Genomic DNA, 124,130 nt, shown 5'->3' on the forward strand with positions numbered 1-124,130 from the left:
TATGATTCTACAGGCAGCACACTTAGACAATACCAGGCACACAGAAAGTGTTCAGTGAATCGTAGTTTTACACATCGAATTGTGTCCCCCCCCAAAAAGATACGTTGAAATCCTAACACTGGCCTCTGCCAATGCAGCCTTATTTGGAAATAGGGTCATTGCCAATGTCATCACATTAAGTTGAGGTCCTGCTGGAGTAGGGTGGGCCCTAAATCTAATGACGAGTGTCCTTAAAAGGAAAAGGAAATTTGGAGACACACAGAGGGAAGAAGCCCATGTTATGATGGGAGTAGAAACTAGAATGATGAAACAACAAGCCAAGGATCACTGGCAACCATCAGAAGCTGGAAGAGGCCAGAAAGAGGCTTCCTCAGAGCCTTCGGAGGGAGCACGGCCCTGCTGACCCCTTGATTTTGGAATTCCAGCCTCCTGGAATGTGAGATGAATTTCTGCTGTTTTAAGCTGCCTGGTCTGCGCTCTGTTGTCATGGCAGCCCTAGGAAGCTGGTGCTGGGAAGTCAGGTGTGTGTTTTGAAGAGGAAGAGAGCCAGCTAGACAAGGGCCGGCTACACAAGGGCCCAGGAGATGAGGGCAGTGTTGACGCCAAGCAATGCACGGGGCAGGTCTAATCTCCTGCTGCTTAGCAGCTAAGGTCCCCCCACCAGCTTTCTACCCAGCGCTTACTGCCCAGAGTCTGACACCCACGGGACCAAGAACTACGAGAAATGCAGGCAACATAAGGTTTCTATCTATGGCGATTTAACTCAGAATTTAGTCCAAGATTTTTCTTGGGCACCTGAGGCCGGATTCCCTGGTGATGCATGTAGAAAGCACCTCGGAACTGTCCACTCAAGACATGGACAGAGAGAATACTTACCCATCAGCTCCCACCTCCATTGGTCAAGGTTGGTTCGAAGGAATGTTACGTTCCTTGAACTGCCAAGTTTACACACAGGCCAGGATGGCCTGGACAGAAAGCAAGAGGTATCCATTGTACTGCTGGCAGGCCACACCCTAGAGCTGGTCATGATAGCAACGCCCAGAACCCAAAGGTGAGGCAGAACCCAAGGAGTCCAAAGGGGGAGGTCAGAAGAAGTTGGTCGGATAGAAGAAGTGAAAGGAAGACACAAATCGAGAAGAAAGACCTGGTTTCCGGATTGACTAATCTTGTGGATGGTGATGTTCTGTCCGCTTGTGTGTGGAGCACAAGGAAAAGACGAGGTCTGGAAAGATACGGGGTTTCATGAGAGAAATTCTAAGTTGAAAGGACTGTGAGAGCCTCGGGTGATGTGGGGCAAGGTTGGTGGAGAGGTCAAGCTGGAAGAGGAGCTCCTGAGGAGGACTGAGAACCCCAGGGAGAGTGGAGGAAGCCAGGAGCCTCGTGACCAAAGGCAGGGCCCTCAGAAACCTGGATGCTAAGGGGGCAGAGGAGCTGACAAAGGAGGGCAACAACAGAAGCGAAATGGGGGCAGAACCGTGTCAAGAAGCCAAGTGACTTAAAGGCAAGGTGTAGCACCCTGGAAGGCTTCCTCTGCAAGACCAACAGATCATCTTTGCTTCCCTCGCCCTTAAAAAAACAATACCCCTGCTCCTTGTCCTGAGCTCCCAGTCTCTGTTCTTGGCACCACCTTTCCCTGTCACCTAGTCCTGCCACCCCTTCCGCTACGATGTCACTCATGCTTGCTCCCTCTTCACCGCGCTCATTGACACCATCTAGGTTCAGAACCTTGTCGCTTCGGGTCTGGACTATCCCCTAAAAATGTTTCCTGCTCTGGCCTCCCCTACTCCTTCCATCAGGTCGATTTTCCTCAAGAAACATTCTGAGCAGGCTGCTCCCTGCTCTTTCTCTTGCTGAGGAGCATTCCCACTTTCTGTCATCACAAACAGTGTTGCTATAAATATGGATGTATTTGCCTCCTGGTGCCCTTGGGTAAGACTTCCTCTTGGGCCTACACTTAGGAGTGGAGTTTCTGGGTCAAAGGGTATGTTCAGTACCTTTCTAATTCTCAACTTTTTCCTACTGTCCACCCACGAACCCTCCATTCCGGACAAGGACAATCACTGCATCTCTAGCACGCCTTGGAGCCTTTGCCTGTGTTGTTTCCACAGCATGGAGCACCTTTCCCCTTCATGCCCAATAGTCCAAACCTTGCCACCCTCTGAACCCAGCTCAGACACCACCCCCTCTTACAGGAAGGCCTCCATGATTCCTCCCCACCAGGATTAATCTCTCCTTCTCCTGGACTCTCAAGGCACGTGATTTGTCTCCCTCATCCTATTCTACCTTGCTATTGTTCACATCTCTCTGCATGGTATTTCTGCTCTCCTGGGAGCAAAAGCAGTTTCTAGATCACGAGTGCCCCCTGTACCCACTAGGATGTAGCGTATACTACCCACCCCAAAACCCACATTCTTCTCACGCTTTCTCATCTCCAAACTAGGAAAGTGTCTAATGTTTGATAGTGTGTCGTGGTTAAATTGGCAGCTTTTCTCTTAGTGCTTCTTAAAATAACAGCTTGCCTTACAGCCAATGATAGCTTAGATTGCATGAAACACAGTAGGAGGTGTTCAACCAATATTGCTAAATTGGATGAGTTTAAGTCATTTTAAGTAGGAGAGAGAATCTAGACTCAGTATCTGGATTCAAACACATTTTGTAGCCACTTAGGGCTTCCCCACATCCCTCCAACCCTCACCTGTCCATTTGGGTGAGAAGAGGGGCACCTGGAAAGACTCACACGTTCGGCACCCATCTGGGAGGCGGCTCTCTTAACGATGACGTCTTCCTCACCTGCAGGACCCCTGTTGCCTCAAGCAGCAATCTCAATAATGGACCTTTCGTTGGCGCTTCCTCCCTCTCTGTTTCACAACCAGCTCTCCCTCACCCCCGCTTGCTGGAGTCCCCCCAAATAGACCACCCACACCTCAGCCCTTGTCCCAGCCTCTGCATTGGGGGACCCCAACTGAGATGCCAGGATTGCCTTAAACCATCCTCGTGGGGGCTGTGTCTGCTCCTGACAAAGGAGGAGAGTGGCCCCAGGATCTGTGGGCAGCGCAGGGAGAGTCCAGCAATCACCAGTGGGAGCTGACCCCCCTTTGTCCCACCTCACCCATCTCACCTGTCCCCACCTGTCCTGCAGGCTGGTTAGAGAGCAGGATTCACCTAGACTTGTGACAGCTTATCTGTGGCCCCATGACAAGGCTCTTAGGGAGGGAACATCTCCAGGGACAGTAGGGTGGGAGGCTGGGAATTCTGCCTGGTCTGGGAGTCAGGGGGGTGACAGGAGCAGCACAACGTGCCGGGAGCAGATGGGGCTTCCTGGGCACCAGCGCTAATTAACCAGCTCAGGGCCCGGGCCCAAGCATATTGCCCACGGCCCTGGGGACAGAGCACACACGGCTGCACGCAGGCGGGAGCCCCCAAGCCCAGAGTCCAGCCCAGAGACCCAAGTCTGGGAAGAAGCAGAAGGAAGGCGGGAGAGGGGAGGTCCCGGGAACAGGTCATCTCTCCGTTCCCCAGGCCAGAGGCCGCTGCCCTCCCCAGGCCAGGGAGCAGCGGCTTCCAACACAGATCTAGTCTTCTTCTTCAGCTGGTGCCAAGGACCCAAGGAGAGGAACAGAGGGAGAGGAGGGCAGGGAAAAGACTGAGGGGCCCCTGCCTAAGGGGGCTGCCACCACTGCCTACCTGCGCCAGGGAAAAGTGGAACTCTCAGAGATTGAGAGAGACACTGCCTGTGTGTGTGTATGTGTGTGCACGCACGCGTAACAGGCATTTGACAGCTTTTCAGTCACTTCATTTCCAAACCCAGGCAGCTGCTGGTACCTCCCACCACTCTGGGGCGTCCCCTGGGGACGTGGTCACACTGAGCGCCTTGTGGCGTCCGCCCTGCCTCCTCCCAGCCCTCCCATGTGCTCCCTCTCCCCCTCTTCCCTCACATCCAAGTGGAGAATTCGTTTTAAGTGTTTCCACTAGGAAACGAGAGGCACTGTGTGTGCTGTTAGGGGAGGATGCTGAAGGGAAACAGTTCAAGCCTTGTCATTGGAGTTGCATGCGTCCAGAAAGACATCTTTGGTCTGTTTGTGAAACTATAGACACCAAAAATGGGCTGCATCTTATATGTGTCCCCAATTAATTAATAATCAACACTTGAAATCTGACCAGGATCAAGGTGAATTTTTAAGTTGTGAGCAAGAGAAAGACACAGCCCAGACACAAAGCAACCCGTACACAGCTCTGCCGGGAGCCGATCGAGCTATATTTGTATCCAGCCTGATTTGCCATTCTCTCCCAGCTCAGATGTTCTGTCTCTGAGTCCTCAGTGCATGGCACTTTACTGTCTCAAAGTAGGAATTAGTATATATTTGTTGAATAAATAAATCCTCTTTTCAAAATACAGTCCCACGGGGCCAGCCCCGTGGCCGAGTGGTTAAGTTCAAGCGCTCTGCTTCGGCAGCCCAGGGTTTCACCGGTTCGGATCCTGGGCACAAACATGGCACCACTTGTCAGGCCATGCTGAGGTGGTGTCCCACACAGCACAACCAGAAGGACCTACAACTAGAATATACAACTATGTACTGGGGGGCTTTGGGAGGAAAAAAAGAAGAAGAAAAAAGATTGGCAACAGATGTTAGCTCAGGTGCAAATAATAAAAAAAATACAGTCCCAGGTTATACAGAGTACTAATGTATCCACTCTTATTGAATGGGACAAGCATGTTCCCAAGTAGCAAGTCAATAGTGACAAAATAATACAGAAATTAGCACCAGTCTACAAGGCAAAATAAATTGCTTTTGTCCTATATTATGTTTAAAAAAAAAGTCCTTCCCTTTTATATACTAAAGTATTTCTGGATACAATAATCTAGTGTCTAGATTTGCTCCAAACCACCTCAGCAGACTGGGAGTAGAGATAAGGTAAGACGGCCGTGTGTGGATAATGGCTGGAGCTGTCCGATGGGTACATAGGAGTTCATAAAACTATTCTCTAATTTAAAAAAATGTGTGAAATTTCCCACTATAAAATGTTTTTATTACCCCTGTCCTAGGAAAAATTTAACTGAAACAAAGTAGAAATTTCAGAAAAGTTAAGTGTACAACTCACTAGGTTGGTATCATACTCTTTTAAGACACGTGCTCAGCCACAGCTCCCGTCAGTCCAGTCAAAGAAGCATAATGTCCACAGCAGCTGTGTACAAGGACATCCTTAGCTGCTGCCTTAATGATCTGCAAATATAAACTCTAGCCATCAAAAATGAGTACTGGTCAGTTACCTTACTACTTCCTCAATGGTAACTGATCAAAAAGAAAAAGTAGTAAACAATCCTAAAAACAATGCTTCAGTTTGTGGGAAATAATTATACCCTCTTGGAAAACCCTTTTCAGAGACAAGTATAAAGGGAGAAATTAACAACCGATTTCTAGCAAAGTTCCATTACTTCCACAAGTCTTGGACAAAACCTGAAGCAGGGAGAGTAAACACAAATGCTCTCACCTTTGATGATGCTGTTTTACTGTTAGGGAGCATCTTCCATGTTGGAGTCTGCAGGATGTTTTCAGTTTTGACCATTTGTTAAGGTTTTTATCCTATATCCTTTCTGCGCAATTTGGAAATTCGGTTGTTAAAAATAATTTTAAAGTACCTGGAAGTTTAAACCTTGGTAGTGATTTCAAAAGACAATTAAGTGCCCAAATATTTATTACCTAAATAATAGTCTAAGAAGTGCCATTCATCTGAACAGCAAAATAAGTCGGCATGCTTGGACTTATTCTGGGCTCCCAAATGCTCTCTGACAGATTCAGGTTGCCCTGTTACAGGGGTCTGCAGCAGATTTCCGAAAGGGAGCACATTGCAATGTCACATAACCCATCTTTAGCCTAATATTTGAGCAAGCATCGCCATTCCACAAATGCTGGAATCGTATTTCCAAATGCATCCCAAAATGACCTTGGAAATTCAGCACAGTCAAATAATATTTTTGGAGTTGGCAGGGGATGGAATTAAGAGAAAAATAGTTACCAGGGGTTGGGGGGGTGTGGGAGAATAAGAGAGATGTTGTTTAAGAGAAGAAACTTGCAACTAGCGGATAAATGAGTCCTGGTGATCTAATACACAGTACAGAGGGGAGGAGGTTTGCTGGACCCTGAGTTGGGGAGCTGGGCTGCAAGCATCTGGCCTGGCTGCTGACTGGCTTGAAAACGAATGGCCCAACTGGTCCCCCAGGCAAGCGGTTCTGAGTTTAATCTGGGGTCCAGTCCCTCCGGCCAGCTGCCTCAACCTCTGCAAGCCCTCGTTCCTCTTGTCTCACAGGCTAGGGCAGATTCTGAGGGGGCTGGGCTTGTCTGAGGGCAGCGCCTGGCTGACCAGTCCACTGAGAGTGTGGGAAACCTTCTCTGATAAGGGGACTGGCCCGGAGTTGCAGTCACTGCTTTTCTGCGACTTCCTGTGTTTTCCACTTTATTCTGGAACTGTTCCTGGTCGTCATTGCATCCCTGGGGCCTAGCGCTTTATGGGCCTCTTAGAAAGTCTGGTGGAGGGATGGATGAGTGAATGGATCCTGGTAAATGGTTCCTGCCTATATCAAAGATGGGAGAGAAGAAAGGAAATGAAGTGTTTTGTTCGGGGGCTCTTGAGACTGGCCTGTGTCAGGAACGGCTGTTCTTGTCCACTTGGGGACACCTGCGTGTGCTCTCTGGCTCATCCAGGCAAGAACCCACTTGGCATTCCCAATATGCAACATTCCTTCTTCCCTCCAGGTGAAATGTGCAACTCAGCGTAAAATTTCCATTTACCTGTGGGAAGACCATCTCCTCCAATTTCCCACCCACAAGAAGGTAGACTCAAGAACTCAAGACAGATAGAGGGTAGATGGAGATGGAGTGAAATTTTGGAAGAAAGAACATTTTGAGTGCAATAGGAGTTTCCTTAAAGTCTATTTCTACCATGAAATCTAACGGGGAGGAGCAGAACCTGCTTCTCCCGTGGAGAGAGGCCCAGAGGATGAGAGGCCATTTGGGGCAGTTCCAGATTCTCCCGAGGTAAATGAGATTCACTTCAGTTTCTCTGTAAATTTATCTTTCCATCAACTGCTGTTAAAATGTACTTACTCATCGCTGTTAAGACTAAGATTTTAATTTACTTTACATTTTCCAAAGCACTTTCTTATACGTTATCCTATCTTAGGAGGTAGCGACTACCTGGTCATCTCCACTTTGCCAATGAGAAGATGTGCCCAAGGTCAGACAGGAGTACAAGGACAACCAGCTGAGTCACCAAAAGTCAACCCGCTGTGTGATCCGTTCGCTGAGTGAGCAACTCACTGAATGACCATTCACTGAATGTTCACTGAAAGTTCACTAAACGTACTGATGCCTTACGGACGTCTTCATTTCCCTGTAGATTTACTGTATCTTCACTCCGGTCGTTTTACTGCGTTTGGCTCGCTCTGAATTCGTTGGCCCAGTGCAGTCGAATGTTGGTTCTCCTGGTGTGTCGCATCTCTGGAGTCAAGCACTTGCCCAGTGCATTCTTTTTTTTCCTTCTCCTTCTTTTTCTCCCCAAAGCCACCCAGGTACATAATTGTATATTTTTAGTTGTGGGTCCTTCTGGTTGTGCTATGTGGGAAGCCACCTCAGCATGGCCTGACGAGCAGTGCCATGTCTGTGCCCAGGATCCAAACCAGTGAAATCCTGGGCCCCCCAAGCAGAGGGCACGAACTTACCCACTTGGCCAGGGGGCCGGCCCCCTGCCCATTGCATTGTGTTTGTGTGTGACTGCTCGAGCTGTCCTGCTGTGAATTTCACCGTCCTCTCTCTCTCTGCACTTACGTCCTGCCCCTGCTGCTGCTTCCGCCTTTGGCAGCAAAACCAAAATCTGCTCAGACTCAGATTTAGGAATCTATCTTACAGTTTCAGCAAATGAGTCATTCTGTGAATTAATTTTCTGCACATTGAACTTGAGCCTCAGTAAGCAGCAGAACCAGGAGAACTTGAACTCAAAATGCTGTGCTGTGGTTCAACGCGAAGTCAGCTTCACTGAGCCTTACATGATGTAAGCTGGTCACTGGGCGTTTGTTTGGGTGCTCATTCACGTTTCTGTTTTGTTTTTTTTAAAAGATTGGCACCTGAGCTAATATCTGTTGCCAATCTCCTTTTTTTTCTTCTTCTCCCCAAAGCCCCCAGTACATAGTTGTATATTCTAGTTGTAGGTCCTTCTGGTTGTGCCATGTGGGACACTGCTCAGCATGGCCTGACAAGCGGTGTCATGTCCGTGCCCAGGATCTGAACCAGCAAAACCCTGGGCCACTGAAGCAGAGCATGTGAACTCAACCACTAGGCCACAGGGCCGGCCCCATCCTTCACGCTTCTTGATCAGGGTCTGCACAGCCTCTGCGTGAGTGCTGGCACCTCCGATCCAGCCTCAGGCATCAGCCGGTGCAGCCTCCGCTGTGCCTTCCTGTATTTTCTCTACATCTCCCAGCACCATTCCACATGCAATTAAGTGCCTAATAAAGGCTCTCTGCTGCTGATGATGATAATGACGATGCGATGGCTGTGATGATGATCGCAACTGGGAGCAATTGAATGAAATTATGCAGAGGGATGTGAAGATACCCATCAAAATCTCCTGATGCTGAAATTTACAGAATTGTTGACTCCTCCCTAGGGTGGGTTGGAAAAACTCCTCCCTGAAGACAGCCCATCTCTCTATATCCACATCAGGGCATTTATAGCCTGTATCACTAAGCATAGGAAAGGGTTTCCGGAGAGTGTGCTTCCAGACCCAGGGGCACATGTAAGGGATGACTAGGTGCCCTTTTCTAAATCTGCTTCTAATAGTAGTTCGTCAGGAATCTGTAGAAAGGGGAGCATTGTGGTTGTAGTGCATTTAACGGGCATTCATTCTTCCTGCTCCTGCACTGAGCGGTGGAATCTATTTTGCCTCCCCTTGACTCTGAGCTGGTCTAATAAGTTGCTTTGACCAACAGAATGCGGCTTCTATAACATTGACGTTACCTCGTGCCAGTTCCAGATCCAGACTTGAAAATGTCTTGCCGTTTCCTCTTTTGCTCTTATTGCTCAGCTGCGTGCCATGAGGCAGACTCCTGGACCGTGAGGGGTCATGTAGAGAGAGGACCTGGGTGACGAGTGGCCATCTTGGACATTTCAGCCCCAGTCGAGCTCCCAATTGAGTGTAGCCACGTATGTGATCCCAGCTGACATCACTTGGAGCAGAACAGCCTGCTGACCTCCTGAACCGCACAATGCTGAGAACTAATACGCTGTAATTGTTTTAAGCCACTAAACTCTGGAGCGATATGTTTTGCAGAAATACACAACATGTTATTACTCTGTTGGAGCCAACAGGAAACACAGAGAATCCACCACAGACTGCAGAACTCAGACCTCTAGAGGAACTCCATTCACAAGCCCTTCCAGCCAGGACTGGTCCATCTTAGGTGTAGATGCAGAGAAGAGCAGGCTGGTCAGAGGAGCCCTGGTTCCTGTTGAATTAGATGTCCCTGCCCAAGCCTTCCCAAGGGCTCAGACACCCGCATACTTACAGGGGCTAGACAAGTCATGTGGACAAGTGGAGTGGGTGGAGTGTTTGCAAATCAATCACCTAGAAATTAATATTCTTCACTTCCAAAAAGACTGATGTATCCTTCCATTTTCTTGAAACAGGCAGCCTTTCCTGGGTGTTTCATTCTTACTTTTGCTGGAGGTATTGGTGAAAGAGAAATGGTCTCTACCGTAAGACACACGACAGCGCAAGGGCAACCGCAAATGACAAGTGACACTTGGCTTCGGGCTCAGGGAGGTGATAGGGTCACGGTGGTGTCGTGGATGCTTGGTGTGTGGCCCTGTCCCTCTACAGGACTGACATACTGCTGGGAGTGTGGATGCTGGGGCCTCCCAGTAGGTCGCTCTCTGGGGATGGCCCTCAGCTGAAATGATCATCTTGCCCAAGGTCATGCCCCTTCCTTGCAGTAGCCCACACAGAAATGGTCTATGTGGGATATAAAGGTCTAGCTCCCTCCCTTGAGGCAGGACAACCCTGAAAGACCATCCTACCTACCTCCTGGAAATTTCCACATTAGAATCTCAGGTGGGTCACATGGCACGACACCAGGACATCGCCTTCTGAGTGGTGAATACCCCAGTTTCTCAGCCTCTCACTCTCCCGTCCACCTGCTTTGTCCTCCATTGTCTGAACAGAAAGTCGCTAGCCATGTTGATTCCGATCAGTGAAACTCTAGAGCCTCAGCTTTAAATTTTAACTTATTTTTGAAACTCTTGGTCTGGGATCAATGCTCACATCTCAGCAAATCAGAATTCTCCTCTACGGTGCCCTGCACGTGGTAACTTACAGATGCTCCCAATAGCTGAACGAGCTAGAAACTGAAAGACAATGAGTGGTGGTCTGTCCACGCCCATCATCAGGCCTTCTTCATTTCTCATGTGCCTCCAATCAAGGAGCGATTTCATCTGCATCTGCTTCTTTCAAGCCACCAATCCAAAAAGGCACAGGAATGTGGACACAAACTAAGGGTCCATCGATGGACGAATGGATAAAGAAAACGTGGTATATACATAATGGAGTATTATTCAGCTGTAAAAAAGAAGGAAATCTTTTTTGCAACAACATGGATGGACCTTGAGGGCATTATGCTAAGTGAAATAAGTCAGATGGAGAAAGACAAATACTATACAATCTCACTTATATGTGGAATTTAAAAAACAAAAAAAAACAATGTTCATAGATACAGAGAACAGATTGGTGGTTGCCAGAGGTCGGGGCGGGGGGCGGGGGGGGGGGGGGGTGGAGGATGGACTAAATGAGTGAAGGGAGTCCAAAGGTATAAACTTCCAGTTCCAAGATAAATGTCATGGGGATGTAATGTACAGCGTGGGGACTGGAGTTAACAATCCTGTACTGTATATTGGAAAGTCGCTCAGATTTACTGATCTTAAAAGTTCTCATCACAAGAAATAAAAGGTTCTCTAACTATGTGTGGTGATGGATGTTGAGTAGACTTACTGTGGTGATCATTTCTCAATATATACAAGTATCAAATCGTTATGCTGTACACCTGAAACTAATATAATATTTATGTCGGTTATATCTCGGAAAAAAAAAAAAGGCAACAGGAAACTTGCCTGTTGCTCCCTTTCTGTACGAGGAAACGCTGTTGCTTTTGTGTTTCTGCAACAGGAAGGCAGCCAACTGGTTTTGCCCATTTACAGTTAAAGTTGTCATGTCTGAGCAGCTTGATGGCACCACATCTGCGACTCTGGCCAGTTAGAATTTGTCACCGCACTGCTGGCACTCATTTGGCCCCTCGTCCTGACCATAGGTGACTGGACTAACCATTGAGAAGAAGTACGACCCCTTACAGGTGGCAGAAAAACAAACGCTGCCATACCGGTTATCCTTTTTATCCAAGTGTGCTAGGATGTGCTGGAATGTGGTAGGCTCTCAAATAAATTTTTGTGGAATGAATGAATGGCATCAATTCAGGCAATTTCTCAATGATATTCCAATATAATTATTTAAATGCTCAGAATTTAAATGTCGGCTCCTGACTTTACCAAATAATTCTACTTTTTCCCCCAAATACTTCTGATGTCCAACTTTGAGAATGTTCTTAACTTAAGCAACCAGGCTACTGAAGATCTTACATGACCTGCCCCCAACTCACCTCTTCAGCTTCATGACTCGTATGCTCCCTTCTACTCACAGCGCTCCCACTGCATACAACTCCCTTCTCTCCTGCAAAGGAGCAGGACTCTTCTTGCCCCAGGGCCTTTGCACACCCTGCTTTCTCTGCTGCAGCATTCTTTCACTATCACCACTAGCCCAGATTTGATGTCATTTCCCTAGGACACCTTCCTCAACATCCCCCCCCCAATTCCTCTGGGTTAGGTGCACTCCTGTGTTCCTAAGGTTTCCCTATTTTAGCACTCCTCACACTGCCTTGTAACAGCCTTACTACCTCTTGTAGGGAAGCTCTTGCCAGCCTGTCCAGGTAAGGCAGGGAAGTATATTTACTATGTGTCTTCAAGGCCTGACAAATGGGAGGTGCTCGCACTTACACATGTGAGTTTTGATTGGTTGGTTGAATAAATGAATTAACTGGACACGAGAGCTCTATTCTTGTGCCCTCCAGGAGGTAGACAATGCAGGATTCGAAGAACAGACTTTGAAATCAAACAGACTTGGGTGTGCACCCTGACCTTACCAATACCAGCTATGTGAATAAGATGATAGAAACCACTCCAGATAGCTTAAACCTAAAAGGAATTTATTTCAAAATATTAGTTAGCTCATAGAAGCTCTGTGAAACATAGGAAACCAGAGATGCCAGCTGTGCTGGTTTTAAAAATCTGTCTGACTAAGGAAAACAGTATGGAGATTCTTCAGAAAATTAAGAATAGAACTACCATATGATCCAGCAATTCCACTGCTGGGTATTTATCCAAAGAACTTGAAAACACAAAAGCATAAAGATACCTGCACCCCTATGTCCATTGCAGCATTATTCACAACAGCCAAGACTTGGAAGCAACCTAGGTGCCCATCAAGGGGCGAATGGATAAAGAAGATGTGGTATTTATACACGATGGACTACTACTCAGCCATAAGAAATGAGGAAATCCAGTCATTTGTGACAACACGGATGGACCTTGAGAGTATTATGCTAAGTGAAATAAGTCAGAGGGAGAAAGTCAAATATCGTATGATCTCACTCATAAGTAGAAGATAAAACCAACAACAAACAATCACATAGAGACAGAGATTGGATTGGTGATTACCGGAGAAGGGGGAGGGGAGGGTGAAGGGGGTGACGTGGCACATGCGTAGTGATGGATAGTAATTAGTCTTTGGGTGGCGAACATGATGTAACCCACACAGAAATCAAAATATAATAGTGTACACCTGAAATTTATATAATGTTATAAACCAACGTTACTGCAATAAAAAAACCTTTTTAATAAATAAATAACAAATAAAAATCTGTCTGAAATTTCTGGACACGCACCCCATCAAAGGTAGACTCTAATTCCCCTCCCCTTGAGTGTGGGCTGGGCTTGGCCACATGACCTCTGAAGCTAGGTGACAGCTTCTGCCTGGTTCTCTCTCTCTCTTTGTCTCTCTCCCGATGTCCACCCTTGGAACCCTGCCGCCATGTTGTGAGGAAGCCAAGCGGCTACACGGGAAGGTGCATGTAGGTGTTCTGGCCACAGCCCCAGCTAAGGGTCCACCAGAGAGCCAGCATCAGCTGCCAGCTATGCAGGTGAGCAAGCCTGAGGTGGTCTCAGCCACCTGCCTTCCAATCCCTCTGATGGATGCTGAAGGGAACAGAAAGATTGTCCTGGCCGAGCCCTGCCCAGCAGATGCAGAAGCAAAATAAATATGGCCACTGTTTTAAGCCTCTAGGTTTGGGGTGGGTGCTTATACAGTAACTGATGACCAGAACAGCAGCTCTGTGGCCAAAAGCATCACCCAAGGTGCACCTCGGGAGTGCAAAGCCGAGGCCCTATGCCTCTCCTGCTGGGCGGAGACTCCCAGATTCACACCAGGGGTGCTGGACACCACATTCAGTGCTAGAACTCCTCCCCTGGCTGCAGGGACATCTGACTGGTGGGGCCAGGGCCACAAACAAACCCCAGTGGGAAGGGAGGCTGGGGAGGTGAATGTCTGGGGGCTTCCTGGAGGAGGAGCAGACTCAAGAGATGGAGACCTCTCCAAACAAGGAATGGATGCTTTCAGGAGCCCAAGGGCCTGGGCGTTCCTGTGGACACCTCCTCCAGAGGCTCAGCCAAGGACTTAACCTGCCAGTGATCCAACACGGCCCAACCAGAGGACAGCCGGTCAGGTTGGGGGCAGGCTTCCCAGGAGCCCACGAGCTTCCCAGCAGGGAGAGGCCCTCCAGCCTTGTGCCTGCATCTGAGCCGTGGCTGGGCCTTCCTGTGCTGCCCCCAGCCTGCCCTAAGCAGCCCCGCTCACCCCTGACCAGGCCCTCCCCCTGCTGGGGTTCCCTGGAGTCAGCTCGGGAGAGCGGGGCATCCCATGAGTTTTCATCTTGTCATCAGAGCCAAATGGCCTGGGGAGCTCCCCCGCTGCAGGAAACCAGAAAGACCAGAGCTGAGAAACACAGAAGCCGGGCGTCCTGATCCAAGATCACACGGGCTTGGTCTCCGGCAGGGAGGACAGGAGGGAAAAGAAAGGACAGGTGCATGAGCGGTTTCAGAGGAAGAAGTCCATAGATGTGTGACCCCCGAGGGTCATCGTCAGGGCCCACGCCATCCGAGTCCTGCTCTCGGCACCGTGTGGCCGTGACAAGAGGCAAGGAAAGGTGACCAGGCTCAGGAGCCCAGGGGCTGGCCAAGAGTGTGAACCTGGAAGCCAGGCAACACAACGCTGCTATTGACTAGCTGTGTAACCTCAGAAAAGCTTCCTAACCATTCTGGGTCTCAATTTCCCTTCTCTAGAGTGAGATTACTAGTGGCGCTTAGTTCACAGAGTTGTTGTGAGCATTAGACAAATCAACAGAGAGAAATGATGACAGCAGCACTTGCTCAATGAGTGGTCGTTATCATTTTCTGACTTAGCTCCTTCATCTCTCTCTGTCTCGTGCTGTTTTCCCTTCGCAGCTGTTACCACTGTATGACCTTATTATGTCTAGCTTTGGGTTTGCTTGTTTACTGTCTGTCCTCTGTGGACTGTAAGCTCCATGTGGGCAGGGAATTTGTTCTGTTGTCCCTGAATCTTCAGCGCCTGGAAGAGTGCCTTGCACATGCAAAGCGCTCAGTAAACGCTTGCTGAGCAAACGAATGAAGAGGCTGATACAATCGCAGAGAGCTACAGTAGGGCCTCCAGTTACGTTAATGTGAAACAGAAGGCAGTGAGGCTCTAGGAGAGGTACACAAAGCTACAAGTCTTCAAGGACAGAGAAATCCATCAATTGAGAGTTCTAGGAAAGGCTTTGGAGAAGCCATGGGGGATGGGCCCCAAAGAGGAAAGAGGGCCTCAAGGGATGGAGATGTGGTGGAAGGAGCGGCTGGAGGGAGAATCAGGAAGAGCAAAAGCAAGGTAGGGAAGGCCAGCGGATGCTCAGAACGCGGTGAGTGGTGTCCTTGGGGTGGTCCAGAGGGAGTGGATGGGGCTGAGGTTATACAGGCTGCTTGGGAGAGCGCATGGAGATTTGTTACAAATTTCCTTGTGTGCACCTCAAAGGGAGAAATGTTCTCTGGGTCCCCGGTGGCTTCAGCACAGGCGCCTGCTGCTCAGCTCCATCTGGGCCTGACCCTTCCCGTGAGCACAGACTGATCCATGGCGCCGCTCTCACGGCTGAGAGGGTCCCAGGAACTTTCAGTCTTCTCCTTTTTTTTAAGAACAGAAAGCACGGAAGTTGGGTTTTCCATTCTGAATTCTAAAAAAAGAGAATACCCCCCGCCTTTAGAGCAATGAGGCTCCCCCAACGTTATTCAACACCGAGACGGACAAGCACGCTTCCAAGAAGGCCCGAGAGCGTTGCACGCCCCAAGAGGGAGTCCAGGTCTGACTTGGCTCATCAAAGGAAACTGCCTTCTCAAAGGGAAACATGGGGGACACAGCGGGAGCCGCTAGCATGGGCATTTTCTCCTATGTCGGGAGGGAAAAGAACCAAATGGGTCGCTTCTGCCCATGTCACCGCAAACAGACCCCACGTTGTGTATTTAGAAGCAGCAGCAGTGTAAGCTGCCTGGCCCAGGAGCTGACGTTCTGTGGTTGGTAGGGTAGAAAAGACGCCCTTTTCATCGGTGCATTTAATACCAAACAAGCAGTGAAAGTTAAAATAATTACCTGCGAACGGCTGTGTATGTTTCTGTCATCTAATTAGGTAATCTGCCCAGGTGTTTAGCACCAGGGCCTCGATGCTTTAATTGGAAAAAGTCAAGGACAGAAACTAATTAGCAGCATTAATCCAAACCAGAAGTCTAATAATATTAACCACAAATCACCATTGCAATCAGGAACCTTTCTTCTAAAACATTTTCAAAGTGGGGCAGGAAGGGGAAGGAAACAAAAGATTTTTGAGCTTTCGAATACGGACTTCTAACCGCCAGTCCCTGGGAACTTTGATCCACTCTCGGAGAGAAACTGAAAGAAAGAAATGTGATTACAAACAGGCAGCACAGAATTATAAATGAACCAACACCTCATTCCTACCCCTTTTTTTTAGACAAGAAAGAATTAAATACCGTCTTAAACTCGATAGCACTCAGTTCTGTTCGTACATTGAGCCTCACCCCCGCTCCTGCAGACCCCTCCAACTTATAGATGATAACGCACGTGTACCTGGAACTTTCAAAGGGCAGATCGATTTTCATGACCTTAAAACTCTCCTAAAATTTCCCTTTCGTTCATTCCAGTTTTTATTTCAAAGCAAGAGAAAAATAACCAAATTCCATGAAAAAAAAATCCCCAATTCCAAAGTGGCTAATGGGCTTTGGGGTTTATAGAAAGAACCACCAGGTTGTTTTTATTATGGGCCTTTTCTGCTTGCATCCTTGGCTCTTTTCCAGAATTTTCCATTTCTTGTCACATTTTTTTAGGAGACCTGGAGGTTTGAAAACACAGGTAGAAACTGAGCACGCGGTTTTGGTTTGGGGGTTTTTTTGTATCGACTAACATAAAATGATATTAGCATAATTTTAGATTCCTGACACTCTGACATTTTAAGTGATTAGATAAAAAGCAAAACAGGATAAAAAGCCCAATTTGGGTTTGAGCTGAGGACAAAAGAAGCTCCACTCCAAGGATTAGGAAACTCAACTACACTCCAGTCTGAATTGGTTGTAACGGGGTGCGTTTTTGTGTCCCACGCCTCTCCTCTGATGGCTGGGTCTTGTTCATCTTGCGGTCCAGATCCCTCACGGCCAGGGCCAGCTAGCTTAAACTTGGGCCCCACCAGGAAAAGGATGTTGAACGGTCATGTGGAGGCCCACTTCTCCTCCAATTTTCTGAACCTCATTCCCCACCTTCACTACCACCTCTGAGCCCCCAAAACTGCCCCAAATAAACAAAAATTTTTTTAAAAAATAACATTTCAAAGGATAAAATCTAGGGATTTACGTAATTCACTATCTGCCTTTTAGAAATTAAAAAAAAAAAGTTTTCACTGCCTTTCGCTCACTGTGCTTCGGGAAAACATCCCTGTGTCCCAAGGACTGGCCCTCTGAGGTGGTGGCTTAGAGACGAGGGTGTAAATAAAACCTGTGTATAGGGTAATGCTCCTGGCAGCTGCTCTGGGAGGTTCTCCCGGCTTGTTTATTTATTATTTTTTTTCATTCTCTCTTTGTTTGACACACGCTAGGTTTTTCCGAGCCAGCTATCAAACACAGCTCACGTTGAGGGGTTAAAATAATGGGGTCATTATGGGGCTGTTCCCGAGGAACAGGCATAGGACCCACAGCAGCCTTGCTGCAGCTGTCAGGCAGCCCAATTGCCATCCACAAGGGAATTTGTTTATTTCTATATCACAATCTCCCACCTTGATAAAAAAGAAAAAGAAAAACACACACCCATTTCATTTGGACTGTGTACTAAGAATAATTGCCACCAATATTGATTGGCCCTTCGGGACCCCGCTGAATTTAAAAATTGCAGACGGTGAAATCCCAGCTGACGTAGCCTCGAGGAGATTGCTGCTTATTTGAGACATGTTCCTATGTTTAAACTTATCTACAAAAACTGTGAAATTAATATCCTCATGTTGAGGACAATATGGTGACACACCCGGCTGAAACGCACAGCTATTTTCGTTCTTGTTGTGTTAATGCCGGCGTCTGTCTGCGTGCGCACCATTGCCAGTCTTTCTGATGCTAAGGAATAAGTACATTTGTTTCCTGGAGTCATTTTTTCTATTTCTTTTGAGGGATTGGGCGAATGCGTGAGGTTTTTCACTCTCCTTTGCTGCACGTTTCGCTGTAGCCGGTTTTTAACCTAGCAGGCTCTCCCGGCGGCCTCTGGCTTGGTTGTAAGTTTATTCCAGTTGCCTTCTCAGTTACCCCTTCCTCGTGCATGCTTCTAACAGAGGAGGCTTGCAGCTAGAAATTTCCCAACAAGTGCTTTTGTCTGTTAAAAGCAAAGAGGAAAATGTGCTCGAGTCTTAACCACTAAATCCACAGGCTCAGGTTTCGAGGTGCAAATACATCAAGGATGGAAATTTCCAATGAAATTAATCACAGCTTAAGAGGAAAATTCTTTTCATTCTTATTTCGTTCTTAAGTCGTACAGAAACGTGCTTTTAATTGATGCAAAAAACAAATACGACTCTGACGATGGGAATTTCATGGTGTCATGGACTGTTACTACAACGTAAATAAAAGCAGCAGAAACCACGGCACTCTGCTTTCTGTCTGTCTACAGTTCTTTGTTTCATATGTTATTATCAGAGTCGTTGCAAAACCCCACCTTCCTTCCTCTCCAGTCCACTCTCCTCCCTTCCTCATATTATACGCAAATTAAATGACTGTTTTCAACGGACCTGGGCAATACCATTTTTAAAAAATAAATACATATAGAAAAAAGGATTGAAAGGATGTACACTAAAACTCACAGAGGACCTCTCTGCGTGGTACAATTATCTGTGGTTTTTATTTTTCTTCTTCTGTGGTTTATTTTCTGCTTATCTCTATGTCCTAAATCCCCTCGAATGTCTGTGTATCACTATTCTAGTAAGAAAACAAATATATTTAAAGATACACCACTGCTATAAACAGCGTGACTTCTACAGTTTATGTGCAAATTATATATAATTTCACTTCTAAGTTACTTAATGTGACAACTATATTTACAAACAAAAAAATTGCCATTAATCTTCCTACTTAAATTTTATGTTTAAAAAGTTGACTTTTATGTTAAATTTTTTCAAGTTCATTCTGATATATCCCAGTGAGTAATTAAAACATAGCTCTTCTTTCTTCTTTTTATTGCCTATGTGGCGGGTTGGTTAGTTGGTTTCATTTGATGTTTGGCAGTGGTTTTCCTGTTCTTCACTTTTATTGAGGATTTTCATCCTGAAGTGTCTAACAAAGGGTCCCAGTTTTGCAAATCCAAGCCATAATTAATAAGAAGGAAAGCCTGTAGAATGTGAAAAATACAAATGCAAAACACACACACACACACACACACACACACACACACTACAATTTAGGTCGCTATCCCAAATTTTGAAAGTAGTTTCAAAATCGCAAACCAGCTAGTTCAACAAAGATGCTCTAACGCACTGAAGAAGAGCAGAAAAAAGTCTAAATTCATTGACACCTCCAACAGAGACGCAAACTAATTTAAGCAGCAACTTAAGTTCTTTTCATACAGGCCCTCTCACTTTTTACTGAAGGCAGAACATAAGAAACAAAGAGAAAGCGTATTCCTAATTACTTGGGGAAAATTGTACTCTCCAGGGGTTCTTTAGAATCAATGTATTTAAAACTGTCTGAAGCTGAGTCCACAGTGTTGATGTTACTTGCACAGAATATTTCTGCAGAAGTCATCCTTTTGTTGGGCCCACTACAGCCCCACCCCAGGAATCTGTCCCTTTTGCAGCTCAGGACCTACAGACTTGCTGCAACAGGCCGGCTGCATGCCTGCTGCCACATGGGGCGGTCCCAAGTCAGGAGGCAAAGAGGAAGCTGTATTCCTAACCTCCGGCTGGAGGGCCTTGTTATTATGAAATGCAACTAAAGTTTGTTTTGTTGGTTGCCATTGGTTATTTTAACTTGTCATGGCAGGTGTTCCAGAGAGATGTCAAAGTGGCCCCTCAGTTTATCTCAGCTGAGTCAGGTGGTCTGTTTACAGCCATCGTCCCTCTAATTAGAAAATATAAACCCTTCGAGTTCTAGAAAATTCCTTTCAAGATTGAGCTGTGCAAAAAGGTAATTAACGAAAAGTGACACAACACTGCTGTGATTTCAGCAGCCACCTCCTTGCCAATTGGTATAGTTTTAAAATAAATAAATGAAGGCGAGGAGGAGGATTTCCCTTATTTAAATCTGGAAGGATCACGGCTTGACCGAGCACAGACACACAAACGTTGTGTCACAGACTCTTCTGGGAAGCGGGGGGGGGGGGGGGGGGTGCTGCACACCCCACATCAAAAAGAGCACTCGGAAACCTGAAAATGGTGTGGAGGTTGTCTGTAAATAAACCACGAGTTTCTCGCAAACACACTAGACAGACAAAGGAACAAGTAGCGGTTTTTTTCCAATGGGTGACGTGTGTACATTCACAATGCAATGTATTCCTAGAGGTATTCTAGAATGTGGTTTTTCTTTCTAGAAAAGACTTTTTAGGAGTAGTAGTTCGTTCAGGAAATTCTTATCTGACTTCAGAAGACAGGGCAAGGGGAACCACATCCAGGCGTCACATGTGGGGATAATGCAACAAGGTCACAGCCAGCCACTGCCTCCTAGTGCCCCTGGCTAGGGCCCCAGGGGCAGGGAGCAGGGTGACAGAGAGGAGAAATGGTGATTCTGGTGATAAAGCCATCTCCTCCGGCCATGGTCTGCCCCAGTGCCATTAGTCACACAGAGTTGCCACATAAAATACAGGACATCCAGTTAAACTTGAATATTGGCTAAACCATGAAATTTTTTTAGTATAAATATGTCCCAAATATTGCACACGACATATTTTTTAAAGTATGCTATAATTTAGTACATGGACTATACACTAGTATATGTGCTAAATTATATATATATTTATTATAATATTAAAAGTTAGAATATGGGCCAGCCCTGCAGCCTAGTGGCTAAGTTTGGTGCACTCTGCTTCAGCAGCCCAGGGTTTGGTTCCTGGGCACGGACCTATGCCACTTGTTGGAGGCAAGCTGTGGTGGCGCCCCACATACAAAATAGAGGAAGATTGGCACAGATGTTAGTTCAGGATGAATCTTTCTCAAGCAAAAGGAGGAAGATCGGCAACAGATGTTAGCTCAGAGTGAATCTTCCTCAGCAAAAAAAGAAGTTAGTATATTATACCAAAAACATTTATTATTGATCTGAAATTCAACTTCAACTTCGACTTCAAAACTACAGGGCATCCCATATTTTTATTTGCTAAATCTGGCAACCCTGGTACACACTGACCCACATAGTGACTTCAGAGGAGGGTGGCTGAGGATTGGCCCCAAGCCCCCCACCTGGCCCCTCCTTCACTTCCTTCCCATCTCTGGTCGGATGCCCCCTGGGGGGAGAGTCCTTCCCTGACCATCCCATCCACCCGCATCCTTTCGCTCACTCCGGTCCCCATTCCCCTGCCTTATTTCCCTGCCATAGCTTATCACTGCTACATGACATGCTATATATTTTAAATAAGTAAAGTGTATTTTCTGTCTCCCCCACAGCTCCATGAGGCCAAGGATTTTCATCTTTGTTCTGAGCCCCTAGAATAGTGCTCGCCACATCGTGGGTCTCAATAAACATTTGTGAGGGGGCTGTCCCCGTGGCAGAGTGGTTAAGCTCACGCACTCCGCTGCAGACGGCCCAGTGTTTCATTGGTTCGAATCCTGGGCGCGGACATGGCACTGCTCGTCAAACCACGCTGAGGCAGCATCCCACATGCCACAAGTAGAAGGACCCACAACGAAGAATATACAACTACGTACTGGGGGGCTTTGGGGAAAAAAAGTAAAAAATAAAATCTTTAAAAAAAAAAACATTTGGGGAATAGCACTAATGAAACTATGTGGGGCAGGAGAAAACATTGACATGAAAATAGAGACTGAACTGAGTCGAAGGTTTACAGTCATTTCAGCTCGCCTGACAGAGCTGTGTGTTCTAGTCTCTCACGGTCATGGGTGCACGGCTCACCTGGGGAACCCTGTCGAGTCAGATGTGGTCCCATGGGTCCGAGGTGGGACCCGAGAGTCAGCATTCCTAACCAGCTCGCGGGCAATGTGCTGTAGCCATTTAGAGAGCAGTCATTGAAGAGAGGTGAATAAATGGTAAAAGTAACGAGCAGATCACAGCCTGAAGATTCTGCGGTTCTGTTGTATCACAGGAAGGTGCAATGGGGGAAAATTTAAGTTAATTGATGAACAATATTTTTTCAGGAAGTAGAAACCCAGTCTTGCAGAATCCAGTAGACCCGTATTTCAGAAATCGTCTGTTCTTACTGGTCTCCCTTAGCTCTGAAGGAAAAAACATCTGCAAGAATAATAAAATCCAACTCTCCAAGACAAACAGGTGCTGCTGCCGCGGAGAGAATGGCTTCTGTGTCATCAGAATCTCAAGGGAAGTTTTAACCGGTGCCAAGAGCAGAAGCACAGGCCCTGCCCTTTTTAGAGACCTTGAATTCTGTAAGACAGGCACCCGGCACCCAAAAGGACCCTCACTGGCCTCCTCTTGACAACCCCACCCTGAGAACGTAGGACACGTCTCTCACTTTCCTCAGTTATCACTATCCCCAGAGAGTAAGCAAAAGCTTACTTTAAAAAAAAAAAAAGTGATTTTTCACAACAGAAACCTTCTAAAAGATTGAATTCTTATTCTGTACATGCCTGTGGGGATGTACCTGCCACACCCTCTCCATAATATGCTCCACTTTCAATAAGTTACAAGAGGGGTTAAAAATAGCTATTTTGGAATTATTTTCATTACCAGGCTGCTATCCATGAGCACCTTTTAAAAACCCACATGTTGGGGCCGGCCCAGTGGCACAGTGGTTAAGTTTGTGCACTCTGCTTCGGCGGTCCGGGGTTTGTGGATTTGGGTCTCGGGCACAGACCTACACACCACTCATCAAGCCAGGCTGTGGCAGCGTCTCATATACAAAATAGAGGAAGACTGGCACAGATGTTAGCTCAGGGACAATCTTCCTCAAGCAAAAAGAGAAAGATTGGCAACAGATGGTAGCTTAGGGTGAATCTTCCTCACCAAAAGAAAAACAAAAAAATGACAAAAGCCCACATGTTGTCTCGAGTATGATCATTTAAATAGAAATCGTGCTTACTTACCTACATTTCAAAACAAAAAAGTCAGTATAGAATAAAATTCCACTCCTACCAATTATTTTGCTTCTTTCAGATGTATAGAAAAAGAAAATAAATCATCTGTTAAACCACAGATGTATAAAAAGGCTTTTATAATAAAAACCAAAACAGCTTGAATCTGGCCTGCGATTAGGAGTAACAGATGTTTGAAATTCAATGACAATTTGATTCTTTGGCAACATCTCCAGTTTAGGTATCAATGATTCATTCAACTTTGTTTTAATCATTATTCATTGCCTGATACCTTTCAGGACCAGGAAATCCTCAGCATAGTGAAAATTGCAAAAGTTTATGATCCAAGAGACCCGAGTCTAGACTTGCCCCTGTGTTGTGACTTCCAGCAAGAGTTTTATATCACTGAGTCTCAGTTTGCTTGCCTGGAAAAGCGAGGGAGTTGCAGATTCTCTCCAACTCTGTCTATATCTGAAATGATGGTCTATCATTTCACATCCGTTTTAAAACAGGGTACCAGCATCCCCACGCCTTCCTTCCTTGAGAAACAGCGCCACCTTCAGGTCACGATGAGCATAACAGAGCTGCCCGAGGAGTTGCTTCTCCAGCAGACACGAGATATTTGCCAGATCCACAGAAACCCTTCCCCCTGGTGTCCTTTGGGACGTGGTCACACATTTGTGAGCCTGCCAGCTGGGTTAAAATCAATGTGTATGGACATGGAGCCAAGCTGAGATAACTGGCCCACAGGGGACAGATGCATGACCTTGGTCTAATTATGACAGCCCCCTGTGATCGGAGCTCACCCACGGAACAATTCCTGATAGAAGGAAGGGAAGCAAGGAAGGTACTGGATTAACGGGAGCCTGTGAGACAATGGTAACGAACTCACCTCTTCTTTAGGGAATTCCACTTACAACAGTTTCCACCCGTTCCTATTTCAACACGATAACTACTTGGAGTTATCACTCGTCTATTTTTATCAAGAAAAATTATGTAACAAATTCTTAAGTAAATACCATTCTTTCCACCCAGCAAATATTTATCAAGCAGCCGCTTAACGCCAGCACAGTGCTGAGGGGTCTCAGAAAATTATTTTAGTTGAATTTTCACAACAGCCTTTGCGAGGTAGGAATTAAGATTCCCCCTGTTTTGACACAAGGAATTTCAGAAGCAGAGAGACCCAGGAGTGACAGCTCTGGCCTTGGAGCTCGAATGTGCAGACACACACATTCACGCAGTCCTCCTGAGTAAGGGTGGGCCACAATCAACCATGAGACTGTACCAGCAACTTCCCCTTTCCAAAAGCTTATCTCTCAGCACAGAGTTGTTCTGCCAGTTGCAATCAGCAATTAAGGTAGCTCCAAAACTCGGCTTATTTCTTTGAAGTGCGATCTATCTGCAGAAGATAGCCCTATCTTTGCAGCCATCCTCAGCCGCGGCTTGGCTCTGTGTAAGGTGTGATATGGTGATTTGTTACTAAGTATTACTGTTTCTAAATGCTGAGTCTTCTGAGAAATAGAGTAGAGATTTGAGTGTCTCTTTGATAATATCCCCCCCCTCAAATTCCTTAGGTTTTCTTGATTGGGAAAGAGGTGGGGCGACTGCTAGCCCAGGAGGATGCATCACAACTGGAAAGACCACGGTTCCTGTGCATCACGGAGGAGAGAGACGAGGAGCCATTGCTTGGTGCTGCAGTGTTCTGGGCTGCGTACCTCGTGCTTTCCTGTACTCATGGATGTTTAGATGACTCTAGTTGGCAAGACTGGAGTTTCCAGTCTTTGTATCTCCCAACACACTTTACAGAATACTGGGCACAGAAGTACAAAGTCACTAAATATTTGTTGATGTGTTAGGGAACAAAGATATGACCTACATGCAGAAAACAGGAATTATACACACTGGGGTGATTGGACTTATTTGAGACGACAGCTCAGTCATTTTAGGACAGAATCGAGGAAGGAGCCAGCCTGAGACGGAGATGGGAGCTGTGTCTGTGAACTTTGGATTGTGGGTGGGGCAGGAAAAGACTCAGAAGGAACCACACACGAGTTGGGTTGACCCTTTGGGGAAGGAGAAGTTAAGACATGACATCTCAACCCCAAGGCAGACGCCAGGAAAAGAAAAAAGAATAACATATTGTGTAAGCCAGGAACTTCTCAATTTTAAGCATCTTCTTTGGCTCAGAGGAAATTATGTTATTTAGGGCTGAGTGATCACCAAGTTGCAGCTAATTAGAAGTTGAGAAAAAAATGCTCCATGGTTGTTATCCAGCTTTTTCAGATAATCAAAACTGACAGCGTCGGTTCTATGGTGTTTCAGAAGCTGAGTCTGAGGAGGAAGAAATAGAAGGGAGTCAGCCTGGCTTGGGGCTGATGGTCACACTACAGAGGAAACCACCAAAGATGAACTGGAACAGAAAAGCAGAACCGTCTGCCTGGCATGTGTCTCTGGAAGAGTGTTGTGCAGCGAGCCCCAAAAGCAGCAGCAGTGGCTGAGCTAATCCTGATTGGAACCTGGTAAGACCTTTCTCAAGCCCAATAATGATGATGGTAGATTAGCCATCCATTGTCGTTTGTCAATGTCATTCATGTTTCTAACTCTGCTAGCCTCCTCTTTTCCCTCTTTCCACCCCACCCTCAATTACCCATGCTATCTTTTTTTTTTTTAAAGATTTTATTTTTCCTTTTTCTCCCCAAAGCCCCCCGGTACATAGTTGTATATTCTTCGTTGTGGGTCCTTCTAGTTGTGGTATGTGGGACGCTGCCTCAGCGTGGTTTGATGAGCAGTGCCATGTCCGCGCCCAGGATTCGAACCAATGAAACACTGGGCCGCCTGCAGTGGAGCGCGCGAACTTAACCACTCAGCCACGGGGCCAGCCCCACCCATGCTATCTTTTTATAATTTCTAATCTACAGGTGGCTATGACAACAGAGAATTAGTATTAGTTATCATTGTGCTTAAAATAAGAGTTAATAAGCTAGGAGAGAGCACTGAGGGTTGCCTCTGCAGCATCCAGAGCGTGCTCCTCCATGCATTGTGTTCTGAGGCTGCTTTCTTTTGTTCTTGGTGGAGGCTGGAGGGCTGATGTAGCTTCAGAGAGATGGAATGTTAGACATGAAGAGTTTGAGTCAGCTTCGATGCATGCACAGAAGTGAGTGCTAAATGATGTTACAGTGAGGACTGCATTTGGGCAGAGTAAGAGATGTTCCCATAGGAAGGTCCCCATGTTTTTGAAAACAGATTCACTCAACTACACATTATATTGCACACCTACTATGTGCCATGCACTGGGCGTAGAGTGACAGCCACAACCAACCAAGGCCTTGGGCGACTCTAATGGAATGTAAGCAGTGAGGCATTTGGCTGGAGCCAGAGGAGGTGAGAATTTATGCAGAGGGATAAGTGACATCTCCCTGAGGGACAAGGTCGATGGATGGAGGGTGGTTTTACCTGGACAGAGAGTCTGGTACCTACCTGTAGGTAAAGAGGTGAAGATGAGGACAGTTCAAAATGAGGAGCAGCTGGTGACTGGCAAAGAGGCTTTACTCCTGGTGAGTTGGCGCACTTTCAGTTTCTCAAATGAGCCAGGCTTTGGGACCTGCCAGCCCACAAGGCTACTTTGTGCGAGTCTGGACAAGGCATACCCTCCAGGCTGGCACAGCCCAGGTGTGGTCTTGGCAAGCAGAGGTGGCCTCCGTGGGAACCGGGTCCCACCCACAGCCCCACAGCTGGATTTGAGTCCTCTCGGGTGTGCGTGCTGCCTGGAGCCTTGACTCGGGTTGTCCTGTCTTCCTGAAATGCTTCCCCACATGCCCCTCTCCCCTCCTCCTTCCGGTCTCCCCCAGAGGTGACCATCTCAGGTAAGCCCTCCCAGGTCCTCGCAGCTGGAAGTTGCTTGGTTTTCCATTCTTCTGTTGCCCTGGCACCCTATACTTCTCCCTAATTAGCCTCATCACAATTCCAGGCTCTTGTGAAATTGTCTTCCTCCCCATGAGCACTCAAGCTCCCAGAAAGGAGGGTCTGTGTCCCCCGCGCTCACTGGCGTATCCCCTGCAAGCGCCGGCACACAGGGTGCGCTCAGTCAATGCTTCCTGAAGGCGTGACTGGTCGAATGAATGGGAGGTCCAAGTTCAGAGTCGGTGGAAGCTACTTTGTCCTTCTAAGGGGAATGGTTTGACCACACTCTCCCCTTCATGCAGCCTGGACATGGCAGGACAGTCCCTCTGTCAAAGGCCAGGTCCTCTTATAAGACTGGGTCGTGGAGGCTGAGTCTGGACAGGCTAGCCTCTTCTGTGCTTTCACCCCGACTTTTCTCATTTGTGTCTAGAAGAGGTGCGCTCTGTGCATGTTGCAGAAATGTGCTCTTGTCTTCCCCAGACTGTACAACAGACAGAGTCCTCACTTTGTCTAGACCATCTAGAGTAGCCGGGGGCCACCCAAGTTTGCAACACAGGCCGCCATGGTGTCTAATCTCCATTCACTCATTTGGAAAAAATATTTATTGGGCACCTACTCTGTGTGCCAAGCACTGTTCTAGGGGCTGATTTTTCCATTTTCATGATAGCTTTGGGGGCACAAATTACCGTAGCAATCATGCAGGCTGAAAGTGCTGGAAAGCTTAGCACTCGAACTGCGAGCGATGCACCGGGCTGCGTCTCCAGACCTGCTGTCTTGTTCTAGGCTTAGCAACGCAGCTTGACCACCAGGAGGAGAGCGGGGTGAACAGCATGAGTCTGACTTGCGGTCGCTGTGCCAAACCACAGCACGACAGTGATTTCCTGCTTAGCAGAGAGGACTTGGGTGCGGACTGTTCCAGAGCACCAGACTAAGTTACAGATTTTCGATTTTATCAGGAAGTGTAGGAAACTATTTTTATATGATTACAAACTGATCTTCAGCCAGACGCCCAGCACAGCAACATCTCCACGCGGGTTGGTGCATCGTCACTCCCCCCACCCCCACTGCGCCCCACACTGTCCTGGCCACTCAGTCCCTCCCCCAGGACCCTCCCCGCCACCTCCTCCCCGTCCAGCCTCCACACTGGGCACAGCAGGGAGGAGCCACTCCCGTTGCTGAATATTTTAATATCAACTCTGATTCCAGGTGAAGGATTCCATGAAAAATTCTATAAAGATTCTACAGTCTTTATTTTATAAGAGATTTTATAAAGAAGCATCGAAGTGCTTTCTTCTTAATTCTGTGCCGTCCAAACGCAGAATTCCTTGTTTCCAGGGCATTTGGCATTTGGCCTTAAACTTAAAGAGCCACCAGAGGGAGCTGTTCCCTAGCATAAAAGTTGACGCAGATCCTAACAAGATGGCCACGGTTGGTCCGCTAGGGTTCCCGTAACAAAGTACCACAAACTGGGTGCCCTAAACAATAGGAATTTGATCTCTCCCGGTTCTGGAGGCCAGAAGCCTACAATCGGGGTGCCAGCAGTGTTGACTCTTTCTGCAGCCTCTCTCCTTGGCTTGCAGACGGCTGTCTTCTCTCCGTGTCTGTGTCCTGATCTCCTCTTATAAGGACACTAGTCCTACTGAATCAGAGCCCACCCTAATGACCTCATTCTACCTTGTTTACCTCCTTAAGGCCCTATTTCTAAATATAGTCACATTTTGAGCTACTAGGGGTTAGAACGTCAATATATGAATTTTTCAGGGACACAGTTCGGCCCATAACAGCCACCTGTTTTCAATTTTGTTAGCTTTGAAAAAAATGTATATTTTTAAATGTTTTTCCACTGTTTTCCAAAAATTAGATCACCTATGTTATTTTTACTCCCATGATAATAGGCTTCCACGCTAACTGGTGGCGTAGTGGTTAAGTTTGTGTGCTCTCCTTCAGCGGCCCAAGGTTCGTGGGTCCAGATCCTGGGCGCGGACATAGCACCACTCATCAAGCCATGCTGTGGCAGCATCCCACATAAAATAGAGGCAGACTGGCACAGATGTTAGCTCAGTGACAATCTTCCTCAAGCAACAAGAGGAAGATTGGCAACAGATGTTAGTTCAGGGCCAATCTTCCTCTCATACGCACACAAAAAAATAAACAGTCTTTGAAGTTCAAAGGTCTTTGTTCCCTTGCCATATCGGTACACATCAGTGGTGTGCTTAGATTGATAGAAAGCCCAGACCCAGGCACCTCTTGGTAACGTCAGGCGCGCTCACATATCTAAAGATACAGAAAGGAAATGATGAGGTCAGGACACAAGCAGGGCGGCTGGCAGCCGTCTGCGGAGGCCGAGTGGGGTTCCCAAAGTCCCCAGTGGGGAGTTGCAGATGCTGAAGCCGGGATAGTCAGAGCCTTCCCAGGCATCCTCAAGCCCAGTGCCATAGGCTCTCTCCTTCCTCCTGAATCCCCTCTCCCACCTCAGCTCCGTGCACCCAAGGCGGGGGTAGTTCTGCTCTGGCAGCCTGGGGTCGCACTAGGAAGCCTCCTCGGGCCTGGTGGGCCTCGTCGATCCTGCAGGTAGACAACAGCAATCTGACTTCAACCGAGCACCCTCCGCTCCCCAGGCGAACGGGGCGGAGTCCACGACGCCCCTGACTCAGGGCGTCGGAGCCAGGACAAGGGTGTTACAAGTTCCTGAGACGTCAGGCTAACGGCCCCTAGGCCCACCACGGAGCTCACCCTGCAGGCCCAAAATGTGGTCTGCCGGTCTAAAGAGCTGTCTCAAGAATGAGCAAATGCATCTCAATAGTAACCAGTTGTCTGACTCCATAATCCGTTAATTGCAAGAAAACGTCACTAGAAAATTGCTGCATATACTTCTTTATGCATTCGTGTATCAGAGATTTTATGCAAAACACACCATTAGCACCCCCGGTGCAGTAGATGCGACCAGGAAAGAACAAGTCTTTGCTTAAAGCAGGAGTCTTTGCTTGAAGTGCACTTGCCTTACGTGAGATTACTCGTCTCATGGGGCATGTCAGGACATTGGAGGTTTCGTTTACTGTTTGAAAGAGACTCAGAGCCATAGTCTGAGTCCAGAGGTGGGAGAGGCTTTCCATCCCCTCGGGCTGTGGGACCCGCCGTTCCACGAAATACCAGGTTGTTCTGAATCAACGCTGATTCACTCAGCCATTTGTTGCAGGTCCTGGAAGTCAGCTGGGCCCCTGTCACCATCCAAGTGTGATAGTCCCGGATCTGTCAATATCTCGACCCAGGATGTGAGCTCACTGGCCCCGGGTCCTTAGAATCTCCCTCTCTTTATGCCAGGACGATCTGAGGGTTTCTTTGAGCTCTGCCAGAGGACCCGCTCACACAAGCAAAGCATTGTGAGCACTCTGGATAATGATGTATTGGGCAGGGGGGGGGGTGCAATGGTCAAAGGTTATGTCACATATTCCACAGCAAACAGCCTCACAATATGTGCTTTGATATTTTGGTTCTCCCTGTGCCCCAAGGGGGTGGGGGGAGTTGCTCCCCCTCTCTCTCCTCTTCTCCCACTCTGCACCCACCTCACTGGAGCCCCATCCTCCATCCTGGACCTCCTCCACCCCCAGGCTACCTCTAGCCCCCACAGCGCTCTGGTGGGCATTTGCAGGGAAATCCAGTGCCCCCCAGTCCCCATGCCACCTGTCATTCCCAACCCCATCTAGGAAGTCCCCTGAATTCTCTGCAACATGATCCACCCTTTTGAAAGCTCAGTTAAGGTGACATATAGCTTTTAACTTTCTATTCTCTTAACAATACATCTAACCGGTTCTCACTGAATGCCTTCTGCATTGTGTTCACAAAGGGGGCTCTGAAGCTAGACCCTAAGGTTAGAATCGTGGCTTCACCATTTACTGTGTGACTTTGAGTGAGTTACTTAACTTCTCTGGGCCTCTGTTTTCTCATCTGTAAAACCGGGGACATGATAGTGTTACTGAGCAAGGGCTTGCCACCCAACACACACAGAAGCCAACCCCATGGCACACTGGCTTTTGAGAAAAGAAAGGCTTTATTGCGAGGTCAACTAGCACAGAGACAGATCAACCTCTCAAATTTATCTTGCCCATCCAAGGTGTAGGGTATAATTTAAGGGATCAGAGAGGGCAGGCTGGTACGCAGATGGGCTCACAGGATGAGTTTCAATTAGCAGGTCAAATTTTCTCTTCCATACATGCTCCTGGCTGGCTCACTGCCCTAAAAAACAGCTTTAACATCCTGTTGTTGACATGGGGTCAGTCAATGGCGGTGACCAGGTAAACTATGGTAAACAGGGGTAAAGTTGTTATGCAAGCCATTGTCTTCGCCGTCAGTAAGAGCGTCTAGAGGTTTCTAGGATCTTTCTCTTCCTGGCAGAGACAGAGACACCGTTGCAAATGGAGATTTCTCTTCTAAATGTTTATTTCCCTTACCAAAGGGTAACTTCTCCTAGGTTTTCAGAGCTTTCCCGTGTCTGCTGTTTCTTAATAATTATCAGCTCTAAATAATCCTTGTGCCAGAGAGGCGTATGTTGGGGTGGTAAGTTCTGCTCCTGGTCCTGTGGTTACAGTAACAGCTCTGACCACTGAGGCTGGTGTGAGGGATGACAGTGGGTGGTGAGCAGGTACACCAGCATCCAGCGCTGGGTAAGAAGGCAGGAGGGGCTGCTGCATGGCAGGCACGGGACAAGGCGGGGAATCACACAGCGCGGGGACAAGTCAGACCTCCAGAGGGTGTCACAGTGCTATCAAGGTGGAAGTATAGGATGCCGTGGACTTGACAGGAAGGTCACCTGGCCCACACTCAGGGAAGGGAAGCGCTTCCTGGAGGAAGAGACAGCTGAATCCAGGAAGATAAGGAGGAGCCAGAAAAGAGGTGGAAGAGTCTTCCGGGGGGTCAGGGAACAGCATTTGCATGCAAACCCCCACAGAGGCAAAGGACGCTTTGAGGGCAGGACGCTAATTGAGCATAGGAGGAGCAGGGAGTGGGGTGAGGAGAGGCCCTAATAAGACTGGAGCAGGAAGCAGGCACAGGAACAGGTGGCCTGTGGGCCCAGTGGAAGAGTCTGCATTTTATTCCGAGGACGGTGGGAGCCCGGGAGGGCTTATGCAGGGGAACAGAGGGACCAAATTTACCTATCAGCGAAATGATGGGGCTGCTCTGTGGAAAGCAAGTGAGAGAAAAATAATACGATAGAGCCTTACAAACACTGTAATAGGTACAGGGCTTTGCAAGGGGCTGGGGCCCTGAAGTCCAAGCTTCATTGGCCTTGGGCTAAAGCCATTTCTTTTTTTTTGCTGGGAAAGATTCGCCCTGAGCTAACCTCTGTTGCTAATCTTCCTGGGGTTTTTTTTCCTGCCCAAAGCCCCAGTGCATGGTTGTATGTCCTAGCTGTAAGTCCTTCTAGTCCTTCTGTGTGAGCTGCCCCCACAGCATGGCTACTGATAGACACGTGGTGTGGTTCTGTGCCGGGGAACTGACGTTGGGCTGCCGAAGTGGAGCACGCCAAACTTTAACCACTAGGCCATCAGGGCTGGCTCTAAAGCCGTTTCTGATTACAATCCAATACATCTATATCACATGCATGACCCACTCACACATACCACATACCACGCGTGCACCATTCACCACATGCACACCCCACATATAACATACCACACACCACAGACACCAGTCACCACACACATCATTCACCACACACACACACTTGAAACAGGTCGATACTTGTCCTTCCTGTGTACTATGTGCTCTGCTGTTTTCTATTCTACTTTTCTTATTCTATTCTAGTCCATGTCTTTCCCTTTCTTTTTTTCTTTTCTAATGATGTCTGAGACTCGCTAAATTTGGGACCCACGAATAGGTCCCAAACTTCAGTTTGGAAAACCCTGACTTGGAGGGAGGCAAAGGAGGCCCACAGGCCACTGTGGAGCGGGGCTCAGCCGTGCTGTCTACGGCTGACCTCTGAGCAGGGTCACAGAGGGACACAGCTGCCTGGGACACAGCTATGGCACGAGGCCACCTCACCTCTGTGGCTGCCCCGGCCAAGAATGCGGAGGAGAGCTGGAAGGAGAGGGCCTCTCACGGCATTGGCATGACTCCTGTGAACCCAAGAGGTGACCTCATCGGTTCTTGTTTTCAATCACCCCTTCGCTTACCGTGGCCTGTGGGTTTTCTCCTCCTTCCTCCAAACGAATGCTTCCAAGCTGCGGCCTGAGACCTACTCATGGGTCATGAAATCTCTGTCCTGAGTCTCAGACAGCATTAAAGGAAAGGAAGAAGTGGAATGGAATGGAATGGAATAGAATAAAACCAGCAGAGCACATGGTGCGTGGTGGGGATTAGTACTGACTTGTTGGGGTGTGTTTGTGTGTACTGTGTTACAACTTTTCTTCAAACTAGCTGTGAAATAGGAGAAACCATAAATATGGGGCAGAGAGAATCAATCATGTTGAGTGATTCAGACACGGAAGTACAGAATGAAGCAACTTAAGAAACTACAGACTGAAAAGTAAAGATCATATCCGATGCCCACAGCCGGGACCGAATCTGCCAGATGATGACTCAGGGAAAGCTGAATTGTCTGTCCTCTCTACCAATTCTTCCTGGTTAATATTAAATCCAGCTGATCATTCCTCCTCTTTCAAACAGGCTTGAGTAGGACCAAGCCTACAGTATTAGAGTGACTCACCCTCCTAAGAATCATTTCAGAAGCCCTCAGGCCAACATCGTTCTTTGCTTTTCCTCACAGAAGCCTGTGTCAGCAACGGGCCACTGCTCAAAACGTGTGGGAATTCTGCTTCTGGAATTTCCCGCAAAGCCACAGCTCAGTCCTTGGCCAGGGTATCAGAAGTTTCCTGAGTGATGACAGCATCACTGGAATATTCAGTGTTAGTTGGGTTTGTTTCTTAAAAACAAGAAAGAAGTTTTTCTCAACTAAAACTATGACGAGGAGTCTTAAGTGGATCATTTTTCTGATTTGTCTGAAAATTATGACAAAATTCTAAAGTTTAATTCTACTAAAGTGTATTTTTAATTAATTGGCTTTGTGAGAAAGAATTAAATTTTTTTCAATGCTACTGTCCTAGAAAATCCAGGACGTGCAGCCGCCATGGATGAATATATGTATATGCACACGCATAGGTGTGCTCACGGACGTCCCCCCCCCACCCCCCCGGCTGTCTTCCTCTCCCTTTTCTCCAACCACCTCACCCTGGCTGACACCCTCACCCACACTCCATGGACCCAGCATTCCGAAGATCCTCATTGATTTCCAGGCTCTAAAATGCAACAGACACATGTTGGGTCTCCACTTGACTTCTCATCAGCACTCAGTACAATTGACCTCCCACTTCTTCTAAAATTACTCTCTTCCCTCGGCTTCCACCTGACACGGCGCATTCCTGGTATTTCTCATGTCTCTCTGGCCACTTCTTCTCAGCTTTCTTTGCCAGCTCCTCTTCCTCTACAAAACCTCGGTGTTCAAATCTGTCCTAGGTTTTCCTCTTCTCATTCTGTATCCTCTCTGTAGGCTACAAGTTCTCAAGGGGAGGTGGCATTGGGAAATGCGTGAGGGCAATTCGGGGTTGTCACAACGATGGGGTGGAGGTTGCATTACCAGCATTTAGTGGGTGGGGGCCAGAGAAGCCAGAGGACAATGTCACCAAAAAGACAGTCCACCTCCAGGTTCAATACTCTCCCTGCACTGAGAAACACTGCAGCCACATCACTCCCACGGATTTGGGTACCATTTGCAGGCCAGTGACTCCCTAGCCACACCTCTCTCCCCAGCTCGGGCATCTCACTTAAACATCTAACAGGCAGGTCAAAGTCAACGTGTCTAAACTCAACTCCCCATCTCCCCTACAAATCTGCTTCTCCTCCAAGATATCATTCGTCAACGCTCAGCATCACCATTTGGGCTTCTGCACCCAATCCAGTCCCCAGGTCCTACGAAGTCCAGCCCCTCCTTCCTCCACATCCACTGCCAGCACCCAATCTCCACCACCATCATCTCTATCTGGATGCCTGCAGTAGCTGCTTCACAGATCTCTTTGCTTCCGACTGTCTGTCCTCATTGCAGTGACAGTCATTTTCTAAAATGACAACTCTGATCCTGCCACTCTCCTACTTACCCTCTCCAGTGGCTTCCCACCGCTCTCACAATCCAGCCCCAAATCCTATCGCTGCCCGTGAAGAAGGCCCTGTCTGCCCCTCTAGCATCTCTCACCCTTTGTTCAGTTTCTTGAGCCACGGGTGGCCTCCTGCCCCTCCTCAGTGGCACTGTATGTGCCAGCTACCATGATAGTTTTGTTTTTACCCAAAATAGCTATTTTGGTTACTTAAGAAACGATTTTGAGACTTATCAGCAAAAAATGGATTTATTGTTTCTGAGCTTTTAAATAAATAAACTACCCAATCACTGTATTTTTAAAAAGAACATTTTATTATGTTGATCAAACCTCTACTTTGTAATTAACTCTAATTACAAACAATTAAAAAAAAATCCCACCTTAGCAAGTGCCCTTCTGTCATACACACCCGCCTTTCTCTTTTACCCACCAACTCTCGTCCTCCCAGTGGCTAATGCTAGCATTTCTCCAGTATCTCAGGATCAGTTCAAATGCCACTTCTTCGAGGAAGCCTTCCCTATCCCACTAGGATGAGTCTCCCATACATTCTCAAGGCTCCTAGTCTGTCTCCTTTCTAGAAGTGGTCACAATTGCCATGAATTAACTGGCCGTGAAACTGCCTATTTAATGTCTTTCTTCACTGCTCTGAAAGCAACTGTGTGAAGTGAGGAATGGACCAGCCTTGCTCACTGAGGGCTCTGTGGCACCCAGCACAGTGGTTAGCAGAGTAGCACTCAGTAAACATCCTATAAAGTGGATTCCGTGGCCAGCCTGGTGGCTCAGCACACGTTCCACTTCAGTGGCCTAGGGTTCGCTGGTTGGGATCCTGGGTGTGGACATGGCACTGCGTGGCAAGCCATGCTGTGGTAGGCATCCCACATATAAAGAAGAGGAAGATGGGCATGGATGTTAGCTCAGGGCCAGTCTTCCTCAGCAAAAAGAGGAGGATTGGCAGCAGATGTTAGCTCAGGGCTACTCTTCCTCAGAAAAAAAAAGTGGATTCCAGTTCTAGTTTCAATTAAGATGCTGAATCAGCAAGAGTGCTGACTCTCACGAGAGAAACCCAGGAGGAACTATAGAAGGAGAACTGATAAAATTGTGAGAAAACTCTGGCAGATGGAGGGGGGCTGTTGTGAAGGGATGGGGGCGCTTTGACCAGAAGCAGGACTTGGTGAACTGGCTGTGGAAAGAAAAGGAACTGCGGGCTCTGCGCTTGCTCCTCCCCCATCAACACTAAGGGCAAACCGATGCTGACTCAGAGCTGTGGTCCAGATGTCCCCAGGAGAAAAATCCAGGCATCTCAGAAGTCCTGCGCTTGTGAGGAGCTGAGAAAAACAGGTGGGAAAAGACAAACCCCAGGCAGTTACTTTCCTTCTCTGACACCTCCCTTTCCATAGCACCAGGCCAAGGGAATCTCAATCCAAAGAACTCTCTTCCTGAATTGTTTATCCCCAGGGCAAAGGATGGAGAGGTGACCCGGGGAGTTTGTTCAACAGAGTGACTGAAGGTGGCAAGGGGGGTCTGGGACTTATCTGTACCCACCCATCTCCCTGGGCCAAATGTGGACCAAAGTCCAGTCTTCATCCATAAATAGTGCCTGACAGAGACGCCAATTCCCATCCCCCAGCCCCACCCAGCTCACAAGTCAAAACAGCAAATGACATTTGAGCAGCATAGCCATTTCCAAGACAAACAGACAAAAACAAATACTGGATTACAGATTCCATCAGAAGAAGAAATGTTGTTCAAGTCCAAGAAGTCAAAACCAGCTCAATAAAGTATTAAGAAATAAGAGAGAACGAAACAATAATAAGGAAACATTAAAAAAAAAAACCACACATAAGAAATAAAATATATCAGTAATTGAAGTAAAGAGCACATTGACGGGAATAAATAACAGCATGGATGCAACTTGAAAACAAAATGGTGAACTGGAAATCCAGATCGAGGAAATCCTTTAAAAGAAGGACCAAAAGAAGAATATTAAAGAAAAGCAAAGGAATATGAGTGATTTAGGTTTCAATGCCAACATCCAGATAATCAGACTCAGAAAAACAGAGGAATAAAATGAAAAGGAGGAAATAGGTGAAGAAATAAGGGACAGAGATTTCCTAGAATTAAAAAAAAAAAAATGAAATACTTTAGAATGAAACAGCCTATAGAACAAGAAAGAGAAAAAATAAGGGCGGGGAGGAATCACACCTGGATACTTTATAGTGAATTATGGGACTATCAAAGACAAAGAAAATTCTGAAAGCTTCTAGAGGAAAAGAGTAATTCATACAAAGAACCAAAATCAGATTGACAGCAGATTCCCCAACGGCAACAGTGGATGCAGGAGGACAATGGAGCACACTTTTCAATATTTGAAAAAATATTGAAGGAAATGACCTTAGAGCCTAGAAATATATATCCAGCCAAACTGCCACTCAAATATCAGGGCATGAAATAAATATTCTGTTATACAAGGCCTCAAGGCTTGAATAAGGAGAGAAACAAATCGAGGAGTTGCTGCAAGAAACATAGAAATAAAAGTGATCAAATACCTTAGAAAAGTTGGCTATCATCCTCTAAAAGATGCTCAGACCAAAGAACAAGAAAAAACATGTTTATAGTTACCCAGAATTAAAGTCTAGATCAGCACTATCCAAGAGAAATAGCATTCTAGCCACATAAGTCATTTTAAACAAAAGGTACATGAAAAAATTAAAAACAGGTGAAATTAATTTTAATAGTACTTTTATTTAACCCAATATATCCAAAACAATATCATGTCAACATATAATCAATAAAGAAGTGTTAATGAGATCTTTTACATTCTAACTCTTCAAAATCCAGTGTGTATTTCATGCTTAGAGGGCATCTCAGTTCAGACTAACTGCATTTCACATGTGGCGTGTGGCCATTGTGCTGGACGGTGCTGCAATAGAAGATAATGTCAGTACGATGGTATTAGGAAGGAAGGATGCCAAGGACTATGAGAATGTGCTAAATATTTATCTAATTTGATGGGGGAAACAAATGTTAATTCGTAAAGACATTGCAAGAGTGGGACAAACTGAGTAAGAAATTAAGAGCTATTCTGGCGCTAGGGTGGTTCCTAGGGCACAAAATTTAAGGAGGTACTCACCTGTAGGTGCTGACCTTGAACTTGCACAGCCCAAAGAGTGAGTGACTTCTCAAATTTTGCACCCTGGGAACCACACTTGCTTCACACTAGTCTCAGCCCTGATTAAGACAACAGAAACAAGTCCAAGTATATTAATAATGACAACAAATGTAAATGAACTAAATGTACCAATTAAAAGACGCAGATTCGGGCTGACCCCATGGCAGAGTGGTTAAAGTTCTGCATGCTCTGCTTCAGCGGCCTAGGTTCGCAGGTTCGGATCCCGGGCTCAGACCTACACTACTCAGCAGCCTTGCTGTGGAGGCATCCCAGATACAAAACAGAGGAATATTGGCATGGATGTTAGCTCAGGGCTATTCTTCCTCACCAAAAAAAAAAAAAAAAAAGACTTAGATTGACAGATTGAGTGGGGAAAAAAATCCAGATATATGCTGTCTTATATATATGAGATACACATACTTAGGGCACACAAAGATTGAAAACAAAAGCATGGAAATAGACATATCAAACAAATACCAAATGATACCTTGCATAGCAATATTAATATCATATGAAATCAATATCTAATTGATTGTCTAAATGAGCATATCTTTGAGAATAAAAGGTATTATTAAGAATTACACCAAAAAAAGAAAGGTAAACCAGGACTCTAATTTTAGGCAAATCAGGATGTGTGGTCGTCGTGCTATATAAAGTAAATCAGGAAGAATTATTAAGGATGAGGAGGGTCTCTAAAAATGATAAAAGGTTTAATTCCCCAAGACCATATGAAGTAAAAATTGATAGAAACATAGGGAGAAATTGATCAAATCTGCTTCCACAGTAGGAGATTTCAACATAGCATTCTCAGTGAATGACGGGCCAAGCAAACAAACTGTTGATGCAAATAATCAATAACTAATCTATAGATAAGAAAGATAGAGTGATATTTAATTGAGCTGAGGACTAGTCCAGAAGTGCTTACTTCTGCAGGGAAGAAAGCACTCTTGGGAAAATGTGGTTTACAGCATGGTTATATACCATTTCAGAACAAAGAACATACATCAACCATGACAGGAATACAATTTTTTTCCCAAGGTCACAAGGAGATGTTTTGACCCAGTTTAGCACATACACAGCAGGTCAACTTGATCTTGGTTCTCTGGGAAGAAAAGCTTATTTTCAAAGAAGAACTGGTATCGAGGTCAGAGAGATGGAGACATTACATTCCTGTCTTTAAAGAGTGAACACTTTGCTTTGGGAAAGTCTTCCAAGCAGATGGACGCGGCATGTTTGGTAGACCATAAGTCAGGCTGCTCTGGAAAAAACAAGTTTCAAGCCAAACCAGATTTAAACCAGAATGGCTTCCCCATATACCTCAATATGAGAAAACATTATTATTACTGTTTTTGTCAAAATAAACAAAAAAGTCATCAAGAAAATAAAAGATTTGAACATCACCTGAAAATATAGAGTTATGCATTCAAAACTTAAAGAATACATTTTTCGAGCACGCATGAAACATTTACAAAAATTGATCATATACGAGGCCATAAAGAAACCCTAAACAAATTTCAAAGAATGGATATCACACAAACCAGATCTTCTGACCACATGAGATTAAGATAGAAGCTAATATAAACAGAAATCCTTGCATATTGGGGAGGAAGGGGTATAAATTGATGTAAGAACATTGGGAGAAAGTTTGGCATGTCTTCCTAAAGTTAGGAACTCACATACCATATGATTCAACAATTTTACTCTTAGAGAAATACCTGAAGCTCTTTGCACCTGTAAAATAGGCAAAATATACAAGAATGTTTACAGCAAGACCACTCTCAATAATGTAAACCTGGAAACAATCCAAATGCTTATCAAGGAAAAGTAGAATAGATTATGGCTGTGTTTGTTTTCTGCTGTATAACAAATAACCACAAACTTCAAGGCATAAAACAACACCCATTTATTATCTCAAAGTTCTGTAGCTCAGAAGTCCAGATACATCTTGGCTGGGTCTCTGCTCGGGGTCTCACCAGGCTGGATCAAGGTGTCAGACAGGGCAGCCATCACCTCTGAGGCTGGGGTCCACCTCCAAGCTCACTGGCTGTTGGTAGAATTCAGTTCCTTGTGGTTGCGGGACTGCGGCCCCACTTTCCTGCTGGCTGTTAGCTGGAGCTGTTCTTAGCTTCTAGAGAAAACTCGTCACGTGGCTCCTCCACAGCACGACCGTCTTCTTCTGCAAGGCTAGCAGGGGAATTTGACGGCAGTTTTCAATCCCTGACTCTAGACCCAGATTTAAAGGGCTCATGCTGTTACCAAGCAAGAAGGCCCACTGCCTGATGTGAATAAAAAGCCAATACTGTGACAAGGCTTTTGAGAAAAGAAAAGGCTTTCTGGTGAGGTCGACTGGCACTGAGACAGGAGGCAAGGTTCTCAAATCTGTCTCCTGATCCAGGGTTTGGGGTAAAATTTAAGGTGTTAGGGAAAGCAGGCTGGTATGTGGAAGCTCTGGCAGGGCAGTTTTCAATCGGAAGGACTTTAAACATTTATGGTAAGGTGTAGAAAGGGGCTCTGACACCAGATCTTCCTGGACAACGGACGCCTCGCTTCCATCTTTCGAGTTCTGTTTGTGTCCTGGTCCTTTTGGTTCTGTAGGGGGGAATCTTTGGTTCCAGGTGCTATTTCAGGTCAAAATTTTCTCTTCTGCCCTTGCTCTGGCAATATGTCTTGCAGTTTTGGCTCACTGCCCCTGGAAAACAACTTTAACATTCTGTTGTTGATAAGATGGGGTCAGTTTAACTTGTCCTGTGTTACAATGTGATTGGGTCAAACTCCCTTTCTTAAGTTCCATTGATTCGGGATCTGAATTATATGTGCAAAATCCCGTCACAGCAGTACCTCAATTAGCATTTGATCGAATAGTGAGTGTATACACCAGGGCCTCGGTGGCCATCTGAGCTTGGTGGCCGTCTTAGTTTGGCGGCCATATTAGAATTCCACCTTCTACAATGGTCTATTCACACAATGACTAGTAGATAGAAATCAAATGTTATGAATTACAGCCACCTGCCACAATTGGGATGAACTCTAGCTATTTAATACTCTATGAAAAAATATAGTCCCAAATGATCCTAAATTAAAAACAACTAAAATTTTAAAAATATTTTTAAGGGACATATATAGATGCAACAAAACAATATAAAAAAGAAAGCAAGGAGATGATGAACCAGAGTCTGGAGGCCCCGATTTGGGGTAGGAAGAGGGGTGGGATGCTGGAGGGCTGGATGTAGGTTATTGTAAGGGACCTAGATTTGGCAGAGGGAGGGAGGTAAGTGGGTTCATAGATGTTATTATATTATTTACAATAACTAATTAATTTGAAGCAAGACGAATATGGACTAATGATGAGAGAATGTCCTGAACTAAAAATTCTCATTAATTGTCTTCTGTGCACCTGAGGTCTAAAAAATGGAGAAAAAATACTTGTTAAATGAAAGAACATATTACAGCATTAAAAAGTACATTCTCTCTAGGGCAGGGGAAGCCGTATGGGTTCCAGATAGCACCACAGAGGCAGTAACTTATTTCCTCAGGCAAACTCATCCCTCTGGAAAGCTTCCAACATGTAAATAGAAATTACCATTTGCTCTCGAAAAAGTCTAGACTGAAAATATCCAGGAAGATCAGACACTACCTTTACCCACTCAGCCCTCGGGGTTTTCTGTTTCCTCCACCTCCCCAGGCCGCTGGTTCCTTTGCATCAGCATTTAAACACCCTCAAGGTTCTCTTATTTTGGGGAGAAAAACGCAAGAATAAAGCAAGACCTCTCTCCCCTCCACCCTTCCTGCCCCCTCAGCTGCAACACTGTCTCCCTCCCACACTTTCCAAGCAAAACTTGTTGAAACAAGTCCTGTGCATTCTCGGTCTCAGTCCTCAGCCCCTGGCCACGTGGCTTTCGCCCTCCCCACTACAAAAGACCTACACTCTGCCAAGGCGCCAACGGCTGCTCAGCGCTGAACTCTCCTGACATTTTGGTCCCTTTTGACTCTGTCACCACTTCCTCTATAAGCCTTTTTCCTCGGCAGCTTTGACAACACTCTGGTTTTCCTGTCTCATCTGGCAGTTCATTTTCCTCTGCCGTTCCGTGAATGCTGAGGTTGCTTGTTGCTCTGTCCTCACATCCCTGGCCTCTGCTGTCTAGTCTCTTTGGAGTAGCTCGTCTGCACTCACAGCCTCAGTTGCACCTTGCACACTAGTGGTCTCCAAATCCTTTCTCGCAGCCGAAATTTTCTTCACTCCGGGCGCAGAAAACCAACTACCTTCTAGAAACTTCTTCAATGCCCTCACACCTCCTCCAACTCTCTGTGCCCTAAACTGAGCTCAACATTTCCTCCACCCCCTCACATCTGCTCCTTCCTTGATGCACACTATGTTAGTCAGGGTTCTCCAGAGAAACAGAACCAATGTGATGCACATAGAGAGAGAGAGATTTATTTTATTTTGTTTATTTATTTATTTATTTTTTGCAGGGAAAGATTCGCTCTGAGCTAACATCTGTTGGGAAACTTCCCTTTTTTTCCCTCCTCCCCAAAGTCCAGTGCATGGTTGTACATCCTAGTTGTAAGTCCTTCTAGTTCTTCTTTGCAAGCCGCCACCACGGCATGGCAAGCGACTGACGGGTGGTGTGCTTCCACCACCAGGAAACAAACCGGAAGTGCTGAGAGGGCTGAACTTTAACCACTAGGCCATCAGGCTGGCTCGAGAGAGAGATTTGTTTTAAGGAACTAGTTCACAAGGTTGTGGAGGCCAGCAGGCTGGAGATGCAGGGGAGGAGCTGACGTTGCAGCTTGAGTCTAAAGGCAGTCTGGAGGGAGAATCTCTTCCTCGAGGGACTTCAGTCTTTTCTCGTAAGGCCTTTAAATGACCAGATGAGGCCCCCCCCCCCATAATGGAGGGTGAGCTGCTTTATTCAAAGTCTACTGATTTAAATAATAATCATATCTTAACAAAATACCTTCTCAGCAAAATCTAGACTTGGGTTTAACCAAAAACTGGGTACCACAGCCCAGCCAAGTTAACACATGAAATTAACCATCACACATGCCATCTTGGAAAATGGTAACACCATCCAACAGATGGGAGTTTGCCTGGACTCCTCAGGTAACCGTCACTTCACACAGCAATCTAGCATCGAATCCTCTTCTTTCATCTTTCTAAATATTTCTAATCCATCCCCACCACTGAAGTCCTGGTCCAGGGCTCCACGACATCTGAGCTACCGCAAGAACCCCCGCACCACACTCACATTTCCATCTCTTCTTCTTCAGATCTTCCCTAAACACAGCAAGGAGAGAACTTGCTCATCTGTGCATTGAGTCCCACTAATTTCCTGCTCTAGGCTCACCACAAATGTCACAGCTGCCATGCAGTCTGATCCAGGCCTGATCTATCAGTGCTGTTCTTGGCATGTGATTCTCCAGAATGGAGAAGACCTTGTGGTCAAGTTTTGAACAAAACAAAGCACGGCCTTCTCTCAATTTGCACAGCAGCTAAGTTTCTGGAAAATTTAACTATATTAAAACCATACTAAGTCTGCTGGCGCTGCTATAACACAATACCACAGAGTGCGTGGTTTAAACAACAGAAATTTGTTTCTCTCTGCTCTGGAGGCTGGGAAGTCCGAGATCAAGCTTTCTGTTGAGGGTCTCTTGTTACAAAGGCACTGATCTCATGATGAGGGCACCACAGCATTCGTCTTGGAGTCTCTTACAGCTTTCCCTCTTGGGGACACTGACTGAACTCTCTTTGGGTGACATTGGGAGACCTTTGAAGACTGCTATACTCAAAGACGTTACTGCTCCCCAACAACCCACCAGCACTTAGGATCAATTCTAAGCACCTTGATCAGTCTTTGCCAGCCTCATATGAGCTACCTGCCCTGTTGGGCTACTCCCCCAGAAAGCAGGGTCTTCTGGGAATCCATCAGCCCCCCCCCACTCCAAGCACATGGTTCTCCCAGCCAGTGGCCATGGGACATTGGGAGACTCAAGGTACATGAGAAAACAGCTAAGTTTAGGGGTTTTTTTTTTTAATTAATCGACATTTCCATAATAACTCACTAGATGAGATTCCTTAATATATATGCGAAATTAATTCATTGCCACAGTACAAAGTTTCAAGAGATTTTTAGGAACTCCTTGGTCCATTAGCACGTTCTACGTGAGAAAGCTGTCTCAAATTCCCTCACTTCCTTTTTTCTTTCCCTTCAAACCCTGGTGGTGCCCATTTCTAAAGAAATCTTGGAGGATGGCCCCAGGGCCCTGATACCTCGCCCCTAAGAAGTCTAGTAAGGTGAAGGTATGGTTAGAATCAAGCCTTGGAGGGTGATACTGGCTTTAAAAGAGGGTGAAAGAGGAAGGAAATGAGTAATTCTGAGAATCAGATTTGGCAAAGTGGGTCACCTGCATACAACTTAGTCCCTGAGTTGAGATAGGGGGTGGTGGAGGCAGCTGCCTATTTCTATTACACGCGGCCAGAAGATGCCAAGGCTGCAACGCCCGGAACTGTTAGTAGAGACATCTTGCAGCTGAGCTGGAAGAGGCAGCCCCTCCCTGCTCCATTACCTCCCATCTGCCTGGGCTGCAGAAAGAGAGGCTAAGTGCGGTCAAATTATGGTTTGGGGTTTCTCCATCAGAGACTCGGGGAGGAACTGGCCCCCACCGTCCTCACACGTGCAAGTGTGAGGGAGAGCTCATGACTTCTCATGAGCTCAGCCATCTAGAGTTTCAGCCAGGACCTGCCAAGAGGAAGCTAGAGCTAAGCATTTGGCCTCAGAAATCAACTCAGACAATGAGATGTTCATGCCAGAGTTGACACCAGATTCAGTTCTCAAGACTCCTAATTTGGCATTCTCTCCACTGTCCACCCCCGATCCCCCAGAAGAGTAGAAAGGTGTAGGGGTACGGATTTTACAAAAGGAAGGATCAAACCCACACTGTATTCTCTCCAGCCCAGAGAAATGCCTTCACTGGGTCGCTTGCCATCATGAAGTCTGTAATATGCGAGAGCATCCCACATCTATAATGTTCTTTCTGCACAAACCTCCTCCCTGACCCTTCCCACAGATCTCATTCTCAGCAGAGGACTATGCCACATACTTCCTGCAAAAAGCAGAAAGCTATCAGATACTCTCTTACCTTCTGCCTCCAAATCTACCCACTCTTTCTACCTTCTTTTCTCTTATTACAAAGGACAAAGGTCCCTGCTCCTACCCGAGATCAGGCTCTCCAGTGTTCCTGGATCCCCTCTCCCATCTCAGCGACTTCACTCTTGCCTTTATCACCTCTCTTCCCTGTTATCAATTTATCACTCTCTACACGGTCATTCTCAGTAGACTATGAACATGCATGATAATCTCCCATCTTAAAAACATCCACCCAGTAAAACAACGAGGTACCACTACACATACATTAGAATGGCTAAAATCTGAAACACTGATGACACCAAATGCTGGTGAAGATATGGAGCAGTAAGAACGCTCCTTCCTTGCTGGTGGGAATACACAATGGTACAGCCACTTTGCAAGACAGTTGCGTGGTTTCTTACAAAATTAAACATACCCTTACAGTGCAATCTAACACTTGCACTCCTTAATATTAACCCAAAGGAGTTGAAAACATCTTCACACAAAAACCTTCACACAAATGTTTATAGCAGCTTTATTCATAATTGCCAAAACTTGGAAGCAACCAAGACGTCCTTCAGCAGATGAATGGATAAACTGTTGTACATCTATGCGGTGGAGTAATATTCTGCACTAAAAAGAAAAGAGATATCAAGCCACAAACAGACACGGAGAAAACTTCATATATTCCATGAATATTGCTAAGTGAAAGAAGTCAAGCTGACAAGGCCACATACTGTATGACTCCAACTATATGTCATGCAGGGAAAAGCAAAACTATGGAGACAGTAAAAAGAACAGTGATTGCCTGGAGTTAGTAGGGACGAAAAGAAGGATGCATGGGTGGAGCACAGAGCATTTTTAGGGAAGTGAAATTATTCCGTATGATTAATGGTCCATATATCTCATTATACACTTCTCAAAACTCATAGAATGTTCAGCAGAATGAGCCCTAGTATGAACTATGGACTTTAGTTAATAATAACGTATCAAAATCAGCTCATGATTTGCAACAAATGTACCACACTACTGCAGGATGTTACTAGAGGAAACGGAAGGAGGGGTAATATGGGAACTCTATTCTTTCCACTCAATTGTTCTGTAAATCTAAAACTGCTCTAAAAAATAGTCTATTTATTTTAAGAAAAATAAGAATACCCACTCTTGGCCCCCATGGCCCACCCTGGCTCCCACCCCGTTTCTCTTCTCACTTTCACAGCAAAACTTCTCCAAACTTGCCTTCTCTCTTTTCTCACCTCCCATTTTTATTCCCAATCCTCTCTCTATATATTAGCTTCCTATTGCTGCTGTAAGAAATTATCACAATCTTAGTGGCTTAAAACAACACAAATATATTATCATACAGTTTTGGAGCTCAGGAGTCTTCAAATCAAGGTGACAGCAGGGCTGCGTTCCTTCTGGAGACGGTAGGGAAAGATCCATTTCCTTGCCTTTTCCAGCTTCTGAAGGCCACCAGCATTCACTCGCTCAGGACTCCTGTCTCCAACTTCAAGGACAGCAGCCTAGCATCGTCCAATGTCTGGCTTCTCCTTCTGTCCTCCTGTCTTCTTTCTCTGACTCTGATCTTCCTGCCTCCCTCTTATACGGACCTCGTGATCACCTTGGATCCACCAATTAATCCTGGATAATCCGCGCATCTCAAGATCCTTAATCACATCTACAAAGTCCTTTTTCCCGTCTCGGGTAACATGGTCACAGATTCTAGGGATCAGGATGTGGACATCTTTGGGGGTCATTATTCAGCCTGCCACCCTCTCTAACTGAGCTCCATTGGGACAGCTCTTGTCAGGATGTTACTGGTTGCCTTTGAGCTGCAAAGCCTAATGGTCACTCCTTCATCTTGCTTAACCCCTCAGCCACAGTCAACAGAACTGATCAATAAATTCTCCTCTCTCAGCTTCCATGACATCCAATCTCTTGGTTTTCTCCCATCCACTCTGATCATATGCGGCAGTTTCCTGGGCCCACTTCTTCCTGTACGTCTAAAGATTGGTGAGACCCAGGACCTGGTCCTCAACCCTCTTCTCTGTCTGTTCTTTAGGTGACCTAACACAACTGATGACTTAACATTTCAGCTCTATGCCAAGGATGTGCAAATTTATAATTCCAGCTCATACTTTCCACCGAGACCCAAAATTGTATGTCTCGCTACCTTCTTCGTATGTCATCAGTAAGTTTTTACTTTTAAACAATCACAAACTTACAGAAAAGTTGAACTACAGTACAAAGAACTTTTTTCTGAACCATTTTCTGGTGCCCCATCACCCCTAAATACTTTCATGTTTATTTCCTACGGGCAAGGACACTCTTTGACATAATTGCAATACAACCATCACAATCAGGAAATTAACTTTGATACATGAAGACCACCTGATCCTCTGACTCTCTTCAAAGTCACCAGTCATGTCCTCTCTAGTAAAAGGATCCAGTTCAGAGTGACAGATCACATTTATTTGCCATGTCTCTTTAGTCTCCTTCAGTTTCAAACAGTTCCTCAGACTTTGACCTTCATGACCTTGACCCTTATCACTTTTGCAGCCTACAGGCCGATTATTTCATAGAATGTCCCTCTATTTGGTTATGCACCTTTGGCAGGGGTGTCACAGATGTGGTACCACTGTCTTCTCATTGCTCCCTGTTGAGTGGTGTGCAGTTTTGCTTTGTCCCATCATTGATGATGTTCAATCGTACCATTTGATTAAGATGACCTCTGCCAGCATTTGTCACTGTCAAGTTACTCTTTTCCCCTTTGTAATCAGTAAGTATTTTTGTGGGGAGATACTTTGAAACTATGTAAATATCCTGCTATTTATCAAACTTTCGATTTATTCAGTATAAAAAAAGGAAACCACCAGTATGGACTCATAATTTTCTTTTTTATTCAATGGGTTATAATCCATGACTAGCACTATTTATTTTGATACTCTAATTGTCCCTGTTTGGGCCAATCCTTTTGACACTCCCCTATCATTCTCTGAGCACTTCCTTGCTTTCCTGAATAAGATATTCCAGATTTACCTTGTGCCTTCCCTGCCCTTATGCTGGAATCAACCATTTCTCCAAGGAACCCAGTTCCTTTTACTGGGGAATTATATTTAGAATCAAAGATCTGGGTACCAGATGTGCTCATCACTACTGGAATGTCACCAGGCCCCTCAGAGGGCAGAGCTGGGAGAGAAAATATACACACGCACGTGCATGCATTTATATCTCAGAAGGCAGCATTAGGGGGAATATATATATATATATACACACACATACACATATATGCATTTATATCTATACTGATTTCTATATCTATCTATCTTTCTATGGACCTATCTATCCATCTATAGAAGATTATGAGTTCACATCCATACTTCTAGTTCCAATCCAACACCACAGGGTTGGTTCTAGTCTCTCCTTTTCAATATTTGTAACCTCTCTAACCGTGAGAACCCTAGCTCCCATTAGCCTTAATAGATTTATATGTTAATTGATCGCCCTGTATGTAACTGATCTCCCATCTCCCCTACCACCCACTTCCCAGCACGGATGCCCTCCTCAGAGCACCGGGGTCCAAAGACCCCACTCCAGGCTGTTCCAATGAGAACTCCCTCCTCATGCCTCTCAGGCTTTAGTGGCTTACACTGCCCCCGCCCCCAGCGTGGGTGCAACCCTCACACTCTGACATGCTCTGAGGCCTCATACCAGGTTGCCCCCACGGATGTACCCTTCACCCTGTTAAGATTCGGACACCTGTGATGGGTTTCCATGGCTCCCCCATCCCTCATTGTCATGGCCCCCTGCCTTGCTCTGCCCCACCTAGTGGCTTTAGGACTCTCTTTCTTCCTGATCCTCAATAGGCATCTCATACTTAGCACTCCAAAACAGGTTGGGTTTCCATCCTCCACCCCTGGGCCGTTTCTCCTTCTCGGTCTTTCCCATGTTGATTCACGATCCCACCAGCCACTCTGCTGCTCAAGCCCACAAGCACGGCCATCTAGGATTCCACGCCAGGCTCTTTCCTTCCTTGGCTGGTTCCTGCCCCAGGGGCTTTTGGATTTTAGCATTTGCTCTTCTTCCAGCCTGGTCCTCTAGAAACTCTCGGCCTCAGCCTTCCAATGGTTCAGGTCTCAGCCCAGGTGTCCTCAGCCAAAGGAGGCCCTTCTGGACCAGCCTGTCTGCCGTAGCTCTCCAGGCACTCTCCAGCTTACCACCTGTTGCTTTGTCTTCATGCCACTCTGAAATTATCTTGTTCACTTGGGGTTTGTGTCTATACCACCGTGCCCCACCCATGGGAGTGTAGGAACTCAGCCTGTGTCACATACTGAACTATCTCCAAAACCCACAACAGTGCTTGGCATGGGTGGGTGCTCAATAAATATTTCAGAGTGAACAAATGTGAATTTTTAAAAATATAGTGGACTTTATTTATGGAAAAATAGGGCATGTAGTACCCAGATTTCCCATACACCCCTTCTCCACCACATTTCCTCTATTGTCAACACCTTGCATAGTGTGATACATTTGTGACAATCCATGAGCCAATATTGATACATTATTATTAACTGAAGTCTTTAGTTTCCATTAGGGCTCATTCTTTATGTATACAGTTCTATGGACTTTGACAAATGCATAACGTCATATATCCACCATTACAGAATAGTTTCACCGCCCTAAAAATCCCCTCTTCCACTTACTCATTCCTACCCTCTTCACACCAAAACCCTGGAATCCACTGATCTTTTTACTGTGTCTGTAGTTTCACCTTTTCCAAAATGCCATGTAACTGGAATCGTACAGTAGGTAGCCTTTTCAGACTGACTCTTTCCATTTAGCAATATCCGTTTAAGGTTTCTCCAAGTCTTTGCGTCTTGACAGTTCATTGCTCTTTATTACTGAATAATATTTCGTTGTATGGATGTGGCACAGTTTGGGAATCCATTCACCTGTTGAAGGAAATCTCGGTTGCTTCCAGTTTGGGGCAATTACGAATAAAGCTGCTATAGACATTTGTGTGCAGGTATCTGCGTGAACACAAGTTTTCAATTCACTGCAGTAAGTGCACGGCTGCTGGATCATATGATAACAGTATGTTTAACTTTGTAAGAAACTGCCAAACTCTCTTCCGAAATGGCTGTACCATGTCACATTTCCACCAAGAAGCAATGAGCATTCCTGTTGCCCCACATCCTCACCAGCAATTGATGTTGTCAGTGTTCTGGATTTTTGCCATTCTAATAGGTTTTTGGTGGTACCTCATTATTGTTTTAATTTGCGATTAATTCCTCTGTTTTGGAAGGTTATCAATTGTTGATTCAATTTCTTTTTTTTTTTTTTTTTTGTAAGATTAGCACCTGAGCTAACAACTGTTGCTAATCTTCTTTTTTTCTTTTTCTGGTTTATCTCCCCAAATCCCCCTCCGTACATTGTTGTATATCCTAGTCTCAGGTCCTTCTAGTTGTGGCATGTGGGATGCTGCCTCAACATGGCCTGACAAGCCGTGTCATGTCCACGCCCAGGATCGGAACCAGCGAACCATGTTTAAACTCTGGGCCGCCAAAGCAGAGCACACGAACTTAACCAGTCGGCCACGGGGCCGGCCCCTCAATTTCTTTAATAGATATGGGATGATTCTGATTATTTCTCTTTGTGTGAGTTTTGATAGATCGTGTCCTTCAAGAAATTGATCCATTTCATCGAAGTTATCAGATTTGTGGGCATAAAGTTGTTCATAATTTTCCTTTATTATCCCTTTAATGTCCATGGGATCAGTAGTAATGGCCCCTCTTTTATTCCTGATATTAGTAATCTGTGTCTTCTCTCTCTTTTTCTTGGTTAGCCTGACTAGAGGTTTATCAATTTTATTTCTCTTTTCAAGAAACCAGTTTTTGGTTTTATCGATTTTCTCTATTGATTTCTTGTTTTCGATTCCTTTGGTTTCCTTTCTAATTTTTATTAATTCTTTTCTTCAGCTTGCTTTAAATCTATATTGCTTTTCTTTCTTTAGTTTCCTAAGATGGAAGCTTAGATTATTGATTTTAGGTCTTTCTTCTTTTTGTTTTTGTTTGTTTGGTTGTTTTTTTTCTTGAGGAAGAATAGCCCTGAGCTAATATCTGTGCCCATCTTCCTCTACTTTATATGTGGGACACCTGCCACAGCATGGTTCGATAAGCAGTGTGTAGGTCCATACTTGGGATCCCAACCTATGATCCCTGGGCTGCCAAACTGGAGCACGTGAACTTAACCACTGTATCACCAGGCCGGCCCCTCTTCTTTTTTAATATAAGCACTCAATGCTATAAATTTCCCTCTAAGCACTGTTTTCACTGCTTCCCACAAATTTTGATGTTATGTTTTTACTTTCATTTAGTTGAAATGTTTTTAAATTCCTCTTAAGACTTCTTCTTTGACTTATGTGTTATTTAGAAGTGTGTTGTTTAATCTCCAAATTTGGAGGATTTTCTAGCTATCTTTCTGTTATTGATTCTTAGTTTAATTCCCTTGTGATCTGATTGGATACTTCATGTGATTTCTATTATTTCAAATTTGTTAAGATGTGTGTTTTTTTGTTTTTGTTTTTGTTTTTGTTTTTTGAGGAAGATTAGCCCTGAGCTAACATTCATTCCCATCCTCCTCTACTTTATATGTGGGACACCTGCACAGCCTGGCTTGACAAGCGGTACATAGGTCTGCGCCCAGGATCCAAACTGGCGAACCTTGGGCCACTGAAATGGAGCTCATGAACTTAACCACTACACCGCTGGGCTGGCCCCATTCAGCTCTGTTTTATAGCCCAGAATGTGGTCTATTTTTGTGAATGTTCCATTTGAGCTTGGAAGCTTGCCATCGTGGGATGCAGTATTCTGTAAATGTCAATTAGATTAAGTTGACTGATGGTATTGGTCAGCTCAACTGTATCTTTATTGATTTTCTGCCTGCTGGATTTGTCAATTACTGGTAAAGGACTATTGAAGCCTCCAACTATAATCACAGATTTGTCTTTTTCTCCTTGCAGTTCTATCAATTTTTGCCTCACATATTTTGACACTTTGTTGTTAGGCACATACACATTAAGGATTGTTGTGTTTTCTTGGAGAATTGACCCCTTTATCATCACATAATGTCCTCTTTATCCCTGATAATCTTCTTTGTTCTGAAATTTGCTTGTCTGACATTAACATAGTTATTTCGGCTTTCTTTTGACTAATGTTAGCATATCCTATATTTCCCTATCCTTCTACATTTAATCAATCTGTGTCTTAGATTTAAAGTGGGTTTCTTGCAGACAACTTACAGTTGGGTCTTGTTTTTTATCCACTCTGTCAGTCTCTGTCTTTCAATTGACATATTTAGACCATTTACACTTAAAGTTATTATTGATATAGTCGGATTAATATCTACCATACTTGTAACTGTTTTCTATTCATTACACTTGTTCTTTGTTTCTTTTTTTATCTTCTACTCTTTTTTCTGCCTTCTCTGGTTGTTGTTTTTCTTTTTTTAGGAAGATTAGGCCCAAGCTAACATCCATCACCAATCCTCCTCTTTTTGCTGAGGAAGACTGGCTCTGAGCTAACATCTGTGCCCATCTTCCTCTACTTTACATGTGGGATGCCTGCCACAGCATGGCTTGATAAGCAGTGCATAGGTCCGTGCCTAAATCCGAACTGGTGAACCCCAGGCCCCGAAGCAGAGTGCACGAACTTAACCACTGCACCACTGGGCCAGCCCCCTGCCTTCTCTGGTTTTAACTAGCATTTTATATGATTGCTTTTTCTCTCCTCAGTAAGTACATCCATTCTATTTCTTTTTAACATACCTTTAATGATTGCCCTAGAGTATTCAATGTACATTTACAACTAATCTAAATCCACCTTCAAATAACACTATACCACTTCATGAATAGTACACGTACCTTATAACAGAGTATTCCCAGCTCTTCCGTCCCATCCCTTATAAAATTACTATTATACATTTCACTTAGCTATAAGCTATAATCACCCCATACATTTCTGCCATTATTATTTTGAAAAGTAATCTTTTAGATCGATTTAGAATAAGAACATAAAAGATTTTACTGCACCTTCGTTTACTCCTTCTCTAACACTCTTCCTTTCTTTATGTAAATCCAAGTTTTGGGCCTATATTATTTTTTTCTTTCTGAAGAACTTCTTTTTCAAAAAATTGTCCTTATTGAGATCATAATAGTTTATAACTGTGAAATTTCAGGTGTACATTATTATTTGTCAGTCACCATACATATGTGCCCGTTTACCCTTCTGCCCACTTCCCAACCCTCTTCCCCTCTGGTAACCACTAATCTGTTCTCTTTGCCCATGTGTTTGTTTATCTTCCACATACGAGTGAAATCCTGCAGTGTTTGTCTTTCTCTGTCTGGTTTATTTCACTTAACATAATACCCTCAAGGTCCATCCATGTTGTTGCAAATGGGACAATTTTGTCTTTTTTATGGCTGAGTAGTATTCCATTGTGTATGTGTATATATATATATACCACATCTTCTTTATCCATTCATCAGTCAGTGGGCACTTGGGTTGCTTCCATGTCTTGGCTATTGTAAATAATGCTGCAATGAACATAGGGGTGCATGGGTCTCTTTGAATTGCTGATTTTAAGTTCTTTGGGTAGATACCCAGTAGTGGGATAGCTGGGTCATATGGTATTTCTATTTTTAACTTCTTGAGAAATCTCCATGCTGTTTTCCATAGTGGCTGCACCAGTTTGCATTCCCACCAGCAGTGTATGAGGTGCTTTTCTCCACATCCTCTCCAACATTTGTTGTTTTTTGTCTTGGTGATTGTAGCCATTCTGACCTGTGTAAGGTGATATCTTATTGTAGTTTTGATTTGCATTTCCTTAATAATTAGTGATGTTGAACATCTTTTCATGTGTCTGTTGGCCATCTGTACATTGAAGAACCTCTTTTAACATTTTTCCTTTCTGAAGAACTTCTTTTAACATTTCTTGTAAGGCATGTCTACTGGCAACAAATTCCTTCAGTTTTTGTTGAGCTGAGAAAGTTTTTATTTCTCCTTCACTTTTGAAGAATAATTTTGCTGGATGCAGAACTCTAGGTTGCCGGGGGTTTTATATTTCACTCCACTCTCTTCCTGCTTGCACGGTTTCTAAAGAGAAGTTGGATGTAATTCTTATCCTTTTTTGTGTAGGTAAGGTGTTTCTTTCTTCTGGATTCTTTTAAACTTTTCTCTTTGTCTTTGGTATTCTGTAGTTTGAATATAGAATGCCTAGGTGTAGTTTTTGGTATTTATTCTGCTTAGTATTTTCTGAGCTTCCTGGATCCATGGTTTGGTGCCCCTCATTAAAATTTTGGAAAATTCTCAGCCATTATTGCCAGAGATTTCTTCTGCTCCTTTCTTACCTCCTTCTGCTTCTGACATTCCTATTGTGTATATGTTCCACCTTTTGTAATTGTCCCACAGTTCTTGAATATCCTGTTCCTTTTTTTCTTTCATCCTTTTCTCTTTATTAGTATGGGGATTTTCTATTGACATATCTTCAAGCTCACCTATTCTTTCCTCAGCTGTGCCCAGTCTACTGATGAACTCATCAAAAGTATTCATTTCTGTTAAAGTATTTTTTACTTCTAGCATTTCCTTTTGATTCTTTCTTAGAATTTTCATCTCTCTACTTACATTGCTTATCTGTTCTTGCTAGTTATCCACTCTTCCATTAGAACCTGAGAAGTTATTTTTCCTCTTGATATCAACCAATTCTAACACCAATTGGGTATTCTAGAATTCAACTCAATTCTGACACTGCCTACCTTGAATTAGTGTCAACTTCACAGGTTTCAGGGCTCAATCCCACAAGGCTGCCCTCACTTCAGACACGAGTCACAAATACTGGGTCCCCAGGTTACTCACACTTCTCTCCAACTTGACCACAAAGTCGGGGGTTCCCATGACCCCCTCCTCAGGTTCAATAATTTGCTAGAATGGCTCGCAGAACTCAGGAAAGTGCTTTACTTACTATTAATGGTTTATTATAAAGGATACAACTCGGGAACAGCCCAATGGAAGAGATTCATAGGGCATGGGACAGACAGGAGGGGCACAGAAATTCTCTGTCCTCTCCAACGGGGTCACCCTCCCAGTGTCTCAATGCGTTCACCAAACCAGAAACTCTCCAAATCCTGCTGTTTAGTGGTGCGTATGGAGGTTTCATCATGTAGGCATGATTGACTATTAACTCAGTCTCCAGCCCTCCTCCCATCCCCAGAGGTTGGGGGGTGGGGACTGAAAGTTCGAGTCCTCATTGATTATAAGGTTTGTCTTTCTGGCAACCTGTCCTCATCCTGAAGCTATGTAGGGGTCTACCAAGTGTCACCTCATTAGAACAAAAGATGCTCTTATCACCCCTATTGCTCAGGAAACTACAAGGGATTTAGGAGCTCTGTGTCAAGAACTGAGGGCAAAGACCAAGTAACTGTCTATGAGACTACAGAACCCTCACCATATTAATCATGAGGATTTTACACCCCTAGTCTGATCGTTCCAAATTCTCTGCCACATCTTAGTCTTGTTCTCAAGCTTCCTTTGTCTCTTTAGATTGTGTTTTTTCCTGCCATTTAGGATACACTATACTTCTGTTGAAAGCTGGTCAAGATGTATCAGATAACAGGAGCTGAAGTAAATAATCCTTTAGTGTGAGGTGCTATGTTTATCCGACTAAGAGTTAGGCTGTGTTTAATGTTTGCTGTGCCTGTAGGTGTCAGAGGCTTTGATTCCATCTAGTGTCCTCTTTTTTGTCTCCGCTATTGTCTTTGGGTTTCCCTAGAAACTCTCTCTTAAACGGAGTGGTAATCTGCTGTTATTACACTAGAGTCACGTGGATGCGATGGGAAGGTATTGTGGAAGGGAGCATTCTATAAGCTGTGATTCAACCTCAGAGTTTGTTTTGAATGGACCTGAGATCCTCAGAGGAGTTTCTTAGCCCCCCTCCTTTTCATACTTCCCCTCACGACAGACAAGTAAACTAGAGGGGGCTGAGCCGTCTAATTGCCCTCCAGCTAGGTCAGATTAGGCTCTGGCAGCATAATTCCCCTGGAAGGCAGGCTTTTGCCACAGAACACCCTGAGTGTATTTCAGAATGGTTACTTTTCCCCTTCGCCTGGCCAAACAGGAGAGAAGTTTTCTCTGGGGTTCACCAGGAGAACCTGGTGGGGGCACCTGGGAGGAAAGCTGAGGAAAAGGAGACAGCCTCACTAAGACTTGGCCTCTGGGAGTTTTAACTCTCACGCTAGTCCATGCTCAGTCTCCAGCAATGAGTCAAGCACAGGTTAAGTTTTCCTCGAGTTCCAGAAGCTTCCACTCCCTGTACACTGAATCCTTGCATTTGTTTGTCTCTCCAGTTTTCGGGGCTGCTGTTTTCCCTGTGACCTCCATTCACTGATGGCTCTAAGAAGAGTCATTGATTTTCAGTTAGTTCAGCTTTTCTCTTGTTGCGAGGAGGGGAGTGACAACTTCTAAACTGTTTACATCTTGGAGCAGGCTGCATTTGCTTTTTAAAATCTCTTTCCTGATTATATAAGTGAAAATATTTACTACAAAAATTGGGGAAGTAAAAAGAAGAAAATTAAAAATTACCTATAATGGCCCAACCTGCAATTAATCATAGTTAACATTTTGATATATTTCTATTTATAATATATACATTTATATAAAAGGGGGCCTGCAGCACATGGAGTTTGGCAGGGGCTTTCCCCCACTTTCAGAGACTATTTCTGCAGCTTCTCTAAACTGCTGCTGAAAATATTTTCAATGTTGAACGTCTTTTGTGAGGAGCAGGACCCTGTGATGAGTTCCCTTCAGATCTTGTGGGGCTGGTGAGAATTCCGCTGCTCTTGAAAACTGAGGGAACATGTGTCGCAGACTGACATCCTCTCATGACCACCTGTGTGCTTATGGTACAACCGGGGGTCAGCAAATGGCAGTTGACTCAATAGATGAAAATGTTCCTTTTTTCATCTACAAAAAGTATGAAAGCTCCTCCTCCTTCCTTTCCTCAGAAGCCAGAAAATTGAGTGAGATGGAATGCTCCATTAGGATAACCTAGGTGGTTAGCGTATTTCTTTTCTCTCCTTGAAAAGTATTTTAACATTTCCATTTTAGTAGCTTTAATGTTTAAAATATGCATACATTTTACTGAAAGCTACCTCATATTCTACTCTGGAAGTTGACAGGATATAAATAATAGGTAAACAAGATAACGACGGACTAACGTGTCTTTTCTTCACCTACTCCGAACATATTGATGAGTGGGGGACTGGGGGAAAGACCCACAGAGAAGGGGGTCAATATTTACAAAGGCTTGCTAGAGCCTGGAAGTATACCAGCCTTTACAACTCAATAGTAGCTATTTTTATCCCTGTTTTATTGACTGGAGAATTACGATGGGAGCGCTTTATATAGCAACCAGTAAGTGGGGGAACCAGGAGAGACTCCATTCACATATTCAACACACTTTTATTGAGTTAATAAAAGGTGCCAGGCATTGTTCTAAGAGCAAGCACTCTTCTAGCCCCTGAAGATACTGTTTGTAGATGAACAGGCCAAATCCCTTCTTTCTCCCCCTGCGCAGCTTACATGGGGCCGGGGTCGGGGTGCTAAGGGATCAACTCAATAAACACTAATTGCTGGATCTGGTGGCCCCGCCCCCGGCCCGCCCCCGGCCCGCCCCCCACCCGCGGGCCCGGAGGCTGGCGGAGCCCGGCGCTCGGCGCGCGCACTCGCGTTGGGCACTTGGTTCACCCGCGGGGAGGGGACCCGGCGGTCGAGCCCTCCCGAGCGGCGTCCGCGGGCCACCACCGGCCGCTCTGCCCGCCTTTGCCCCCCGTCGGCCGGAGGGGCCGCCAGCAGCGCGCATCCTGGCCGCGAGCGCCGAACCCGGGTGCGGAGGGGCGCCGGCAGAGCCCGGCTCCCGGGGGGCCCGAGGCTAGCACCCCTGGGGGCAGCGGTGAGGCGAAACTGCCAAGGTAACTCGGGGATGGCGGGGACGGGGGTTGGGGACCGCCAGTGCGGATGATCCCCGGCCACCGCCGCCAGCTGCGGCCGTTTCCCGGAATCCTCCTCCCCGACTCCGCCCCTCCCGCCTGTCCTCCGGCCCGCGTCCCCGGCTCGCGCGCCGCTGCCCCCTCCCGGGCGCGCCCCCCGCCCCGCGGCCGTGCGGGGCTTCAAGGGCCTCCGCCCGCCGACTCCGCGGCCGCGCTGCCCCGGGCCGCGCGCAGGCCTCCTCCACCCATCGACCCTCCTGGAAGCCCTCTTTCTTGGCTCTCAGCCCTGCGCCGCCCGGCACCGCCGTCCCCACCGAGGATGCCCGGGACGCCCGACCACTGGCCGCTGCAAGATGTTAGCTGTTGCGAATTTGAGGGTCACATCCTCAAGATCCTCTCCGCCTTGCAAAACTGGGTTACTCGCTCGGGCCCTCCGGTTCGGGGCTTTCCGCCCGCCCTCCAAGAGAACCCCCGGAATTAACCGTCCTTTGTTCCCGTGCGGGAGAGGGTCAGAGGGGCGGCCGGGGCTGGAGTGCCCCATGTCCTTCCAGAGCCATCGCTTGGATGCTGGAGGGTGGAGAGGGCAAGGGGACATCGTCGCGGCGGCAGAGGAGTGGACTCCGCTCCAGGGTCAGGAGGGCATGGGGAACTGGGTGCGAGTCGGCGCTTATGTTTCAACCCCAAGCCCATCCGCCAGTTAAACCTAGCTACGGTTCGATCCACCGGCTAGAGATGGCATTACTGAGAAACTCTAAGTATCCCGCCTCCTCTTCTTTCAATATTTGTTTTATTTCCTTGCTTTCGTTTGGCAAGAAGTCTTAGAAACTAATATAACGTGCCTGAGGGTCAGATCTAAGCGGGACGAGGTGGGAGGTGCAGAGGCAGGCGCGGGAGGAAGGGGGAGGGGGACAGTCCGGCCCGTCCCACGGATGTCATTCTAACTTACCCTGAGGACTAAGATCCACAGGCTGTCCCACCCCTTGGCAAGATTTTTAAGTACCCAGCCCTCTCCGTCTGTTCAGGCTTAGGGAGGAAAGAGTGGGAGCGCAGGGCGTGCCAAAATATGCTGTAAAGAAAATGTCTGGTACTCTTTCCTAGCAATATGGGCATCGTTGATAAGGTTTGACCTCTTTGTCTCAGGAAATGGCTTGAACTTGTAAATTCTGTAATTTACAGGTTGCTTTTCGATTTTAGATTATCAATATATGCATGGCTCTTTTAACTGTATTTTCTCTAAAGTTTCTCACGTACCTACTTAGAAGTTAAAGACAAGCTGCCTGAGACTTGGTTCCTGTGATTTGACAAATGATCATTTGTCTTAAAAAAAAAAAGTTAGGGCCAGCTCCCATGGCCTAGTGGTTAAAGTTCCGGGCTCTCCAATTTGGCAGCCCGGGTTCATTCCTGGCTTGGAACCACACCCCTCCTCTGTCAGTGGCCATGCTGTGGCAGCAGCTCACATTAAGGAGAAAAGAGGAAGACTGGCAACAGATATCAGCTCAAGGTGAATCTTCCTCAGGAAAAAGAATATATTTTTGGAATGACCATAGCCCCAGAGGTTCTATCTCAGAAGGGAAACTTTTATTAAAATATGTATTCCATTCCTCCTGCTTGCACACAGAGAGCCACATTGGCCTCATTTTCGTGTTACGTTTATAAACCTTCCGACTATCAAAGAGTCAATGGCATGTAGTATATTCTTTGACTATCAGTTATCATATTTTACCAAAACTAAAATGCCATCGAGTAGAAGACGCACTTTTATTTTATGTAACCAAGTAAGAAAATACACTGTCCGCGGCACTATGTCATGCCACTGGACGAAGCATTCTGATTTCAGAGATGTTCAAATGGAAGAAGGAAATGTGCGTTTTGTAATTTGTGAATTCTAATCTGAGCTAGAGCAGAGCTTGCCAGGACTTCTCCCTTAGAATTTTTCATTCCTTGGAAGAATGAAACTGGTGGTCTGCAATTCAGGAAGCATAAAGGAAAAGTAGTTGGGAGAGCAGGTTGGCCGAAGGAAGAGTGATGAGAAGTGGAGAAAAGAGAAAACAAAGGAGAGAAGAAGGGAGATGTTGTGCTGGGAGGAGTTCAGACCCGCTGAAAATAAGCCAGCAGGAAAATGAGTATGTTTAGTTTCCCCACATGCCAAGGTTTTACAAATGGGTGCATGGGAGAGTTGTTCTTAAGCAGTGTTGTTGTTGTTTGAATTATGAGGTTTTAAAAATATATTTAAAATATCAGTGTGCCCAACCACCAGAATCTATACTGGTGAGTCAGCAAAAATCTTGAAAATCCTCCCTAATAAACAGGAAGTAAGGAAACCAAATCTTAGTTTACTTAGCTTTTCATTTTCTGACAAAGGAGGAGTAAGTGGGCTCTTCATGCTGGTTGGAGGCAAGTGAGATGGGCAAAGTCAGCTGGGCTGGGTGGGAGCAGAGAAAGCCAACGCCACCATCAGGAGAACCACCCAAAGGCCCGGTGGTTAACCAGCCCTCACCTCTCCACCAGAGGCAGTGGACTTGCCTATAGGATGCTTAACAAAATTTTCCCGAAGAGAGCAGGGCCCAGTATCCTGACATACTGTGCACTCCCTTGACTTAGCTCCCCCAGCCCAACACTGGTCCTCTGGGCTGGGAAACTGCCCAGTCTTTACAGAACAAACTGGAATCAGGTACAGTTGTGAAAAGGAGGTCAAGATTTCATTCCAGTGTATCACAGTAACCAGTGACAAAGCCATCCAAGTATGAGCAAGGTCAACAGAAATGGTGTGGGGGGAAAAAGAAAGAACAAAAGGAAAGGAAAGAACAACGTAGCTTGCAAGGAGCCTTACTAAAAAGAAAAGTTGCGCTTGGAGCAAAGGAAATTCCTTATGCTAGCCTAATATCCTACAACAACTTGATAAAAGTATGAATTCCATAAAATAAACTCAAAGATGAGAACAATTTTTAAATTGAGATGAAAAGGGAGATTGCAGACTTAAGGCAATAAATTGAAGACCGTAGAAACATAATTAGAGAAGAAATAAGAGGAAAGAGTAAAATAGATGCTACCGAAAATAAAAATGTTTTAATAGAGGAAAAGCTTGATTTAAGCCCAGTAAATGAAGATGAAAAGAGGCAAAGCTTAGGCCTACTAGAAAGAATCTGATGTAAGGGGCTGGCCAGGTGTCATCGTGGTTGGTTCACGCACTCTGCTTTAGCAGCCCAGGTTTCCCAGGTTCGGATCCTGGGCGCAGACCTACACACCGATCATCAAGCCATGCTGTGGCAGCAACCCACATGCAAAATACAGGCAGAATGGCAACAGATGTTTGCTCAGAGCCAATCTTCTTCACATACACAAAAAAAAATCTGGTGTGGAAGACAGACCAAGCACAATCAAGCATAGGATAATTGAGATCCCTGATATGGAGAAGCCAACAAATGGGATAGAAAATGCAAATAAAAATAGGATAAAAGAGATTTTATTGAAATGAGGAAAAAATGGACTGTAGGATAAAAGAACATGCCATTTTGCAGAAATTTTCTTATGGGAATGCTCGGCGCCAAGATATCTTAAATGGTTTAAATTCAAAGAAATAGAATTATTTAGGAATCCAAGAAGAAAAAGACAGAAAGGAGGGAAAACCAAATCAAGCTGGCCTCAGACTTCTCCAGTTCTAAGGGAAAGAAACTTTTCCCAAGAGGGTATTTCATCCAGCTAGGATGTCTTTCAAGTTGAGAGCCAGTAGGCAGGCCTTGTCGAATATGAAAGAACAGAGAGCATTCAGCACCCTTGAGCGCTCTTTGAAAAAAACCTACTGGATTAAGAAATCCAACAAATAGCAAATTAAGAGATAAACCAAAATAAAGTACTGAGGCATGGGGACCTCGCGATAAAAACGACTGTGGATGAGCACTTGCTTAAATGCAGAATTATTACAAAAATCTTTGGAAATTGTAGGTAGAATAAAATGGGATTGTTATATAAATCTAGACACAAAGAACCAAAACTTATAAGGAAGTAGGCGAGGAAGATGGCAGGAAATATGGGAATACTGAAGCTCTCGTCTTTGAAAGCATGGATCAATCAGTATGGTTTAAAATTAAAAAGTTCTGTGAGCATATAAGACTCCAACTTCCTAATGTTTTCCATAATCTTTTTTTCTTTTAAACCTTGGATATTTCAGAAAGTTTTTCTTATGGAGAAAAATTATTTAAATTTCAACAACTCCTTCAGCCTTTGCTTCAGTTTTTTTCCAAGTAAAATTAAATTTAGTCAGAAACACTTTGTGTATGTGTGTTTGTGTGTATGAGTGTTTATGTATAAAAAGATCTCAGATTGTGTTCACCTAATATTAATGATGGAAATATCTAGATGCTGAGATTTCTACTTTTCTACATTATTTTTAATTTTTTCATGAACATGTAAATTTTTACAGAAACAAGAAAGATACTTGAAAAATAGACTAGAAACAAATAGGCCAAGATATTAACAAAGGTTGATGCCGGGGCAATAGGAAATAAGGATAATTGTTACTTTCTTCTTTGTACCTTTTTGTATTTTTTTTAATTTCCAGGAAAAAATTATATAATTGTATTTGTGTAGTATTTCTGAATCGAGTTCATTCATTGCTCGTTGACTGCCACTGACGTGCCAGGCATCAGTCCGTGCCAGATAGAAGAAAAGACTCGATTATGCTCTCTACCGGGAGACTGGGAGGCAGCGAGTTCCATGAGGGTTGTCTGTCTGTCTGTCTGTCTATCTGTTTAGGAGGCGTTGGAATTCAGAGAAGAATCACTTCACCCGGGTAGTATCTGTTTGAGCTGGGCGTTGAAAATCAGTAACATTTGTTTGGGTGTCAGTGGCAAGGATTGCTCACAGGGAGAAATGGAAAGACCCAGTAGGGAGTGATGCGTTGCCCGGAGCCCCTTGTTTGTGTGGGACAGTGACTCCAGGGGAATCCAGAAAGGCTGACGACAGCCTTGCGTTCAACCTAAAGCTCTTGGTGCCTTGTTAGGCAACAGTGAGCTACAGGCTGGGCTGGCTACAGAACTTGCAGAGCCCAGAGCAAAATAAAAATGCAGGGCCCGCTTGTTTAAAAAGCAGGAAAAAGTACCATGGAAGGTACTAAAATATACTTGGTCTCTCCACTTGTCATTTTTTTAATTTGCTTTTTAATGTCATTCTAAGTAAAAAAAAAAATTTTAGCATGAATTTTACCATTCTCCTTTTATTGTGCAAAACCAGATCTAAATGCAAATGTGAGAAGCATTTGATCATATGGGGAGTCACTGAATTGCTCATTTCATAGCACATCTGGGGAGGGTGCCTCGAAATAGCCAGAAGAAGCAAACTTCAGCCAGACTCAGGAAGGTGGCAAGGAGGAAGGAAGGGTCCACCACCCACACAGCCAGCCCACGAAGCACTCCCTCCTGCACAGGGACGCTCTCAGGCCCCGGGCAGCTCTTCACAGGCTCCTGGGGCCCCTGTGCGCTGATGATTCTGGACATGCATGAATGCACTTGGGCCTGAAGCATGCTGGGGTCCCCCTCCTGTGAGCTGTCCACACCCCAGCCTAAGGTGGGCTCTGGAGAAGTCGAGCCCTGAGTCTCCACGTCCCGAGGACCTGCCATCCCACCCCACAGCCTACTGGCAGCATCCAAGGGTCTTTAAACCACTGCTCCTGGACCTGCTAGGTACTTGGATCAAGGGCGACCCAAGTGCTCACCCCGACTAGACCACTTACTGCCCCTGGGCGAGGCGGGGCACTGCCAGGCCAGGGCAGGGCCAGCTTCCACCCTGCCTGACCCCCATCCTCCCTGCACACATACCAGGAGGGCTTCAAGGCAACATGGGACTCTCCGATGGTGTGACCCAGCTGCCGCCCCACGTGGAGGGCATCAGCAGTCATGGGGTGTAGAAAGAGAGGTCAGGCAGGGCCTGGGACCCATCCTGCAGGGGAGGGGAGAGTAAGACCAAGTATGTGCTGAGGCTCCAAGCCTGGCGCATGTTCCATTGTCCATCAGACTTGACTGCAAAACACAAGCTCAAAGACAGAATTGTTAAGAATTTCAAGACGGCCACAGGAGAGCAGCAAACCAAGTGGGGGATCCTTCTGCGTGCAGGGCCCTGGGGAGCTGAAGCTGGCCCTGGCTAGAGCGATGAGAGTAACAAGAACTATGCTTTAGGAAAGCTGATCTTTCTGTAGTCAGGGAAAGTTTTAAGGGGCCTTGTTAACAATTGCAGGCAGAATACCAAAATGGGAAATTAGATTTCCCAAGCAAGCGAGAATGTATTTGCCAGATATCTGGTTGGAAGTGGAGTATGGGTCACCAGGAACAAAGAGGGGGAGGAGGCATTCCCTGGCCCAGAGGCGGAAAGCGGGATTTCTAATCGCGTAATTGTGTGTCTATGTTTCTCAGCCACTGGAGGGACCGAGTGTTCTGGAGATGCAGAACAAAGGCGAAGATGTGCCATCTTCAGAACAAAACAAAGGGACCGGAGGCCACAGGGCAGATGTTCAAGTATAAGGGAATCACCCCCAACGTGGCATCCTATAACCTAGGTGCACCCAGCACCCAGGGAATGTCCACAACCATGCAAGCCCTCTGCCCAGGGGTCATGGTGGGAGATGACATATCACAGAGATATCTCCGTAGATGTTCTAAATGGGTGCAGTATGATGGCATAGGTTGTGGGCAGAGGTGCCTAGATATCTCATGGGTGGTGGCGCCTTCAGCGCGGATGGCCACTTTGTCTTGGAATCTTGGATTTCTCTAGAATATCCTGATGCTATCTGTTATCGTGATAGTCAGGAGGACTTTTTAACTTGTTTTTTGTTTTGTTTTGTTGAGGAAGATTCACCCCAAGCTAACATCTGTTGCCAATCTTCCTCTTTGTTTTGCTTGAGGAAGATTCTCCCTGAGCTAGCATCTGTGCCAGTCTTCCTCTATTTTGTATACGGGTTGCACAGCACGGTGGCCAACGAGCAGTGTAGGTCTGTGCCCAGGAACCAAACCCGGGCCGCCAAAGAGGAGCATGATGAACTTAACCACTAGGCCACGGGACTGGCCCTTTAATTTATTTTTAGCTCGAAGTCAAGTCTGCTAGTTTGTGGTTGTTTTTCATTTTGACTTGAGGCTTGATGTTGCCCCAGTGTTTGGGGGGCAGAGAAACACCAAGAATCTGTAGGACTCAGCTGCTAGGATGGAGACAAAAGCTGAGGGAGAGAAAGAACAAGACTGACTGGGGGCTCCTTAAAGTTCTTGAAGAATTCCTTCCCTCATCTTAGAGTGAGGAAGGCTTTCTAACTATGACTCAAAATGCAGGTGCTAAGCAAGAAAATGCCTTTAAATCTGAAAAGAGAAAACTCAGAAACCCGTGTGGTTGAAAAAAAAAAAACAGCACAAGCAAATCAAAGGGCAAGTGACAACGGGAGGAGAAAAACAAGGTGGGAGTCAGATCACAAAAGCCCCGTTTCCCTCATACTTAAAAAGTTCCTGCAAACCATTAAGAAAAACAAGCAATGACTCCGTAGAAAAATGGGGAAAAATACAAATGGGCAGTTAACAAAAAAGGACACACGCGATCTCATTCAGAAGAAGCAAAATACAGTTAACATTAGTCTGAAGACAGTTTTTCATTTATGAATTTGATTTGTAAAAGTTCCAGGAGCTTGATGATAACCTCTGTGAAGAGGCTGTGGGGAAGCCAAACTTCTCGCACACTGCAGGCGGTTGCATAATTCAGTAAAGTCTTGAGGGCGGGAGTGTGGTCGTTTCTGTGAAAATTACAGCTGCATGACCGCTTTGTGCCAGCTGTCTTCCGTCTGCCCCTCCAGACCCAGCCTCCACCTTCTCCACTCTTTACTTTGCCCTGGGATCCGTCTTATATGGGGACAGCCCCCAGCACCCTTGTCCTGTGACATCTGGTTGGGTTCAGCCAACAGGGAACCCCAAGTAAGAGAAGGGAGGGAAGATGGAGGGATATTCCCCCCCCACCCACCCAGCCCCCTGCCTGCACAGTCACCTTGGGCTGTCTGAGTCTGGCTTGCATCGTAGCTCCTCACACAGGATTCTCTCCTTCCGAATTCCAGTGTTGGCACCTTGCCCTGGCCCCTTCCAGCCCAGGATGGTGACAGCCCCCACAGCTGTTAGCTCCAGGAACTACACTCTTCGTTATGGTTTGCCTACATCCTGTTCGCACGTTCACAAATAGCCCCTTATTAAAATCTTCCTCAAAATACACTAACTTGAATGTGCTCTTTCCTCCTGGGACCCTAACTGATATGCCCTTTTGCCTAGGAATCCCACTTCTGGAAAGTTTTCCTATATTTACTTGCACAGATGCAGAGTGACTCATGTCCAAGATAATTCATTGCAGATAAGATCGGAAGTCACTCAAATGTCCATCGTAGGGACTGCTTATATAAACGATAGTATGCCCGTAGAGTAGACCATACAACTGTTTAAAAAAAACAAGGAAATTCTCTTTGATGCTTATGTAGAAAGATCTCCTAAAAATATTTATAAGTGGAAAAAGCAGGGCTTGGACAGCAAATATATATACTACCGCTTATGTAAAGAAGGGGGGAAATAAGAATATATGTTTGTTTTTGCTTAAGCATAAAGATATTCTGAAGTACCTACACACACAAAAAATAATAAGGGGCCGGCTCCATGGCCAAGTGGTTAAGTTCGCGCGCTCCGCTGCGGCGGCCCAGGGTTCGGATCCTGGGCACGGACATGGCACTGCTCGTCAGGCCGCGTTGAAACGGTGTCCCACATCCCACAACTAGAAGGACATGCAACTAAGATATACAACTGTGTACGGGGGGGGGGGGGGGGGGGCGCTTGGGGAGATAAGGCAGAAAAAAAAAAAAAAGATTGGCAACAGTTGTTAGCCCAGGTGGCAATCTTTGAAAAAGAAGAAAAAAAATAATAACAATAATAAAAATATTTTCTGAAGGGAGCAAGACTCTTCACTATTTCCTTTTTTGTACGTTTAAAATGTTGGAACCAAATGACTGCGTTACCTGTTCAAAAGTGAAATTTAAAATTTCTCCCTGACTAGATAGGGAATTGGCCCCAGAAGCTGGAGTAGGCTCTGTGTAAATGGGGTAAATGGTCCAGCTCCCAGAAGGGCAGAGAAAGCCTGGTACCAAAAATTTCCTGCTGGTCTTTCGTTGTCTTGTTTTTGTCCATTTTTACCTTTGCAATTTAATTAGACACTTCAGAATTTTGATCACCTGATACTGATTTCCTTTCAGATGTAACAGTAAAGACAAGACTTATAAAGTAACAAAGATGCTTCTGAGCCAGAATGCCTTGGCGATTAGACCACTAAATTTGTATCCTGTGGGTAAGTGTTACTTTTCATCCTAGCTCTTGTAGGAGCAAGCCCTGTTGGGGAGTAGAGGTTGATTTCCCTCACTGGAGGACACAGTATCAGCCTGCCCAATGTCAAGAACCAAATGGAACATAGATAGAAAGCCTGTGTTCATGGTTTGGATTCAAATACGGATTTCTGCCCTACGGTTAAGTTTAGGAAAACAATCAAATAAACAAGAATGACTTAAGGCTCAGGGGAATATCCTGGTATGTACTTTGAAGACTAAATTTCTCTTAATACCCTCCTTCTAATCCACAGTGGAGTTTGTCACTCTACTCCTCTCTTTGGAGAGAGGCCAAATCTCTTATCTCCTACGTCACCAGACTGAAAAGTCATCCTTGAACTTTGGTCTCCACACTTCATTTATTATCTGTTTTTTTTCTAGAGCCCTATTCATTTGTGCCTTTTCTCTACCTTCTTTTGTTTCTATTTCAGTATCACTGTGTCATCTGTCCCATGGTTGATCAGTAGGGGCTATGTGGGTGGACACTCCCCTGTGCCCATGCAGTGGAGCATTCAACATCCTTGGCCTCCGCCTACGAAAAATGCCAGTGACCCTTCCCCCCAAGTCATTGTGACATCCAGAGAACAAAGGAGAATCCCCAGTTCCCAACACCAACACCTTTCTTTGTCCACCACCCTTGGGAAATATCTTTACCTCTAAAGTGTATTAATTAGCAACATGCTTATTCAGATTCTGAGAATTTTCCCAGACAGATAAATGCTGCTCAGGAAACTCCCTCAACCAGCCAACACTTGTTATTAGTGTCAGCTCCCAAACAGATTTCTTTTGGATCCACTCAGGATGAAATCCTTGGACCATGCGCTGTGGATACCAATGCCGACTCTCAAAGAATCATTTCCTTGAGCATTCGTTTTTAGCACAAGAAAGCCTCCATCCAATATTAATATGTGTGTGTCAAAGAATGTCACATTCAGAGCAATGATTATAAATTGAGCCTGGAGAAAGCCTGGTTGCTTGTCTAATGTGTTTTTCTTCTTCCTAGTGTACATCAGCCTCCTGTTTGGTATTTTACATGCTGTGTCCGGTAAGAGATTTTCTTGGCTTCGCTAGATTTTGTATAAGACTCAGCGTGTTGAGGCGACCATTCAGAAGTCTAAAATGTGGGAAATTTGATTTCTGATCCAAGATCTGTTGCCCATTTTGTTTGAATCCTTTTTCTCAAATACTTTCTCTATAAAAGGTGCCAAAATTAGAAAATTCTGCTTTTCACATTTGTCTGATAAAACTATTACAAGAAATTCACACTAGAGATCAATTTAAAACCCCTTAAAAGAATGCTCAATTTAAAACCCCTTAACAAAAGAATGGGGAGACACGGACTATGCCAAACAAAAAATGATCCAGAAATAATTTCCCTCTAATTTGCATTCTTCCATCTGTTATCTGGTACTAGGTAAAGGAAAATAGTTTTTTTTTTTTTTAACTAAACTTCTTGCCTGTATAGATTAATCTTTCCACAAAACTTCACTCCACATTCAATATGTGTCCAGCCTTGTGAACACTGGAAGATAAAGAATCGGCAACTGAGAAGCCATGGCCCCGATCCTAACCACACGAAACTGAGATGATCTTAAAAACTTTAACCATATAAGGCAGGACTTGACAAGTACAGTTTTACACTCATTTGCTGCTGCCACATCCCAGCTACATAACATTGCATAACTCAACTTTTCTCAATCTTGCCGTCTATAGAATGGGTCTATTAATAGGTGCCTACGCCAGCATTGTTGGGATTAAATGCCGGGAGAGGGCCAGTCTGAGCACAGATTATTCTCTCCCTCCCCTCTGTGATGGGGCAGTAAGTGCGCTGGGGAATTCAGAGAAGGGAAAACTGGTCCTGGGCTGAGCTGCTCACGGAACACTGCAGGAGAAGTTGGGAGTTGAGTTGAAAGAATAAGGTGACCCAGGATGATATGAGTTATTTTGATCCCAGGAGTCATTGTGAGTCAGTGATAATTGGGAGAGCCCAAATTCTGTTTCCACAATGCTGAGTTTCTGTTCCCTAAGCTTTCCTGTCCTGACAACGTGTTGCTCATTATTGCTTTGGTTCACATCTCAAGTCCAGTAGAACCATTTCCTTCCTGTATTTCTAAGACCCCAGGACACTTGGGAGGGTTTCTCTGCTGGAAGGGTGGGGTCTAGACCCCAAGGGATAGTTTGAACAGTGGCCAAGGTACAACCCTAGGTTCCAGGTTTCAATGTTTCTTTTTTTCTCCTGTTTCCTTTAGTTTCTCCAGATGAATCTTGCATTTCTTTTAATTTGACATTACGCAATTTCCGGTTAATTTTATCATGGGAATTAAAAAACCGTTCCATTGTACCGACTCACTATGCATTGTCCTACACCATCATGAGGTTGGTTTGACATTTCATTTTTCTCTTGCTAAATATATTCTCTTCCTGTTATGTGGGGAATGGGGAAGAGGTAATCCTTCTTGTGACAGCTTCTCTCTCTTTGTCTCTCTCTTTTTGACTCAGAGCTTTAAAGGTGCCAAAACAAAACACAAATCCATTTTTAGTTAAACGAACTACTTTAACAATCTGAAGCTCTTTTTGACAAAGCTTGTATTTATAACCAAAGCCAATTTCTACAGGTCAGAGCCTCAGAAGTGAAATAATTATTGCATGTAATTTTCACAGTTATTTCTCTAATTCTGTAAATCTGATTTAAAAGTGCTGTGTTTTCTGAGGAGAGGAGTCCAAAGGTCTGGTGACCATATTGATGGTTTGTGTTCACTTTACTCAGGGAGGCATGTGGCACATCAGAAAGCTACCTGGCCCAGATTAGGAGAGGCCCAGGTCCAAAGTCTGGCTGGGTCATGAACCAGCTGGAACCCTTGGGCGTAGAGCTCAGCCTCTCTGAGCTAACCCTTCTACTTAAGGGTTGCTGCAAGATTAATGACATAATGGATGGAGGCTTCTCTGGCTCTCGTCTTCCCACATCTGGCAGTCATCCTCATAAGTCATTATTTTGATCCAGTGGTCCCTGGAAGTGTCCTTTTGTTCTAGCACATAGTTAGCAAGCACCTTCTGCATGCCAGGGATCCAACCCTAAGCCAGAGTCCCTGCCCTCCTGGAGCAGACATCCTGAAAGTAGGTGGAGAAATCAATAAACAAAGAAAGATATGATCTAGCAGCTGGTGGTAAAGGGTATGAAGAAATTAAAGCCGGGTAAGAAGGATCAGGAGAGACAGGGTGGTGGGTGGGGCAGAGTGAAGTGTTCTGTTTTAATCCAGGTGCTTCAGACAGACAACTTGATACAGTGATGTTTGAGCAGAGCTGTAAAGGAATGAGGAAGTGGGGCACGCAGTTAAATGGATTCTTATCACCTAAATGCTGAAGTTCCCCTTCTATCCTTTCTTTTCCTTTCAAAGTAGACCAGCAGGTGAGATGATTGTTGAGGACTGTATAAATATCACGAGATCATTCTGTGACCTCACAGATGAGTGGGACAGCATGACTGAGACGTACGTCACCACGGTAGTCGGAATCAGAGGGAACACAACGCTGGTCAGTTGCTGGGACAGAGTCTTCCCGGCATTGGACAGTGAGTTGATCTCTGTTGTGTCGTCTTCACTGTCATCATCAAGATCATCATCATTTGCTTTGCCATGAAATAGGAAGCTCTGCAAAGGAGCTTTGGATTCGGAGCTAGGCTCACCTCCGGGCCCTGCCGCTTCCCAGCTCTGTAACTGTGGAGTAGTTACTTTGTTTCTCTGAGCTTCGGTTTTCTTATCCAAAAAGTTGGAATGATAATCTGTGCTTTGAAGACGGTTACTCAATGTCTGTATAAAGCAGACATGTAGGCAGTAGTGGCTGCTGCTTTTGGGGTTGTTTCACAGCCTGACAGGAAGTGAGAGGCCTGCATCTCAGCTATCACAACTGTCTGGGCCAATGTTTTCCTTAATACTGCAGCCCCTCCCTCAGGTCATAACCCAGTAGCTCTCATACGTGCGAACACCCAGCTGCACAGGCACCTGGGTCCCAGACTCAGAGGAGACTGGAGCCTAAGAGTGGGCCTGCTCTTTCTTTCTTACCTGATAACTGGAGTCAGCTCCCTAGGGCACTTGTGTTAACAGCTCCAGGGCACTTGTCAGTGGCCCACAGCCAGACTCCATCACTTCTTCAGTATCCTAATTTGCAACCTGTTTCCAAGAGAAAGATTAAATGTTAAAGGCTGTGTGGATATGCACTCACGTGTACACGCTTAGCAAAGTGATGACTCCTGAATCCCACTGTAGCCAACAACTTAGATACTTCTGAGAGTCACTGGAATTGGTTCATGTGTATGTGTGTGTATAGATAGACAAATCTGTGTGCGTCCACATAGAAAAGAAAGAAAAGCACAGCTTATAGATCATGGTATTTCAGACCATGAAAGAAGGTATATTAAAATAATAATGAGATATCATTTTTCAAGACTCAAAATGGTAAATATTAAAAATATGTAAATGCACAGGTTTAGAGGAAATGCAGGGAGAGTACTTTGGCATGGCCTTTCTGAATGTTTTTAAAACCTTGACACATGTCTGCTCTAATCCAGAATTCCTCTTTAATAATTTGTCCTAAAGATAGGGACAATTATGGATAAAGGCAAAGATTTAGCTCCAAGAATACTCGTTGATACATGGATACCATTCAGAAAAATGAGAGATAATCTAAATGTTCAAAACAGTGAACAGGTTAAATCGTGGTATAGCCACTTTGTGGAATAGAATTAGTCATGGAAAATTATGATGAAGATCAGGGGTCAGCCAACTTTCTGTAAAGGGTCAAAAAAGAAACACTTTAGACTTTGTGGGCCACATATCATCTCTGTCACATATCCTTCTTCATTTGTTTATAACTCCTTCAAAAATAAAAACCATTGTGAACTTGCATGCTGTGCAAAAATCCAACCCACAGGCCACAGTTTGTCAGCCCTTGATGTGGATAAATATGTACCAATATGTTTATGAAATAAGTTAAGTGAAAATATATACCATGCAAAATAGTGTGGGTGAGAATGAGTTAATTTTAGTTCAGATATATATGTGTGTGTGTACACACTAGTTCAGTTTATTTATGTATATATATATATATTTACATATATACAGCATAGACAAAAGATGATGGACTCATTCAATTCAAGGACAGTTGCCTGTCTGTATTTTCTGATGTTTCTACAATGGTTATGTATTATGATTGTACAGTCATGCACCACATAACAATGTTTCTGTCAATGACAGACTACATATATGATGGTGGTCTCATAAGATCAGTACCATAAAGCTAGGTATGTGGTAGACTCTACCGTCTATGTTTTCCCAAGTCCATTCTGTGATGCTCACATGACAAAGTCACCTAATGACGCATTTCTTAGAACTTATCCCCATTGTTAAGCGACACATGGCTATAATATGAAAAGAAGTCATTTTTACTTTTGTGTTTAGAATATAGCCTGAAAACTGGGAAAGTACTGACTTCCATCTCAAAATCTGTTCTCCATTTATTTTGGTAATATTAAGCAAACCACTTTATCTTATTGTTTCTCAGTTTTTTGCCAGTGAAAAAATATAACTTATGCCTTAACTAGGACCATAGGCAGAATAAAAAGAAGATAGCTGTGAAGATGTAAGATTGTATCATGACAATGGGAACATTACTGTTGTGCAGTCATCGACTGACCGGGGTTTGTTTCTGAATTTGTTTTCTAAACAGCATCTTTGGAACCACCAGAATTTGAGATTGTTGGTTTTACCAACCACATTAATGTGATAGTGGAATTTCCACCTGTCATCCCCAAGATGCTAGTTATGAAAAACTTACAGACTCAGTTATCACTTATCATCGAAGAAAAGTCAGGCAGCATTGTAAAGCTGGTAAGTAGTCAAAACAGTTCTGAATTGGCAGTGAATACATTTGACTCTCTTCTTTAAAAAAATAACAAGATATTTGTAATGATTCGAACAAGTAAAACTAAAGGGTCTGGGTCAATGTGGTCTGATTTTAAGAAAGAATTCTCCATAGTTCATTCCTTGTGGGACTTTGTTAGCTTAGCCCAGCAGTGCAGTCTTCTTTCAAGGAATAAGCCACATGCACAACCTGAAGGGACACAGAAGAGAGAGAGGCATGTGGTGTAGAGAGGAGAACAGGCAGTTTTCAACATGCCAGGGTGAGATCTTTTTCAAAAGGGATGGTTTAGCTGCACATAAAAAGCATCTGTCTTTACCACTCCAGCCCTCCTACACTGTAAGGGAAGTGGCCCTTTCCAGCAATTCTGTCCCCTCCCGATTTCCGTGAGGGACCTAACTAAATGTCTGTGACCTCAGGGTGATCCAGGTAAAAGACATACCTGGATCTTTAATGATTTGTTCTCTCAATCCCTCAGAATTCTGGAATGAATGAAAATGGACAAACCGTGCTCACTGGTGGGCCCTGCTGTAACAGCAGCTTACATTCATATAGCCCTTTGCAATTATAAAACCCTTGGAAGTGATACCAGCCTGCAGGATATAGGGGCAGGGCATGGTAGGCAGAGGGCACAGGGAGTCGGAGGTCCTGAGGCTGGAGTGGGCCCAGTGGGTTTGAGAAATAGCAAGGAACTGGAATGGAGTGGCCGAGATAGGAGAATATGAGGAGGTGAGGTCAAGGAGGTAATGGGACTGGATCTTACAGGGCTTTGTGGGTCTAAGTCTTTGGAGTGTGATGGAAGCCACTGGAAGACCGAAGGCTTTAACAGGGCATCCTAGCTGATGTGTTAAGAATGGACCATAGGCGTCAAAGGCAGAAGTTGGGAGACCAGTTAAGAGGCTATTGGGATGGTAATTACTTAATAGGAAGTAGCACATTATATAATTATTATAAGTTTTCCTTTATTATCCACCTGGATTATAATCAACACCCTAATCTATTGATTAGGAAAAGGGAGCAAAAATAACAGAGGAAAAAATAAGCTTGTGTAGCTCAGACTATATCAAGTTTTATTAAATATCAATTTATTAATAATAAATATTTTATTAAATATTCCGGTCACACCTAATTTATAATCAACCCGTGAACTACTAGCTCTGTTTCAGATTATTATTTCTAAAATAAGAGCCCTGTGCTTTAGGATATTGACAAAACTGTAAGAGGAAAACTATAGTTAATAAGCATCTTCTTCACTAAAGAAAATGAGTCTGTAAGTTAGAGTAAAGATAATTAAAAAGAGGCTATTGGTGTAATTCAAGTGACAGATGGTGGTGTCATGGACCACCTGGCAATAGGGAGAAGTGGTTAAATATTTGCATATATTTTACAAATGGAGTCAACAGTATTTTTGGATGGATCAGATGTGTAGGGTGGTGAAGAAAGAGAGAAGTTAGGACTCCAACACTTTCCGCACGAGCACCCGGATAGATGGAGGTGCCATGAATTAAAATGGGAAAGATTGTGGACAGAGCAGGTGGATGCTTGGATATCAGTAGCTCGGTTTTGGACATGTCAGGCATCCAGGAGGAGATGCTGAGCAGATGAGTAACCGAGACTGGAGTCAGGGGAGAGCTCCCAGCCAGAGATGTCCTGGGGAGCCATTGGCTTCTTGGTGTGTATTGAATACCTTGAGACTAGATGAGATCACCCAGGAGTGGACATGCAAAGAGAAGAGAAGATATCCAAGGATGGAGTCCCCGAAGATTCCAAAATGTGGAGATCTAGCAAATGAGGAGGAAATCACAAAAGAGACTGGGAAGGAGCACCCAGCATGGTAGGAGGAGAACTGGGTGAGAGTGATGTCCTGGTAGCTGAGAGAAGAAAGTTCCAGAAGGACAGAGTGATCTAACTGAGTCAAATGCTATAAATGGGACAAGTGAGAAGAGGACTATGAATTGAGTAGTGGGTTTAACCAAATGAAAGTCATGGTTTTGGTGGAGTGATGGGTAAAGACCTGGTGAGAGTGGATTCAGGAAAGAGAAGGAAGAGAGAAATTGGAGACAGAGGGGAGAGTTAATTCTTCTAAGGAGTTTTTCTTTAAAGGGAAGGAGAGTTACGCTGTGGTGCCTGGCAGGGAAAGTGGGGTCAAGGGAGGGACTTTTTAAGGTGGGAGAATTTACAGCATGTTCATATACAGACGGAGTGTTCCAGGGGACATTCCTGGAGCAAGGGTCTAGAGGAGATGAGGGGAGATGGCATCTCGGGAGCACGGGAAGGGGTTGGCCTAGGCTGGGAGCAGGGGCTGTGCATCCGAGTCACGTCACAGGGGTGAGGCAGCGAGCTCAGGCGCAGGTGCAGGGCGGAGGGAGCTTCCGTTTGCTCGGTGAAACAGGAAGCAAGCGTTGCAGACTTAATCAGGACCTCACAGTGGCAATGCCAGGTGTGGAACTCAGATGTTCTCACTCTCAGCCACCTCCATGCTGTTCCATTGTGAGGCGAGAGCTCCTCCTCCGTAACACTCTTTGTGCTCTGGCCCCTTTCTCCTCTTCATTGCCAATTTGCCACACATGAGCATTTAGTTTGTTGGGTTTAAAAAAAAAAATTCTTCCTTCTTCCAGATGGAAACTTGCAGAAAAACATTTTTACAGAAGGCTGTATTTGAACTGCTGTAAATCCTAATTTATAAAACTGCTTGTAAGAATGTATTTTGAAAACTATAAAACATTATACAAAAATTGTTTTTCATGAAAGAACCTTCATATCATCTGTTTAATTCCAAAATGAAACAGAAAGAAATTTCCCCTACCTGGGAAAGGAGAGGCAAAGTGTTTTAAGGGAGAAGACAGGGATCTAGACATCAGCCTTAATTCTGCTACAGACAGGCTGTGTGGCCTTGGGGCAGTTACTTACCCACTCTGAGCTGCAGTTTCCTCATCTGGAGAATGGGGATAGTGCCTATTTTGAAGACTGTTTTGATAATCAAATGAGTTAATATGTGTGAAAGTTCTTTTTGAAGTGTAAAGTGGACACATCATTAATGAAATAAGATAATCTCATTTTTTTTTTAATTTTCTTACTTTTGCAAGCTTATCTTACTGCAAGACAGAATAATCATGCAAAGATAATATCATGGAGACTTTTATTCCTCATTGAGACTGTTTCCCCTCATTTGTAAAATGAAGTTGCTAGACTAGGTTTTGTGGCTTAAGAACGTGTGGGTGTGCATGTACATGGAATTTTGTGATGAATTTCTTGCCCCAAGTGACTTATAAATACTTTTTCTTGCCAAGCCTATGATATTTCTATCCCTGTTTAAGATTTGAAGACAAACCCCCAAAGAATTGCCTCTATGTGCAATTCTCGCTCAAAGTCTTACTGATTTTTTGCTTATTTTTACAGCATAGACCCAAAATAGATGGAAACACCACTGGAAATTTCACTTATGTCATCGACAAGTTAATTCCAAACACAGAGTACTGTGTATCTGTTTATTTGGAGCCTAAAGAGGCGGAAAAAATACGTAGATCTCCTTTAAAATGTACCCTCCTTCAACCTGGACAAGAGTCAGGTATGACAGTTTTTGAAAACTCGTGTTTTGCTTTTACTCTTTAAAACCTATTTAAAGAAAAAAATCTGAAAGTCGTGGGGCACTAAAGGTATTTCGTCCACTAAGGGAAGATCACAGAGGTGTTTTCTTTCTTTTTCTTTTTCCTTTTCCTTGAGGAAGATTGTCGCTAAGCTAATATCTATGCCAATCTTCCTCTATTTTATGTGGGATGCCGCCACAGCATGGCTGATGAGTGGTGTGTAGATTTGCACCCGGGATCTGAACCCACGCACCCCGGGCTGCCGTGAACTTAACCACTATGCCACCAAGCTGGCCCCCTAGAGAGGTGTTTTCTGCTGGTGGTCTCTACTATGTGGTGGAGTCACTTTTGTGTTGCCATATCATAGGGACAATCAGATGTCTACCTTTATAAGGTCAGAAATCCTTCTGAAATGGAAACGCTTTGATTTCAGGGGGTCAGGGTTAAATTGAGTTCTGGGTACCCTGAGTTTGGCCATTATTGGAGCTGAGTGCTAGAGGGGGCCGGGTTGCTGGAAGCATCTGCATGCCGGAGAATCGGTGAAAGGATGGAGGCAACCAGGTTGGGTGTGGTTCATCGAGGTGGCCTGGCTCTCGGGAAGCTTGGCTGTAGCTCATAGCTGAGAGGGCGCCTGATCCGTGTGGACGAGATAGTCACTGATGAAGGCTGAAAACCCTTCTGTGGCAAAGGCAGCAGAATAGTAAACAGTGTGACCCCCGAACCTTCCTCCACAGGGAGAAATTTGCGGTGACAGCAATCAGGCCTAGGATCAGTCACCGCTGATTATTTTCTCAGGAAGAAAACTATTTTCTCGATTCTGACACCATGTACCCGAGGGAGCGTGAGATCCCACAGGTTAAGGCCTCAGTCCCACAACACTGCCCTCCTCACCACCATTTGAGATGCCAATCACAGGTCCAAGTGGTCACCTGGGCTTCTGCCCAACCAGCTATACATCAGATTCCCACAATCCCCTCCTTGGGTTTGATAATTTGCTGGAATGGCTCACAGAACTCGGAAAAACAGTTTCCTTACTAGATTCCTGGTTTATAAAAGGACACAACTCAGGAACAGCTAGAAGGAAGAGATGCCTAGGGCAAGATATGGGGGAAAGAGCACAGAGCTTCTGTGCCCTCTCTGGGCACACCACCCTCCCAGCATCTCCATGTGTTCACCAAGCTGGAGGCTCTCTGAACCCCATCATTTAGGATTTTTACAGAGCTTCATTACATAGCCGTGACTGCCTCAATCCTTGGCCGTTGGCAATTAAGCAGCCTCCAGTCCCTCCACCCTCCCTAGAGGTTGAGGGGTGGGGCTGAAAGTTCCAACCCTCTAAGGAGTTGGTTGGTTCCCCTGGCAACCAGCCCCCAGCCTTTGGGGCTTTCCAAATGTCGCCTCCTTAGCATAAACTCAAGTGTGGTTCAAAGGGGCTTGCTATAAATGACAAGACTCCTTTCGCCTTCTTTGCTCTTATGACAGGAAATTCTAAAGGTTTTTGTTACTCTATGCCAGGAACTGGGGACAAAGACCAATTATGTATTTCCTATTATAAATCACTTTATCACACCAATAAAAACTCAAATTAGTAATATGACAGGACAGATGATGATTTGCTGAAACTCAGCCCCCACTTAGAAGGTGAACCGTAAGGCTGACCGAAGACACAGTTTCCTTTGGAGGTTGATGTGCTCTGTGCTGATGCGGTTTCTCCCCTGACTTTTCTCTGTTTCACCTAAGAAATGGTCATGCAACAGCATGCTCTCAGGTCATTTCCTCTTTACTTGGTGTGAACACATCATTTGGCATATTAAGTCAGCCTCCATTCTTTTATCATTCCCCAAGACAGTAACAGTACAGGTATCCCTCACTACCCAAATATCTCATGTTCCGATTCTTGCTGTCTGAAACTCAGGAACCAAGTAGGTCCAGATGTCGTGGCCTCTCTCACTGTCCAGTCTTGCCATCTGAACTACCCTCAATTAGCCAGACCCAGGAACCAGACAGGTTTGGATGGGCTCGATTCTTGAAGGACACCCTGGGACCGGTGTTAACTTCCTCAGACTCAGCTGTGAACGCTGCTCTCTTAGGGCGCTAGTGACGTGGGGGGATTTTAGTGCCGAGATCTGGAGAAATGCCTTCCCTTTGGCAAGCCCTAGATCAACTGGCTGGCTCTTTTAGTAAGGCCTTGAGGGCAAGCTGTGCTCATCCATTTGACAGCTATTTACTGGGGGCCTACTATGCGCTGGATTCTCTTCTGGATACTGGGGATGCAGCAGTGAACAAAACAGATAAAAATTGCTGACCTTGTGGGGCTTACCTTGCAGTAGAGAGACAGAAAAACAAGATTTAAAAAATTACATAGGATGTTAAGTGATGGTAAGCGCTGTGGAGAAAAATTAAGCAGGAAGGGAGTGAGGCTAATGTCAAATAGAGGGTGGTAGGTCTCTGTTTTAAATAGGGTGGTGTCTTGGTTTACATTCCCTAGAACCGAGCCTAAAAGGAAAATCTGGTTCAAGTGATTTACTGGGGGTGGGAGACAGGGTGAGGACACAGGGGTCAGAATCCTATTACATCATTGCTGCTCCAAAGAAATCACTTGGGTTCACAGAATCCTTTTCAGGAGTGTAAACTCTATACGTGTAAGAATTTTGTCTCATGAGTGTGTGCCTTTGTGGCTAGATGTGACTCTAGAACCGTCATTGATAAGACGCTCCTTCACTCTTGATAGAAAGCAGCGAGGGTTCCTGAACCCTCCGCTCTCCCACAGCGCAAGGGTCTCCCCTGGGTTTCTTTCTGTTCATTCCTTAACTTTCCGAAAGACTTTTAAAACGCAATCCACCTTTATTTCTTTTTTTCTCTCCTGTATCTGTTTTGCCTGAGGCTGTGGTTACAGGATTAATGTTAATAAAGGTCTTTCTGGAAATTTAAGAGAAGCTTAGTTTCGTAATTACTGAGATCTTCTCAGTCCAGTCGGACTTATGAAAAAAACCTGTTTTCAGTCAGAAGGTTGGAATTTTCCAAAAGGAATTTTGACAAGAACCTAAAGGGGGACCCATTATAGCACAAAGTGAGTTCTGCAGAACCCTGATTTGGGGACCCCGTGTGACCCAAGTCCAGCCTCATAAAGACCCCATTGTTTTCTTCAGGCAAACCCCTTTTCCACTTCCACCTTCCTGCACTGCCTTCTAATGTGTGGCTATTGAGCACCTGAGATGTGGCTAATGTGACTGAGAAACTGATGGGGTTTTTTTCAATTTTGATAATTCACATTTAAATGGTCACATGTGGCCAATGGCTACCGTATTGGTCAGTACAATCACAGGACAATTATAAACTGGAAGCAATTTTACTTTTAAAAACTAAATTTTGTCATTTTTTAAAAAATGTATACTTGTATTACTTTCCATTCTTTTGTATTTAACAAGTTTTTCCAACTTTTGCTCTTTTCCTGTCTTCTTTCACCACCAAACCAATGTGCATTTATTCCCACCTGTGATTGTTTATTGGATTTGTTTTGAAATAAAGTCATCTAACTTTTCATCAACAGAGTCATCAGAATCTGCCAAAATAGGAGGAATAATTACTGTGTTTTTAATAGCAGCTGTCTTCACAAGCACCATAATAACACTGAGACGGATTGGTTATATATGCTTAAGAAATAATTACCCCAAAGTTTTGGTATGTAGTTTTTCTTTCAGTTCTATCTTTATTTTTTATTTTAACTTAAGAATTTTTCTTATGTACTTAAATATTTTCACAGAAGAAAATCCCATTTTCTAAAAACACTAAGGTGTTTTATTGCTCTGGGTTCTTTCCATCCCTATAAACGTGTATTTTGCATTTTATGTTTTCTTTTCACGGTTTGTCTCTGTATTATTTTTATGATCATGTAGTATTCCATTGTTATTAGTGTATCATTTTTCCCTTAATCATTTCCCAGCTGTAAGGCATTTGAATTAATTTCTTTTTCCTTTCCTTCTCTCTTTGGCGATTAGGAATAGTGCAATGAACATTTTTGTACAGATTGTCTTCTTATTTTGGATTACTTCAGTGGAACATATACACAAAGTGGATTTATCTGATAAAAGGAGAAAGAACTGGGCTGGCCTAGTGGTGTAGTGGTTAAGTTCACGCGCTCTGCTTCTGCAGCCCAGGGTCCATGGGTTCAGATCCCAGGTGTGGACCTACACACCACTCATCAAGCCATGCTGTGGCAGCATCCCACATATGAAACAGAGGAAGATTGGCACAGATGTTAGCTCAGCAACAATCTTCCCCAAGCAAAAAAAGGATGATTGGCAACAGATGTTAGCTCAGGGCCAATCTTCCTCACCAAAAAAAAAAAGAAGAAAAGAAAGAACTAGTTTATAATGCCAGCAGTGACATATAGGTGCACATATTTCTCCAAAACCTCTGCTGGTGTTGATGAATCATTTATACTACTTTTTTTTTTTTTTTTGAGGAAGATTAGCCCTGAGCTAACATCTACTGCCAATCCTCCCTTTTTTGCTGAGGAAGACTAGCCCTGAGCTAACATCCATGCCCATCTTCCTCCACTTTATATGTGGGATGCCTACCACAGCATGGCTTGCCAAGAGGTGCCAGGTCCACAGCTGGGATCCAAACCAGCAAACCCCAGGCCGCCAAAGCGAAACGTGCGCACTTAACTGCTGCACCACTGGGCCAGCCCCCTATACTACTTTTTTTCAATTATCTTGTGTATCATGGTCCCACCTAGTTGTTCTCGTCTGTATTAATTATTAGTGAAACTGGCCACTTTGCTTGTCTGTGTTTCCTCCGTGCTCCCCGAGGCCCACACTTTCCACTGAGAGTTTTTAACGAGTCAGCCACATCTGGGTATTGATCTTACATATTTCCAAAACCTCATGTCTTTTGACTCACTCCTTTTGCCCATCGTTAGTCATTATATCCCATTGCTTTCTTTGTATATCAGTTTTGTAATATTTCACACAGAAATATCTTATTTTTCTGTGTTTAAGCTCATTCGCCTATTCTTATAATGTGTTAACATGTTCAAATACCCCTCCACAGTTGATAAAACTGTAGTCTTCTTTTTCTTGTTGTTTTTATGTGTTCGGATTGGGCTGGGGATGGCATTTTTTATTGGGTGTATGTGTGTGTACTTTGGGAGATTTTAATTACAGTTAGTATTTGAACCTGGCTGGCATTTGGGTCTGCTTTTGAGATGTGATGGCTCTGTGCTGGTGTCATCTACACTATGATCCCTATCTTACAAGAATGGGTGTTTTTTTACCTATCAGTGCACTATATCTTTTAGAGCCTTTTATCTTAGTCTTTGGTTGAGGCTTTGCTCTCAGCCTTCGTTCCAACTCTTCCTGTCTGCCATACATTACTTGGGCTTCAGGTCTTACGTAAATCCTACTCCAACTCATTTTTCTCATGCAGCCTTGAGGTGTAAAGGCCCTTATCCTCTCCTAGATAAATCTTCTGCCTGAATCACCTAAACTCGTAATTAACCCTCCTCCCGGGTCTCCCTGGGGTTCCTCCCGTCCTTAAGATGCATTCAAATTATATGCCAATTATTCACATGTGTGTTATTCTGTGAACACCAAGTAATGACTGGAGTTGTTGTTATTTTATGTCTGTCTGGTATTTCTCCATTAAAAATTGTTGCTCCGTGTTTCAGCAAAAACTCTAGGAATGGTAAAACAGAAGACTCTAAGCCTAGTGTGTTTATATGTTTAATCAAAAATAGATGTTAAAAATTTTAAATGGCATCTTTTCTCTTTTTCTCTTCTGCTTCTTTTTTTTCTTTTTTGCATTTAACAAGTATTTTCTGAGTATTTGCTATGTGTCCACCTGTTTTAGGTGGCGGGGCTATAGAATTGAAGAAAACAAACCAAAATCTCTGCCCTCGTGGAGCTTAAAGCCTGGGGAGCAGGGGGACAGACAGCGATAACTGATAGATGACACAACTGGCTAAGTCAAAAGTTCACATGATCCTAAAGATAAATTCTTAGGATTAATAAGTTTCGTGAAGTTACTACATACAAAATAATCAGTTCAAAAATGCTTGCATTTTTATACACTAGCAACAACTAGAGAATAAACATGAAGCTGCTTTTCAACATCTGAGAAATTAGGTCCACAAGTCATAGTGTAAAGCTTTGTGAACTTCCACAAACTCAACATGCCCACGTAACTCATGCACAGATCAAGAAAGAGAGTATAACCAGCCTCCCCAGAAGCTTCTCTCCTGCCACCTTCTAGTCACTATCCCTCACCAAGGGTAACCACTATCCTGATTACTAACAACATAGATTAGTTTTACCTGGTTTTGAACTTGGAATCATACAGTTAAGTGGAATCATACGGTTAAAAAAAAAATGAATACCATTACAATAGTGATAAAAACTATTTTTTAAACTTTTAAGGAAGATATCTAACAGAAGATGTTACAAGCCCTTTGTGGAGAAAATTATCAAACCTTATTGAAAGGTATTAACAAAGATCTAGTCAAATGGGGAGCCCAGAAACTGCCCCACACATATGGAAACATGAAAAATGACCAGTACAAATGAGAGTGGGAAAAGGATTGGCTGGTCAATAAATGTTATCTATGTTGGGGAAGATGAAATTGGATCCCTACCTCACGCCATACACAAACATCAGTTCCAAGTAGATTAAAGACTGTAATGTGAAAGGCAAAACTGTTAAAGTTTTGGAAGGCAATATAGGTGATTCTATATGACTTTGGGGTAAGGAAGTTTCTCTCAGACACAAAAAGCAAAAAACCGTAAAGGAAGAAAATTGATACATTTCCTTATATTAAAATTAAGTATTTCTTTTTGTCAAATGTCATCGTAAAGAGAGTAAAATGATAAACCACAGACTAGGGGAAAATATAGGTAACATAAATAATTGACAAATAACTAGCATCCACATTATATAAAGAGCTCCTATGAATCAATAAGAAAAAAGATGAACAACTCAATAGAAAAATTAACCCCAAGGCTGGGGCTGGGTGGAGCAGGGGAAGAGCAGTTTTGTCTAATTGGGCAGTCGAGTCAGGCAGGCATGGGAGAACAGAGAGGAGGAGAGTGCTGATGATGATTCCAGGCCTGTGAAAGGCATCTCGTGACCACCCTCCTCACCAATGGCCCCATTGTCGTCAACCTGGATACACTGAAATGCAGCCTGCTTCCTGTTCTCTTTACCTCACCCCACCCCACTGTGTCCTGCAGACGTTTTCTTCCAAGGGCTGCAATAGAGAAGCTCCAATCTCCCTGCTCTTCTCATCCCTGATCCTTAAGGGGTCATCATCATCTTTAAGGTCCTCCAGTCCAGAGGGCTTTGACCCCAGTAGAATCAGCTCCCTAGAGTCTCTCCTCACCCACAGTTCCTTGACACTCCTTAAGAATGTCTTAGCAATCCAGAATTGAAGTCTATCCCCATTTGAGATCCAGCCCCCACCACTTACTAGACAGGAACGTTGGGCAACCTTAACCTCTCTGCCTCATTTTCTCATCAGTAAAGTGGGGATAAGACTAGTAAGTGTACTTCATAGAGCGGTTGTGAGTGTCGAGACAAATAATCAATAACCATTCTGTAGATGAGAGGGAGAAGGTGAGTTTTGCTTGAGCCAGGGTAAGGATTACAACCCAGGAAGGCAGTCCCCACAAAGGGAGAAAGCATTCGGGAGAAGCATGATTTCCAGTACAGTTTTATACCTTTTGGGAACAAAGAACAGACATTAAACACACCCAGATACATAATCATCCAAGTTTCAAAGAGATATTCAGCTGCAAATTAGCAGAGCCATGTGACCCTGTCCCAGAAAGGAAATTTAGGAATACTGATGAAGGCTTACGGATACTGGCATCTTAGGAGGGGAAGGTTGCATTCTTATCTTAAAAGAGTGCATTCCTTTATTTTGATAGAGTGTTTAATGCATTCTTTACTTTAACGGTTAAAGCAGATGTATCATGTATGTCTACAGGCCGTAAGTCAGGCTTCTTTAGTTCAAGCTGAATCACTTTTAAACCAGCATAGCTACCCCGTAGACCTCAATATGTGGAAATATCTTGTCCTGAGGATAAAACGAATTACAACATGTAACGTAGTAAGAGCAGTGCCCAGCAAATAGTAAACACTGTAGTATAGCTGTTAGCTATTATTATTGTTGTTGTTGTTGTTGTTGATGTTGTATTGATGGTCGTCATCGTCACCATCCTCATCGCTGTGCAGTTAATCTCAGTAAGTTTTATTACGTCAAAAAATAAAGAACAAACCCTCAGAATTGATCATCTCTCTCTCTCTCTTTTTTTAAGAATTTTCGTAACCAGTCAGCCTGGGTATTTCCCGAGCTACCGCCATTGGAAGCCGTGGCTTTGGTGGAGATCATTCACATCAATAGAAAGAAGAAAGTGTGGGATTATACATATGATGATGAAAGTGACAGCGATAATGAAGCTGTTCCCCGGGCGAGCGCAGGCGGTTACACCATGCATGGACTGACAGGCCTGTGTCCGGCCTCCACGTCCTCGGCCTCCTCTGAGGACTGCTTCGACCCAGACCCTGAGGAACCTTCCCTGCCCCAGCCTGGGGCTGAGTCTGAGCCCCTGATGGCACCAGGGCCTGGCCCCTGGCAGTCGGAATGCACAGATGGGGCCTATGAGAGGACAAGGAACCTGCTTCAGGACCCCTTCCCTGAGGAGGACAGCTGCTCCACTGAGGGGACTGAGGACAGAATTATCTTCAATGTGGATTTAAACTCTGTGTGTGTGAGCACCCTCGACGACGACGACCCAGAAGTTCCTCCAGTGTTATCATGTATTCCAGAAGAGACAGTGGACCTAGAGGATGCCGAGGAAATGGAAACGAGCCTTCTGGTGGCCGGTGGAGAAGGCATGCAGCTGCCCTTCCCCAGCCCCCCTGTGGAGTGCCTCTGGCCTGAAGATGCTCCATCTGAAAAGAGCGACACTGCCGAGTCGGATGTTGACATAGGGGATGGTTATATAATGAGATGAAGCCAAAAATATTTAACTTGAACTGACAAATACCTCCAGGGTTCTCTCTCCTTGTACCCCCAGATGCTCCTTTGTGGTTTGCAAGTGTTCTCTGAGAGACGGAGCGGGAGACTGCAGAGTTGGCTGGGTTCTTCCTGGTGACGCCATCTATGCAAATTCCCCCTATGGAGGCAGGGGAAGTGGGAAACAGCATCGCCCGGTGCATTGTTTACAGTACAGTGTATTACAAAGTGATACACTTTGATGGGAAAATGCCCATTCCCTTTACTCTCATGCACTTATATAATGTTGCTGCAGCATGTTTCCCAGTGGAGGGAGCAAGGTTCCCTGTGGTTTTCAGAGGTGGTCCAGGGCCCTGTAAGATTTCTGGGAAATAGTTAAGTTGGGCCTGAGTGGGAGTGGGGAGAGAAAAGGAAGACACTCAGCAGGGTTCATAGCTGGAGCAGTCAGCAGTGTGGAGCCCAGCAGGCTCAAGGAAGGAGCCGGAAAGAAAAGAGGCAAGAAAAGAGGAGGGAGGAAGGGCCGAGGAAGGGAAAGAAGGGGGATTCACAAGGCAACAGAAGCACATGCACTGAGCTGGAAGTAGGGCAGGTCCAGCCGAGTCTTCGGCACCTCCCCGATGTCCTACTCTGTCGCCCATACTCTGAGAATTTAACTCTCAGCCCTCGTGTGAATGAGGATGACAGATTGGCACACATAAATGACTCTAGTGTCAGGTGGGTGACTAAAAGAGGAAGCATTTGCATGAGGGAGAGGGTTGGAGCCTCAGAGCCGTATTTTAAGATTTAGAAAAAGCAAGTGACAGAACGAATGCAAATGTGCTTCTAGGTCTTCAGAAGCAATAAGGCGTAAAATTCCCAGAGATCCTGTTCAACAATTTAAGAAGTGCTATATGTGCTGACTCCAAATGTCCTGCACCTGACTACAGTTCCTGTGAATCTGGGGGTAGAAAGGGGAAGGAAAGTTCTAGAAGAGCATGTAGCAAACAACACAAGGACTGGGGTGAAGGGTCTGCTTGCCATTTCACCGTGTGACCCAGAGCACTTGGCTTCTCTGAGCCTCAATTTCTTCATTTATGAAATAAGGGGATTGGACGAGGTAATCTCCAAGATCCTGTGCTGCTAGGAGAAATATTAGAAAACACATAGGAATAAAGGATCTGGTGGAGGTACTGCAACCCTGCGGGGCTCCCAGACTCCCTCCCGTACCCCTCACCCCAAGAGCAGGGTTCTCAGATCTTTCTTCTGGGCCCCTTCAAAAGGGGGAAAACAAAAATTATATGAGTCCCAGTTCAAGGACTTTGAATAGATTTCTTTTATAATTGCTCTAAAAGAACTCAAAGGAGAGGGCTGAGACACAGGGAGCTGTTATTTGATAATAATCTAACAAAATTCCGTAGGAAAGGGACCTTATCATACACGAAGTCCATTTCTCAGTCCTCTGAATGCATCGATCATATTTTGAAGGATTTCCAGAGTGATCTTCTGGGATAACCTTTTTATGGCTGCTTTTATCTATGGGCGTGTGTGTGTATTTTTAAATTTTGTATAATGGTTGGAGGTTGGGAAAGGATACTACAAATACACTTTTTAATACAAACTCGGTAATGTCTCCGGAGTTGTTTCTCATCACAGAGCGTATATATGCAGATTTGCGGTTCTGCCGGCATCTCCGGGTTTGCACAGGGCCCACCCTAACTCTGTGCAGTGGTCTACAGGGAGCAAGGGCACGTTCCGTCCGCCGCCTGTGCTCTTTCACGTAGAGTGTTCTAGGTCAATGTCAGCCGGCGGTTACATCACCCTGTTCTTACCCTGCTCTGGTTTTCCCCCCTCACCACAGAGCCAAAAAAAAAAAAAAGAGGAAATTCAACCTTTCTCAGCAGGGTTGTGAGAGAAACGATTTATTACCAAATAAATGACTTGGTTTTGTGTTATTTATCCCTTGCGGGGGAGGGGGAGGGGGGAGGGGGGAGGGGGAGCAGAGGGGGAGGGGGAAGGGGAGCGGGGGGGAGGGGGAGCGGGGGGAGGGGGAGCGGGGGGGAGGGGGAGCGGGGGGGGGGGACGGGGGCGTAAAGAAGACCCTCTGCAGCTTGATTTGCTGATAGAGTGCCTGAAAATCATTTTACATGTGGGGAGAGAGAATTATAGGGGCCGTGCTGCTTCACTGGAGAAAACCTGGGAATACTGAATGGCGTAAAGGAAACCCACCAGCACCCAGAGTTCCACCACCCAGACATGGCCTCCGGGTTGGCACTGCGGTGTATGGATTTAATTTGTACGCTCCTTTCAAAGCATGCATTTAATGTTGGCGGGCGTCCCCCAAATCGGGACACTGTGCGCACAGTTTTGTAACCTGTTTTACTAGCGGTGTTTTCCACTCCCGCGGAGGGAGGGGCAAGGTCCCCTTCCTCCTCTGCGTCGCCCTCTGCCAAGCCGGTGACACCGACCTCTCGAGCAGGGCACGCGGGGGCGCAAGAGGACCCCGGCGGGGGGCCGGACACTGGTGAGCGCCCGGGGGCGGGGCCGCAGGGGGCGGGGCCCCGGATCGCCCTGCCACACGCAGGTTCCCGGAACTGGTTGCGGGAGGGCCGGGCTGGCGCTCTCCGGCTCGGGCACCGGGGCTTGGGCCCGGCGGCCCCCGGAGTGCCTTCCTGGGCTCCCGGCGCGGGCATGGCACGGAGCCTCTGGAGCTGGCTGGGCGGCTGCCTCCTGGTGTCAGGTGAGGGGTCTGCGGGGAGGGGGCTCCGGGCGATCTCCGGGGCGCGGGCTCGTCCGCGCGCCTCCCCAGGCCCGACTGCCGGCCCAGGGACCCCGACCCACCTTGGCGCCGCGTCCGGACCCGGGGTGCGCTTGGGAACCGGGAGGCCCGGCGAGGTGCGCTTGGCTACGACGCGCGGCCGCGATGGCCCCAAGGGGGACCCCCGAGTGGACCCCATAGGCTCACTGATCGGGTCTCCAGGATCTCCCATTCAGCCCTCAGCACCCCAGGATCTGAATTCTGCTCCTCAACTCCGCAGCTGTGTGGATTCTGAGCTCTAAATCCTGTGAAACCTTTTCTGGACTCCTCTAAATTGCCTGCCCAGGTTCAAACAACACAATGGACCCGTCCTTCCTTGCTGATGAACTCATCCCTGGCCTTCCAGGGTACCACACTCGCCGGGTTTCCTCCTACCTCTCACGCTGTTTCTACTTGGGGTCCTCAGGCTCTCCCAGATATCTATATAGATCCTGCCGGAGCCCGCTTTTCTTCTTCCCCTACCGTTTCCCTGTGGGGGAGAGCAGGAGAACCCTGGCACTAAATATCAGCTATAGACCAGTGGCTCTCAACTGTAAAACTCTGTTGGCACTAGTTGGGTGATGGGCCGGTGGTGGTTTATTATACTCTCCCTACCGTTGTGTATGTTTGACATTTTCTATTTAAAAGTTTAAAAATGATTTGTATCTCTAGCTCAGATCTGCCCTCTGGGCTCCAGGCTCATTCTTCCAGCTGTCTCTGACATTCCTAATTGAATATTCTCCCCCATCTCAGATCCCATGCAAATTCTTAAATGGAACTCTTGATTTCCCTGCCCCCAGCCCCAATCAGGGCATCAGATGCTTAAGCCAGGAATGGATATTAACTTCTGCTTCTCCACACCCAGCTATTGGGAAATCTAGAGCTTATACCTCTGGAAATAGAGCTAAAATCCACTTACCCAGCCCCTCACAGCTTTCTACCACCACCCAAATCCACGTCTCCCTCATCCATCCCCACTTCCCTCTTGCTCTCTGCCCCACCACCCCTCCCAGCAATTTCTTCCCGTGGCTCTTCAAATAAAACCCAGCCTCCTCAGCACAGTTACCATGTGTCTGCCTCTCACCCACATGCCCATTTAAAGACCTGGAGCGTTAGGGGAGACCTGAGTGTAGTGTATGGTCATTTGTTTGGGCATCCCCTTTGAGGAAAAAAGTTACAAATGTTTTCCCTTTATTTTCACAGCATTAGGAATGGTGCCACCTCCTGAAAATGTCAGAATGAATTCAGTTAATTTCAGGAACATTCTACAGTGGGAGTCACCTGCTTTTCCCAAAGGAGATCTGACTTTCACAGCTCAGTTCCAAAGGTGGGTGTAGGCAAGGAAGAACAATTCCTCTACCCTCCGGGTCCTTCTGGCTGGTCTAAGAAATAAATTGACATCAGACAGAGTAACAGGAGAAAATCAAACAAAGTTTAATAATATGTATACATTGGAGAAACCTAAGAAAACTCAGTAACTCACCAAAAAGGCTGAGGCTGCCACCTTAAATACCATCTTCTGATAAAGACAAAGGAGGGTGTTGCGGGTAGGAGTTTGGGACTTCGAAGGGGAGGAAGGCAATTCACGTAGGGGTGAAAAAGTAAATGTTTGATAAATAAATGTTTGCTGGGCCATCTCCAGACCATGTGACCTGAGAGAGAGAACTTTGATAAGAATGGGCTTATGGGCCTCCCAGTTTATTATACCCAGAGTTATCTATGGTGATGGCCTGTCCTGGGGACAGGCCTTCTCTCTTGAATTCATTTAAGCAGTTAGGGGGAAGGTCAAAGTTTCCTTCAGAATCTTTTGTCCTCAAAAATAATTAAGCCAAAGAGACGCATTTTGGGCTGGCCAATTCTGATCTCCTGTATGGGTCTGAGGCGCTTAGCAGGAAGGTAGCAGAGGATCATGGCCCTGCGCTGGGCCACAGGAGAGAGGCTGACTGCTGTCACTCACGTGACCACAACAGCTCATGGGGAGCCTCCGTCCTGGGTTTTTTCTTTCTGTCCAGGAAATTCTTGTGAAAGCTCTGTTCTCTGGAAACAGACAAGTAAAATCCTTTTTATTTTTTCTTGGTGTGATGAGTCATGGTTCAGTGATCACAGGGCCACTGGTACATGCCGTTCGTCATGTGGGCGTGGATGTTATCAGCTGCAGTGGTAGCCTACTGCAATGTGATCATATCATGTTTGTCACAATAGATGTTTTTTAAGAGAAAAATGCCACTGATAACATCTCCAGTTATTCGAGTAATATTGCTAGAAATCAACAATGTTTAGTTGGAAGCTATGCAAGAAAACTGAGGTATGCAAAGCAGTGAGGAAGACCCTTGCTGTCTTACCACCCACTCCCTCCAATAGATTGTGACTGCGTGCTCCAGGGCTGTGGGGTGCAGATAATTTGCATAGTGCGTTCTCAGTGACTTCATGGCTACGTCCTGAAAATGAAAGTAAGGCTGCTACTGGCTGTTAAAAGCTCTGTTCTCTGAAAACAGCAGAGGCTCCTGAAGGGTGAGTGTCACCCAAGACGGCTGGCTCAGTGGTGCTTCATCCCCCTGCCCTGCCTCTCAGTTTTTCCCTGTGCCAGCCCTCCTTTGGCAGCCTGCCGTCATACAGCACAGGCTGGACTTCAGGAGACCCACCTTTGTGCCGGGTGCCAACAGCTGCAGGAGGCCAAAGGCTGATGAGCCAACACAACTGCTTCCAATGTGACTCAGAAACATACAAAGATGGACAACTCCGTCAGTGGGGCGGGACCAAATGTGAGTCCAAGATCCCATTAATCCCATACTCTTTCTCATCCAGCTTTCATTTTACAAACATATCCAAGGCCTGCTAAGTGGGAGAAAAAGTAGAAGGATGAATAAGATGGTCCTTGTTTACATTTTTTTTAACTTTTTAGTTCAAAGTAATTCCAAGCTAACAAAACATTTCAAAATTTCAAGTATAGTACAAAGAACTTCCAAACAGCCCACATCCAGATTCACCAGTTTTTCAAGTTTGCCGTATTTTCTCTCTCCCTCTCTCGCATACATAATGCATTTGCCCCTTAATATTTCCTTGTGTATTTCATAAGAGCAAGGATAATCTTTTGCATTCCCTCAGTACAGTTATCAAGATTCGCAGCTTTAACATTGATAAAATACTTTCATCTAACCTATGGTCCACAGTCCAGTTTTGTCAGTTTTCCCAAGGACTTAAGCAGAGTCATTCTGCGACTTATTTTTTTCCTGCGGTAGATTTTCCAGCACTGATTGGTTTTATCATGTCATCTCTGTGTTTTCTCCACTCAATCTTGATAGCTCTAGAGATTTCACTGTGAAAAATTAACTTCCCTCTCTGTCTGCCTCGCTCCCCATCATTTATTTCTCGGTTGTTTTGTGTTTTGCTTCTTGTCCTTTGGAGTAGGGGTGTTCGTCTTTTAGATGAGAGTTCCAGTGACTCCCCCATAACTGAGAGTCAATGGCTGGGTTCCAGTCTCCTCAGCATGGAAGTGCACACCAAACATACCTGTGCTGAGTGTGTCCTTGGGGAAGAAATTTGGTGCTGATTGCTTTTCTATGGCGCTGTAAAAGGTTTGTTTAGAATTTAGGCTGAGCGGTTGCATAGCACAAACTCTGTTATATGTGTGCATTGGGTAGGGGTGGCCAGAGGAGGGGCACTTGAGAGGATGTGTTAGTGACTTTAACATGGAACTGTCTGAAACAATTAGATAAACATGGGGAATGGGTCATATTACCTATTTACTGGGAAGAAAAATATTTTAAAATATCATAAAAACAACCTAGTGAAAGAGAAGTTGTTGCAAAACAACTTTTGAAATACTCTATGTTCCAGCCAAGTGATGCGTTGGTTTAAATAAAGGAAATGACCCTATGTGAGACAGCCCCCTTAATGAAACGACCCCTGGATTTTCCAAATGATGGGATGTGAGGCAGCCATGAAGAGATGATTGATGGAGAAATGTTTGTGGTATATTAAGTGAAAAAGAGGCAGATTGTAAAATAGTATGAACCTAATTATCTCTACCTAATAGGAGCACAACGGGGTGTGGTATGGTGCCTGAGACCATGGGCTCTAAAGTCAAACTTGAGTTCCATTGGGCAAGTTTCTTAGTCCCTCCATGTCTGTGCCTCAACTGTAAAATAGGAGTGATTTCAGTTCTGCCCACCTGGGGTTGTGAAAATTCAATGACATCATACTGATAAGACACTTAGCGCCCTGCCTGATGCCTTTAAGTGTCTTAAGTGCTTGACCAGTGTTGGCTGTTATTATTTTTATCAGCATCACCATCATTGTCATCTCTAAGAGCAGCTAAATTGGCTTTGGCACCAAGAGCAGAAGGAATACTGAGGAACCAGTCAGACAAAATCTTAACTTTTTGCAAGACAGGAGCTTGGGTTTCCTTAAGTCTGGTGGAACTTATTACACCTCCTTAGGCTGTTGTAAGTTTAAGTTACAGCACCTGATAGGTAATTCCAACCATCCTTTTGCTTCTTCCATTTTATGTTTCTGCCACCCTCCCTTCAATGTTTGGTGTCAGGGCTAGAGATCTGAGATCAACAAATTGTTTTATACTTTTTCCAGAATAATTAAACAGTTGTCACCTACAGGATATTATTTGAAATCATTGTAAGGTACTTATTTTGGCTAATCTGTGTATATCGTTATTTCACAAACTGTGCCCCACTGCTTTCAGAAATACACAGTCAAGAAAGGAATCTTTCTTGGTCAAATGTGTAGAATACTCAACTCCTTTTTGGAGGGGCACCTGTTCATTAGGATGTGAAAGTCTCTGAGAAGTTCTTTCATAAAGACAGACACCAATTTATGTTTCATCCAGTTTTTACCCAAAATTGTTTGACCACGGGATGGATTATTTTTGAAACTGATACTGAACCTCTTAATCTCAAATTCCTGTGCCCAATGTACAATAAGCCAGTCACTGAGACACCAGTGCTTGGAGATGGAAAAAAGTGTATTCCAACTGGCCTAAACGAGAAGGCAGGAGGACAGGTTCTCTCAAATCTGCCTTAACAAAAGAAGAAATCATGGAGTTTTATAGAGCTAAAGGGCTTGGGAGGAGGAACTTCAGAGAAACAAAGGGGAAATCAGCATTTCTTTCATTCCAGATAAGCCCTTGGGCAATCAAACTTAGCCCTTGGGCAATCAGACTTCTGGGCATCACCAGCAGCTGGGAGCTGGTTATCTGCTGATCCTAACTTCCTTGGAGGCATTCTTTTTCATCTGCAAAATAAGCTCATAAATCCTTGCGACCCTGAGTCACCCCTCGGATTAAACAAGATTAACTTCCTTTCATCTGTGTCTGTGTTGGGAATAAAGTCAAAGGGTAATCATGTTCTTATTAAATATATACAGTAACCCTCAGGTACCGGCTTCAAACATCTTATGATATCTCAAGGCTCATTGAGGTTTTACGGAGCACAGTTTGGAAAATGCTCATATAATTGATGCCTACTATTCATCAAAACTGATTATTAAGTATTTGCTTTATTTTTCTCTCATTATCCTCCATTATCCTTTGCTAGCAGGGGGACTAAAGCCCCTGTCAGCCTCAGAGAGACTGGAGTTAGAACTCTCATGATTCTTTCTGATTTTGTAGTTATAGGAAATTTGAAGATATATGCACAAGTACCACCTTGATGGAATGTGATTTCTCAAGTATTTCCAAATATGGTTACCATACCTTGCGAGTCAGGGCTGAATTTGAGGACGAGCGTTCAGACTGGGTAAACATCACCTTCTGTCCTGTGGATGACAGTAAGCCGCTTTGTTTCCCATTTCATTGTAATGTCATCATCTTGCATGGTTGATTTCCCATTGGTTGGCCCATCGACAAGAAATCTTTGAGTGCTCACAAAGGGGGTGGCCCTGCACAAGAAGCTTAGGGAAGATAATAAAGAGGGCTGTGGCTTTTAAGAACTTCATGGGAGAGACAAAAGGATAAGTATAAAGTCAATAAAATAAGTAAATATACGTGTAATAACTTTAACGCCTTGAGGATGAGAATGAGTTGGGGCCAGTGCTGTTAATGAGAAGAACTGAAAAGATTAATGTTGCAAATTTTCTGGGAGCAAGTCAGTTTGGAATTCTGACTTAAAGAAATGTGACATGATAGGCAGAAGAATAAAGGTTATTCTAGACAGATGTGGAGACAGGAAGACCAGACGCAGATAGCCAGCTTGTCTGGAATGAAGGATAGAGACATGGATGCAGCTGAGGGCAGATGGATTGAGTCAGGCTGACTGGTAAACATCAAAAAGAGTGTTCCCAAGTTAGATCTGGAGGGTCATGGGAACCCACCAGAGGTCATGAGATGAACTCAATTAGAATATCAGGAATGGAAAACTAATTAAACCACCATATAGCAATTGAGAGAATAAAAGGATAAGGGGTTATAAGAACTCAAGTGCAGCCTTCCAAGGAGTAGATGGAGAGAAGCGTTAGGAGGATTGTTAATGTAGGGAGGGGTCTGTATTCCATTCCCTGCTCTGGACCCCCATGGCTCCCACAAGTTCACCCTCCCTGGTAGGAAATGTGGCTAGGATGCCCTTCTGCCCTTTCCCGATTCTGTCCCAGGCTCAGGCAAAGAACTCTTATTTCTGAAGTCAGAAATTATCAGTTACATTATCTTTCCTAAAGGTATCTTTATATAAACTAAGGCAAAATGAACATTAAAAAATACGAACAGCTTAACAATAAACAAGTTTCCAAAACGTAGTATAGGTTTCTGCTCTTATAATTGCTAACTGATTTACCAGGTCCTGACTGGTTCCAAATTTTAGGGCCCATCTGTGGAAGTTCCCTTTAGAAACTGACACACAATAGATAGGCAGCTTGCCCAAAGGTCACACAGGTAATGAGTGGCCGATCAATGAGTCAGACCCAGGCTCCTGCTTCTGCACTCTTAGCAATGACTACCCTACACTGGATATTTGCCTCTTGAAGTTTATGATAGGAATGTCCTTCAAGATGTCATGTGGAACCTATTTATGCTTGCTTTGGGAAAATATCTAATTAAGTTTTCTTATTTGATTTTCAGCTACTAGCAGGTTAGAAACAGGGTAGAATGCCAGAAGCAGGCCCATTAGCAGCCCCAAAAAAGTAACAACAGCCAGAGAAGAATACAGGCTATAACTCAAACAGCCTGCTTATCCAGAGCCATCTATTATTCATTCTACGATTATTTTTGAGCACCTATGTGCCAGGTACATTCTTAGTACTAAAGCTACAGCAGTGAATGAGACAAAGTCCATCCCCTCAGGGCATGCATTCTAATAGGAAGACAGATAATAAACAAATAGACACATATTATATGACAGATAGTGACTATGGCTCTCAAGAAAATAAAGCGAGGTGCTGGAGCAGGAAGTGTTGGGAGCTGCTCTTTATATAGGGTGTAAGAGACAATTTCTCTGAGGAGGTGATGTTTGAACCGAGACCCAAACAAAGTGAAAGGGCCAGCCACGTGACTATTTATAAAAGAGCGTTCAGAAGACAACAGCTTCAGACTTTGTTGGAAAAGATATATGGTTAGTTATATACGTTAAACACTAAAAATAATAGAAATACCATGTTTAACTTCCAACCCAGCAAAGGAAATAGAGAAAATTCAACCCAAATGAAAGAAAAAAAATGCAGTCTTTACAGGAAAAACAAAATCATGTAGTTGGAATAATTCCAAATATATCAGAAATCACATTAAATATAAATGGACTAAACCTGATTAATAAAGGCAAAGGTTATCAGATTTTCTTTAAGAAATAAAACCCAGCTACCCTCCTTAGCCACGTCGATCGACATCATAGCGATGGTATATCAAAGAGCAGAGCACTTCTGTACCAAGTGATCTACACAGTTATGAAAAATAAATGTTGACGTTTCTAAAAATGTGATTTTTGATTGTCATTTTGCTTTGTTCTCTTACTTAGCCGTTATTGGACCTCCTGGAATGCAAGTAGAAGCACTTGCTAATTCTTTACATCTGCGTTTCTTAGCCCCCAAAATTGAGAATGAACCTGAAACATGGACCATGAAGAACATTTATAACTCATGGGCTTATAATGTGCAATATTGGAAAAACGGCTCTGATGAAAAGGTAAGCTCGGCAAATTGTATGCATTTGAGATGTAAGCTCCCTGTTCTTTGCTCAGTGTTGGTCTGAGTCCCTGGCAATGGAGAGAGGAGGCCAGGAGGTCATCCAGTCAGGGTCTTGCAAGGCGGCAGCACCTTTCCGTCCAGAGGGTCCAAGGCCTGGTCCTCTGAGCACCGGAAGTTCCCGATCTGAAGGATGACCAGTATCTCCGGCACGCACTTCCCAGACGCCAACAGAAATGTGTAGAGACTTCCAAGCTTGCTAGTGCAGTGACAGCAGGCTTTTTTCTCCATGAAGGGAAGTTCCAGGAGAAGGCAGAGCTGACTCAGCAGTTGGCTGGGGGAACTTGGAGTCTGCATAATCAGATGGTCAGCTGAATGACTACCGTTTCATGTCACGAACCCTTGCTCCCCACGTACACCACAGAATGGTCAAGTCCATGGTCAGGGCAGCCCCACCTATGGATGCTGGATGAACAGGATCACATTTTACTTTCTGACCCCACTTTTCCCCATTGCTCTCCTCCTCTTCGCAGGATAGTTCCCTTAAAAACATGGGCTGGGATTGGAAAGGCCTGGTTGGAATGTGGCCCTTGTCACTGACTCTGGTCATGCTCTTAACCTCAGCTTCCTTATGTCTGCAAAATGAGCAGAATAACTCACTTCATTAATAAAGTGGAGATAATAACCTGCTTCATAGGATTGCTGTGGAATTTAATGACATGAAAAAAATAAATTTGTCCCATTGCCTGAACAACGTATATGGTCGATATGTGAGGTTCCCTTCCCCTTATGTAGACATCTTAAGGCCATTTTCATTCATCCTTGGTCAAGCTTTATTCTTATACTTAGTGCTTTTGAGCTGAATGCCATCTCTGGTCCTAAACTGACTTACATGTATGTTATGTAAATTAAGTTACATATATGTTATCTTTTCTACGTTAAATGTTGATTTTATCACCTAATTCTCAAGAGTTTGGGAGGAAAGGGTCCCCTATATGTATTGCCTTAGGAGTGATGTAATTAAATTTATATGTGCATACTGTGTAGCCCAAAAAATCTCAAGTTAATTTTTCCCACCCAAAAAATGCTCCATTAAAAATGATGAGGGCTATCTGCCTTCTTCACAGAATAGATTATTTTGCTTATAGTCAAGACCCCAGGAAATGTGCACCTAGAAAACAATACAGAAAAATGAGTTTCATTGTCACTTATCACATGCAGGTGTCTCTGCTAAGCTCTGGGATGCAAAGATAAGACAGGATTGGCCCTCTGAAGGACATAGCAGCGTGCTTGAAATAAGGATGGGATTCTGTAGTTACCATGCCTGAGTGCCTGTTGCACTGGGCATGAAGCATAAAACCCACTTTATATTTAGCTTCTTGTCTAGAATGCGCCCACAGCACAGATATGTGGTTACCCATTTGTTCACGCTGTTGTATGCAAGCCTTTGATGTGACATGCGGAGAGTGTTGGAAAGGCTGCCAGCGCCCCAGTTCCTCCCGCACTGGTGCCGACAGTGTCACCGTTTCCAGTTTCTGTGTGTTGTAAACTGAATGTGTATGTCTTCTCCGCAAATTCGTGTGTTGAAACCTAATCCCCAGTGTGATGGTATTAGGAGGTGGGGCCTTTGGGAGGTCATTAGGTTGTCAAAGTGGGGCCCTCATAAATGGGTTAGTGCCCTTGTAAAAGGGACCCCAAAGAGCTCTCTCAGCCCCTCCACCATGTGAGGACGCAAAAGACAGCAGCTCTGAACCAGGAAGCGGTCCTCACCAGGCTCCAAATCTGCCAGTGCCTTGAACTTGGACTTCTCAGCCTCCAGGACTGTGAGGCGTAAATGTTGTTTGTAAGCCACTCAGTCTGTGGTGTTCTGTTACAGCAGCCTGGAGGAATAAGACGATAAGCTTCCCTTTGAGAATGCACATGTTTCTGAGAGGCGCCGTGTTAGGTCCCTAAATGAAGAGCATAGAAGACTTTTGGAAATTCTATTTCTTCCTGATGGGGGGAAGTGAGAAGATAAACCCAGAAGTTGCCCAGAAGTGAAAGGCTAGAAAAAGCAATCCAAGGGACGTAAGCAGGTCCCCTCACATCTGTGCCGCCTTCTTCCCTGCCTGCCACTTATGGGCCAGCCTCTGAGTTCAGTCTTTGAAAAAATAGCGTTGTAAGGTTTTCGAGGTATTGGATTTCTAAAAATGAAAGCCAGGACTTTTTGTGTTTATTTCTTTCTTTCGAGGAAGATTGGCCCTGAGCTAACGTCTGTTGCCAATCTTCCTCTTTTTTTTTCTCCCCAAAGCCCCAGTACATAGTTGTGTATTCTAGTTCTAGGTCATTCTAGTTCTTCTATGTGGGATGCCACCTCAGCATGGCTTGATGAGTGGTGTGTAGGTCTGTGCCCAGGATCCGAACCAGCAAACCCTGGGTCACCAAAGGGGAGCATGCAAACTTAACCATTACACCACCAGGTCAGCCCCTGTTATTATTGTTAATCATTAGAAGCTATACTGTACTTTTTATGTATTCAATTGGTATAATCCAATTCTTGCCCTCAATGAGCTTGGCTTCTCATTGAGACAAGATGTCAACAAACCCAACCACAAATGAAAAATAGCTAATTACTAAAGTAGAAAAGAGTCTGTGTCCACTTTATATTGAAGTTCCTATTCATGTAACAAATTTTACATAGGACCCTTCCATAAGGAAATTATAACCATGGTGGAAATACAGGTAATATATACTCTTTTAATTTCCTTTATTTTGCCTGAAACTATTTTGGTTTCTCAAATTCAGGAATATGTCATCCATTATGATACGTTCGAATTAAACTAGGCTGAGTCAGAGCTGCCTGCACCAGAGACAGGCTGTAGCATGTGCCCTCGAGGTGAGGTGGGGCGTCTTGGGGAGCACAGCCCAGGTGCACCAGCAGAGAAGTGATTCCGAGGAGAACCCAGCAGCCAGAGTCAGAAACATGATTTGACTTAGAAAGAAAACCATCTTGAGTCTTCCTGGTGTATTAGTTTGTTAGGGCTGCCGTAACAAAGCACCGCAAACTGGGCAGCTCAAACAACAGAAATGTATTATCTCAAGGTTCTGGAGGCTGGAAGTCTGAGATCAGGGTGTCAGCAGGGTGATTCCTTCTGAGGACTGTGAAGAAGGACCTGTTCCATGCCGCTCCCTGAGGTTCTGGTGGTTTCCTGGTAATCTTTGGTCCCTTAGGTAGTAGAAGCGTCACCCCGATCTCTGCCTTCATCCTCAGATGGCGTTCTCCCTGTGTGTGTCAGTGTCCAGATTTCCTCTTCTTATAAGGACACCAGTCATGTTGGATTAGGGTCTGCCCTAATGACCTCATTTTAACTTGATTGTCTCTATAAAGACCCTATATCCAACTATGTCACTTTCTAAGGTACTAGGAGTTAGGACTTCAGCATATGAATTTCGGGCAGACACAGTTCAACCCATACAACTGGTTTATCTTTTAAAAAAGGGAGGTGGGATGGTTTGCATGTCATTTAAACTAGAGAATTCAGGGTATGAGAGGGTTTATCAGGATCACGGTCAGTCCTTGCCCCATCCCTGAGAATGGTATCAGGGTCCCCCGAAATGAACTGGGAGGAGCACCTGCTTCCTTCATCTTCCTATTTTGAGCCTGAAGTAAATATTATAACTATTAAATTGGGGCGGGGGGAGATGGTGTCCCTTCACTCTGAGCCTTGTTCTTATTTTTGTCTTTGTTACTAGTATCCGATCACTTGTCAATATGACTTTGAAGTTCTCAGAAATCTTGAGCCGTGGACAACTTACTGTATTCAAGTTCGAGGGTTTCTTCCTGAGCGGAACAAAACCGGGGAATGGAGTGAGCCTGTCTGTGAGCAAACAACTATTGATGGTGAGTCTTGAGATGCACCCCCGGTGATTCTGCCCCCTCTGGGCTTTTTTTTTTTTTTTTTTTAAAGATTTTATTATTTCCTTTTTCTCCCCAACACCCCCCGGTACATAGTTGTATATTCTTCGTTGTGGATTCTTCTAGTTGTGGTATGTGGGACGCTGCCTCAGCGTGGTTTGATGAGCAGTGCCATGTCCGCGCCCAGGATTCGAACCAACGAAACCCTGGGCCGCCTGCAGCGGAGCGCGCAAACTCAACCACTCGGCCACGGGGCCAGCCCCCCCCCCGGGCTTTTTAAACAGCTGTATGGACTCCCAATGGGTGTTCGAGTTGGAAGCCTCCTTAGACATCGTATCCAGCTCAAACTCCAACCTGGTTCAGCCCTGGTTGAAGGACTTCATGCTGGGAAGGAGACCACCACCTTCTGAGCCAGTTTCTTCGCTCTTAATCCCAAGGGATTGATGGACACAGCTTCTGTCCACGGTGCTGAAGTCTCCCTCGGTGCGCCCACCTCCACTGCGCTCATTCTGTCCTCTCAGGCTCCCCAAAGCAAGTCTCGTCAGTCCTCCTAAGACCACCCAGCAAGGTCGAGCCCTGTCACACCCCTCAGAAGCCTTTCCTTCCCAGGCTGCACGCCTCCAATTCCTTCATACACATGATGGGGAGAGTTTGGAAACTCTATCACTATCCTCAGCAAGCACTGCTTGTCTCAGGGTCCCTCGTAAAATACGGTGCCAGGACCTGAACAGAGTCCCTCACATGTGACGTGGAGCTCAGTGTCTAGCAGAGTGCCTCCACACTTGGTGTTTCTTAAAAAAAGACGAAGTGAAAGAAAAAGAGAAGGAGGAAAAGAGAGAGAGGGAAGGGTACCAGTTGCCCTAGACACTGAGATGATTTACATACAGACGCATTGCAGTTGCATACAAGGTGATAAAAACTTGTGGCCTAGATGTCTGCATGCAAATGACAGGACTTTTTATTATTTTTATTTTTTGTTTAATTTTTTTTATTTAATTTTTTTGTTGAGGTAACATCGGTTTATATCACTATTTACGTTTCAGGTGTATATCATTATATTCCAACTTCTATATAGACTATATCATGTTCACTACCAAAAGTCTAGTTGCCATCTGTCACCATACACATGTGCCCCTTTACCCCTGCCCACTTCCCCTCTGGTAACCACCAATCTATTCTCTGTGTCTGTGTGTTGCTTGTTGTTGTTGTTCTTATCTTCTACATCTGAGTGAAATGATGTGGTACTTGCCTTTCTCCATCTGACTCACTTTGCTTATCGTAAAACCCTCAAGGTCCATCCATGTTATCACAAATGGCAAGATTTCATCTTTTTTGTGGCTGAGTAGTATTCCGTTGTATATATATATATATATATATATATATATATATATATACATACCACGTCTGCTTTATCCAATCATCTGTTGATGGGCACTTAGGTTGTTTCCAAGTCTTGGCTGTTGTGAATAATGCTGCAGTGCACATAGGGGTACATCTATCTTTTCAAATTAGTGTTTTTGTCTTCTTTAATAGCCATTCTGACAGGCTCACGTGAGGTGATATCTCATTGTGGTTTTGATTTGCATTCCCCTGGTAATCAGTGATGTTGAACATCTTTTCATGCGCCTCGTGGCCACAGGCCTTTTTATTGTTTAAAGATATTGTCGCGAGGGGCTGGCCCCGTGGCCGAGTGGTTAAGTTCGTGCGCTCCGCTGCAGGCGGCCCGGTGTTTCGTTGGTTCGAATCCTGGGCGCGGACATGGCACCGCTCATCAGACCACGCTGAGGCAGCGTCCCACATGCCACAACTAGAAGGATCCACAACGAAGAATATACAACTATGTACTGGGGGGCTTTGGGGAGAAAGAGGAAAAAATAAAATCTTTAAAAAAAAAGATGTTGTCACGAGGCTCAGCCAGCTCAGACCACAGAAGGATGAATCTGTGCGGGCCCACTCCTGGCCATTTTCAGGCCCTCCTGGGAGCAAGGCACTGATCCGGGGTTACAAAAATACAAAGGAGATTAAGAAAGAATTCCCTCCAGAAAGAGCACAGAGCTTTTCTTCTTCTGCGTCACTGTGCATTTCTGAGAAAATTGCGATGCCGTCTTGATTCTTCATTGCAGCTGATCACGTTCTTCTTGAATGTTGGTTTTTGTCATTGGACGTATTTCTCACCCAGTTTTGCTTGGTCTCGTCTACTGACTTGCAAGGAAGAGCTTCAGGATCCTCACCAGTTGCCATTTAAACTGTTGCTGTGTTCTAGGACATACCTTCCTCCAGACTGCCTAGCTTCTTGCTTTTTGGTCACCAATCCATGTGAACATAGTGGATATAGGCTACTTGGTTTTATGGTCCACAAAGTCATTGTGAAAGACTTTGGCAAATATCAGCTGAAATCAATACCCAGTGCCAAGTGCAGCGTTGCCCCAACTGTGTTCCCTGAGTGTTTATGGAAATGTCTCAAGGGAGGAGCCCTGTAGTCAGGTGTGCTTGGAAATGGTGGCGCACCGTATTTGCCTCTCAAAAAGTGGCCCTGTATATTAGCATTTTTAGCCTATTTGATCTTTCAACACCTCTTTTGAGAATTAGCATTCCAAGAAATACAGCTCGGGAAAAACCAGCCCATAATATGCCATAATTTACCAACAAGTAACCGTATCCAAAAAAGGAAAGGCAGCCACTTTGAGCTAGTTTCTGCTTGGTGCCCTAATGTTATTATTTTTAGTTATCATCCTTACCTTTTTTTATAGGTCTATAATTAGCCACTTAATTATCCATTCTGGAATATTTGTATTTTTTCTGGAGATCAGCATCAGTAAACATCAAGCTTCCTGGCCTGTAGTTTCCTGAGTCTTGTTTTATTTTATTTTTTTTCCCTTCTTTTGTAAATGCACAAATTATTTGCCAGAATTCAGCCTTCTTTCACCTCTGTCAGGTGTGTGGTCTTTCCAGGGCCATCCAGAGCTGTTCTGCAATTGTATTAGCTTCCTTCAGACTGCAGAGCCCCATTGAGGATGAGAGTCTTTCCATCTCTAGGGAATTCTCTGTCGCTCTCCTCCCTTTTTCTGCTGCCTCAGCTCAGGGCCTTGCCTCCACAGGCCCCAGGTCAGTGGCTGAGTGGGCCTGCCTGTGTTAGTCCTTCCGTGCTCTGAGCTGGCTGAGCCTGTCAACAGTGCCTTTAAATAACAAGAAAGCCTACTTCTTCTGTGCCTCCAGTTATTTTCTGGGCCATAGGTTGTTTTCACAGACTCTCTTGATGTTTTTCCTCATTTTGGTCCTCTTTTGAGTCATTTGTATTTGAATCAGAATTCCATACCTTGGGAACCCCCCCATTCTGCTTGCATCACTAGAATCTCCGATCTTGAAGTCATCCCTCTTTCCTCTAAGCATCTTCCTTCTGCCTTCCCAGGGCCTTGAGTACATGTCCTGATCACCTGGTGCCCCTGCCCTCGCCACTGTGAACTGCAACAGAACGTGTGAGGTGGGGCAAGTCCTGAACTGCCCCATGCCTCAGCCACCTCTTCTGCAAAATGGGGGAATAAAATGGTGCCACCGCCCATGGGGGTTGGGAGGACTCAGAACAGAGACCAACAGAATGAGCCCTTAAAACATGTTACATATTTTTACTGTTATTATTAATGACATTATTAAAATCACATTGTTAAATATTCCCAACCATTTATGTCATGAAACACGGCATGAGGTGTACAATTTGACCAAAAAGAAAAATATTTCGAATATTGGCTGTAAATGATCATCCATTAACTGACAAAATCCACACATTTTATAAAAGGAAAGGAAAAGTCTAACCCATTGAAAACCTGCTTCTGTCAAACATCATTTTAGGTTTGTTTAAACATAGTTATCTCATTTAAGCCTCACACCACGTTTTCAATGAGAGCATTGTAAGGATCTCCTTCCCTTTTACAGACTGGAAAATGAAGGTTCAGAGAGGTGAAGTAACTTGCCAAACGTTGCTCAGCTAGTAAATGACAGGGATGAAATGGAACACAGGCCCATCTAAGCCCAGGTTGTCTTTCCTGTAATTTACTACCTACAGATGTATTCCATAGGTAAACAAAGGCTTGATTTCCCTGAGGATAAAACAGAGAAAGATTGTCTGCCAGACAACGTGGTCAGATGGAACTGAAACAAGTTAGAGAGTTTTACCCAGAGGGTGTTGGTTGATAGATTCTCCCACAATTCACAGCCTGTGTAAAGCAGTGTCCTCTCTCCTTCCTCGGGGTGAGTCACAAAAGTGTCCTTTGAATTTTGTCACCATCAACCAAGTGTGCCTGTGGAATGTCCTTGTCTAAGATGCTAAGACGTCCTGGCTGGAGACACAAGGACACCCAAATGTTGCCTTCCAGGGGGTCATCACAATGTCATCCACAGTGCCAGGGTGGGGCCCAGCAATCAGTGTTTAATCAGCATTCAATGAGAGATTCTGATCGTGACACTGAGAGAGCTCCTGAAATACTCAATGGAACCACAGATGGATGAGTGGGATCCCGGAACATCCTTCCGAGCTGGGAAGTCAGATCCCCATCTGACCTCCTGTTATTAGCTGGGATACAGCCTGGGGGCCACTCCCCACAGCTCACTTGCCACATGACCCTGATTCACCAAGAAAACACGTCTGAGCCTAACATGACTCAAGTGTGGGTTAGGCAACACCTCCCATTGATTCTAGTGTCCACACAAACAACCAAGAGCCATTCTGTACATAAGAGAGAGAAGGTGAGTTTTGCTTGAGCCGGGGTGAGGATTATAACCCGGGAAGGCCGTCTCCACAAAGGGAGAAAGCGTTCTGGAGAAGCGTGGTTCCCAGTACAGTCTCAGACCTTTTGAGAACAAAGAAGAGACATTAAACATGCCCAGGATACATAATCATCAAGGTTTCTAAGAGATATGCAGTTGCAAATTAGCAGATCAATGTGACCCTGATGTCCAGGAAAGGGAACTTATCTTCAGGAGTACTGATGCAGGCGTACGGATCCTGGCCTCCTAGAAGGGGAAGGATGCCCTCTTATCTTAGAAGAGTACATTCTTTTACTTTGAGATAATGTTTAATGCACTCTTTACATTAATGGGTAAAGCAGGTGTACCACCTTATGTGCGATAGGCCATATGTCAGGCTTCTTTACGTCAAGCCGAATCAGTTTTAAACCAGCATAGCTACCCCCATATACCTCAATATGTGGAAATAAATGAAACGAAAATTCATAGGGGAACTGGGATGAGGAGTTGCTCTGAACTCAGCAAGGGGACAAGCTGGAAAGATTTTGAAGTCACTGCTAGCGTGAATTGCAAAACGAGAGGACCAAGGGGGAAAGGGTAGGCTCGCCTAGCCTCTTGCCCCTTAGAAATGCCATATCCATTCATCAGCTATTTAGGGAGCATCTGAGCCCCACCCTGTGGTGAGCGCTGCGAGGGCCCAGCAGGTGACGGCCGTTGATGTCACTCCAGGACCATTTGCTGTTCCAGGGTTCTCTGATCTGCTCTCTCTAAGTAGGAATTGACATTTCCCCCCCAGATAGTCCCCTTCAAACAACTTGCTCTTACAGGACAGGGTTTGTTCTCTTGGCCTCTTGCAGCACCAAACACTTTGGGTTTTGATCAGGAGGGTGGGGCTGGTTGCCAGGGGTTGGTCACAGGGAGGTTAGGTGGCCAGAGCAGCTGGGGAAGAGGCCTGGTGCCGAACCAGGGAGTTAGGACTGCCAATGACCAGGGCAATGTTCTGGATGTCAAAGATAAGGACAGACATTAGTTAGAGCACTCAAAACAGATTTTATTCAGTGATGACTGCAGGAGGGGCAAGAGCTGACTGGGCATTTTAAAGGAAGAATGAGGGGGGGAAGGGAGCGGAGTCAGGGAAGTGAAAAATTGCAAAAGCGAAGGAGAGGGCTAGTCAGTGTCAGTGCAGTTTGGCCATCTGTGTCCAATGCTAACTGATGTTTGTCAAGTTAGGCTTCTGCCCTCCCACAGAGGCTGGGAGACAGGCCACCCCTTCCTGATGATTCTGTTTTAAAGGAATGGCTTTCAGGTCCTTGAGAAAGAGGCTGCTGGCTTGTAGGAGAAGCATGTACGTCCCAAAGGGACAGAGGAAGGATTTACGATCATAAAATTGTTATAGTAAGTGCTCTAAGAAAGGAAGGTCAGATATTAGCAGAACAAATGCTAATTCTTTTGGCAGCCTTGGGTTTTTCCAGGCTGGTGCTGGGCGGTCCCAGCAGTGCGGCCTCAGGCTGGCGTTTGGGCCAGTGTCTAGTGCAGGGGTTTGGATGGGGTCGTCCGTGCCAAGGGCTCTTGCAGTTCTCAGTAGAAGGCGCTGCCGTGCTTGTGTTCAAGTCGGGCTCTGGGACCCAGGGGCATCCTGTTTTCTGCTTTAAGACAAAAGACGTTTATCCAGAACGGGAACACTCATTGCTACCTTGCAAGTAGATAAAGTATATTGGAGTTCTTGCTTATTACTCTTTTTGAGAATATTAGCAGTCATGCCAGTAAGCAAACCAGAAGAAGACAGGAGAGGGATGAAACTGGTTGGAAGTCTCTGGATCCTCGAGCAGCCGCTACAGATCCTCCCGCCTTCCCGAGATGAACATGTGGGCCCTGTTCTCAGGGATTGCCACGGGATTGTGATGGTGAACATAGCGTTAAAGGTCACTGTGACCAGGTCTGTACATGACAAGAGCATAACACAGCCCGTTGTCCTTGCAGAAACACCCTCCTCGTGGATCATCGCTGTCATCCTCGCTGCCTCGGTTTGTGCGGCCTTCCTGCTGCTCCTGGGCTGCATCGCCTTGGTGTGGTGCATTTACGTGAAGACCAAGTACGCCTTCTCCCCGGGGAACGTGCTCCCTCAGCACCTGAAAGAGGTAGGCGGTAGGCTGGAGCCAGAGGTAGATGAGAAAACCCTGACTGGAAGGGCTTTCCTGGACGTCGGGAGTGCCCAAGTCAGCACAGCATCCTTTCCTGGAGAATGGCACACGTCTTGCCTCCTGGTCCATCCCCCGATGCCCATTTCAGGGAAGTCTGTGGTCACAGAACAGCTCTGAAGAAGGAGGCAGAGGTTTGTTCTGGAAGGTCTTCCTGCAACCTGGATGTTCCTTCTCTGACCTTCCCTGCCTAACACCCATGGGGTCAGGGAGCAAAGGTGAGGTTCCAGGACAGGAAGAGAAAAAGCAGAGCTCAGAGTGGAGAAGGTGAGAAAGAGAAAACCCTGGCAGAGAAAATGGGAGGAGAGCCAGGCACGTTTTCAGTTTGGGTGTATCTGAGAGTGACTGAATGATGGGATGTGTATCCCAGACTTTAGGAAAGCTCTTTTCAAAAGGTTTAGAAAGAAGAAAGGGTCTACCTGGACAGAGACTGTATGATGGAAGAGGCCCTAAAGAAATGAAATTCTGGATATACACTAACGCTTAAAGTTGAAAATATGCATGGGCTGGCCCCATGGCCTAGTGGTTAAGTTCGGCACATTCCACTTCATGAGCCTGGGTTTGGTTCCCAGGCATGGACCTACACCGTTTGTCACTGGCCATGCTGTGGCTGCGACGCACATACAAAATAGAGGAAGATGGGTGTAGATGTTAGCTCAGGGCGAATCTTCCTCAAGCAGAAAGAAGAAGATTGGCAACAGATGTTAGCTCAGGGCAAATCTTCCTCAGCCAAAAGAAAAAGAAAATATGCCAAGCCCAGCCTAAAAAGAACCTATCTTTGGTCTCATTCCCCAGGAAACACACTCTGAGATGGAGATTTGCTTTCAGAAGGCTCAATGGGGAGTACCCTTGGGAATAATACCTCTCAGGGAGTGAGAGCAGCAGGATGGAGGAGAGAGAGGGTTGAGCTGTGGTACAGTCACCACAAAGGGCTCAGCCAGTCCAAGTCTGGAGCCAGGGGAGCATTGGAGAAACCATATTTGCAGCAGGAAGAACAAGGAGGGGGGGCCCTTTGCACCGGGTGGGTGTTTTGTAAATGAAGAGCCAAGAGGAAGCAAAATTATTCACCTGCTAGGTTTGCTTCTGGCTTCGCCATCAAATAGAGGGGTCAGACAGGAAAAGACAGAGGGGACGAACATGCTGCCAAGCAAACCAAAGCTGGAGACAAGCGTCATCCCATCCAGAGGGGCTATTTGGAGTGAGCGCCCGCCTCCAAGGCTGGAAGACTTTGCAGACTTGACTCTGGAGCCTACCCCTGGAATATCTGAAAACTACAAGGAGTGGGGGTGCTGGAGAAGGCCTGGAGGAGTGAGGACGAGGGAAACGCCAGGGAACTACGCAGCAAATCAGGGTCCTCGGATCACCAGATTCTCCAGTTTGACTCATAATGTAGAGAATTTGTTAACCATGGCCCAGAGAATAATTCTGAGTTTAGGGACATTTGCTGGGGATGCAGACTTAGTTGAAAAAGCAATAGGGAGATTTATCCAATACAGACAGACTGAGCCAGCTCGCCAGTTTCTGTGCGTGCCTCCAGCCAGGAGACCAGCCTGCTGTTTGCTTTCTTGAGATTTAGCACATCTTCCTTTGTTCTTCTCTCCTTTTCCCGTTTTCCAGGAAAAGCAAGGGTAGCTTCCAATCTGTTCTTAGCAATCCTCTGGATCTGAGGATTTGGGGAGGTTCTCACCCCTTCCAGCTTTCTCTCTTGCCCAACAGAGATCTGGACATAATTCTTCTTACCCCTCCCCCTCCCTTCCATCTGCTGGTCAAGGCTGAGGCAGGTGGGGGTCAGTAACTGGGTGGGGGGGGAGGGAGTCCTGCAAGTTCACACTGGTAGGCAGTGCACCCAAGGGCTTGGTTAAGTCACATCAAAGGGCTTGAGTGTGGAGATTACATTAAGAGAGGAGCACACTGATCGATTACAGGTGCAACTAGGAGTAAATAGTTGGAGGGGAGAAGTTAAAAATGCAAACCTTTAAAGAATGTTTCTCCATCTCAACCTGAAGATTAAGAGTATGGACCTATGAAGATGAAAAATGGGGACCATGAAATCAGATATTCCAGGAAAGATAGATGGGCATCTTCATTGTTCAAACAGTTGGTGAGACAAGAATGATTAGGCTATGGTTCCTGTGCATGGCTAGCCCCGTCTACTGGGACACACAAACTGTGAGGAGTCAGTGTCCATCAAATGTGCTGGATAAAAACATAGCACAAGCTACATATGTTTTCCGTTTGCTAGTAGCCACATTATTTTAAAAAGTAAAAAGGAACAGATGAAATTAATATTAACAACATATTTTATGTAACCTAATATATCCAAAATATCATTTCAACATGTAATCAATATTTTTAAAAATTGTTGAAACATTTACATTTTTTGTACAGTCTTCAGAATCCCGTATGTATTTCACACTTAGAGCCCACATTGATTTGGACAAACCACATTTCAAGGGGTCAGTAGCCACATGTGGCTCATGGCTACCCTACTGGACAGTACAGGGCTGAGGGCTGAAACTGAGGGACACACAGGATGCTGGGGAGCACCAACGAGGGCCCCCTGACCTAGCCTGAGGACACAGGAGAGGTTCTGCTTGTTCCAAGACACATTTATCCTGGGCCTGTGACATCCCAGCTTCCTAGAGGAAATGATGCCCAGGTTGTGTCAGCCCCACAGCATCGTGATCGTCCTAAAAATCTCCCTCTGTGTTTACAAGAGGAACTGTCAGAGGGCAACCTGTGATCATTTAGCAAATGAGGTGCAGATTTGTTGTCAAATTTTTTTTAATTGTGTTAAAATATTCATAACATAACATTTACCATCTTAACCATCTTTAAGTATACAGCTCAGCGGTATTAAGTACATTCCCATTGTTGTGCAGCTATCACCACCATCCATGCACAGAGCTCTTCTCGTCTTCTAAGACAGAAACTCTGTACCCACTAAACAATAACTCCCCATTCTCCTCCCTCCAGCCCCTGGCAACCACCGTTCTACTTTCTGTCTGTGAATTTGACTACTCTGGGTCCATGATACAAGTGGAATCATACAGTATTTGTCCTTTTGTGTCTGGCTTATTTCACTTAGCATAAGGTTCATCCGTGTTGTAGCACATATCAGGATTTCATGACTTTTTAAAGCTGAGTAATATTCCATTGTATGGACATACCACATTTTGTTTATCCATTCGTCTGTTGATTGACACATGGGCTGCCTCCACCTTTGGCTGTTGTGAACAATGCTGCTCTGAATGTGGGTGTACAATATCTCTTTGAGACCCTGCTTTCAGTTCTTTTGGGCGTTCACCCAGAAGTGGAATTGGTGGGTCATATGGTAATTCTATTTTTAATTTTTTGAGGAACTGTCAGAGTGTCATGGTCACATGTTTTAAAACAACATTTTCCAGAAAGGAGTTCTGTATAAAATCGTTGTAAGCCCAGAAAAAGAAATGGGAACATTTTTTATTAATTTTCTTTTTTTTTCTCCTACAGTTTTTGGGCCACCCACATCACAACAAGCTTCTGTTCTTCTCTTTCCCGCTCTCTGATGAGGATGAAGTTTTTGACAAACTGAGTATCATTACACAAGTCTCTGGAAACGGCAAGCTGAATTCAGGGGATGGCTGCAGCCTCGGGACCCGCTGTGAGCAGGGCTCCTTCGAGCTCGTCTCTGGGGAGGAAACACACTCACCTGGGTACAGCGACCCCCTGTTTCTCACATCTGCCTCGGACGATGATCAGAGCAACAAACAAGGGCCGAGGCCACCTGGGCAAACCCCAACTCTAGAACTCTCAGACGCTGCGACAGCGTCCGAACAGGCAAAGAGCTAGATTTCAAAGGCTCGCTTCGCAAAAATACTCCATCTTGGCACCTTGCTCTTTTAGAAAGGCCTTAATGATTGAAAAAATTACTTGGCCCCTGAGAGTATAATTTTCAGCCCCTGAAGCTTGCTAATATAAAGAACAACTTTTAATTATGAGAAATAAAAACTGAGATGCTGTAAAATCCTGTCAGACCACCGATAGACTGATCGGAAAGACAGTGTCAGCTCAGAAGGGGTCAGCGGACACTGTACGGAGCGTGGGTGTTTGGATTCTCAGGGAAACTCCGACTGGATTTATTTTTCTACCTGTGTATGTCTTATATAGTGCTGGTGCTCTATAGTTTTGTTCTCTATTTAATCTGTATGTATTAACGATAACACATTTGTATAGTTGTCACATATTGAATGAGGCTCTTGTGTGCCATTTGTGATATCCATTCATTCAACAGGTGTTCCTTGTCCCTGCCCGCCGTCACCCAGGAACCATGCCAGGTGTGAGGACCTAATAGCGTCTGCGAGCTCTTGGTGTGTAGGAAGCTTCAAAGAATAGTAGGGCTCTGGGCTCTGAATTCCACCTCAGACACGTACTGGTCTATGACCTCTCAGTTTCCTCACCTGGACAAGGATTAGCGATATCCCGTGAAAAATGCCTACCCCGGGGCCAGCACAGAGTGGGCACCACATAAATGGCAGCTGTTCTTACCAGCAACATAATCTCATGGGTGTGACTTTAGCTCCACAGACTTAGGTCAGCAAGAAATGTCCCTTCCTCTGTGCCAGATTGCCCAATAAAGCAGATTCATCAAAGGTCCCAAAAATAGAAAAAACACTTTTTGAGATAATTTGACATTTCAAAAATGAAGCATCATGGAGGAAAAGTCAAGAGTTTATTGATCTTTCTTGTATTCATCTTCCAGTTCAGCATTTTTAAATTCTTTTTAATAACGTTGTAAGGGAGCACTCAGCACGTTTTCAGTTCTCAATGCCCCCAGAGATCTTACTCTGGTCTGGGGCTAGTCTTAGGACAAAGGAGAGATTGATTCTCTTCCCCAGTTGAGCTCTTCCTCCCGGAATGTGGAGGGACAGGAGGCCTGTCAAGTTCTGCACCCCGCGGATGCGTCTGGCTCTGGAGAAGAGAGGAGATGCTCTCGTTCAGCCTTTCCCTGCCGTGGACACTGGGCATTCTTTTTGCCTACCTTGCATCTGAATCCCCTTCTTATGTCTGAGGAATCTCCTACCTTGTGAATGTAACCCCGTTTCCCTTTTTAGGGGCTCAAAATGCCGCCTGCTCATTTCCCAGCCCCCTTGCTGCTGGGCTGTGGGCACACAACCCAGGCCACCGCCCAGCCTTGAGTTAGAAGACAGGAGACAGCCGCAGAGGCAGCGGTTCTGGTAGAAGCGTCCGGTGGCCAGGGGGACTCAACACCAGCAGCAGGGATGTCCCCACCAGACTAGGTCGAATTTGGACCTTGTTCCTGCCTGTGTCCCCCCCGAGCCTCTTCCTCCAACCTTTGCAGAGATGCTGTGAGCTCCCCAGCCGCCTACTGAGAAACACCTTTTCTCGTACATCAGCCACAGGCAGTTTCTAATGTTTGTAACTGAAACCCTGAGCAAGGCTCTGAGAGGAAAAGAGAGAGGATGTGGGTTTCCCAGTCCTGAAAATCCGCCTGATCAGGCGCAGGAGTGAGAGGAATGAGACATCTGTCTGGGGGGGTTCCTAGCAGAGGGAGTTGACAGCACACCTTCCCTCCAGAGTGGGGAGGTCCTGAAGGGCTTCTGGGGGAGACAGTTGGAGACTGAGGGGCTAACAGTCTCCTGTGCCAGGAATGAGAAACACAGTGCAGGGAAGACAAGGGGAGAGAAAGGCACAGGCCCTCCTGGGCCAGGAGCTGATCCCTGGGCTGCTGCCCCACCCTGCTGGGGAAGACCCTCGTATTCTGTGTTGTGCAGGTGGACCAAGAGGCATCTCAGTGACCAAGGACTCCAACCACTGAGAAACACACTGTCCATTGTCTGCTCACCTCCCCCTTGCACATGCATCCCCATCTCCCACCACTGATGGATATTTGCTTAGTGCTGAAAACACATTCTCCCACGTGTTCGCCATCCTCCTAGTAACTGTTTATCTTTTGAGAGACTCTTTAATGATGAAATGTGCTCATGTCTCTGGCATGACAAACAGCAAGAGGACGTTTGAGCTGCAGTATATCAGCGATCTTAGCGATAAGGAATTCCATTTCCCACAATGTGGCTGATTAGGCAACCTCCCTGCCCTTCAGATGAAATCCACAAAAATGCTGCATGTAATGTTTTAAAAACAATGTTTCCCAGCAAGGAAAGAAGGAATATTCAGAGGCCAAAACCCACAGGAGCTGGTCCAGTGCCACCTTTCACCTTGAGGGCATTTGACAAAGCCTGGAGATTTCAGCCCCTCACAAGGGCTCAGGGGACAGAAGACAAAGCTCAGGGCTCAGCCAAGATGGCATCTAAAGGAGACCTCCCGCATAAATCTGAAGTCCTAAAGAGCCACCCCCTCTGTATAAGGGCGCACTAGGAATAAATGAATCACATCACACCCTGTATTAGTTTCCTGCAGCTGCCAAAAGAAAGTACCACAAACTTGGGAACTTAGAATAACAGAAGCTTATTCTCCCACAGTTCTGGACTCCAGAAGTCCAAAATCAGTATCACTAGGCCGAATTCAAGGTGGTGAAAAAGACTTCATAGGTTCTAAGCGACATTCTGTTCCTCACCTCTTCCAAATGCCAACGTTCCTTGCCTTGTGGCAGCATCACTCCAATTTCCACCTCCATATTCACTTGTATTCACATCTAAGGCCCACCCAGATAATCCAGGATAATCTCCCCATCTCAAGATCCTTGATTTAATCACATCTGCAAAGACCCTTTTTCCAAATAAGGTCACATTCACAGGTGCCAGGGATTAAAATCTGGTATCTTTGGGGGTCAGGATTGAACCTATTACATACCGCCACCAGGGATCACAAGGGAACTTCTTTGGTTTTGGTTTTGTCTTCTGATTGAAAGGGCAAAGTATATCTTTCCCAAGAAGTTATCATCTCAAACAGTTGGTTTGCAGCCCCAAATCACACTATCTGGGTCACCAAATAAAACCCGGGGTTAACTGTTAGAAATCACAAAACCCCAAAGGAAAGCATCATAAGCAAGAGCCAGCAGAAACCACAAGCAGCTGAGCCAGACCCACAAAGACTTCAGATCCTGACATAAACAGTCAGAGAATATACAGTGTGCTTAGTATAGTTAAATAAATGTAAGAAGGCATTGGTAATGTCAGGAAAACACAAGAGGCTGAGCAATTCAGCTTTGTTTTGGTAACACGTGAACCCCAAATCTCAGTGGCTTTTAATAGCAAAGACTTGCTTCTCACTCATTTTATGTGTGGCTGGAGGTCAATTGTGGGTCTGCTGTAATCTCAGTGACTCCTTCATTCTAGGATCTAAGCTGAAGGATGTGCCAAATTGGAAAAGAGATACCAACCCCCACTGTAGTTCTTAGAGCTTCTGCTTGGACATGAGGCATGTCACTTCCGTCCACATTGCTTTGGCCAAAGACATGGCCAAGTCCAATATCAACAGAGTGGAGAAGTGTACTGCTCCCCAGGGAAAAGCTTCAAGTCACGTGGCAACAGGTGGGAATGTGTAATTCTCTTACAAGCAAGGAGAAAACGATTGGAAACAGTAATTACAATCTATTACAGACTAAGAAATAACCAAACAGATTTGGGGAGAGATGGCAAATAGTCCTCTAAAAGTCAGAGGATGAGCTTAACAGCCAATTAGACGCAGCTGAAGAGAGAATAAGTAAAGTGGGCAGAAGGGGGAGTGTATTAGTCAGGGTTCAGAGAAACAGAACCAATAGGATATGTGTACATATATATATAGGAGAGAAATTTATCTTAAGGAATTGGTGCACACAGTTATGGAGGCTGGCAAGTCCGAAATATGTAGGGCAGACTGATAGGCTGGAGACCCAGGGAAGAGTTGATGTTTCAGTTAAGTTCAAAGGCTGTCTCAAGGCAGAATGAGCTCATTCACTGGGGACCTCAGTCTTTCTTCTCTTAAGGCCTTCAAGTGATAAGATGACATCCACCCATATTAGGGAGGGTAATCTGCTTTACTCAAAGTCTACTGATTGAAATGTTAATGTCATCTAAAAAATATCTTCACAGCAACATTCAGACTGGTGTTTGATCAATATCTGGGTTCTTTGGCTTAGGCAAGTTGACACATAAAATTAACCATCACTGGGAGAGTAGATCTGAAGTGATTATCAAGGGCACAGTACAGAGAAACATAAGGATGTAAAATATGAGAGGTTAATATATAAGATATACGAAGGATAGACTGAGATGATCTATTCCATGTCTAATCACAGTCTCAGAAGGAGAGATGAGAAAGGATGAGGCAAAAGCAATATTTGAATATATGACAAAACAATGGTTGATAAAAGACATCTGTCTACAAATTCAGGAATCCAAATAAATCCCAAGCTGGACAAATAAGAAAAAATCACATCAGGATGAAATGGAAGGACATCAAAATCAGAGAAGGCAGATTCCCTCAAAGGAAGAACAATGACATTTATGGATGATTTCTCAGCAGTAGTAGAAGCCAAAAAATGATAGACTACTTTCAAGTGCATCAAAAATCTTTGTCAAAGTAGAATTGTATATCCTGCAAAAAATATTTTTCAGGAAAAGGGGTAAAATAAAGACTCAGACAAACAAAAGTTGAAAGCATTTAACATCAAAAGACCTTTATGAGATAAAGATCTAAAGAATATATTTCAGGCAGAAGGAAACCATTCCCAGATGGGAGTTATGACATGAAAGAAGAAACATAGGAAAGAAACTGGTAAACGTAGGAGTAAATCTAAACAAATACTGATGGCATAAAACAATAATAATATATGCTGGGTTTAAAAAACAACTAAAACATAGAAAGGGGAAAAATTGAAGATAAAGTATTTCAAAGTTCCTGTTGTGTTTCAGAGAAGAATAAAGACACTGATTAATTTGAGATATGGATAAGTTGGTTAAAATTTTTAGAATAACCTCATTACTAGAGAAGTGGTTCTCAATGGGAGATGGGGGGAATTTTGTCCCTTAGGGGGCATTTGGATACTGTCTGGAAACATTTTCAGTTGTCCCAACTGGAGGAGTGTTACCGGCGTCCAGTGAGTGGAAGAAATGATGCTGCACAGCATCTCACAATGCACAGGACAGCCCCCACACAGCCAAGATCATCTGGGCCAAAACGTCAATAGTGTAGAGGTTGTGAAACTCTGTACTAAAAGGAAAAAGTGAAATAAGAAAAATTACTCTGTCACAATATTACTCCAACAAGAAAGGAGAAGATACCTAAAAATTTAAAAAGGCAGAAAAATAGAAAACATAAGGTAATAAAACAGAAATAAACCCAAAAGAAAATGGGCTAAATGCTCCAGTGAAAGACAAGATTGTCAGACTGTATTTTAAAAAAATAATAGTAAAGATTTAGTTGTTTTCAAAGGACCCACAGAAAGCATAAGGATACAGAAATATTGGGAGTCAAAAGAGGGCAAAGGATACACTAGCCAAATTCTAACCAAGAAAGTTGATTTCATGAAATTAACATCATACAAATTAGACTTTAAGACACAAAGTGTTGCTAGAGCTACAGAGGACCGCTATATAATCACAAACAGTTTCAGTTCAGCAGGAAGATAAAAAGGTTCTAAACAGATATACACTTAACAACATAGCTTCAAAATAATCAGAATTGATGGAGCCAGAAGAAGGGCTCCACAAACTCACCGTCATGGTAATAGAGTAATAGCAGCTAAGAGTTCTGTAGCACGGACAGTGAGCCGGACACTGCTCAGCACGTTACCGAGTCGGTTGTCTGCTGAATCTAAGATGCCATCAACAGTAAGATGAACCATTAGTATTAGTATTTTTCCACTGGGGAAAAACAGAAAGAAATGTGGTCACTTGAGCTGTACGACATTATCAATTATTGACACATCTAAATGTCAGGGATGTTAAGATGTTTCTGTGTGTGTGTGTGTGTGTGTGTGTGTGTGTGTATGGAGAGAGAAAAAGGAAGCAAATGTGGTGAAGAGTTAATGGTGATTCTAGATGAAGGGCACCTGGCATTCAACTTTTTTATGGGCTTAAAAGTTTTCAAAATAAAAAATTGGAAAAATTGTGATGAATATACAAATGAGTACAAAGAGTCATCATTCGAACATATAGTCAACTCCCACATGTGTTCCAAACACAGTATTTTCTTAAAATGAGCTGGTAATGGGTCTTTGTCTCAGAAAAAAAATCTGTTCAGGCATCTCACATTTATTTTGCTGCTTAACCTTACAAATGGTTTTGTCCCAGTGGCTTTCTGTCTGGTAGGTAACCTTTCCACTGCAGCTTGAAGAAGGGTGTTGTTGGGGGCCATCCACATGAGAGGACGCTGCCTGTGCTGAGAGGTGGCCCCAAACTGCAGAGGACTGCTGAGCACTGGACCCTGGTGTGGACAGTGTCCACACTGGCTGGTGAGGAGATGGGCTGAGCCTGTGTCCCCTTCACAGGACTTAATTGGAGAGATACAGAAGAGCAGAGCTGACGGCATTCACCCTGCACCACCAGGATGCTGCTGAGGACACTGAGGAACCAACCCCAGCCCTGGGCAGCTGTCCTGCTGATTCCTTTTTCTTTGCATCCTTGGTTTGTCAGACACTCAGAGGCCTTTTCTCCCCAGGATTGTTCAAATCCCTCTTTCCACATCACGCAACTATTTGAGACCTGAGGAATTAAGACAACAGGTGTCTTCCTCTTAAATGTACTTGAATCTTCTTCTCTTTTCTTTTAAAATAAGTAATAATATTGACAAAGGTGCCGTGTATTAAGTGCCGACTGTGTGCCAGGCTTTGTGATAAATGTTTTACATTTTATTTTCTCACTTATTCTTTGTGGTTCAGCCTTCCGCAGGAAACTCTGAAACCTTGCAACAAAAGCCCAAGGCAGGCCTCGAGAGCCACGCTGAGAGCTTACCCCGGGCGTGTGACAAGGGCCATGACTGTGCGCCGCTGGTCATCCGGGTGGATTCCGCGGCCTGTGGAGTCTCTGGAGCCCCATTATATTGAGGAAGATGTGGGCGACCAGCTGCAGAGGCTTCAAACTTTGTAGTTAGGAAGTGAAGAGGGAAGGAAGAACCCCACCTTTGAGAAAATGTCCAAGAATTCTGAGAGCAGAGGGGGATTCAGCAGGTGATCTCATGGGCCACCACCAAGACCTTGGTAGCAGAAACATGTGTGCTGCTTGTTTGAAAGGTGCCCAGAGAGACACCAGCCCCAAACAACTGCCCCTCCTCCCCATCCTTCCCCTCGCTGGCTCTTTCTGGCATCCCAGACTTGTGGGAAAGGAAGGCACTACACCTCCTCGTGGGGCTCATCCCCTGCCCACCGTTAGCCTTCAAGGGGTTCTGTTCCTCCTCTCAAACTGGTTCTCAGCCATGGCTACCCATTGTAGAGCTCTCCCACTGGAGAGCTTTAAAAACGTCAACGCCCAAGCCTCGCCCTGACCAACTAATTCCGGTTCTCTGCCATGAGAGTCAGGCATCATTATTTTCTAAAGTTCTCCCACATTATTCTAATGTGCAGCCAAGGAGGAAAAGCCCTCCTCTATCTATCGCACCAACAGGTTGTGAGAACCTGTTGACCTGCACTCGCATATTTCTCTAGCCTTCAAAGGGGTCACTCTCGCTTTTAATGCCCAGCTCACAGGCTCCACCCATCACCTTGTGCTTTCACAGGAAGGTCAGAAGTCATCTGAGGTTGTGAGCATCTCTGGGATATGTTTGCATGGCCAACACCTTTCCCTCCCAGCACAGCTCAAGGCTTCTGAGCTGCTCATCTCTGCTGATCTGGGAAGCAATTCTCCACGCTGCTACCCCTTTTGCTGGCCAGCACCTAACACAGTGCCTAGTATTAAGAAAAATCTATTGAACTAATGAATAATTAAAAGGGGTAAACTGAGCCCACCCTGATGGTCTAGTGGTTAAAGTTTGGTGCTCTCATCTCTTCGGGGTCCTGGTTCACTTCCCTGGGGCACAGAACCATGCCACCCATCTATCAGTCGCCATGCTGTGGCTGCACTTCATATGGAAGCACTAGAAGGACTTACAACTATGATATACGACCATGCACTGGGGCTTTAGGGAGAAAAAAAAGAGGAAGATGGGCAACAGATGTTAGCTCAGGGCAAATTCTTCCCTGAAAAAAAAAAAAAAAAATAGTAAACTGAAGCCTTCTTGAATATGTGCCAATTACACCGCAGATTAAATAGTCGTTAACAAATGCAGATTAGATGGAGATAATTCTATGTAGGTTAACAAAACATTATACAACATATGCAAGAGAAAAATGAAGCCAGTGAAAATATTTCAGGTAAAAGAAAAAGGTTATATTCTGTGAGGTTACCCTGACTACTTGTAAATTGAGTTCAAGTTGTTTTTCAACTGCAACTGTGTATCAGAAGTTACTCTGAATTTTACAACGCCTCTATTCTCCATTTTTAACATTTTTGGTTCCTGTTGCCAAACTGTAGCCCTTATTTTAATTAGCAGCAGACGAGTGGGTTAGAAATTAGACCCTCAATGGCAAACTTTGTTTTAATGTTAGAAGCCATCTTTGAGGGCAAGGACCAATGACAGAGTGTTTTTACTAAATGAGCTTTTAAAATTTAGCTCTTTGGCTGTTTAGATGAGCCCAGTGGTTGGAGAGTTCTAAATTCAATATTTGGTCAAATATTCTTGGTCCTCATTTGATGCTCTGATTATCCTTAGAGACAGATATGAGAATTAAGGGGTTGTTGCACCCCCAAACTTGAGTTTTCCTCAAAGCTTGGCTTTAAGGATTCCTGCCAGGATGGAGTCCTGGGTCTATAGCCATCGCCAGAGTCATTAGAAATTCCATTTAATTCAAGACTTCATTCTCACCAAAAGGTGAGGAAGAAAGAAATGGAGAGCTGTGATAAGGGTGAACCAAATATTGGAGAAGATTAAGTTTGAAAAAAAATCAGCACTTGCCCTTTCTTCTTCCAGCCTTCCAGACATTTCTTGTGGAATGCATGGCTAGAAAATATGGTGTTAAAAAATGGCAACAGATTACATTTGCCAAATAAAAGGAGGAAACACGCACACTTGGATGATTCCTATTTTACACTGGAGGAAGCTTTTGTGGCTGAGCACAACACTGGAGGGGGCCTCCAGGAACCTGCACAGAGGAGCAATGCTAGCAATGGTTCAGAGAACACAGGAAGCTCTCGGTGAAGCTTCTAGACGAGTTAGAGGCCCTCCTCAGTTCTGCCCCAGCATCCTGTGTGTACCTCAATTTCAGCACTTAAAAAAATAATAATAACAGCTTTACTGAGACAAAATTCAGATACTATACAATTCACCCATTTAACGTGTACAATCCAAAAGCTTTTAGTATATTTGTAACCACAGGTCCTCCAGGATGAGTTCAACTGACCCCAACTCTTATCAACAGAGTGATTAAGAATTGCCTTTCAGAAAATTCTCAAAGTCACTTAGTCAGAGCATGTGCAAAAGAAGAAATCTTGACCTGAAATGACCATGGAACTAAAGATCCTCCTTCCCACAGAACCCCAGGGCCGGGACGCAACTGGAACTTGAAAATCAGACTCTTATCAGAAGTGAGGGGTTCCTCGTTTAAGAAGATCCAGGGTCAGCCCAGTGACGCAACAGTTAGTTATCACGCTCTGCTTCGGCACCCAGGGTTCACTGGTTTGGATCCTGGGTACAAAACTATGCATCGCTTGTCAAGCCATGCTGTGGTAGGCATCCCACGTATAAAGTAGAGCAAGATGGGCATGGATGTTAGCTCAGGGCCAGTGTTCCTCAGCAAAAAAAAAGAGGATTGGCAGCAGATGTTAGCTCAGGGCTAATCTTCCTCAAAAAAAATAAATAAATAAAAAATAATAAGAAGATCCAGTGTTAAAATTCCTTCCCTGCCTCATCAAAAATGTTTAGAACCCTGTCATAAAAGTTTAGAACCCTGTCATAAATGTTTAATACCTTTCTATAAATGCTTGAAGCCCATCAATCAAAACCTGTACCACCAGCATTTCCGGGTGCCAGCCTGTTTTCCATAGCCACTTAAATTTCACCCCAAATCCTGAATCAAGGAAATAGACCTAAGGGCACATGCCACCTGTTCTCCCTGCAGATCCATCTCACAGGATAAAGCTGATCTCTCTTCCCAAAGGCTGATGCTGTAATTAATTGGCTGTCTCTGTGCATTGGGCAAGTAAACCCCAGTTTTGTGCAGTAACATATTCACAAAGTTGTGCAGCTGAAGCCGAGTACCTGAGGGTTACTGCAAATATTCAATAAGAACATGATTACCTTTCAACCTTGTTCCCAGCATGGATGCAGATGAAAAAAGTTCATCTTGCTAATTTGTTGTGTTCTTGTTTAATCTGAGGGGTGACTCAAGGGTCACAAGGATTTATGAGCTTCTTCTGCAGAAGAAAAGAATGCCTTCAAGGAAGTTAAGATCACCAGGTAACTGGCCTCCAGCTGCCACTGATACTCAGAAGCCTGATTGCCCAAGGGCTTATCTGGAGTGAAAGAAACAGATTTCCCCTTTGTTTCTCCAAGACGACTCCTGCCCAGCCCCTTAGCTCTATAAAAACCTCTGCCTTCTTCTTTTGTTAAGGTGGATTTGAGAGAAACTATCCTCCCACCTTCTCACTTTGGCCAATTCGAATATACTTTTCTCCATCACCAAGCTCCAGTGTCTCAGTGATGGGCTTATTGTGCATCAGGTACACGAACTTAAGATTTAGTGGTTTGGTATCACAGCCATCATCACTATCTCATTGCAGAACATTTTCATCACCCCAAAAAGAGGCCCCCTAACCATTAGCAGTCACTCCCTTTCTCCCATCCTCTCCCAGCTATAGGCAACCACTAATCTACTTTCTGTGTCAATGGGTTTTCCTATTCTGGACATTTCATATAAGTGAAATGATAGAGTACATGATCCTTTGTAATGGGTTTCTTTCACTTAGCATTGTGTTTTCAAAGTTCATCCATGCTGTAGCATGTATTGAGACTTGTTTGTTTTTTATGGCTGTGTACTATTTCATGGTATGGATAGACCACATTTTGTTTATCAGTTCATCATTTGTTGAATATTTGGGCTGTTTCCACGTTTTGACTATTATGAATAATGCTGCTATAAACATTTGTGTACAAGTTTTTGTGTGGACATCTTGTTTTCAATTCTCTTGGTTATATACCTAGGAGCAGAATTGCTGAGTAATATGATTTTATGTTTAACTGTTTAATGAACTGCCAGGCTCTTTTCCAAAGCAGTTCTGCACTTTTTAACAGTCTTTTCACAGTGTCTGTCCCCACTGTTATTTATTAGAGCGGCGGGACCACATTCTGGTCCTAACCTTGTTTCCCCAGCACTCGGAACAACAAAGGTGCTACTGGGTGTTTGCTGAGACTTCTGCCAATTTAGAGCTCTCCATCCTTTGAGACATCTTCCTCAGTCCACTAAACGATCTCAACACTCACTGTGAGATGGAGAAACATTTCTTGGTAAAGTGTTGCATGCATTTGCTCCCTGCTCCCCAAGCTAACTCCTTGTTACCACTTCCTAAAATAGTCTCTTCCCTCTTAAAATTTCTGCTGGCAGCCCTCTGGCTGGTCCAGCGCCATCAGGATCTCCCTTGGGCTCAATGTCTTCATCTGACTCATTTGCATCCAATGGGGAAGGTGATTGGGGTGGGGAGTATAGGCAAGAGGATCTGTGTCCAGGCTGGCTTATGGAATAAGGGATGGGAGACGGGGCAGGGAGCTCCCAAGAGATACACCCTCTTTATTATTCTTGAAAAGGGCAGGTGAGCTGGCTCAATATAACAATATTGGCTAAATCTCCCTATTGCTTTTCAACTAAACGTCTCCATCCCCAGCGAATCTCCCTAAACTCAAAATTATTCTCTGGGCCTCAGTTAGAAGGTTCTCTACATTATGCACCAAACCAGAGAACGTCATGATGTGAGAACCCTGATCTGCATAGGTCCCTGTGTTTCCTTCATGCTCACTCCTCTGGACTCCTTCTCCAGCACCTTCACCCTCCTTATTTCTCAGGTATTACAGGGTCTGGTTTCAGAGTCAAGTCTGCAAAGTCTTCTAGGCTTGGAGGTGAGAGTTCATTCCAACGGCCCCTTTACCACACGCCATATGCTTGGCAGCACGTTTGTCCCACCTAT

General features: G+C 45.0%; 1 protein-coding gene across 12 annotated transcripts; it reads left to right on the top strand.

The window, feature by feature from the left end:
• The first annotated feature begins 24,934 nt into the window (after nucleotides 1-24,934).
• Nucleotides 24,935-112,209, top strand: IFNAR2 (interferon alpha and beta receptor subunit 2). 12 transcript variants are annotated; one of them, XM_070252562.1, is made up of 13 exons: nucleotides 58,084-58,348; nucleotides 67,617-67,708; nucleotides 68,746-68,787; nucleotides 69,992-70,118; nucleotides 71,138-71,310; nucleotides 73,464-73,624; nucleotides 77,055-77,223; nucleotides 90,232-90,355; nucleotides 94,652-94,809; nucleotides 96,981-97,147; nucleotides 100,879-101,026; nucleotides 107,762-107,919; nucleotides 111,472-112,209. In XM_070252562.1, exons 2-13 carry the CDS (start codon nucleotides 67,654-67,656, stop codon nucleotides 111,808-111,810), a joined length of 1,821 nt encoding a protein of 606 aa, XP_070108663.1. In that variant the 5' UTR covers nucleotides 58,084-58,348; nucleotides 67,617-67,653; the 3' UTR covers nucleotides 111,811-112,209. The 12 variants fall into 12 exon arrangements, with proteins under 12 accessions (XP_070108658.1, XP_070108656.1, XP_001498285.1 ...); XM_070252557.1 differs by lacking the exons at nucleotides 58,084-58,348; nucleotides 90,232-90,355; nucleotides 94,652-94,809; ... (2 more) ...; nucleotides 107,762-107,919; nucleotides 111,472-112,209 and adding exons at nucleotides 24,935-25,133; nucleotides 25,313-25,509; nucleotides 80,790-80,920; nucleotides 85,555-87,852 and having other exon boundaries at nucleotides 71,141-71,310; XM_070252555.1 differs by lacking the exons at nucleotides 58,084-58,348; nucleotides 90,232-90,355; nucleotides 94,652-94,809; ... (2 more) ...; nucleotides 107,762-107,919; nucleotides 111,472-112,209 and adding exons at nucleotides 25,042-25,133; nucleotides 25,313-25,509; nucleotides 80,790-80,920; nucleotides 85,555-87,852.
• Nucleotides 112,210-124,130: the final 11,921 nt, after the last annotated feature.

The sequence above is a fragment of the Equus caballus genome, chromosome 26 (genome assembly GCF_041296265.1).
Source record: "Equus caballus isolate H_3958 breed thoroughbred chromosome 26, TB-T2T, whole genome shotgun sequence".
In the NCBI taxonomy this organism is placed as follows: domain Eukaryota; kingdom Metazoa; phylum Chordata; class Mammalia; order Perissodactyla; family Equidae; genus Equus; species Equus caballus.

What these genes read in the sequence shown, in the direction of transcription:
- IFNAR2 (XM_070252562.1), top strand. Translation starts at nt 67,654, where the DNA reads ATGCTTCTGAGCCAGAATGCCTTGGCGATTAGACCACTAAATTTGTAT. An exon ending in TGAGCAAACAACTATTGATG is followed by an intron (nt 101,027 to 107,761) that starts GTGAGTCTTGAG and finishes TTGTCCTTGCAG; the next exon opens with AAACACCCTCCTCGTGGATC. An exon ending in TCCCTCAGCACCTGAAAGAG is followed by an intron (nt 107,920 to 111,471) that starts GTAGGCGGTAGG and finishes TTTCTCCTACAG; the next exon opens with TTTTTGGGCCACCCACATCA.